General features: G+C 42.1%; 1 long non-coding RNA gene across 1 annotated transcript; it reads left to right on the top strand.

Moving 5' to 3' along the window:
* Positions 1-41,514: 41,514 nt before the first annotated feature.
* Positions 41,515-126,986, top strand: LOC138753531 (uncharacterized). The gene is made up of 3 exons (XR_011351226.1): positions 41,515-41,602; positions 55,475-55,807; positions 126,545-126,986. It is a non-coding gene; the product is annotated as an uncharacterized lncRNA (long non-coding RNA).
* Positions 126,987-144,179: the final 17,193 nt, after the last annotated feature.

The following is a 144,179-nucleotide window of genomic DNA, read 5'->3' as shown; positions in this document are numbered from 1 at the left end:
CAGACAGAACATTTCCTATTGCGTTTCATGAGAGACTTGCTTGTAATGTGTGAAAAGATAAGGTGGAGAGATGGGTGATTGTTATTTATGTGTCCTTCCAACTACATCACAATTTTCTGCCAATATGCAAATCCAACATGTAGTTTCACCTTGAGTTCAAGGAATCACAGATCTTCTAGAAAAATATAAAAAGAGAGACTAAAGTCGGGTCTCCGCCTTGAGACCGGCTACGGGGCAGATGGAAAAATGAGAACTTACCTTTCAGACAGCAGCCCTAAAAGGCTGCTCCAGTGTCCCGCTCATATCCAGAGACGCCTCGTAGCGGTCTCCAGATCCATCAGAGGTGAGGCGACTGGCACCTTAGCGTCACCATCATTAATATGCGGCAGAGCAATGGCTGTCTTCCCTACCCATAATTTCCACATGCAGCTGAAACCACACTATGCTCTATGGCTCCCAGAACAGTTCCAGCTGCGTGGTGGATTATGGGTAGGGAAGACAGTCAATGCTCTGCCACGTTTTGAGTCACAGGGAATGGCCCTGAAGGTCAAAGTGGCCCGGTGTGGCTGTCCCTGCCTGCACTGGCTGCCTCCAATGTCTCCCGCTGCCCCGCTGGCTGCTGCTGCCCTGCCAGTCCCCACTGTCCTGACTGCCCTGATGGTCCCTGCTTCCCCGCCGACCATCGCTGACAGCTTCCGCTGCCCCAACGGTCCCCAATGCCTTGACTACCCCCGCTGCCCTGCCAGCCCCTGCTGACAGCTCCCACTGCCAAGATGGTCCCTGCTGCCCTCACTGCCCCACCAGTCCCCACTGACAGCTCCTGCTGTCCCAACACTCCCTGCTGCCCTGACAATCCCCACTAACAGCTCCCGCTGTTCCGACAGTCCCTGCTGCCCCGAGGGCTCCCCACCGCCCCTGATTTGGAGGGAGAGGGGTGAGTGGGGAGATGGGTTGTGGGGAGATGGCATCGTCAGCCCACCCCTAAATAGCTCCTTAGTGCGGCTGTACATTCAGATCGATCGGCGGAGGGCTGCACTGTGGAGATTATCCCTTTCAGAGAGGGGTTGGAATATGCGGCTCAGAGACAGCCTCCGCACATTTGGGAAATAGGTGATTATGCCTTTACATCTCAACTTTTGGGCTATCTGAAATGGCCTTAACATATTTGTTGTCTGCTGCCTCTCCCTGCCGGTTACTGTTGTGTATCTGATTACAAAGATTAGTTCCTGTTCTCAACTACATGAACAAGCCAAGTATGGACATTTCAACTCAATAAAAATTGTGCAAACATCATGACTGATACAACCACACACAAAAAATACAATTATTCAAGCATCAAATGGCTAATGAGATTTTCTTTTTTTTTAAAGAAATCTCTTGGTGCCTGCCACATTGACCACCGCCAGTGGGCTGATAACGCCTCAAACCGTGCATCTTGGCGCCTCACAGTTTGGCGGGCAGCAGCCTCCTTTGAAGAAGACCGCAGAGCCCACCTCACTGACAAAAGGCAAAGGAGGAAAAACCCAACACCCAACCCCAACCAACCAATTTTCCCTTGCAACCGCTGCAATCGTGTCTGCCTGTCCCGCATCGGACTGGTCAGCCACAAACGAGCCTGCAGCTGACGTGGACTTTTTACCCCCTCCATAAATCTTCGTCCGCGAAGCCAAGCCAAAGAAATGGCTAATGGATCAAATATAAAGCCTGATGTTCCTCTAAACAATTTTCTGTGTTTAAAACTGTGACTGGCAACGTGATGGGGAAAAAAAACTTAAAAGTGTTAATTAGTTTGGAACTGTTAATTGGAAAACAATTAATTCACTGTAATTAGACAAAATGAATTTAATTTATAAGGCTGTTTGCAAAATGATTTGAACTAACCTGATGTAAAATATAGATTATCACTTAGTTTGAATAAAGATTGCTGTGAAGAATAAATTTAGGGATTATGCAGGCTGATGTTCAAGATTATTTCATTTATTATTTTCTAGAACTGATGGCTGAAGTTAGGATGCAGAGTAAAAATGTACTAATATAGTGGTATTGGTATAGTGGTATTGCAGTATTGTGAACCGTCGCCTGTGTGGATCACCAGCGAATGCGTGGAGTCACGGGTCAGGCCGCTATGCACTCACCTGGGCAACTGAATGTGTACACGGGGTACCTCGTGCTGAGTAGCGGCACACTGGGATTGCTATGCTTCTTTCTAGAGGGCACAGGGCTCCCACCGTGTTTACTTTAAACCCGCCAGCCCCACGGATTGCCGGCAAACACATAGTGACGTCCCCCTCCCACCACCCGTCCTGTGGAGCCCAGGAGGAATATAAAAGAAGGATGGGAAACTTAAACAGTTGACTAACCTAGTGTTTGTGTGTTGATTTAGTAGCTCTACTGGAGTAGTCGTTACATCAAATTATTAATGATTGTTAAAACCATTTTCTTGTCATATTGATACATTTTTAGGATTGTGCATTTTTAATGTGCATTTTTATCCTTGTATAGTATCAAAATTACCATTCACAAACTATTTCACAGTGGCAAAGGAAAAATAAAACTGATAAAACTAGCCAGAAATATAATGTGATATTTATTTATAAACTAGCAGAATACCTGCCGTCGCCCTGGAAATAAAACATTTGGGCCTGGCAATAATCCTCAGTTTCCTTCTGCCTGCTCCTTGCATGTCTGGAAGCATCAGTAATGAGGCAAGTCTGATGTTCCTCTGCTGTCTCTCGCTTTCTCCTTTGTCTAACTCTACAGACTTGTGAAGAACTTCTGCCAATGTTGCTTTGCTTGTATGGGCCCATATTTTGAATGTACATTGATACCCAGTAACTAACTGAAGTGTCCCTGGTGCAATTTCATTTTTAAAAAAAAACTTCATATGACCTTAAAGGTTAAATTCAATGTGGTCATGACATTCAGCATAAAATGTTACCACAATTATAGTAAACAGTAATGCAAGTCAGTGCAAACTGGTTAAAAAAACACTTATGAACTTCATGTGACCTTAAATTCAATGTGGTATTGACATTCAGCATCAAATTGTACCCCTATTGAACCTCCTTGGACATTTCTAGAGTGCTCCATATTGATTTGCATGGAAAACAGACAAACATGCACAAATATAGATTAGATTGGAAAATTTAAAAAAAGGATTTAGATCAGGATAAAGACAGAGAAGCTGTGCCTCACTTCCCAAAGATATTGACCACCTGCTTTGTTCTGCTGACATTGAGGTATCAACTCCACATGGACCATATGCATCCATACCTTCTGAATCAGTCTGCTAAAACAGACCTTACTAAAAACCATGTAGACATCCATTGCCCTACCTTCATCAACCGTCTTTGTCACCTCCTCAAAAAATGCATTTGAATTGGTAAGACATGAACTGTGTCCATCATTTTTGATAAACATGAACATCTGTCAGTGGTACTCGAGATGGCTGAGGCCGACAGCGTCGAATCCACGCTGCTGAAGATCAGAATGCGCTGGGTGGGTCACGTCTCCAGAATGGAGGACCATCGCCTTCCCAAGATCGTGTTATATGGCGAGCTCTCCACTGGCCACCGAGACAGAGGTGCACCAAAGAAGAGGTACAAGGGCTGTGTCAACCTGTGGCTCTTACATCTAACTTGATGAATTGCTTTGAGAGTTGGTTATGGACCAAATCAACTCTTAAACCAGCACGATTGCATAGTGAAGTTTGGCTCCAATGTAATCTATAAATTATTTGACTACTCCTCACCTCATTTCTCCCAATCTTATTATGGAAGCAGGGAACAGGAAAAATATTTTATAAATACAAAAAATGTTTCTTTTTTCCATGCCTTATCTTCACTGTGCCATAAACCTTGGAAAATCCAAATTCGGGCATGATTTTGCACATTAGAATTTGATAAAATGTATGATGATAGATGATACGGATGAATGGGAAGTTTTCCAATTCCCAGAAAGTGTGAGAAGTTAATGGATGTTTTTAAATTAGCCAAGAACCACAATTAGTTGTAATAGTTGCAATCATAAAATCAGACAATTAGCTAAAATCAAAAATATGGTTGTTTAAAAAAAGAAAGCACCTTGGGATTCAATGAAATAATTCAGTTACTGGTGTGGTCTTGCATGAGATGATGTTGCCAGTATACTTTGTAAGATTAGAATGTGCTATCAAAGATACCTTGGCGAGTTGTTACAATACAATATGTGTGATTCATTGTACTGCAACATGTAAAGGAATTAGTCCATGTAAAGGCATAGGTTCTGGGTGAGAAGGGAGAGATTGGAATGACTGGATCTTTATCTCCTGAGACCGAATGGTGATCTTATAGAAGTTTATAAAATCATGAGGGGCATGGATAATGTGAATACTCACAGTCTTTTTCCCATGGTAAACGATTGTAGAACTAAAGGGAGACCTGAGGGGTAATCTTTTCATTCATAAGGTGGACATTATAACTGTAATGAGATGCCAGAGGAAATTGTAGAAGCAGATATAATTTTGACATTGAAAGGACATGTGAAAAGATCTATGAAGAAAAAGGGCTCATAAGAATATGGACCAATGCAGGCAAATCAGTCTAGCCTAGAATGCCAATTGGTACGGCATGGACAAGTTGGGTTGAAGGGCCTGTTCCATGTTGTGTCACTCCATGCCTCTGACTCTATGTACAGTTATAGTTCATTTTTTTTCCCCACAGAAGATGCAAAACAAAGCTTTATTCAGATGTTTGAGGCAAGAAGAGTAAAATATGATAATAAAAGAATAGTCAATAGATCAATAAGCTAACAAAATAATCACATGGCTTTTGAATTGGTCTTATTCTCTTGTTTACATTTATTCTTCAGTGAATAACTGCTTTGTACAATCTGAATGGTAGAAAGGATGTGTCAACAAGTTTGCGGATGATACGAAGGTTGGAGGAGTTGTGGATGGAGCTGAAGGTTGTCATAGGTTACAAAAGGATATAGACAGGATGCAGAGTTGGGTGGAAAAGTGGTAGATGGAGTTCAATCCTGACAAATGTGAGGTGATGCAATTTGGAAGGACAAACCAGACGACTGAGTATAGTGTTAATGGTCGGTTACTTAAGAGTGTGGATGAACAGAGGGACCCTGGGGTCCAAATCCATACATCCCTCAAGGTTACCGTGCAGTTAAGAAGGCCTATGGGATGTTGGGCTTCATTAACTGGGGGAATGAGTTCAAGAGTAGAGAGGTCATGTTGCAAATCTACAAATCTCCATTAAGACCACATTAGAGTATTGTGTTCAATTTTTTTCACCTCGTAATAGGAAGGATGTAGAAGCAATGGAGCAGGTGGAGAGGAGACTTACCAGGATGTTGCCTGGATTGGAAAATAAGTTTTATGAGGTAAGGTTAGCAGAGCTGGGACCTTCCTCTTTGGAGCAAAGAAGGATGAGAGGAGACTTACTAGAGGTCTCCAAGATTCTGAGAGGCCTAGATAAGGTGGACAGCCAGTACCGTTTCCCAGGGAAGGAAAGCAAATATCAGAGGACAGATATACAAAGTGAAGGGAGGGAAGTTTAGGGGAGACATCTGGGACAATTGTTTTTAAGCAGAGAGTTGTAGATGCCTAGAATACTTTGTCAGGGATGGTGGTTAAGGCTGAAACATGAGGGCCATTTAAGAGACTCTTGGATAGGCACATGGTTGGAAGAAAAATAGAGGGTTACAGGATAGTTTTTTTTAAGGAATATATGGGTCTTAGTGGAATGTATCGGCAAAACATCAAGGGCACAACACCAATTCAATGCAGCTTCATGTAATAGTTTCCATATAAATGATATTTTGAAGGTTGGACACGTTTCAGATGGCATTTGTTAATTTGGCATTAGCGACTACATGGAAAGATAATGTGGAATTACATATAGCTCTGGCGTAATGAGTTGAGATCCTGTATTTATATGGAGAAAATAATGTATAATTTGTATGATAATTACTCTTTTTTTGTTCAGATGTGGTTACCCTATTTGAAATTTATGGGTTTGGAAAAATCATTTTTTTATTGTAAGTTCAACACATCAAACAGAGTATTAACTGATATATGTTTCTTTTGCTCCCCTTGGGGGGTTAGTTGTGGGTGGGGGAGGGAGGGTGGTTTTATTTGTTTTTATATATAAATTTGTATTCTAAAATTATAAATAAAGTTTTCAAAACAAAAAATATATATATTTTGCCACATTGAAAATTGTTGTTTTCCTACATATAATGCCAAAGTAAAATATTTATCTTAAGACATTATCTATTTTCTCAGCATGCTTTTTCTCATAGCACCAGTACAACTGAAAGTATAATTACATCCTTGGTTAAAAAAAATCCAGGTGACTGAAGTTAGTTTATAATGCTTCAATTTCCTGATCCTGTGTACAATGCTAAATATTCAAGCCATGTGAAAAGAAAGTTATAAAAATGAAATTATCCTGATCACACTATCTGGCTTAATAGGTGCACTGTAACCCGTGTGCCCTAAGGATGTGGGTTAATCCGATTCCATGGATCTGAGCACAAAATTCCAAACTAATACTTCAATGTAGCCTTGAGCAACCACCATAAGTTGTTCCCAAATAATGGGAAATAATGTGTCAGAATGGAGGATGGCAATCAAGAATCTCGCTGTGTGGATCCAGAACAACATTCCTGCTCTGGGTGTCAGCGAGACCAAAGAAGGTATTGTGGAGATTCAAAAGGAGAGGCCAAGGGACCACTTACCTCTTTTTATAAGCAGGACAGCGGTGTGGAGGCTTAGTTCTATCACAGTTGTATACTTACCTTCGTCGGGAGTGGTGCCGGCCATTGCTGATGATGTAAGCGGGTGTGTTAAGCATCTGAATGGGGTGATGAATCTCAGACACAGGAGAAGGAGAGTGAGAGTGTCAGGATCACCCATGTGGTAGTGAGCCAATGAGAAGGGTTGAGGAGTTTAGCTGGGTGGTGTTTGGTGAAGAATGTAATGTTGTGTTTAGTGAATGATAAACATGGTTGACTTCATGGTGTGCTGAAGGAAGCAAGTGAGTGTATTCTTCATTTGCTTGTGAGCTGTGACAAATCAGTGCCATTACAAGTGGTGACCCCATGACTTCATAGTACCTTGTAGTTTGAAATGGACAGTAATGAGGATAAACCCCTTACAGGAGCACTAGGGGAGGTCAAACTAAATATGTTCCCCCCCCCACTTTTTATTAATAATGCACCAGCATGATTCATGATCCTCAAAACACGTTTCTCTGCCCTCAATGTGATGAATCAGAAGACGAAGTATGGTTTACTTGTGGACCGTCTTCCAGAGCAGATTGCCTGTGAAGTGGAGGATGTCTTAGTGGATCTGGATGGTCATCTCCCATACGACATGCTAAAGGTGGTTATTCTGAGGCATACTCAGCCATCTAGGAAGATTAATATTGCCCACTTATTAACTGATGACACCTAGGCAATAGGTGACCATCACAGATGTTGAGGAGGTGGGGCAGTCTAGCTGGAACAGATCCCGTTAAAGACGAGTTTGTAAGTCTGAGTCCAAGCACAATGCTCTATGATCCGAATAGTTATATTGATCGTCTTTGGGAAAACATGAGATTACTCCAACCCACTCCTACACCTGCAGTGTATGTGCCAAATGATTTACAATGCTGTGCTCCTGTGTTCGTCTGGCATGTAGCTGTTCACAAACCATTTCGGCCCATTTACAATGGTCTTTTTCAGGTCTTACGACATCACCCGAAGATTTTTATGATAAATAGGAATGGAAAAGCTGACACAGTTTCTGTTATGCTTGTTCTTTCAAGAAGAATGACTTTACGTAGGTTTTACACTTAACTGACTTTATTTTCATTGAGCTGCTTCAAAAAAAAACCCCATCTTCCAGCTGACAGCCAACCAACATATGTCACTCCCCGTTTCTGCACAACCACACAACCATGCTGGGAAATGTAGTTCTTATTTCCACACATAATAACATGGCTTCCATAGACAGGTTGAAGCCGGCGTATATCGATGGTCTATGTTCTGCGTCGAAGCCAGAGTCAGAGGACCAGGCACACTTTTACCAGTCGGACAATGCATCGCTTGTCGTATGAGGTTGGGTCATACTGCCAACCCTCTGTTCCGTTACGTAGTGGGACGGTTTCAATCAGTCGCCTCCTTGCATGACTCAGAGGCTGAGGTGGGGAGGGCTGTCAAGGTCACGTACTTACCTTTATTGGGAACGGTACCGACCACTCCTGAGTGATGCGATGTGCGGGGGTAATACCGTGCATGCACAGGTGTGTTGATCGTCAGTATACGGGTGATGAATCTCAGATACAGGAGGAGAATGAGAGTGTCAGGATCACCCATGTGGTCATAAGGGTTTAGCTGCGTGGTATTTGGGAAGTTGAAGAATGCAGAGTTGTGGCTAGTGAAAAATAAAAGAAAGTTGACTTCATGATGCACTGAAAGAAATGAGTAAGTGTATTCTTTCTTTGTATGCTGTGATAAATCAGTGGTGTTACAGTTCCTTCAAGTTCCTGGGAGTCCATATATCTTTTGCAGCCAGCACATTGGGGCAACTGTGAAGGATTAACACCAGTGCTTTTACTTTTTAAGAAGTATGAAGAGATTCAGCTTGTCACTGAATATTCCATTGAACTTCGAGATGGGTACTGTGGAAACTACTGATTGGTTGCATCATGGCCTGTTTTGGAAATCTAAATGCCAAGGAATACCAAACGGCAAAAGTAACAGGCACAACCAAGTCCATCATGAGTATGACACCTCAACCATCAGAGTCATCTATGTGAGGTGCTACCTCAAGAAGGCACCAGCATAATAAAGAATCAGAATTTATTGTAATGAACAAGTCAAAAAATGTGTTGTTTTGCAGTATCACAGTGCAAACATTTTATATAAGCCACCTTACAAAATATAAATAAAAATAATGCATGAATAGTCAAAGTAAGGCAGTGTCTTTGGTTCATTGATCATTTAGGAATCTGATGGCAGCGGGGAAGAAGCTGTCCTTGTGCCACTGAGTGCTCGTCTTTTGGCTCCTGTACCTCTTTCCCAATGGAAGCACAGTGAAGGGTGGGATTCCATTGGAATAAAGGCTGCTTTCTTAAGACACTGCCTCTTGTAGATGTACTTGATGGAGTGAAGTCTGGTGCCCATGATGTCGCAGGCCGAGTTAACAACCCTCTGGTGTTTTATCTTGTCCTGAGCATTTGCATCTCCGTACAAGACAGTGATGCCACCAGCCAGAATGCTCTCCACAGAATACCAATAGACGTTTTCGTTTTTGTGACATACCGAATCTCCTCAAACACCTCTCAAAATATAACAGCTGGCGAGCCTTCTTAGTGATTGCATTGACCTGGAGGCTCCAGGACAGATTCTCAAAGATGTTGACACCCAGGAATTTGAAGTTCTTGACCCTCTCCACTACTGAGCCCTCAATGAGGATTGGATCGTGTTGTTCTCCTGACTTCCTCCTGAAGTCCACAATCATCTCCTTGGTTTTGCTAACATTGATTGCAAGGTTATTGGTGTGACACCACTCAACGAGCTGATCTATCTGCTTTCTCAACACTTTCTCATTGCCATTTGTGATTCTGCTGACAACCGTGGTGTAGTTGGCAAACTTGCAGCTAGGATTGCAATTGTGACTGGCCTCACAGTCAAGGCAGTACAGTGAGTAGAGTAGTGGGCTAAGTACACATCCTTAATACATATCTGTGTTGATAGTCAGTGAGGAGGAGACACTGTCGCCAATTCGTACTGACTGTCTTTCGATGAGGAAGTCAAGGATCAAGTTGCAGACCACCACCCTGGTCATAATTTCTTCTCATTGCTACCTTCAGGCAGAAGATTCAGAAATCTGGTACCTCTAGGTTCAAGAACAGCTCCTTTTACAATAGTTATCTTGCTGTTGAGCCTTCACAAATGATCTTAAACTACTTTGGAACCATCTGAAAAACTGTCTACACTCTTGATACTTCACTTACATTTCTCCAATTGCAATTGTGAATATTCATCTATCCTGGAAATTTATTATTCTTTTTTCAATATTAATAGCTAATATATGTCATTAAATCAATAATTACACCAATCAATCTTTTCTTTGGCTTGGCTTCGCGGACGAAGATTTATGAAGGGGGTAAAAAAAAGTCCACGTCAGCTGCAGGCTCGTTTGTGGCTGACAAGTCCGATGCGGGACAGGCAGACACAATTGCAGCGGTTGCAGGGGAAAATTGGTTGGTTGGGGTTGGGTGTTGGGTTTTTCCTCCTTTGCCTTTTGTCAGTGAGGTGGGTTCTGCGGTCTTCTTCAAAGGAGGTTGCTGCCCGCCAAACTGTGAGGCGCCAAGATGCACGGTTTGAGGCGTTATCAGCCCACTGGCGGTGGTCAATGTGGCAGGCACCAAGAGATTTCTTTAGGCAGTCCTTGTACCTTTTCTTTGGTGCACCTCTGTCACGGTGGCCAGTGGAGAGCTCGCCATATAACACGATCTTGGGAAGGCGATGGTCCTCCATTCTGGAGACGTGACCCATCCAGCGCAGCTGGATCTTCAGCAGCGTGGACTCGATGCTGTCGACCTCTGCCATCTCGAGTACTTCGACGTTAGGGATGTAAGCGCTCCAATGGATGTTGAGGATGGAGCGGAGGCAACGCTGGTGGAAGCGTTCTAGGAGCCATAGGTGGTGCCGGTAGAGGACCCATGATTCGGAGCCGAACAGGAGTGTGGGTATGACAACGGCTCTGTATATGCTAATCTTTGTGAGGTTTTTCAGTTGGTTGTTTTTCCAGACTCTTTTGTGTAGTCTTCCAAAGGCGCTATTTGCCTTGGCGAGTCTGTTGTCTATCTCATTGTCGATCCTTGCATCTGATGAAATGGTGCAGCTGAGATAGGTAAACTGGTTGACCGTTTTGAGTTTTGTGTGCCCGATGGAGATGTGGGGGGGCTGGTAATCATGGTGGGGAGCTGGCTGATGGAGGACCTCAGTTTTCTTCAGGCTGACTTCCAGGCCAAACATTTTAGCAGTTTCCGCAAAGCAGGACGTCAAGCGCTGAAGAGCTGGCTCTGAATGGGCAACTAAAGCGGCATCATCTGCAAAGAGTAGTTCACGGACAAGTTTCTCTTGTGTCTTGGTGTGAGCTTGCAGGCGCCTCAGATTGAAGAGACTGCCATCCGTGCGGTACCGGATGTAAACAGCGTCTTCATTGTTGGGGTCTTTCATGGCTTGGTTCAGCATCATGCTGAAGAAGATTGAAAAGAGGGTTGGTGCCAGAACACAGCCTTGCTTCACACCATTGTTAATGGAGAAGGGTTCAGAGAGCTCATTGCTGTATCTGACCCGACCTTGTTGGTTTTCGTGCAGTTGGATAATCATGTTGAGGAACTTTGGGGGACATCCGATGCGCTCTAGTATTTGCCAAAGCCCTTTCCTGCTCACGGTGTCGAAGGCTTTGGTGAGGTCAACAAAGGTGATGTAGAGTCCTTTGTTTTGTTCTCTGCATTTTTCTTGGAGCTGTCTGAGGGCAAAGACCATGTCAGTAGTTCCTCTGTTTGCGCGAAAGCCGCACTGTGATTCTGGGAGAATATTCTCGGCGACACTAGGTATTATTCTATTTAGTAGAATCCTAGCGAAGATTCCTAGTGTCGCCGAGAATATTCTCCCACACCAATCAATATCCTTAAACAAACTACTTGATCATTATCATATTGCATTTGTTGTGTATGCAAATTTGCTTTGACGTTTCCTCCATTACAACACAGACAACACTTCAAAAATATTTAATTTGCTGTGAAATTCTTAGGAATATTCAGGAGTTTATTTTTTAGACATGAAGCATGGTAACAGGCCCTTCCAGCCAATGAGCCTGTGCCCCCCAAATACACCAATTAATCTGCAACCCCCATACAATTTGAATGATGGGAGGAAACCAGGGGTGCACCCGGAAAAAACCCATGCAGACACAGGGCAAATATGCAAACTCCTTACAGACAGCACTGTATTTGAACCTGGGTCGCTGGTGCTGAATAGAGTTGCGCTAACCGTTAACTATGCAACCCAGATGTAAAACGAGATGTATATAAAGGTATTTTATGAAACTTTTGAATTAGAGCAAAATATCAATTTTTTATTCCAACTATCCATGTAAATTCTGTTGATGAAGATCAGAACAAATCCTATCAGTCTTTTCTCAATTACCTGCAAAGCAATGGAGGATGTTCTCAACAATCCTATGCAGTGGCACTTATTCACCAGAACCCTGTTCATCAATACCTCATTTGGGTTTACTCAGGACCATTCAGTTCCATATCTCATCTTAGCCTTTGTCCAAAAATGGACCAAATAGATGAATTATGCAGGTCAAATAAGAGTGAAGACTTTTGTCATCAAGGTAGCATTTAACTGAGCATTGTATCAAGGTGGCCTGATAAAGCAGAAATCAGTGGGCATCAAGGGAAACACACACCTATGATTTGTTATACTTTTACAAAGGAAGTGTTGTGATAATTGAAGGTCATTCATCAGAAACCCGGACATGAATGGACACATTCTTCAGGGCAGTCTCCAAAGCCCATCATCTATTTCATCAATAACCTTCCTCTGACCATATTATCCTGGTCTACACATAACTCTTCAACAAATGTAACAGTGCCAAACTTGCATGCATGAGACCTAAAAACATTCATGCCTGGGCTTGTAAGTGTGGAATAATATTACAGCTACAACAGAGAGTGTCCAACTACTTGGCCATGACATTCAATGGGATTGCAATCACCAGCTCCTCCTGTCATCAATATGCTGAGGGACATCCTTTACTGGAGACTCAACTTGTTCATCCAGACATATATTCAGCTATTGACCTTCCATCCATCTTTCTGCACTCAGTGTCAACAGTAGGTACCATCTACAGAGTGCATGGTCTATGCTATGGGGACAAAACCCCCCAAACCTATGATCTCTACTGCCAAGAAAAACACAGAGAGTAAGGTTTTTGGAGGTTTTTCCCTCAGTGGCACACCATTCTGACTTGGAAATACATTGCCAATCTTCACCATCTCTTGGTCCAAATCGTGGAACTCCATCCCCAACAGCAATGTGCAAGTACTTTTACCAGAAGCCTGCAGCAGTGCAAGAAGGCGACCCACCACTACCCTTTCAGAAGCAACAAGTGCTGGATTTGCCTGTGAAACCAGGATTCCAAAATAAATAATTAAATTGTACTAATTAGATTATCATTATTAATCCTGTGCTCTGTTTAACAAAGAAACAAGAATACGTTTGGGACTGAACGACAGAGCGTCAGAAGGAATTACAGAATACCCAATGGCCAGATTGTTTTTCTAATCACAGCGCATACCCGGCTGAACCCATGGATATGTGATTATCGTATTAAAACTAATTAGAGACTATTCTAAATCCCAATAGGTTTTTTTTTCTCTAAATATTTCTAAATTAGCAATCTAAAGTATAGTACGTTTTTATATTAAGAGAATTCAATGTGAAGCTTTGAATGGCATGAAGGGTTCTTCAGTATATTTTAAAAAGAAATAGGTATAAATATTTGAAAAAAGAGAAAAGGATTTGCAAATTTAAAGTTTTATTCAGTGATTATTAGGAAAAATATCTGATCACTTTTAGCTTGAAGCATTAACGTGCAAATTTAATAATCTGTAGTACATCACTATTCAAATTTCAGAGAGAAAAAACAATAAGCATGAACTTAATTACCGTAATACTTGTTATTTTACTATACATAGTTTGGTTTACTGCTATCCAGAAAAGTGATGGCTTTGTCAACTAATTCTTAAAGAAAAACTGTTGTAATAACAATTCCCAGACAATTATGTTGCTCACTGTGTTTGGGAACACAACAGTTAAATAAAAAAATAATGTAGAGCCTTGGACTAATGATCTGCAGAGAGGTCAAATCCCACCACAGCAGATGTGAAATTTAAATCAACTTAATTAAGTTAATGCTGGAATTTTAAAAAAAGCTGGCATCAGAAAAGGTAAAGACAAAGCAAGAAGCCTTATCATTAAAATCCGAGTGAATCACTCACATAGTTTAGAGAAGCAAATCCATTGCCCTTATTTCGCGGTGTTTCCATCTCACCCCCCCACCCCTCATACTAGCAGCAATTTTATTGATATTTAACTGCCCAAGGAAACACCCCAACAACTCAAAGAGCTCAAGGATAATTAAGGATAAGAAATAAAGGGGATCAGTGAAGCTTGTTTTTCATAAAAAAGTGGAGTGAGTCATTCTTCTAATTATAAAAGAAAAATTATGTTGGGTAAATATAAAATGAAGCAGTTAAAAATGATAAGATGTGCACAGCATTAACTTTATCCTTGGATTAGCACCAACATTCTTGATACTGATTCAATTGCCATGAGTGCAAGGACCCTTACGTGAGGGGCTTCAGCACGTCAACCAGACCCTCACCTTGAGGGCTTTCGCATGTCAATCAGTTCCTCACCTGAGGGTCTTCAGCAGGTCAACCAGTCCCTCACATCAGGCAAATCTGAGACTGCCATCTTTTTGGTTCAAATATGCCACCCTCTCAGATCCCATGGCAGCTGAATTCTTCTTAGATTTTGGTTTAATATTTACCCTCCATTAACATCAAAAAGCAGATTAGCTGATTGCAGTGAACTGGAATTCACTGTCAGTGTGTTGTTCCGATGGCTGGTTCCTCCCTTGGCTCCACCCTCACCTACCTCAATATAAACCCTGGTTTTCCCACCTTACCTCAGATTCACCTAAGGACTATTGTGTCCACCAGCCATTGGTTGTAAGCTATTAAAAGCGTGTTTGGACTCCTCACTTGTCTCTGAGTGCAATCAGTTGCGTTACAATTTTAATAGCTTAGCTTTGAAGCAGGATGGAAGTCCTGTTAAAGCCAGGCATGCTCCAAGTAGACCCTTTGTCCCCTGAGCCCCCGGAGGAATCTCCCTACAGGCTGAAGTACCCAGTCCTACCTGATGGCCACAAAAGACATCTTCAACTCCAATAGTCTCAGGAGATCTGCACATCTCTCTCGAGTCGGCCCCAAGGTGTTTGCTGTCATCAGAGACTGTCCTACATATGAGTCGGCCATAGAAGGCTTGAAGGCCTGCTACATGAGGCCCCAGAACCATGTGCTGGTGAGGCACTGGCTCTCTCAACGTCAGCAGCATCTAGGTGAGTCGGTGAATGAAGTGTGGGCCCTGACCAGAAAATGCCACTATGAAGTGGTCACGGCCAAAGTGAGAGAGGAGGAACAAATCTGGGACACCCTTTTTGGCAGGAGTGAGGTCGAGGTACGTGAGGCAGTGACTGCTAGAGTTGGGGAAGAAAGACTTGGCCAATGCCCTAGAACTGCCTAAAGGACTCGAACAGACCCAACTGGGAGCTGATGACCTCACAGGCGAAAGCAGCACTTTTTCAGAGGACCAGGTCATTTGGGGGGCACCGGTGACCCCCACAGCCCCCCAGCACTGACTGCTGCAGCCACTAGCAATTCTACTTCTGTGGACAGGCACAGCACCCCTGCCCCCGATGCCCTGCGAAGGACTCCGTGTCCTCAGGATGCAGTAAGCGAGGGCACTGGGTGAAGGTTTGCTGGGCTAAAGGGAACCCAAAGAAGGCATCCATGTTTGCGACCCCCAAATCATTGTTCAACCCGTGACTGAGTCCAGAAGTGCCGGCCTCAGCCTCTCTGTGCTGCTTACCACCAGCATTTTGCTGCGCCTCATGGCGAGAACCACCACCGGAAGTAAAGCATTGCGGGAAGCTATGGTGGCCATCTTGCCATGCCTCGTGGTCAATGCCACCTAGACCTTCTTCAAATCAAGATGGAGGGTGACCATCTTGCTGCACCTCATGATCAACGCCATCTTGTCTGCCCGTGGGCCAAGTGGAGAGAGTTGACATCAGCATGGGAGCGATGGGGTTTCTGAAGCACTGGCATCAGTCATCCTGGATCAGGCAAAACCTCCCCAATTGAATAACTTGATGATGAAGGTGAGGGTAAATGGACATTTGACTGATTCCTTGGTAGGCACTGGCTCCACGGAGAGATTTATAAACTCTGTGACAGCTCTGCGGTATAACTTAAAGTGTACCTGATAGACTATCATATTTTACTAGCTTTACCCTCACTCTTTGCGACAATCCAGGGTATTATATAGTACATTTAACTGTACAAGGGGGGAATTTTGTGAGTTCCGATTGTATGGGCTGAAGAATTTGTGTGCTCCTGTATTGCTGGGCCTGGATTTCCTGTGTCACCTTAAAAGAGTGTCCATGGAGTACTCTGGCCCACCCCTCCAATCACGGTGTAGAACAGAAGCCAGACACCACATGCGGTCTCTCTACCCTAGATATTGATCCCCCCCTCCCCCACTGTTTCTGAACCTGACTTCCGATTGAAAACCAATAGGTACAAAGATAGGCGATACAGTGTGGGGGATCAGGAATTTATCAGATCTGAGACACAGCCGCTGCTCAAGAAAATGTCATTGAGCTGAGCAACAGCCCATGGAGAGCCCAGGTGGTAGTCGTGAAAGGATAAAAAAAGGCCAGACTAGTGATTGACTATAGCAAATTAATCATTTCATACTCCTGGACGCATACACCCTCCCTTGAATTTTGGAAATTGCGTAGTATCGTGTCTATTTGACCATCGACCTGAAAGTGCATACCACCAGTTACCAATCCATTCTGAGGACCAGCCCTATGCAGCATTTGAGGCATCTATCAGTTCCAGAGGGTCCCTTTTGGTATCACCAATGGGGTCTTGGTCTTCCGGAAACAGATGGACAAAATGATCGACGAGTACAGATTAAAAGACTTATCTCAACAACATCACCATTTGTGGACACTCTCTGGAGGACCATGATGCCACCCCCAGAGATGTTTCCACATGGCCAGGGCCCTGAACCTCACGAACAACTCTAAGTGTGTGTTCTGGAAGAAACATCTGGCAATCCTGGGCTACGTGTTGTTCTAATGGCTGACTCCTCCCTTGGCTCTACCCTTACCTACCCCAATATAAACCCTGGTTTTCCCGCCTTACCTCAGATTCACCTGAGCACTATTGATTGTAAGCTATTAAACAGTGTTTGTACTCCTCGCTTGTCTCTGAGTGGATTCAGTCACGTTACACTGATCAGCTATTTTATCACTGTTCTGCAGATGGAAAGTCTTTGAAACTTACTGAGGTCTTGAAAGTTTTCAATTTTTCTGGGAGTGTGAGCAAGCTACAAATGGAAGATCTGTGGTCTGTGCAGAGAATAGACATGATCATTTTATATTTCGATTCTGGTTCGAAACATGAACCTATTTCTTCTCCCCTCAGATATTAACCCAAATTTTCCATTTTTATTTCCTATTTACAAAATTTACTCTATGTTGTTTTTGAATTTATCCTCTGTCACCTTAAAACTGCGAGCTATCTGGCTTTATGATACAATTTCAGAGATACACTATTTTGAAAATTAAGATAAAATCATTTCATAAACTAATTACAACTTCCAACAATAAATTCCCTTTGTTTGCAAAGGAATGAGGGAGAATTTTCTAATATTGTGTATAAGTATTGAAGAAATGGTTTTGGAAAGGGATCTTCAGTTTGAAAAACCAGATATATCTCTGTGTGTTATTTTGACTGAGTATTTAGACAACATTCAATATCTTGACCAACTTTTTTGGAATCTACATGTCAAAAACCATATAATTTGTTTTGTGTCTTTTGTATACCATCTGACAGCTCTGATAAACCTTAATTTAATGATCAGCTTAAAGTGTTCCTTTTATTTTGAATGCACAAAACTGATTTAAAAGCATATGAAGCAACTATTTTGCTTATCTAATTTGTTTTCATTTTTTTTTCAGCTGCCATGCATGCTTCTTTGCAGAAAGGTTTAAAGTATGTATTGAAAGTTTACCTGGGGTCATAAATTAAAGAATGGATTGCTTGCCCTTGGAATTGCCCATAAGAAATATGCTTATATGGAAATTCAGCAGTTTTGCTATTCATTGTTGCTCAATACACTCTGTCACCTGGGAATGAACAGACTCAGTCCTTTTTAAATTCAAATTAATGGAGCAAACAGAACCATAAGAAGCTTTTAAATTACTTCTGATGGTTTCATTATAAAATCTTGCACAACTGAGTACATTTGCAACAATGCATAACCAGCTGAAATGCCAAAAGGAAATCCTGTATGGCTACGGAACATAATTAACCCATGCAATTGCTGATGGGGACATTTTTTGCTCAAAAACTTACAAGGAATCTTCATTGTAAAAATTATTGAGCATTCCAACCTTTAAATAACTACCAAATGAAACAACTGCAAAATATTTCAGAGATTGACATAAACCACTCAATGGCGAAAGATTAACCTTTTGCAAATATTTTACAAAGCCGAATCTTCCTGAATCGGCCTGTCTCCTGGAATTGACAATCATAATCCCCATAAACCCTGACTCACTTGCCAAGGGCTAATCTCATTAATTCCTCCCCACCCAAAAGTCAGACCATAAGACTTTGGGCGAGAGGAGCCCTCAGGAGTGAGGAGACCTCGAGTTTCACAGGCCTGATCCCATATCCCTGGTAGAAGGCAAATTTTGGGGTGGAAGTTTATCCCTGTTAAAGCCTGTGAGACTTTTATTCAACTGTTAAATGTTGCCAATGTTCAGAGAATTAAAAAAAATTAAAGGCAATGTTCATAATTAAAAATGAAGTCATTAATGAGAAAAGATAAATACAATTTAAAACACCATCAAATCTATAGAAATAAAGATGCTAAACACAAATAAATTAATTTTAAAAAGGAATGTCTACTCATTCCTACTCAAAAATATGAGGAATAATATCTGAGACTCAGCTAGACTTGTACATAATCAGAAGGACTGTCCTATACAATCAAGATCAGCAAAACTAGTATTTATCTTTGAACTTGATAAATGAGTGGCATCTGTTACTCTTTATGCATTTAACAGTGCTTTGCATACAATAGATTTTGAAGAAGACCTCACTGACAAAAGACAAAGGAGGAAAAACCCAACACCCAACCCCAAAGGGGTGTGTGGCCTTAATCAAATGTGACCTGTCTGGCTGGTAGGTATGTGGTTTGCACAGTTATTATTTCTGGTTATTGTCCTGATGTCCTCAACTGAATAGGGAAGGTTGTGGGCTTTGACAAAATGGAAAAGCATGATGACCACAGGGTGGCAGAGGTCTATCTGTGCACTGGTGCAAGTCCCTTGGGACAGGGCATCCAAAGGTTCATGGAGCTTTCCAAGCCAGTACAAGATATCCAAATTTCAGGTGATTTTACCCTGCTGCTTGTTATTGAACATGAAAGCGACTGCTCATTGGTCAGTCAGCAGAGTGAATCATTTGTCAGCAAGATGGTGCCTCCAATGCCATACTGTCTCAACAATGGCCTGGGCCTTCTTCTCGATGGAGGAGTACCGGATCTTGGGGCCTTGGAGGATGTGGGAGAAAACTGGTATTGGTGTGCCTGCCTAGTTAAGTGTGGCAACCAGAGCAAAGTCAGACACACCACTCTCCACCTGGAATGGGGTGGATTCGTCCACAACGTGCATCGTGGCCTTGGCAATATTTTATTTGATATGGCTGACAGAGGAAAGGAGGTGGCTTTTACAAGGGAGTAGACTTTATCTGCATAGTTGGGGAGTCACTGGGCATAATAGGAGAAAATCCCCAGGACAACAGGGGGCACAAGCAGTTCGGATTGGGGCCATTATCCACGAGGCAGCCAAGTATAGCCAGGCGTGATATGCGGAATACACATTTATTTTTGTTGTAGGTGAGCTTAAGGCTATTGGCTGTCTGGAAGAACTTCCGGAGGTTGGTGTCATGGTCCTGCAGATCGTGACCGCAGATAGCAACATTGTCAAGGTAGTGAAATGCAGCCAGCAGCCCGTGCACGTCCACCATTCAGTCCATCTCCCTCTGGACGTTAGGACATTGGTGACCCAGAAGGGGAGCCTCAGAAAGTGGTAGAGGTGGCCATCTGCCTCGAACAAGGTTTCTTGGCAGTCCCCCAGGCGGCTAGGGAGCTGGTGGTATCCAACTTTAAGGCAATGGTGGAAAATACCTGATATTGGACGATTTGGTTTACCATGTCAGCTATGCGGGGGAAGGGGTACACATACAGTTGCATAAACCTGTTAATGATCTGACTGTAGTCGACAACTATTTGGTATTTTCCCCTACTCTTAACCACCACTTCCTGAGCTGTCCATGGACTGGAACTGGGTTCGACGATCCCCTCAGTCAGGAGTCGTCTCACCTCTGATTTGATAAAGAACCTGTTCCTAGCACTTTATCACCTGCTGTTGGTGGTGATGGGTTTACAGTTAGGGGTGAGGTTGGCAAAAAGAGGTGGGGGGGGTAAATCTGGAGGGTGGAGAGCCCGCAGGTCACATGTGGTGGGCAGATCGCAGGTTGCTGGCTGGATATGTTTGGAGTGGAGGGCAGTGGTTTAGAAACTGTTGGTTGTAGACCTTGATGGGGGATGGGATCCATTATATTCCATGGTGACACTTTAAGGTGGTGCTGAAAGTCCAACCCCAGTAGTACAGGTGCACAGAGCTGTGGCATCACAAGGAGTTTCAAATTTTTGTACTCTGTGCCATGCATGGTCAGCATCACTGCACAGCTGCCGCAGATCTCTGCCGAGTGGGACTTAGAGGCCATGGAGACTCTGTAACTCACTGATTTCACCACAAGGGAGTAACGCTGCACTGTGTTGGGGTGGATGAAGCTCTCCGTACTTCTGCTATCAAACAAGCAGCTCGTCTTGCACTCATTTACCTCTATGTTCATCATTGACCTGTCGAGCAGATGAGGGCAGCTTTGGTCGAGCATGACTGAAGCCAGAGTAGTGTCACTGTCTGATCCGCTGTACTATCTTGTAAGATGGCGGCATCCAAGATGGTGACTCCCATGGCGCACACGCAGTGCTGTTGTTGTTTGTCAGAAGTGATGTTGTCCAAGATGGAGAAGGCCCCCAGTGCCTGCACACAATGCTGCTTGGGTTAGAAGGTTGCTTGGATTTGCACATCTTCACGTTGTATCCCTTCTTCCCACAGCCAGAACAGTTCACGTCCTTTGCCGGGCAACACTTCCTGAGGTGCTTCTGCTGGCTCTCTGAGTGCCTGCCAGTGGCAGTGGCTGTAGTCAGGTCAGGACGTGGGCGGCCTGCAATCCCACATCCCAAGATGGTGCCAGCTACTTTCCACACGTAACACGGTGGCATTATCGGTCGAGAAAGAGTCCACGTTGCAGAGTGTTCATTCCAGAGTTTTAGCTAGTTCAATGGCTTTCTGCAGCTTCAGCTCACCCTTTTCTTTCAGTCACTGGCAAATGTAATCTGATCTGATGCTGATATGGCCTTGCAGCCGTAGGCCTGTCCATGGTCTCGCAGGACCCGAAGGTAATCATCGATCGACTCCCCAGGTTGCTGCTGTCGCGTGGCTAGGTCGTGCTTGGTGAAGACTTCATTCACCTGGGCCAGGTATTGGCCTTTCAGAATGCCCATTGCTTCGGAGAATGTCTCACAGTCTCTGACCATCGGGTAAATGTAGTGCCTGACCCATGCGAACGGTAAGTGCAGCTTGTCTATGTCGGATTGGACGATCTCAGTGGAAACCTGCAGAAATATATTGAAGCAGAGTGGCCAGAGTTCGAACTTGTCTGATGCTTCCAGTGATCGTGGGCCGATTTCCAGACTCTCTGGTCTCAGCAACTTGTCCGATCCAAAAAAATTATGGTAATAAAATTGATGCGCTATCAGTAACTCCAAAAACTAGAAGTTGCCTGACTGATAGGTTTTTATTACCATAAACAGAAGGCACGTCTCATATTGCTGACCCGAGACCCGAGCTTGTTCTGGGGAAGGGGTTATGACGTTGCCGCCTTTATTAGGGGAATCAAGGGGGAGGATCCACAGATAACATCGGCAAGGGGCGGGAGAGCCATACACATAAAAACAGTATTAACAGTGGAATGAATTTTAGAATAGAGTAATGAAGGGAGAAACAAGTGAATTGTTCAAGAAACAATTGCACTCTGCACTTAGGCAAGAAGGCATTACTGTTTCTTAATCAAATGCATGGAATGATTTTTCACATCCATGGCTACTCACTGAAGTAAATTAGTTATGCCCTGCAATTACTTGCAGATTCATCAAAACTTTAAATAGGAGGAGAGCATCAGACCTTATAGTAAAATGGCAATAATCTGGCATTCTTGTGACTTTGGTAATGCTGGGCTAGCAGACCGTCTGGACAATTGGATGTTGCTTTGCACTTTTATTTCATTTTATTTACATTATATAGTAGAATAATATAATTTCTACTGAACCCGATGAGTTAAAAGGGAGTGGGAAATGCACAAGTACGATGGACCTCAGTCCCAACTGCAAACCTACCTTTGCTTCTGATCCCTGTTGTTCTGCGCAGTAACCCAGATTTTATCCACAGTCCGGAGCTGGGCCCTGGCTTTACTCCAGACTAAAGGAGTGAAATAGATGCTGGACCATCAGGACTTCGAAGCTATCACAGATATTGGTTTATCAGAGTTTTACTCTTGTTGAAGTCAGCATGTGTTACCAATTCTTAATTTTTCATAAACTGGGCAGATTTCCTTCCCTGCAGGTCTTAACCGACACTGATGGATTTTTCATGATTACAATTTTAATGTAATGTTAAGTAAACTATTTATTTACTTTGTTATGCCTTATACCAGCAACAACAGAAGATACAATTCAAAAGGATTAAAATATAACTCTAAATTTATTAATGACTATTAACCCCACTATAAGTACCTGTGATAGTACAAATTCTCTCACCAATGTGTATATATACATATGTACAGATGGTAGTGTAGGATAACTGTGATTGGCTGAGAGTGTAGCCACACCTACTGGCAGGTCTTAAAGGATTGCTCCTAGCCAGACCAGGTTATTCTGGACTGGTCGACTTACTTGTGATATGTTCCAGTCTTTTAGTTAATAAAAGCTTTGGTTTGGATCAACAAGTCTTTGGTTCTTTCAACGTGCATTACAATTTTATTAACTAAAATGAATTTTGAAGGGATGGAGCGTATGCTACACTTGAAACACCTTGACATTGACTCACAGTCAGCTACAGCCTCAAATGACTTTAAGCACTGGGTGAGATGATTCAAAACATACTTACAGCTCTCTGATCCTGCCGTGATAGAGGACAGCCGTCGAATACTAATATTGATGACTATGGTGTTCCCGAGAGTCTACCAGAGTGTCCAGGACGCGACCACTTATGCCGCAGCCATGAAGGTGCTGGAAGGGATCTACGAGCGACCAGTGAACAGGGTCTATGCTCGGTACAAACTTTCCACAAGGAGGCAACAGCCCAGTGAGTCCTGTAAAGCTTATATTCAGGCATTAAGGGCAATGGGCAGGGACTGTGCCTCCACAGATAGAACTGCTGCGGAGACCACAGACAATCTCATAAAAGGATGCCTATGTGGCCAGGGTTCGATTGAATGAGGTGAGGCAGTGCCTGCTAGAGCACGGGGGAGAAAGCCTAGAGGACGTGATCCGGATTGCAGAGACGATGGAGGCTGCAGTCTTAAGTATGGACATGTACTCTCGGGGCTGAACCCCACACTCTGATGTGAGTAGGATGCCCTCCCTCTACCCTACTACTGTGGCTACACTCCCGATGCAACCCCAAGGTGTTATTTCTGTGGGAAGAACAAGCACAGCAGGTCCCAGTGCCCAGCGAGAAAAGCCAGGTGCCAGAATTGCCTTGAAAATGGCCACTTTGCTGCAGTCTGTTGCTTAAAATGGCCGCCGTCATACACAGTGACTCATGTGAAGCCAAATCGCCACTCTCCATTTCAAACACTTCTTCCTCAGAGCTCTCATCCAATGAGAGTGAGGACTCCACCGCGCGGCAGCGCCTGACGTCACGGGGCAGACGCCGAGCTCGGAAGGTACAACCCCCCCTCGCCACAATGACATTCACCCTAACGTCCAACCAGGCCCCAGACCCGACCTCAATGCCCACTGCTGCCGCCGATCAGGGTCCTGCTGCCGCCGCCGACCAGGGTCCCGCCACTGCCGACCAGGGAACCGCCACTGCCAACCAAGGACCTACTGCCAACCAGGGACATGCCGACGCTGCCGACCGGGGACACACCGACGCTGCCGACCCGGTTCCTGCCGACACTGCCAACCAGGGAACCGACGCTGCCGATTGGGGATCCGCCACTGCTGACCGCTCCCCCACTGACCGCCCCATCGCTGACCTCCAACACTTACATTTGGCTGCATGCAGCAACACCACCTCCCCGACACTGTTTTTTCAGCCCCTACTGTTTGTGTGACGTCATTACGCAGGTCTCCACTGTCTACATTACAAGTCTCTGCCTCAATAACTCTGACCAGGACTTCCCCCAGCCCCTCACAAAAGCAATGGAACTGATTAAAATGCATGGACACTATACCACTTGTTTATTTGACTCGGGGTCAACTGACAGTTTTATCTGCCCGGATCTGGCCCACTGTTGCAGACTGACTATTCTCCCCACTACACAGAGAATTTAATTGGCGACCAGGTCGCTCTCAACTGTGGTAAAGGGGTACTGTGTGGCAACCCTGAAAGTCCAGGGTATCACGTTCACAGACTTCAAACTATTAGTCCTTCCCCAATTGTGAGCCCCTCTCTGCTGGGACTGGATTTTCAGTGCATTTCAAACCATTTCCCTGCACTTTGGGGGGGCCTCATGCTCCGCTCTCTGTCTGTAACCACTCCACCCCGGGAACCTCCTGCCAGTGACATCCCTAGCCACCCACCCCCGCGCCCCGAGGTCTCACCTGTAGTCTCTCCACCCTCGGAGTTGCTCCACCAGCACTTTTCACAAATCTTACCACTGGCTGGAAGCCTGTGGCCACCAAACGCCAGCAATATAGTTCTGAACACAGGAAATTTATCACAAACGAGGTACGCAGACTGCTGGATGAGGGTATTATCAAACCTAGCTCAAGTCCATGGAGGGCTCAAGTCCATGGTTGTTAAAAACGGGGAGAAGGCGCAGATGGTGGTTGACTACAGCCAGACTATCAACTGCTTCACGGTCCTGGATGCGTACCCCCTTCCATGGATCACAGATGTGGTGAATCAGATCGCCCAATACCATGTATTTTCCACCATTGACACGTTCGTCTTATCATCAGCTCCCGATCCTCCAAGAAGACCGACCTTTCATGGCCTTCTAAGCGAATGGCAGCTGTATCAATTCCTCAGGGTGCCCTTTGGGGTCACAAATGGTGTCGCGGTTTTCCAGAGGGACCAGAATGGTGGACCAGAATGGGCTAACTGCTACTCTCCTGTATCTGGACAATGTCACCATCTGCAGCCATGAAACGGAGGATCATGATGCCAACCTTGAGAAATGTTTTCAGACTGCAACTCGGCTGCACTTGTCCTACAATTTCAACAAGTGTGTCTTCCAGACCACTCAGCTCGCAATTCTGAGTTATGTGGTGGAGAATGGGGTGGTCATGCCGGATCCTGACCACATGCGTCCCCTCATGGACGCCCCCCCCCCCCCCACATACCCAGAAAGCACTCAAACGCTGCTTGGATTTTTCTCTTAGTATGCCCATTGGGTTCCACACTATGCTGACAAGGCACAGCCACTCATCAAGACCACCTCCTTCCCCCGTCAACCGAAGCCAGAGTGGCCTTCGACTGCATCAAATCGGACATAGTTGCTACAACGCTGCACGCCATTGACGAGTCCATTCTGTTCCAAGTCGAAAGTGATGAGTCTGACTTTGCACTGGCAGCCACTTTGAACCAGGCCGGCCGGCCGGTAGCCTTCTTCTCCAGAACTCCCCAGGGTCCTGACAACTGACACTCCTCTGTCGAGAAGGAGGCCGAGGCCATCATCAAGGCAGTATGTCATTGGAGACACTACCTCACTGGCAAACACTTTACGCTGCTGACCGACCAACCCGTGGTCTCCTTCATGTTTAGCAATACCCAGTGAGGTAAGATCAAGAATGACAAAATTGCCAGGTGGAGAATTGAGCTCTTCACCTTTAATTATGACATACTGTATCAGCCATATAAACTCAATGACCCACCAGATGTGCTCTCCAGGGGGACTTGCACCAACATGCAACTGGAAAGGCTGCAGAAGCTCCACGAGGAGCTCCGTCATCCAGGGGTCACTAGGTTCGTGCACTTTGTCAAATCTCGCAACCTGCCCTACACGGTTGAGGAGATTCGCTCCATGACCTGTGCCTCCCCAGTGTGCGCTGAGTGCAAGCCCCACTTCTTCCGTCCGGAAAACACCCACATCATCAAAGCCACCTGCCCCTTTGAGCGTCTCACCATAGACTTCAAGGGGCCCCTACCATCAACCAACTGTAACACCTACATCCTTACAGCCATCGACAAGTACTCCCACTTCCAGTTTGCTGTGACCTGCTCGGACATGACTGCCTCCTCAGTTATAGAGGCCCTGCACAGCATCTTGGCCATCTTCCGGTACCCCAATTACAAACACAGTGACAGGGGGTCTTTGTTTATGAGCGCGGAGCTGCAGCAGTACCTTCTGGAGCGTGGTATTGCTTCAAGCAGGACCACCAGCTATAACCCACACAGTAATGGGCAGGTCGAAAGAGAGAATGCCACCTCCAGTCCAAAGGTCTCCCCACCTCTCGCTGGCAGGATGTGCTCACTAGTGCCCTACACACCATCCGCTCCCTCCTATCCATCGCGACCAATGCCACCCCCCATGAAAGGATGTTCTCTTTCCCGAGGAATTCCGAGTTGGGTACGACCATACCGGCATGGCTCACGGTTCCTGGTCCAGTCCTTTTATGACGCCACGTCCGGTACTCTAAGAATGGCCCCTTGGTTGACCAAGTGACTCTGCTCCATGCAAACCCGCATTATGTCTACGTTGAGTACCCGGACGGACAGGAGGACACAGTCTCGGTAAGGGACCTAGCCCAAGCCAGATCAGGCGCAGCAGTGCCTTTAGTCCAACCTCCCCCTATTCCTTCTCCCCCACTTGAACAGAGAGACCAGCACCACCCCACCAGCTCAGGTCAGACTGTCAACAACGTCGTTGGGGAATTGAGCGAAGCAGTGGCCGCATCCCTTTGTTCTACTGCACTCCTCAATTTTCTACCATTTAATGCTTATAACCTTTGCTGATTGGTCCAACCAAAATGTAGCACCTCTCATTTATCAGTATTAAATTTCATTTGCCATCTTTCAACCCACTCTTCTAACTGGCCTATATCCCTCTGCAAGCTTTGATAATGCTCTTCAATGTCCACAACATCACCAATCTTCGTATCATCTGCATACTCACTAATCCAATTTACCACCCTATCACCTAGGTCATTAATATATATGATAAACAACAATTGACCCAGTTTCAAACCCTGAGGCACTTCACTAGTCACCGGGTTCCAATTTCACAAACAATTTTCCACCATTATTTTCTGGCATCTCCCATCCAACCATTTCACTACTTCAACATTAATACCTTCTTAACTAACCTCTTATGGCAAAGGCCTTACTAAAGTCCATGTAGACAACATCCACAGCCTTCCCCTCATCAACCTTCTTAGTAACCTCCTCAAAAAACTCTATAACATTTGTTAAACATGCACAGAACAGTGTAATCAATCCTAATCAATCCCTGTCTTTCCAAATATACCATCGCAAATATTCAAACTATTTCCCTAAGCCCTCTATAACTTCAAGTTATACATGTACATGCAGAAATTAGACAAGAACAAGACATGAAAGATTCCAGGGTGAAAAAATACAGATATATGATCCTTAATCCGGACATCTAAAATCTGGAAAGCTCCAAAATACAGCAAGTGGGGACCAGCGGTTGGGGGAAGGGGGAGACGGCCGAGTGCCCAAGGGACCGCGGTTGGGGGAGATGGCTGGGCAGCCGAGGGACCAGCGGTCAGGGGAATCGGCCGGGGGAGACAGCCGAAGGACCAGTGGTTGGGGGAGATGTCCGGGTGGACGAAGGTCCACAGTTGGGGGAGACTGCCGGACGGCCAAGGGACCGGCGGCCGGGGGAGACTGCCAGGCAGCCAAGGGATCGTGGTCATGGGAGACAGCTGAGGGACCAGCGGTCGGGGGAGACATCCGAGGGACTGGCGGTCGGGGAAGATATCCAGGCGGCCGAGGGACCACGGTCGGGGGGGAGAGCCGAGAGATTGGCGGTCGGGGAAGACATCCAAGCGGTCAGGGCAGATGTCCGGGCGGCTGAGGGACCAGCGTTTGGGGGAGGCGGCTGAGGGACCGTGGTTGGGGAAGGTAGGCCGGGCAACTGGAAGGGGGTGCGGATGGATACTGCAGCACAATTCGGGTGGGCTTTCCAAAATCTGGAAAAATCCAAAATTCAGAACACACTGTCCCCCACGGGTTCTGGATAAAGGATCGTGTATCTGTATTGCCTTTAAAAAGCATAACCATTGTGATAATTCTATTTGAAAGAGGCTCTGAATGCTCAACTTGCAATGGATGAGATAGTAAGGAAAACCATTTATTTTAATTGTCAATTGCCCATCCCCCCTTGCCCTTGACGAAGTGACGGCGAGTTCCCTCCTGCAAATGGTGAAGATATTCCAACAGCATTATATGTTACATTTACAGATATTTCATTCTGTGATTAGTTCCTGTGAAAAGTCTAACTCTTACATCCTTTTGGTCATTGATTCTCTTTGGCCATCTCTCCTATGACACACCTTGATCAAAAATATCTGAATATTGAAAGAACACATCTAAGGAGACAAAGGGGTATGTCAGAGTCACATGAGAGAAGAAATTAGAGAAAAAAGCAATCTGCTATGGAAGCTCACCAGATCAAGCAGAAGTGGGAGAAAAGAATTGTCCATGTTTTGGATCGGAGTCCTTCAGCAATACTGAGTGTGAAGAGGGAAGTTTCTCATTATGTAACTGTAGGGTCTGGATTGGGGTATGGAAATTGAAGTCGCTTATTGATTGGTGGAACCAAATGGGGAGGGGATGATGGAACAGTGGGGGAGGGAGAGGGGGCGGCAGATGGGATAGGAAAGGTGAATAAAGGGAAAAGAAATCCAGGTTGATAGGTAAATGTGTGTAGGAGGAGAGCACTGGAGGTGTGAGTTATCTGAAATTGCAACCCAAGCAGAATTTAGAATGCTGTTCTTCCAATTTGCCTTGGGTTGGAGAAGGTCAAAGACCGACAGGTCAGTGTGGGAGTGGGAAGGTGAGTTGAAATGACATGGAACTGGATGGTTGTTGTAGAGAGAACACAGGTGTTTCACAAAACAGTTGCCTCACCTACACTTTGTTTCACCAATCTAGAGGAGGCCACATTGTGAGCACTTAATGCAATCAATCAGGTTGGCAGTAGGTGAACTTCCATATGTGGCAGCGGTTCACCTGCACTTATTCCAAATTGGTCCACTGCATTCAGTGATCACTTTAATGCAATGGTTCTCAACCTGTTTCTTTCCACTCACCTTCCACTTTAAGTAATCCCTATATCATAAGCGCTCTGTGATTAGTAAGGGATTGCTTAAGGAGGTATGTGATTTGAAAGAAAAGGTTTGAAAACAACTGTTTCAATGGTACCTAATTGACTTGTTATGTGCATGGTTTCATAACTCCAAAGGAAATGGGCCAATGACAATTTTTCTCAAGCAAAATATTTCAGTAACAATTGGTCTAGAGCAGTGATTCTCAACCTTTTCCCTTCCTACTCACATACCACTTTAAGCAATCCCTTACTAATCACAGAACACTAATGGCATAGGGATTACTTAAAGTAATATGTGAGTGGAAAGAAAAAGGTAGAGAACCACTACTTTAATATTTATATTTTAAGCAATTCACATATTTCTATAAACTTTATTTTTTTAATTTACAACATTTTCAAAACTAGTTATTCCTGTTTTAAAGTCACTCACCAGTTTCATAGCCAGGAAAACCTGCCACATCATTTGCCAGATACTAAGGCATGAGGGGCAGGGACACGCTCACTGCTGAACTCCAGGGTATGGGAGAGCACTCTGCACATCCAGCAGGTGCAAGGGATTGAGGGAAGCAAGTCTGAAGGGACTAGAGCAGCACACTCCAATCTATCAACTCTCTCGCAACTGAAACTTTGCTTTTGTGTTTCAAGGTGAGCCCAGAAGCAGAATGGAAATAGAAAACATTGCAAAGGGTCAAAGGTCAGCAAACCTTTCTCCCCCCCCCCCCCCAACACCAGACAGACCAGGCAAGGAATTGAGAGTTCCATTCCTGAATGGATTTCATTCACACAACTATAAATAATAAGTAATTTTAAAATGTCACTCCACTCTTTAAGTAGGGAGGAAGACAAAGGCAGGAAATTATAGGCCACTTAGACTGATGTCGGTGGTTGGCAAGGTATTCAAATCTATTAACAAGGATGAGGTTTCAGAGCACTTGGAAGTGCATTGAGAAATAGGCAGAAGTCAGCACGATACCCTCAAGGGAAAATCTTGTATGACAAATCTGTTGGGATTCTTTGAAGAAATAACAGGAAAGTCAGGCAAAGGCCTATCAGTGGATGTTGTTTAGTTGGATTATCAGAAGGCCGTTGACAAGGTGCCACACATGAGGCTGCTAAAAATAAAGAGAAGAGCTAATGGTATTATATTAAAGATTGGCTGAATTGCATGTGTTAGAGAGCTTGGCTGCTGGTGATGTGTGGTGTTCCTCAGGGTTCAGTGCAGTGATCACTTCAGTTCATGTCCTATGCCAACGATTTGGAATGTGGAGTTGAAAGCTTTGTGGCCAAGTTTGGAGACGATACAAATAAAGGAGGGAGCAGGTAGTGTTGATGAAGCACTGATGGAATGGCAGGGTGGACTCTATGGGATTCTCCTAGGCTGCAGGAGAGCTGGAGGTGAATTCATGGACACACTGTTTATGAACACACTGTTTTTTTGCCATTATGGCAGTGTGATAGTACTGATACACCAATGTGTATATGTACATGTGGTAGTGTAGGATGACTGTGATTGGCTGAGAGTGTAGCCACACCTACAGGCAGGTCTTAAAGGATTGCTCCTAGCCAGACCAGGTCATTCTGGACTGGTCGACCTACTTGTGATATGCTCCAGTCTTTTAGTTAATAAAAGCCTTGGTTTGGATCAACAAGTCTTTGGTTCTTTCGACATGCATTACAGGCAGGCAAAAGTTGAAGAACATTGTACTATTATATTTTTTGTACTGTTACGAGCTCAGAGGACCCCAAAATCCAGCAGCAATAGATATTCAACAAGAGCAATGGTTACTTAAACAAAAGTTGCTTTTAATTATCTTTAAACATGAAAGCAGAATCACACTTTAACTTAACTAACCCTTCTCATTCAAAGCACACGTGTGTGTAATGTGTGTGTAAGTTCAAAAAAGTTCTTTGGTTCACTGTCCAATCTCATCTTATTCCTCCAATTTCACTGGTTGCAGGCAATTCTTATACTGTGCACAGAATTTAACATTTATAAAATTCACCAGGCTTTAGTGCTTGAAAGGCAAATGGTTATGGCTCAGCAAGGTTCTTCTCTGTTTTTAGAGAGAGATTTGTTTTTCCAGGACATCCACAACTGATGTCTTTTTAATCAGCCACTCCAGTATCTTGCTGAAAAATCTCGCCCTCTTTCTTTCAGGTCACAACAGAGTTCCTTTTTTGTTTCTCTTATTCCAAGTGAAACATTAGACAGCCAGTCCTCTCCTCTTGTATGAACTACAATGGCTTTGACCAGGGCATCTTCCAAATGGGGCTTTCCACAAGATTGCCAGCTTGTCCTGTTCCAGTCCCAGCTGCTATTACTGGCTTTAACACAGTAGAAGTGATCTCTGTCTCTCTGTCTCTCTGACTCTCTCGCTCTCTCTGAGAGAAAGCCTGTTTTACTCTCTCTGCTTGCAAAACCATATGACCCTCCTAGAACAGCAAGTTCCACTGCAGACTGTCTGCAGCTCTGACAAGCTCTTTCATCTGTTGCCTGTTTGTAAACAACAATCCATTAGTGAAGTCTCTTGGGCAGTCTCCAAAGCTCTTGCAAAGACTGTTGACCCTCACATGTCTAGCATGGGGCAGAACTCCAGTATTTTAAATAAGCTCTGTTTTAAAGTGTTTGTATATGACCTACTCTAACAAACCTTTACCAATTTAGCTCACAAAAACATATCTATATACTCTATCACAGTATTATTACACAGCAATAAAAGGAACCTTGAACCATGAACCTTATGATTTCAATTTAAATTGCCCGTATGCTCTGGTTAAATTTAAACTCATGTCTCTGCATCAATGTTCCAGGTTTCTCATGTTCGTGCAGTTGTTTAGCTATTATGCCATTGTACATGTGTACTGGTGATTTCACTGAAACATTTTTTTAAATCTATCAGGACTTGTCAGGGTAGATTCAGGAATTCTGTCTGGAGTGTCCACAACCAGAAATCACAGTTTCAAAATAAGAAGTCAGTCAGGACTGAGGTTCATCCAGAATGTAATGAAGTGAGGCTCAGTCACTGACTACTTTCAAGACTTTTTGGATGTTAAAAGAACCAATGGAAATGCACATGAAAGTGGCCAAAATCAGTCAAGATATTAAGTGCAGAGGAGGCACCAAGAGCCAAGAAGATTCCTTGATTTCTGTTTCTTATGAATACATAAAAGAAATTTTAGGGCCAGAGGTGATGTCAAGCAGGGTCCATAAATACCTCTTCTCTTAACAAATCAGAAAATATTCAATAAATTTGACTTCAAGAATGGTTCAGAAATACTTGAAATGTTTGTCAGCATCCTAAGTTTCCACAATTATGCTAGAGACAAGTGTTAACTGGAGGATCACTGAATCACTGATAACAACTTGAGGCTTTTCATGTTTAAATGACACACAGCCCAAGGATCTATGCATCTGTCCACATTGATGGGATGGAGATGGAGATGGAGAGGGTTAGATCTTTAAGTTCCTGAGAGTCCATTTTTCAGAAGATTTGCCCTGGAGCCATGGCATCCATGAAGAAAGCACAGCAATGCCACTACTTTGTAGGGCGTCTGAGGACATTTGGCATGTCGACGAATACTGTATCAAATTTTCATAGGTTCATGGTGGAGAGTATACAGACTGGTTGCATCGCAGCCTGGTTTGGGAATTCAACTTCCCAGAAATGCAGAAGCCTCCTGAATGTCGCAAACAGATCAATGTCCATCATAGGCTCTGACACACCGTCCTGCAAATGCATCTATGTCTGCCGCTGCCTCAAGAAAGCAGCCAACGTCTTAAAGGATTCTCCATCACCCTGGTCACAAACTCAATGCTACCTTCTAGCAGATAGATGGAGCAGAAGTCAGAAGACAAGCATCTCTAGGTTCAAGAACAGTTTCTTTCCTTCAGCCATCAGGTTTTAGAACCTCCTCGTTACATTAATCACCACCTTCTCTGACACCACAAAAGGTTTTCACTATTGTTTTACACTGAGATAACTGTGAATATATTTTGTGTTTTCTCTTTTTAATTCAATTATATATTCTAATATTGTTGTTTTGTAGGGTTTTTTAACAACATACTGGTTCAGCTGGAGCAAGTAAGAATTCTGGTATGTATTGCACAATGTATATGACAATAAACTCATCATCATTATCATTACTATATTATCACTTTCGAAATGCTGGAGGTGTCAATTTTATGATGCAATGAAGGGGAATACTGATCACTTCATTGTCATTGCAACTTGTGTTCCTTTGTGCTCAATGTGTGCCCATTGAATATTGTGTCCTGTAATTGCTGACAATCATATGCTAAGGATATCTTATACTCCCGTTTCTAAATACCTTTATTTATAGATGTCAACTCCATACACTGATGTGACTGTTTGAAATGTATACTTTCTGATTTTGTTCTTCTTTGCTTTTTTTTTTAAACCAAATGTTCCCTTTGGTTGAGTTTTTTTTAATAATTGTGGTACACAAATACATACAGTTCTTTTGATTTTATTCAATATATAATATTCTTAGATTAGCAAATATTCCCTCCGAATACTAAATTATCCACTGATAGCTTCAACACCACAAAACAATTAAAGCACTTTAATATTTAAATGATCACAACTTCAGTTGTTTTAATACCTGAAGATTATTCACTGATATCTCTGTTCTTTCAGGGATATATTTTTTTTAAAATTAGTTTTATATGCATGAATGCACGCACAATGCAAGATAATCTGTCTCTAGGCACGTAGCTTCCTCCCACTATGCATGTGTCTCCTTTTATCTGGATGCTCCTTCATCAAGAAATTATATTTTAGAGTGCTGTGCAACAAATTTTAATTAACCCTTTTACATTTACTGAATTTTACCAGATTGCTACACATCAGTCTAGATGAGGAATCACTCAACATTACTCACTTTCTCCAAGTGTCTGATTTCCACATTAGAAAAGGCAAGCTTAACACCCTTGTGTAATCCCTTGTGTAATCGTCCATCAATACACTTAACACAATCATGATCTATGGTGACAGAATTGGATGGATCTGAGAAACCAGGGAAAGGGTTGCAATGTGCAATGGTTGATAGTTCAGGTTCATGAAAGCACCATTCTTATCATTCTAAACTTGTTACTTACTTTAGGAAACCCATGTACATGTCTATGCTTGTCACCACTTTCATCATGTGTCTGTACCCCAGGTTTCTCCTGGACCCAACCATTTTCTGTATAAGTCCTGCCTGGTTTAACTTACCAAATTGAAACAGTTCACACTTATCTGAGTTAAATTCTATCTGTAATTACTTGGCTTACTCTCCCAGTTGATTTAGATCATGTTGTAATCTTTGATAACAATCTTCACTGTTCATTACACCATTAATGTTGGTGTCATTTGCAAACTTATTAACCGTGCTAATAAACAACAGTAAAACCAGCACTGATCGCTACAACATACCACATTTCACAGGCCTCCAACCTGAGGAATAACCCTCCAATACCACCCTCTGACAATTCTGCATCTAACTGGTGCGCTCAACTTGGATGTAAGTCATCTGACCTTCTGGAATTGAAGAACACTGCCAAAGGCTTTGCTAAAGTTCATGCAGACAATGTACACTGCACTGCCTTTCTCAATCCTCTGTCAAAAACTCATCTACTTTTGAGATACAATTTCCCTTTCATAGAGCCTAAGTTGAATATCCCGAATCAGACCTTGCCTTTCCAAATGCTGATAGATATTGGCCTTCAGAATTCCTCCAACAACTTTCCCATCACTGAAGTTAGGCTCTCAGAACTATAGTCCTTAACCATATAACCATATAACCACTTACAGCACAGAACAGGCCAGTTCGGCCCTACTAGTCCATGCCGTAGCAAATCCCCACCCTCCTAGTCCCACTGACCAGCACCCGATCCATACCCCTCTAGTCCCCTCCTATCCATGTAACAATCCAGTCTTTCCTTAAATGTAACCAATGATCCCGCCTCGACCACGTCTGCCGGAAGCTCATTCCACATCCCCACCACCCACTGCGTAAAGAAATTTCCCCTCATGTTCCCCTTATAATTTTCCCCCTTCAATCTTAAACCATGCCCTCTAGTTTGAATCTCCCCCTTTCTTAATTGAAAAAGCCTATCCACATTTACTCTGTCTGTCCCTTTTAAAATCTTAAACACCTCTATCAAGTCCCCTCTCAATCTTCTACGCTCCAGAGAAAAAAGCCCCAGTCTGCACAACCTTTCCCTGTAACTCAGACCCTGAAATCCTGTCAACATTCTCGTGAACCTTCTCTGCACTCTCTCTATTTTGTTTATATCTTTCCTATAATTTGCTGACCAAAACTGTACACAGTACTCCAAATTTGGCCTCACCAATGTCTTGTACAATTTCATCATAACCTCCCTACTCTTGAATTCAATACTCTGATTTATGAAGGCCAACATTCCAAATGCCTTTTTCACCACACCATCTACCTGAGTATCAGCCTTGAGGGTACTATTTACCATAACTCCTAAATCCCTTTGTTGCTCTGCACTCCTCAATTGTCTACCATTCAATGTATATAACCTATTTAAATTTGCCTTTCCAAAATGCAGCACCTCACATTTATCTGTATTAAATTCCATCAGCCATTTCTCAGCCCACACCTCCAGCCTTCCTAAATCACCTTTTAATCTACGGTAATCTACCTCACTGTCCACAACACCACCAATCTTTGTGTCATCCGCAAACTTGCTTATCCAATTCTCTACCCCTACATCCAGATCGTTAATATATATAACAAATAATAGTGGACCCAGGACCGAACCCTGAGGAACTCCACTAGTCACCATCCTCCAATTGGACAAACAATTGTCTACCACTACTCTCTGACACCTTCCATCCAACCATTGCTGAATCCATTTCACTACCTCCTTATTTATACCTAATGCCTCCACCTTTTTTCCTAACCTCCTGTGGGGAACTTTGTCAAAAGCTTTACTAAAGTCCAAATAGACAACATCCACAGCTTTCCCTTCATCAACCTTTTTTGTAACCCCCTCAAAGAACTCAATCAGGTTTGTCAAGCATGATCTATCCCTGACAAAACCATGCTGATTACTCCCTATCAATCCTTGTACGTCCAAAAATTTGTAAATAGCATCCCTCAGAACACTTTCCATCAACTTGCCCACCACAGACGTCAGACTTACAGGCCTATAATTCCCAGGTTTGCATTTGGACCCTTTCTTAAACAGAGGAACCACATGCGCCACCCTCCAATCCTTTGGTACCACCCCCGTGGCTAGTGACGTCCTAAATATCTCTGTTAATGGCCCCACTAACTGTCCACTAGCCTCCCTGAGTGTCCTAGGGAATATTTTGTCCAGTCCGGGAGATTTATCCACCTTTATCTTTTTTAACACAGCCATCACTACCTCCTCGGTTATCCTTATATACTTCATGACCTCCCCACTATTTTTCTCTACTTCAACTGGTTCAACATTTTTTCCCTAGTGAATACCGAGGCAAAGAAATCATTCAAAATTTCCCCCATTTCCTCAGACTTCTCACTCAGCCTACCCTCGCTATCTACAAGGGGTCCAATTTTCTCTCTCACTAATCTTTTACTTTTAATGCACTTATAGAAACCCTTTGGATTTATTTCTACTCTGTCAGCCAAAGCCTCTTCATGCCTTTTTTTGGCCTTTCTAATTTCTTTCTTAAGATTCCTTCTACACTCCTTGTAGTCCTCCTTCAACTTCTCAGCTCCCTGCTCTTTATACCTCTTGTACACCTCCCTTTTTCTCCTAACCAAATTTCCAATATTCCTCGAAAATCAAGCCTCCCTATGACTTCCAGCCTTTCCTTTGATCCAGACTGGGACATAACTACTCTGTACCCTCAAAATTTATTTTTTGAATATCCTCCATTTTTCATTAACATCCTTACCTGAAAATATCCTGTCCCACTCAATACTCCCCAAATCCCTTCTTATTCCTACGAAATTTGCTCTTTTCCAATCCAGAACCTCAAGTTTAGGCCTCTCCTTGCTCTTCCTTAAAACTACCCTAAAACTAACAGAATTATGGTCACTAGACCCAATTGGTTCTCCAACATTAATGTCCGCTACCTGACCTAGCTCGTTTCCTAACAGGAGATCCATTATTACACCATCCCGAGTCGGTTCTTCTACTAACTGATTTAGAAAACAATCCTGAACACATTTAACGAACTCCAGCCCATCCAACCCTCTAACCGTATGGGTATCCCAATCAATGTGTGGGAAGTTAAAATCTCCCATGATCACTACCCTATGATTTTCACACATATACGTTATCTCCCTACAAATTTGTTCCTCTAATTCCCTTGGCTCATTTGGTGGTCTGTAATACACCCCTATTAGCACCCTCTTGCCTCCTCCACCCCTCAATTTCACCCAAACAGCCTCACTGGTCAATCCCTCCATACCATCCTGCCACCTCACGGCAGTAATGTCCTCCTTAACAAGCAGAGCAACTCCTCCTCCTTTTTTACCCCCTGATCTATCACATCTAAAACAAATGTATCCCGGAACATTAAGTTGCCAGTCCTGCCCCTCCTGTAGCCAGGTCTCACTAATTGCCACAATATCGTGACCCCAAGTATCTATCCATGCTCTCAGCTCATCTACCTTGTTCACTATGCTTCTTGCATTAAAATATATGCATCTCAGAGAATGACCCTCACATATATTCTCTTTTTTACCTCTACCCTAATCTCCATCCTACCTTTGTTATCTTTTTGATTCCTAGCTAGGTGGCCATACTCCCTGGACACTGCTCTCACCCTCTGTTCCCCACCCCCCTGTTTAAACCTACCCCCACAGCTCTAGCAAATCTACTTGCCAGCACATTGGTCCCCCTCCAGTTCAAGTGGAGTCTGTCCCTCTTGTACAGGTCCGACCTTCCCCAGAAGAGATCCCAATGATCCAGAAATCTTATCTCTTTCCCCCTGCACCATCTCTTTAGCCACGCATTCTTCTTCCACATCCTCCTATTTCTACCCTCACTAGCTCGTGGCACGGGCAGCAATCCAGAGATTACTACCTTGGAGGTCCTGTTTTTTAACTTCTTACCTAATTCTACATAATCCTGTTTCAGGACCTCATCCCCACTTCTAACTAAGTCATTGGTCCCCACATGGACCACGACTTCTGGTCATTCTCCTTCCCCTTGCAGAATGCTATGTACTCGATCAGAGATATCCCTGACCCTGGCACCAGGGAGGCAACATACCAACCTGGATCCCCGATCTCATCCCACAAACCTTCTATCTGTCCCTCTGACTAATGAGTCCCCAACTACAAGAATCCTATTCTTATCCTTCTTTCCCTTCTGAACCTCAGGGGCAGCCCCTGTGCCAGAGACCTGACCCCCACGACACATCCCTGATAGGCTGTTCCCCCAAACAGTATCCAAAGCCGAATACATGTTGCTGAGGGGCACTTCCACAGGGGTACTCTGCACTGGCGCTCTCCCTCCTTTCCTCACAGTCACCCAATTCCCTGACTCCTGCCTTCTAGGGGTGACTGTCTCCCTGTAACTCCTCTCTATCACTGCCTCTGCTTCCCTTATGATCCTCAGTTCATCCAATTGCAGCTCAAGCTCCCTAACACGGTCACTCATTATATTGCAATTGGATGCACCTTTTGCAGGTGTAGTCATCAGGAACAGCTGTGTAGTCTCTGACTTCCCACATCCCACAATTGGAACACTTAACTACCCCAACTGACTCGATTTCCTCCTTTCTTACTATAATATCCTTTACTAATAAGCTCCTTCTTAGCCCCTGCTCACCGAAGTCCCTCGAACCAAAGTCCCCACTCCTTCACTGGGCCACTCACTCACTGCGCCGCTCCTCGCTGGCCGCTCCTCGCTGGCCGCTCCTCGCTGGCCGCTCCTCCTTTGTATTATCTTTTCAGACCTTGAATAAAGGCACATTAACCACCCTCCAGTCTATCAGGAACTCACCCTGTAACTAATAATTCATTTATCTCTGCCAGTGCTCCTGCAATTTCATGTTTGGCAGCCCCTGATGACCTGTGATACACTTAACCACATCTACCTTTCTGCAATTTAAGATTCCAATACCTCCTCTTTTGTACCTTGGATTAGGGTTAAGGATTCCAACACCTCACCATATATTTTCTTTAATTCCTCTGCCTCCATAATCTTCTCCATGACAAATATTCATTTAAGACCTTGTTCATCTCCTGTAGCTCCACACAGTTGCCCGCATTGGTCCTTAAGGAGAGCCGGTCTCTCCCTAATTATCCTTTTGCTCTTCAGAAATCAAAACAGAGGATCATTAAAGCAGCCAAGATGATCACTGGGGAAACCCTTTTTCTACAGATGACATTTACTGGGACCATTATCTAAATAGGACTGAAGGTTCTTAAATATGTCTGCCTAAATGACTACGAACCAGTGGCACTCACATCTACCATGATGAAGTGTTTTGGGAGGCTGGTGTTGAAGCATATTCCTGTCATATGGGATCGTGGGCCCATTCCAATTTACCTACTACAGCAACAGGTTTATGGCAGATGCCATCTTACTGGCTCTATGAAAAAACCCCAGAACACCTGGACAGGAAAGATGGAGATATCACCATACTCTATTTTGAAAACAGTTTGGCATTCAACACCATCATAACTTCAAAACTGAGCAGGAAACTGCAAAGTCTGGATCTCAATAATCCAGTAATTGGATCCTGGATTTCCTCACCGTCAGACCCCAATCAGTGCGGATTGGAAACATCATCTCTTCCATGGTTAGCATAGAGCTTAACGCAATGATGTTAACCAGGGTTTGAATCCCACATTGTCTGTAAGGACTTTGTACATTTTTACCATGTCTGTGTGGGTTTCTTCTGGGGATTCTGGTTTCTTCCCACCTTTCAAAACATATTGGAGGGTTCTAGATCATTTTGGTGCAATTGAGCAGCATGGGCTGGTGGGCCGAAATGGCCCATTACTGTGCTGCATGTCTAAACCTTTTTTAAAAACACCATCAGTATTGGAGCACCACAGGGCTGTGTACTTAGCCTCCTGCTCTCCTTGCTTCACAAATAGTGGGCTGTATAAAAATGGGAGGGAGATTGAAAACTTGACTGAATGGTATACTAACACCAACCTTTCACTCAAAGTCACCAAAACCAAATAGCTGACTCTAGACTTGAAGAATAGAGTTGTACAATTGAGTGATCATTGGGGCATCAGAGATGGAGAGGGTGAGCAAACTTAAATGCCAGAGAATCACTATCTCAGAGGACCTTTCCTGGACCCAACATACTAATGTTATTGTGAAGAAAGCACATCAGCATCTCTACTTCCTCAGGAGTTTGCAGAGGTTCAGTATGACATTGAAACCTTGGCAAACCTCTGCAGATGAGTAATGAAGTGTATGTTGACCAGCTGCATCTTGGTCTGGTATGGGGTACCAATAGTCCCGAGCAGAAAGCCCTGCAAAAGGTCGTGGACACAGCCCAGGTTATCATAGGAAGAAACCCTCCCCAACATTGATAAAATCTCTATGGAATGTTGTAGTCAGAGTGCAGCAGCAATTATCAAGGCTCTGTTCTCATTGCGGCCATTAGGAAAGATGCATTGGTGCCTCAGGCTCGTACCACCAGATTCAGGAACAGATGCTACCCCCTCCACCATCAGACACTTAAACAGCAGACTCAGACTTATTTAAGGATTCTGACTTTGAACATTATTTATCACTGAAATTTATATTTTCTGTATTTGACAGTATGTTTACATTCCTTTCTTTGTTTAGATTTTTTCTCTTTTGTATATGCACCTTTATCTTGATAACTAACATTCTGTTTGGCCAACAGAAAAAAGAATCTCTCAATTATGTGATGTCATGTATGTATTCTGACAATCAATTTGAATTTGATTTAATTTTCCATCCAGCACAGAGTATCTTTAACCCGCTACCATCAAGAAGAAGGTACAGGAGAATAAAAATCAGGATTGCCCGGCTGTGGAATTGCTTCTTACTGCAGGTTGTGAGGCTGATGAATAGTATCCTGTAATTGTGAAAGTCATCCCAAGTGTGTGTGTGTCTGTGTGGCACGCACATATATACACATATTATTTGTCATCATTATGTAGTGTGTATTGTGTGTGCTCCATAATCTGGAGAGACTCGGGATTGTATATGTACAATTATTATCAAATTGATAATAAATTTGAACAAACAAAATACATGTTGAATCTCTTAGGATTCTCCTTTAGTTTATTGACCAAAGCAATCTCATGTTCTCTTTTTGCCCTTTGGAGCTCCCAAGTGAACTCCTGCATCTCTTCATCTACTTCAGGGAATCACTGAACTCAGTTGCCGATATCTGACATACATCTCCTTTCTCCTGAACAGAGATTCAAAATATTCTTTGCCAACCTAACCCTGTTGGACCTGCATTCACTTTAACAGAAGGACAATGTTGGGAAATAGTTTTACATTTAGATTTGATTTCTCCTTGGAACATAAAAGTTATGTGACATGAAATGATGGCTGTAAAACAAGAAAATGGTGTCCAACTAAGGATGTAGGAATGCTTTAAGAGCATGCAAAACCTTATTGGGTATTAGTACAAGGAAAAGATCATTTGATGTGTTTAAACAGGAAATATTAACGAAACAGGTGTAGTTCCAAAAATATCTGTAAAAGATAATAGTGTTTGTTTTGTTCTTTTTTCTTAGAATTAATCTTAACAAATTATGTATTGTAGCGGCAGCTACACTGCTACTGAAAGAACACACAACCAGACGAGTTGAGCTCAGTGAGCAGAAACTAGTTTATTGCTGGTTGCCAGGCTGGATTTATACTCCCAGCCTGGCCCTGGCAGAGAACCACACTGGGGGCCACCGACATCACTCGGGCATCACATGGTCCCCCAGGTCAGGCTTCTGAGAAGAAGGGAAAATACCTGACGGCGCCATTTTGGCTGGCTGCCCCACCATGTGGATTACAAGCGGGGCCGATTCACCTGCCTAGTGGCATGCCGCCACATAGCCCCCCACCCACAGAACTAGCGCCAATGTCCTTTTTAGCTGGGCGGCCTCGCTTCTTGGGCTGGGCCACAATCACTAGTTCAGTGGGGTCGAGGTAAGTTGGCTTCAACCTGTCCACAGTAAACTGCTTCTGCCTGCTGCCAATGTCCAGCATGAATGTAGACCCTGAATGCTGGACAACCCTGTATGGCCCCTCGTAAGGTCTCTGCAGAGGTGCCATGGGCGGGTCCCGCCAAATAAAAATGTACTTTGCGGAGTACAGCTTGCTGGGGACATAAGATGGCTGTGTACCGTGTCTGGGCAGCAGTGGGGGTGCTAAGGAGTCCAAGTGAGGCCAGAGGTGGGGAAGTAGCTTGTGCGGTGACCGTTGGGGGTTGTGAGGCGCGTTGATGAACTCACCAGGCAGTGCCAGCGATGCGCCGTAGACCAGCTCCTGGGTGCCCAGGAGCACCCAAGGCAGTTCGTCCACCCAGTCGGGACTGGTGAGTCGGGCCATAAATGCCAACATAAAATAGCAGTGCAGACGCTCGACCAGCCCATTGGCCTGCGGGTGATAGGCCGTGGTGTGGTGTAGCTCTATCCCCAACCTGTTGGTGATCTGTGCCTAGAGAACAGAGGTTAACTGAGTGCCCCGATCACTGGTAAGGTGATTCAGAATGCCAAACCAGGAGACCCAACTGTGCACTAGCACTTGGGAGCAGGAGTCCATGGAGGTATCCAGCATCGGGATCGCCTCATGCCAATGAGTGGTGCAGTCTACCACTGTGAACAGGTAACAGTTGCCCCAGGAAACTGGTAAGGGCCCGACTATGTCCATGTGAATGTGGCTGAACCATTTCCGGAGGTGCTCGAACTCTTGTACGGGTGCCCTGGTGTGCCTGTGCACCTTGGACATCTGACAATGGATGCATATTCTGGCCCAGCCTGTGATTTGCTTCCGCAGCCCATGCCAGATGAACCGCTCTGTCACCATATGGACCATGGACCTGATGGATGGGTGTGAAAAGTCGTGGTTGTGATGGAAGACTTGCCTGCGCCACTGCTGGGGAACCACTGGCCGCGGGGTGCTCATGGAGACATCACACAGGATGGTGCCTTCGCCGCTAGGCGTCGGGAGGTCTCGGAACCGCAGGCCCGTGATGGCAGTCCTGAAGGCTCGCGTCTCCTCATCGGACTTCTGGTCACGGGCAAGCTGGTCGAAGTCGAGGCCTGGTGTCAGTGAGCAGATGGCCGGTCCTGTGAGTGCATCGGCGACCACATTGTCCTTCCCCGCCTTGTGCCGAATGTTGGTGGTAAACTCTGACACGAAGGAGAGGTGACTCTGCTGGTGGGCCGACCAGGGATCCTTTGCCATCGCGAAAGCCTAGGTGAGGGGTTTATGGTCAGTGAAGATGGTAAAAGTCCTCCCCTCCAAGAAATAGTGGAAATGCCGCATGGCCAGGTACATGCCCAGTAACTCATGGTCGAAGGTGCTATACGTGCACTCTGGTGGGCGGAGAAGCCGGCTGAAGAATGCCAGCGGCTTCCATTGTCCATTCACCTGCTGCTCCAGGACGGCGATGATGGCTGTGGCAGACGCATCGACGGAGAGTGCCATATTCAGGTCGGTGTGCAGGTGGGTGAGCATGGTAGCCTTTGTGAGGGCATCCTTAGTGCAGGCCTCTGGGGTCCAGGTGAGCGATTTGTGCTTGGCTGTGATGAGGGCGGATAGCGGCTGGATGATGCGCGCAGCTCCTGGCTGAATCAGTTATAGAAGTTGACCATACCCGCGAATCCTGCAGTCCCTTGAGGTTGTCCAGGCGTGGGAACTCCTTGATAGTGGCAACCTTTGTAGTGGTGGACGTGGCTCCTTCGGCCATAATGGTAAGGCCCAGGAACTGCATGACTCTTTCCCGAACTGGCACTTGGCTGGGTTGATGGTGAGGCCAAAGTCGGCCAGCTGAGAGAAGAGGGCACGCAGATGGGCCTTATATTGCACCTGATCCCTGCAGGCAATGAGGATGTCGTCCAAGAAAATGAAGACAAAATCCAGGTCCCTGCCCACTGAGTCCATGAAGGTCTGAGCGGTGTTCTTTAGCTCGAACGGCATACGAAGGAATTCGAACAAGCTGAATGGGGTGATGATGGCCGTCTTGGGTATGTCCTCAGGGTGCACCAAGATTTGGTGATACCCACGCACCAGGTCAACCTTGGAGAAAATCCACGCACCATGCAGGTTGGCCATAAAGTTCTGGATGTGAGGGATGGGGTAACGGTCGGGAACTGTCGCCTCATTGAGCTGTCGATTGTCTCCCCAGGGTTGCGCTGGAGGCTTTTGGGACCAGGTGAAGCAGCGAGGCCCATGGGCTGTCGGAGCACCGAATGACCCTCAGCTCCAGCAGATGCAAGAACTCTTCCTTCACCACCTGGAGCTTGTAAGGTGGGAGCCAGCATGCCTTTGCGTGAACCAGTGGACCCTGGGTGGGGATGTGGTGGAACACCCTGTGGCGTGGTGAGGCAGTGGAGAACTGTGGCCTGAGGAGGGCCGGGAACTCATCCAAGATTCGCTGGAACTCGTTTCTGAATGTGCTGATCGTGGCCATCTGCAGCTGCTCTGTGCGGGAGGCATCAAGGCGAACGGCTTGGAAAGTCTGGGCGACTACCAGGTGCCTACCTCGAATGTCCACCAGGAGGCCATGGACGAGGAGGAAGTTGGCACCTAGGATGGTGGTTGGAAGGGACGAGACGGTGAACTTCCACGAGAACTTTCACCAGCTGATATGGAAGTGGATGTGACCATATGTCTGGATCTCTGTTGTGTTGGCCGCAGAGAGGGGAGGTCCTCGAGGTCGGATCCTGGACTCGATGGCCGTGGCCAGGATGATGCTGATCTCATCCCCAGCGTCGATGATGAAGTGCCGGCTGCTGACTGAGTCCTGCAGGTAGAGGAGGCTGTGTCCTTGGCCAGCCACCGCAGCCATTAACAGCGGCTGACCTGTTCATTTTCCTGGAAAGAGCGGGGCTGATGACACTTCCAAGCCTTGGCTCCCCAGCGCTGGTGGTAGAAGCAGAGGCCCAGAGCAGATGCCATGCCCCTGGTTATGCTCTTGGTGGCCCCTGCAGGGGTCGGGTGTCTACCGCAGTGCTAGGGACAGGCTTGGCGTGGTCATGCCCGTGCCTCGTGACCTGCTGGACCACCGAGCCCTCCGGAAATCGCTCGAGCCATAGCACTTGGGCCTTCTGAGCAACCTTCCTCAGGTGGGTAAAGCTCTCTTGGGCCAGTAATGGCCGGATGTCGTCGGGCAGATGGTCAAGGAAAATTCACTCAAAGAGTGGGCAGTTGGTATGATCACCCATGAGCGTGAGCATTTCATCCATCAGCTCCTTCGGGACCTGTCCCCCAAGGCATCAAGGTGCAGCATCCGAGCAGCACGCTGATGCCTGGATAGTCCGAGGGATCCGGTGAGCACTAACTTGATGGTCCCATATTTGTCTTCGGCAGTCGGGTGCTGAACAAGGTGCAGCACATGTTTGCCGGTGGCCTGGTCCAGGGTGGCAACCACATGGTAGAATTTGGTCTTGTCGGATGAAATTTTGCAGAGGTGAAACTGGGCCTCCACGTGGCCGAACCAGGTCTCCGGCTCCTGAACCCAGAAGTCAGGCAGCTTGATGGCTATAGCACTGATCCCAGGTTCGCTCATGTTGGGTTCAAAGATGTTTGAACCAGTCGGGATCACCAATTGTAGCAGCAGCTACACTGTTACTGAAAGAACACACAACCAGACGGGTTGAGCTCAGTGAGCAGAAAACTGGTTTATTGCTGGCTTCTGGGCTGGACTTATACTCCCAGCCCGGACCTGGCTGAGAACCGCGCTGGGAGGGGGTGGGAGGGGTGGGTGGGGGGGGGCACCAACGTCACTCGGACATCACGTGGTCCCCCAGCGCGGGCTTCAGAGCCCGGTGCTGAGAAGAAGGGGAAACCCCTGACGGCGCCATTTTGGCCGGCTGCCCCACCACGTGGATTACAAGCAGGGCCGGTTCGCCTGCCTAGTGGCATGCCGCCACAGTATCTCAGTTGGATAGAGAGCACCAGCCAGTCACGTGGGAAGAGAACACAAGAGAGAGGAGACATCCTGTAATTTGACAATTTTGCAGCTTTTCCATGGAAATTGTATTATGAGTTGTGCTGGTAGTGTAATTTAAGCGAGTGGTTAAGTGGCTGCAATGTTAGGCCAGTGCTGTATTGTATTATTTTTTTTGCTAATATAGAATCTACATACACCAGATTTTAATTTATTGTCAGAGTACATAAACGACATCACATACAATCCCTGAGATTCTTTTTTTCTGTGGGTGAGGCAGAATTACCAATGATTGGTAGTGCAAAAAAAACTGTACACAGCATATATATGTAGACAAATAAAGAACTGTAAACAGATAATGAATGTAAACAAACTGACTGTGCAATACAGAGAGAAGTGCACGAGTAAGAGTCCTTAAATGAGTCCCTGATTGAGTTTGTTGTTGAGGAGTCTGATGGTGGAGGGGTAGCAGCAGTTCCTGAACCTGGTGGTCTGAGCCTAATGACATCTAAACCTCTTTCCTGATGGCAGCAGTGAGTGATGTGGATCCTTCATGATTGCTGCTGCTCTCCAACGGCAGCATTCCCTGTAGATGTTCTCGATAGTGGGGAAGGTTTTGCCTGTGATCTCCTGGGCTGTGTTCACTAACTTCTGGAGGGCTTTACACTCAGGGGTATTGGAGTCCCCATACCAGACTGTGATGCAGCTATTCAGCACACTTTCCACCACACATCTACAGAAATTTGCTCGGGTTTCTGGTGTCGTACCAAACTTCCACAAACTCCTGGAGGTGCTGTCACGCTTTCTTCTTGATACCATTAGTGTGTGGGGTCCAGAAAAGATCCCGCAAGTTAATGACTCCCAAGAACTTAAATTGCTCATCTTCTCCACCTCTGATCCCTCAATGATCCCTGGATTTTTTATCAATGTTTAACAATTATGTAAGTATTGAGAGATAAGGAAACACAAAAATGAAGCTTCGCCCAATAATTAATTAGAACTAATTAGAAAGGAATTTTGTGCCAGTAAAAAAAGCGTATAAATGGGGGTAATTCGTCTCTAGGGGTGCCAGGAATCGGTCAGCTCTATCAGGCTGCAGAGAGAGAGAATAGGAATAAGCACTCAGACTGAACAGAGAGAGAGAGAGAGAGATTCAGGCAGACAGAGACAGGGACGGGGAGAGAGAGATACCATGGGGTTCCCATTATTGATTCTGAGTAGTTGATAAGTATTTTTTTCTGTTGAAGCACTTAATAAGCAGGTTTTATTTCTATTACCTGAATATAATTTTAATGGGGTTTTCGTTTAGGGCTTCAAACTGGATTGCATGTAAAGTCTCTCTTGTTTGTGAAAATCTCTTGCTGCTGAATCGGAAAAGAACAAGGAATAGATTTAAAAATATTGTATTTTCATCATATATGATGGCCCCGAACTCTTCGTATCTTACTTTTAAAAGTCTCCTCCTTGCCAGGTGTCCTTTTACCTGCACGCAACCTCTGTTTGAGTTCATATTTGATGCTTTCAAAATTAGACCTTCCAAGGAAGGACTTCAACTTTAGGATCAATTCCATTGTTTCCCATAACTATTTTAAAACTAAAAGAATTCTGGTCACTGGTCGCAATGGCACTTCAATCACTATTGCGCTATTTCACAATGGGATGGCATGAGATATGAATTCAAAGATTGTTAGAGTAAGGTTGCCCACCCTCTTGTGAAGCCCTCTATAAAATGTTCTTGGACACGTAACAAATTCCTCTCTTTCCAAGCCCTTAGCAGTCCCAGTCTATATGAAGGAAGTTGAAACCTACTGTTACACCCTTTCATTCTGACATCTACCTGCAACCTCGCTACATATCTTTTCCTTTAATTTCTCTAATGGTCTATAATACAACTTCATTAAAGTGATCATCTTCTTATTTTCCAGTGAACAGGAGTCGGAGTGATAGTGAGAAAGAGTGATACAATTTAAGAAGGTGAGAGGTATAAGTGGAATGGCCATTGAGGGCACTGCCATTGTGTGAGCAGACCAGAGTTAGGGTGGTGAGTTGAGGCTTTGGACCAAAGGCTGAGGATATGGTACAAGTAAGATCAGGTAAGGTTTTTTGTCCTAATAACCCAGAGTAGGCAGTGAAGATGGCAGCTCGGGTAGTGGAATGCTCCAATGGCAGGATGTGGTAAACCTGGCACAGCACAAGTGTCTGTGATAACTCCACCTACAAAAAAGGGCATCCAACTGCAGCTCCATGTTGGGAGCTGGAGGTGGAGCTGAATGAACTCCAGATCATTCAGGAGGCAGAAGGGGTGAAAAAAAGAAGCTATAAGGAGGCAGTCACATCCAAAAGGCACATAACTAGGTGACCAAGTAGGCAATTAGAGAAATTAAAGGAGGTTGCAGGTACAAAGGAGTGAGGAAGAAAGCTGAAATTCAGATCCCCAAGGGGGGTAACGTCTGGATTGCGGACTCTTTCACACACCGATGAGGGCAGCACTAGGAAGTTGCGGCAAATGAATGCTTGGCTGAAGGGTTGGTGCAGGGCCCAGGGGTTTAGATTCATAGATCATTGGGATCTCTTCTGGGGAAGGTATAACCTGCACAAAAAGTACAGGTTGCATCAGAACTGGAGGGGGACTAAATATCCTGGCTGGGCAGGTTTGCTACAGCTTTTGGGAGAGTTTAAATTAGTCTGGCAGGAGAACTGAACCAAGAATAAGAGAGCAGAGAATTGGGCAGACGATACACAAGTAGATGTACTGAGAGATGGAGTGAGATTGTGAGGAAGGGATGGACAGTTGATAATAGAGCAAAATTGAAAGCGCAAAATTATGAATTTAACTTGTGGTACTTAGGAAACAAAATTAAAAAGGGTGATGAAAACAGCACTGAAGGTCTTGTATTTAAATACCTGCAGCAGAAGAAATAAGGTTGATGATCTTTTAGTGCAGCAGTAAAATATCAGGTAGGACAATGTGTCATGGCTCAGAGAAGATCATCGCTGAAAACTAAACATCCAAGGATACACAGAGAATCGGAAGGACAGGCAGGTAAGCATAGGGGAGGCGGAGGTTCTGTTGGTAAAAAAAATGAAATCAAATCTTTGCAAAGATCCTATGGATCAGAATATATCAATTCCTTGTGGGTAGAATTAAGAAGACGTAAGGGTAAAGAGACCCCATTTAGAGATATATACATGCCTTCAAACAGTAGCTAGGATATGGTGTGCAAATTATGGTGGGTGATAGAAAAGGCATGCAAAAGGACAATGGGGGATTTCAATATGCAGGTTGATTGAGAAAACCAAATTGGTGCTGGATCCCAAGAAGCGGAATTTATGGAATGCTTTCATGATGGCTTGTGGTTGTGCCAACCAGGGAAATGGCAATTCTAGATTGTGTTGTGTAATGACCCAGACTTGATAAGGGAGCTGAAGGTAAAGGAGCCCCTTGGAGACAGAGATTGTAAAAGGATATGCATTTAAGAGGGAGAAACTAAAATTGGAAATGTCAATAGAGTGGAATAAAGGGGTCTACAGAGAGTTGAGGGAGGAGCTGGCCAAAGTTGATTGGAAGTGGATACCAGCAGGGATGTTGGTAGAGCAGCAGTGGCTGGAGTTTCAGAGATTGCCTCAGAGGCAAAGAACAAATTCACCCAAAGGATGAAGAAATGTTCCAAAGAGAGGATGAGGCATCCATGGCTGACAAGGCTGGTCAAAGACAGCACAAAAGCAAAAGCAAAAAAGATTAGTGGGTGTTGAGGAAATCTGAACACAAAAGGTTAAGGGTTCACCCATAAGTTGCTTACAAGAACATACAAGAATCAATTGCATATTGCTTAAGTGGAGGCAAGGAACCTCAAGGTTGCGATTTATCTGCAGACATGATAAGCTTTGGAATTCTGTGAAACGATAATTAAATTATTGCCAAATGTTGACAATGATAAACTATTGTCAGGTTGACCCCAACCGGAAGCCCACATGCACTGCCATTTATTGTATAGAAACTCAGTTAAAACTGGTTGTGAGCAGAGCAAGCTCAGGCTGGGTGCTGGGCATGCTCTCCAGGATATCTTGCTAATAAAACTCTTCCGAAGCATTACCCTGGTGTCGGTAGTTGATTATTTGACCGCATCAGTGGAAAGCAAGAGGATTGGGAAGCTTTTAAAAGCTAAAATAAGCCAATTAACAAAGCAATAAGAATTGAAAAGATGAAATATGAAGGTAAGCTCGTAAACAACCTAAAAGAGGATGTTAAAAGTTTCTTCAGGTACATAAAGAGCAAAAGACAGGTGAGGGTGAACATTGGACTACTGGTGATAAAGAAATGGCAGAAGGACTGAGAAAATACTTGGTGTCTGTCTTCGTTGTAGAAGACACTAGCAGTGGGCCCAAAGTTCAAGAGGGTCAAGGGACCCTCTTAGTATATCCAAGGAGAAGGTACTGGCAATGTTGAAAGGTGTGAAGGTGGATAAATCACCTGGACCAGAAGAACTGCACCCACGCTTTTGAAAGTGGCAGCTGAAGGAATTGTGGAGGCATTGGTCGTGATCTTTTGGGAATTGCTAGATACTGGAATGATTCCGGATTATTGAGACATTGGAATGTCATTCACACTTTAAGAAAATGTTGGAGGCAAAAGACAAGAAATTACAGGCTGGTTAGCCTGATTTTGGAGGTTGGTAAGATGCTGGAATCTATTATTAAGGATGAAGTTTGAGTGCACTTGGAGGCCCAGGGTAAAATAGGTCAAAGACAATCTAGCTTCCTGAAGGAGAAATCTTGGAATTCTTTGAGGAAATAACAAGAAGGACAGATAAAGGAGAGTCAGTGGATGTGATTACCTAGATTTTTAAAAGGCCTTTGACAAGGTGCTGCACATAAGGCTGCTCAGCAAGATGAGAGCCCAAGACACATGCAAGACCAACAGGAGGCAGAGAGTGGGGACAAATGGGGCCTTTCTGGTAGGCTGCTGGTGACCAGTGGGGTTTCACGGGGCTCAATGTTGAGGCTACTTCTTTTCATGTTTACGTCAATGATTTGGATGATGGATTCAATAGTTTTGTGGCCAAGTTTGCAGATGATACAAATATCAGAGGAAGTCAGGTAGTGTTGAGAAAGTGCTGAGTCTGAAGAAGGTTGAACAGGTTAGGGGATTGGTCAAGGAAATGGCAGATGGAGAAAAGTGTAGAGAAGTAAATGAGCATGCACTTTAGTGGAAGAAATAAAGGCATAGACTATTTTCTAAACAGGCAATGAGTTTTCAAATCAGAGGCACAGGGAAACTTGGGAGTCCTTGCACAAGACTTCCAAAAGGTCAACTTGTATGTAGAGTCAGTGGTAAGGAAGACAAATGGAATACTAGCAATCATTTCAAGACCGATATAATATAAACACAGGGAAGTGATGTTGAGGCATATATATAAAGCAATGGTCATTCCACATTTGGAATATTGTGAGCAGTTTTGGCCTTCATATCTAAGGAAAGAGATGTTGGCATTGGAAAGGGTCCAGAGGGGGTTTACAACGATGATGCCCAGAGTGAAAAGGTTTTCAAATGAGGTGCATTTGAAAAGCTCTGGGATTCAATGTGCTGGAGTTTAGAAGAATGAGGGGGGTTCTCAAGGATACATATCGAATACAGAAATAGTGTGGATGTGAAGTGAATGTTTCCTGGTGATGAAGTCTGAGATCAGAGGGCACAGCTTCGGAATACAAAAACAGAGATGAAGAGGAATTTATTTATGCAAAGGGTAGTGAATTTATGGAATTTGTTGCCATGGATGGCAGAGGAGGCCAAATCTTTGTGGATATTTAAGGAGGAGGTAGGTATGTTCTTAATCAAGAAGGGAATCAAGGGTTAAGAGTAGGAGGCAGGAGAATGGGATTGAAAAGGATAGTGCATCAGCCACGATGGAATGGTGGGTGAACTTAATTGGTCAAATGGTCCAATTCTGCCCCTATGTCTTATAGTTTTACATCTAACTTCCTGTATTTGCAGGGGGACAATAACTCGGAAAGCAAGAGGGTAGCAGATGATCGATTTTCAATAACCACAGTATGTCTCCTCAAGTGCCAAATCCTATCATACATCAATATCTTAGAAACTATACGAACCATAATAGGAGCAGAAAAAAGCTATTCAGCCTATTGAGTCCGCCCTGCCATTTAATCATGAGCTGATCGGTTTTCTCCCCATGACCTTTGATGCCCTGGCTAATCAATAACCTATCAATCTCTGCTTTAACTACACCCAATGATTTCTGACATTTCTTGTTTCCAAATCCTATCCACAACTTCTATCACTCAGAACATGGTTAACATTCACACGATCTACCAAACTGCAGACATCAATCACAGAACTAAGCCACGTGCACCCATCTGATAGGTTTCTGAAACTTTCAACCCAAAGAGCCAGACAATTTGCACACAGAACTCCACTCATTGATATACTATTCCCTCCATGTCTGGCATCAGCTGCATGCAGCAAGATCTAACCAGGTTGGAAACATCTGATTGTGTCCATACCTCATGTGGAGGTAGTACTGCCCACTGTTGGGATACCCATTCCTCAGGCTGTGTCTAGTGGTAGTCCATCAAAGATGACAGATTCCCTGCACCTCATCTTCCTCACACCACCTATCTCAACCCACATTCGCTTTGCAAATGATAATAAGAAATTTATTTTATAACGGCCAAAATGATAACTTTTTACAAGTGGAGAATGACAACAATAATGAAAACACATCATCACTCAGACACACTAATTTACAGAATGCCTTAGGGGTGTTGAATTACCAGGCACAAGTGTCCTGGAGCCAAGAAATGTGGAAAGGATACTGCAGCTTCCAGTTTGCCAGAGGGCAAGGCCACCCAGGAGCTTTGCTGGGAGGATCTACAGGATGTCGATGGTGTAGGGTGACAGAAGGTATGCAGAATAAAATGCCTGGAGCAATGTAAGTCTGCCAGAAAGCTTGTATTCACTGTCAAAGAACATGGATGTGTCTAATAACAAGCAGTTTAGAATATAAAGCAGCACTGGAACAAGACCTTTAGCCGACGATGTCTGTGCTGACTGTGATGTTAAACTAATCCCATCTGCCTGCACCAGATCGATATCCCTCCAATCCTTGCACATTTGTGTACATGTGTGTCCAAAGGTACCATGGAAAGAATCCCAGCTGGTTGCATCACTGCATGGCACAGGAGCTGCTTGCCTGGCATCGGAAGAAGCTCCAGAAGGTGGTGAATGCAGCTCAGAGCATTACACAAACTCCCTCCCACCTCCATCAACCCCACCTACACCTTGTGCTGACTCGGAAAATCTAAGCCAACATCAGAAGGGCCCATCTGAGCATACTCTCTTCTCTGCCCTTCCATCAAAGGGAAGGATCAAGAGAGTGGAGTTACAAATCAATAGGCTTAAAGACAAACCATCAAGCCAGAGTGTTCAAGGACCTTTTCAATCTCCTACTGCTCTAGTCGGATGTTCCAACCTGCCTCAAAAAAGCATCAATTATCCCTATGTCCAAAAAGAGCAGAATGAGGTGCCTCAATGATTATCATCCAGTAGCACCAACTTCTACTGTGATGAAATGCTTTGAGAGATTGGTCATGGCCGGAATTAACAGGTACCCAAGTAATGATCTGGACCCACTGCAATTCACCTACCATCACAATTGCTCCATAGCAAACACAATATCACTGGCTCTCCACTCAGCTCTGGATCACCTAGAAAACAGCAACTCATGCATACAGCTGTTCCTCATTGACTACATCTCAGCCTTCAACCATTATTTCTTCATTGCTGGTCAACAAGCTCGAAACCCTAGGTCTCTGCACATCCCTCTGCAACTGGTTCCTTGACTTACTCATCGGAAAACCACTGTCTGTACAAATTGGAAACATCATCTCCTCCTCACTGGCGATCAACAGAGGTCCACCTCAAGGATATTTGCTTAGCCCATTAGTCTACATACTCTATACCCATGACGATGGGGCCAGGCACAATTCAAATGCTTTCTACAAGTTTGTCAATGACACCATGGTTGCAATGAGGAAGCAAACAGGAGAGAGATGGATCAGCTCATTGAGTGATGTCACAACATCAACCTTGAACTCAAAGTAACAAAAGCAAGGAGATGATTGTGGAATTCAGGAGGAAGTCAGGAGAGCATGAACTAATCCTCATTGAGGGGCCAGCAGTAGGGAAGGTCAAAACTTCAATCAACATCTCCGAGGATCTGTCCTGGAGCCTCCGTGTTGACGCAATCATGAAGAATGCTTGCCAACGGCTATACTTTATGAGGAGTTTGAGGTGATTTGGTATGTCACCCAAGTCTCTTGAAAACCTCTACAGGTGTACCATGGAGAGCATCCTGGCTGATTACATCACTATCTGATATGAAGGTGCCAATCTTCAGGACAAGAAAAAGCCCCAGAGGGTTGTTAACATGGCCTGTGACATCACAGGCACCAGCCTTCACTCCATCGAGGACGTCTACAAGAGTTGGAATCTCAAGGAAGCAGTCTCTATCCTCAACGACTCCCACCACCCAGGCCATGCCCGCTTTACTCTGCTACCATCAGGAAAAATATTCAGGAGCCTGAAGACAAGCACCGTTGCCATCTTATTCCTGAATGAACAATGAACCAAAGATGCTGCCTTACTTTGTCTTTTCCTTTTTCCTTGCACTATTTTTATTTATTTTGTAAGGTGGTTTAAATAAATATTTATCCTGTCATGCTGCCGCAAAATAACATTGTGTGGGAATGTACATGACTCTAAATTCTGATTCTGATTCTTTGCAGAATGAACCTCCCAACTGTGATCTCATGCTGAAGAACCTCTGTCCAGCAGAGACTGAGTACCTCCTGGTGAAATGCAGACCTGCCCAGGGAATTCTCGGCCACGCTGATTGCTGCAGTCTAGGTTTTGCCTTCAGCTAATGAGGGTGAAACCATGAAAGAGCTTTACAATGCCATCTGTGAAGCCCAGACTTTCCACCCTGACGATGCCATGATTGTTGCTGGTGACTTCAATCATGCCGACATGTAAATGGTTTTACCATGGTTTTCAACAGCATATGAACCCGAAGCGAAACACAATCTGCTGGAAGAACTCAGCAGTTCTTCCAACGAAAGGTTTGCATATTAGGCCAAAGTCCTTTTCTCAAGCTTATTTAAAGGGGACAGGGTGGGAGGGGTCGACCAGGGAGGTTGGATTGTGCAAAAGTATGCATTATACATTTTTTCCAAGATGGCGGCGCACCAGGTTGCAGCAACTATTTGGGCTCCTCAGAGACTACCCACTACAAAATACTCATCAAAATAAAAAACACGAACCAGATTTTCAAATTAGCCACCAGTGGAGAGAACACCCTGGATCTTCGTCCCCACCTTGATTACTCGGATCGCATAGCCATCCTGCTAACCCTGGCATTCAGACCACTGGCAAAGCAAACTAGGTCAATTCGTATGGAGATCAGGAAATGGCCAGGGAGGGGGTGCAACAGCAGCTCTAAAGGATTGCTTTGCAACCAAGGACTGGAGCTGTTGCAGGGAGGTGGCCACCAAAAATGATCATAAGCTCAGTGGCATGAGCAGGTGCAGCGAAAACACATCGAAATGCTGGAGGAACTCAACCAATCTTTCAGTGTTCATAGGAGACAGAGATATATGGCCGACGTTTCGGGCCTGAGCCCTTCTTTGAGGAATAAAGCAGAATAAGTAAAACACAGGAAATCTCAGAATATGTTCAGTGCCGGCTGGGGGAGGAGTCCACATGAATTAAAGGTGTTCATTGGATAAGAGAGGTGAGAATTTATCATGTCTGCGCAAAAGGATGAACAGAGTAGGGGGAAGGTGATGGGGATGAAGTGAGGAAGGAGTGGAGAGTGATTTAACGAAAGCCAGAGAAGTTGATGTTAATGCCCACTCGGAAGACAAGGTATTGTTCCTCCAATTTGTGGGTGATCTCACTCTGGCAGTGCATGAGACCATGGACAGACATGTCAGCAAGAGGCTGTAGGACCATGCCTCCCCCTTTAAGCTTTTATTTGGACGCCTACTGATATTTTTCCACACCTTGATGAAGGGCTCATGCCTGAAACATTAGTTATGTATTTTTATCTTTGCTATATTCCAGTTTTCTATATTTCACCATCTTCTTCAGCAATGATGCTCAAAGAGCCACAGAAAACCTTGATGATGAGGACGGTGTTTACATCAGAAACCACACCAATGGCAGCCTGATCTCCCTAAGGCAACTACAGTCCCACAGCAAAACATTGGAGCAACTCATACTTTTTACTGATGATGCTGCCCTTGTTGCTTTGCAGTGTATGACATCCTGCTTTGGGAAGGGTGACGAGCTCTTCGGACTGAGTCAACTTAAAGAAGACAGAAGTTCCCCATCAGCCCACACCTCAGGAAGAGTATCACCCTCCTGCATTAGCATCTGAGCTAAAGACAGTCCATTAGTTCAACCACCTGGGGTGCACCATCTCGCCAGATGCCAAGATTGATGAAGAGGTTGACAAAGGCAAACAACACTTTCAGCAGATTGAACAAAAGAGTCTGGAACAACAAGCATCTGAAGAAAGGCACAAAGACCACCCTCCTGTACGGCTCCGAGTTGTGGGTCACCTACTGTCACCACCTACAACTCCTAGAGCACTTCCACCAATGGTGCCTCCACATATAACCCTAACCCTCTCCTGAGGATTTCAGATAGTCAGGGTTGTAATGTATTAGTTTTTTTTAATTGCAGTCCTTGAACAGGCAGAGGTTACTAGCTTTGAGACCATGCTATTGAAGATGCAGCTAGGCCAGGCAGGGGAGAGTTTGCCTGCTCAAGATTGTGCTGTATGGCGAACTCTCCACTGGCCACCATGACAGAGGGGCTCCAAAAAAAAGGTATAAGGACTCCCTGAAGAAGTCCTTTGGTGCTTGTCATTTTTACCATCACCAATGATCTGCTCTAGCCTCTGATCACGTGGCCTGGCAACAAACCATTCATCAGTCTGTCTCGATTTTTGAGAACGCATGCAGGGCTGGCCTTGAGGGCAAAAGAAGACGGAGGAAGAACCATGACACAGCAGCATCAAACCCAGAATAGAATTTCCTTTGCAGCCTCTGGAGCCGGACATGTCTTTCCCACATTGGCCTCGTCAGCCACCCAGTGAGCCTGCAGCAAATGTGAACAGTCTCCTTCCTAAATCTTTGCTCGTGAAGCCAATCCATGATACTGTAAAGGACACTGTTTAACCAGCTGAGTTTCTCCAGCATCATGTTTTTACTTCAACCATGGAGTCTGCAGACTATTGTGTTTTACTCATGTCAGCAAGGGAATGGAATGGGGAATTAAAATGGGTAGCTAATGGAAGATCCACACTATTGCAGTGAACAGAATCAAGGTGCTGAACAAAGCAATCTCCCAGTCTTTTGGCATTAATATCAACTTATCTGTCTTGAGTTAAAACCTCCCTCGTTACTTCTTCCCCCCCCGATGCCTTCCCCCAGCTCTGCCTCTCCCATTTCCCTGTCTCCTTTCGCACAGACATGATAAATTCTCATGTCTCCCCTTAACATATCCAATTAACACCTTTTGTTGGTCTGGATTCCTCCCCCATTGTCTGAATTCTGAGATTTCCTGATATTGGCCCAATCTGCTTATTCCTTGAAGAAGGGCTCAGGCCCAACATGTCAACAACATATCTTTGTCACCTATGGAAACTGAAAGACTGGCTGAGTTCCTCCAGTGTTTTGGTGTGCTTTTACTACAATCACAGGATCTGCAGACTTTTGTGTTTCACTCACATCAGCAAGTGCATTGAGGATGTCACCGAGATCAAATGCTTCATAACCAGGCTAATCAGAAACCATTGTTGGATGCAGAGGTCCAGGTCCAGGCCAGCTGGCGTTCGCACAATGAGGCGGAAGAGTGACAATGGCGCCACCCCCACACACTCCCCCGTCCACCCCCCACCCCCCCACCCACCCTCCCCCCACCCAAGGGAGTTTCTGACACTGGAACTGCATGTCCCGTTTTGGTAAGTTTGAAATTGTCTTAATTATTCCTAACAAAATGATGCTTGCTTTCTCAGATCACTGTATATTCAGTAATTACCATTGACACATCTAAGGAACATGGGACCTATGACAAGCACTGAAATTTCCCCCTCCCCTCGCCTTCTCTACCCTCTTAAAACTTACTTACTCACTTTATTAAAACTTACTTGCAGCAGTGGCTGGCTTAATGCAGGAGCAATGACAGTCTTCATTACCTATAATCTCCCACACAGCTGGCAATGCTTTGCATTTCCCTGGCACTGGCAGAGCAGTGGCAGCTGTGTGAGGGATTATGGGTAACAAAGAAGCCATTGCACCCGCATTATGCCATTGCTGCGAGTTGCCGGGTTAACCCCAAAATGGCCGATCGGATGCCAGAGTGGCACTCCAGTGAACTCCAGCAGCATTGCACCCCTGCTGCCACATTTGGAGTTGGGGGGTGAGGTGATGTACGACCTGGGCTAGGAGCGAGATGGTCGGTCGAGGACAGAATACAATTTTAGCCAAATATCACCTTTAATTGGGGTTATTAACACGGACTATCAGCGTGGTATCTCATAGCCGCTGCACAAAGAAGAAAACGAAAATGTTTCTCACAATTCATAGTAGATAAATGGGGGAGCCCTTCAAAATCTGGGGCTTGTGGCATACGAATACTTAGGCTATTATGTTAATCTGGCCCTGTGTACAACAAAACTGCGAGGAATCCTGCTATTTATTGTTCACTTTTATTTGAGCTCCCAAAGTCCATCTACCATCAGTCTATCCACATGTCCAACTGATTGATATCCTGCTTTCTTCATAATCCACAACTCCAACATTTTTGTGCTGTCAAAAAATATTCTTATCACTCCATCTATATTTTTGTCCAAATCATTTATATACATCACAAACAACAAAGGAACATATCCATTTAAGTCTGAGTTAGATATATTGGTGGGATGTGAGAGAATTAATGTTCACAAAGATGTGACTGGATAATAAAAATGGGGATTGATCAAATCATCTATATCTGTTGAATGATGCCGTAGGGTTAAGGGGATATACAGCTGATTTCTGTTTTCCCCTTCTCATGTTCTTGATAGGAAGAGATGTCCAATTGTAACATATGGACCTAACCATGATGTTGTGCCTGTTGAGAAAATGCCAGTTGTCTGATTTTTGAGTGCTGTAGTGGGAGTATACATTGTATACAGTGGCCCACAGAAAAGGAGCTTCCAGCATCTCATACTGGCCCAACATACCATCCTCCAAAGTATTACGATTATTCTTGAGGCAGGGTGCAATGAGTGTGATTGTCACTCCGTGGTCCTGGAACCTGCTGACCTCTCTCAAAAAGACACCACTAAGTCTTGCCATGATATTCATGCCCTTGCTGGTGTCTACCATTCAACCAAATCAGAGTGACTTTGCCTATGCCTCAATCCTACAGTTAGCACATAAATTTGTTATCAAATGTCCATTTTGTAATGTTTATTTTTAATGTTTGTATTGTGCCCAAGTAGTCATTTGTCAGCTTCACATTTGTCTGGATACTGATGAATGAACAATTATGGCTATATTTACTGCAGTGGTTTTTGGATGATTTCTTCATGAACAGCTCCAGTTGTAACTTGCTGTTCAGGTTGTTTCCTCAATTCCACTTCCTCCTAAGCTACTTACTTTACAACTAGTTGCTTCTTCGAGATGGTGAGCTTGTGCAGCATGCTCAAGTGTCTCCACATATTCTGACAACTGAGTACAAGAAGGTTTCAGCACAGCACAGGCAGCAGAAGTCTCTTCTATTGTACTTCCTGTGGTGACATGGTCTTCATCACATGAATGCAATGTGCTCCAGCTTCAGCAATATTGCTCCAATGTGCTCCAGCTTCAGCCATATTGCTCCAATGTGCTCCAGCTTCAGCCATATTGCTCCAATGTGCTCCAGCTTCAGCCATATTGCTCCAATGTGCTCCAGCTTCAGCCATATTGCTCCAATGTGCTCTAGCTCCAGCCATATTGCTCCAGTGTGCTCCAGCTTCAGCCATATTTCTCCAATGTGCTCCAGCTTCAGCCATATTGCTCCAATGTGCTCCAGCTTCAGCCATATTGCTCCAATGAGCTCCAGCTTCAGCCATATTGCTCCAATGTGCTCCAGCTTCAGCCATATTGTTAGCAGGTAATTTGGCATTGAGTGTCCAAAATGCAGCTCATACAAGGAAGGATTCATGACTGATTTGACAGCTGGCAATGACCGACATAATTTTCTGCTTTTCATTGCGCTGAAGCTCATTAATCAGGGAGAGGGATTCTGCTTGGGTCCAGCATAGTAAAGGATGAATAGTGTCTGCCTTTCTACAGTCAAGCAATCAACAATACTCTGCTCAATATAGGACTTGCAATCCAACTGAGATTGTGTGCTTGCTTTGCCTGCTGCCCGTTGGGAAGCAGTAATGAAAATATAGTTGATTCACCAAGCTCATAGAAGTTCATGGCTATGATCATCTTGACAACAACTGGCATTGAAATTCTTGCTCTACAGCAGGTGTACAATTCATCTCAGAGTATCCTCATAAGAATGCAGATGTCTCTCATAATCTTCCTCCCCCACGTTCAGCTAGGAAATTATTGCTTATGCACCCTCAGTTAATACGGCTCCTGCTTAGAATCCTTCTCCCCATCCTACAGTGCTTTTTTCCCAGTAGTCTACTTGCTTTGCATGTACTCTGCTCATTCTACTCGCCACATGCTTTGTATTAGAAATGTTTATGAATGCACTCATATCTGAGTCAGCAAATGTACTGCAGCAATACAGAAAGGCATCTTCAAAAACAACTTTCAAACCCTCAACTTCCACCAAGTAGGACAAGGGTTCTAGCACAAGGGAACACAACCATCCCCAAATAAAACATCATTCTGACTTGTCAAAACATCGCTAACATTTTATGGTTGTAGGGTCAGCATTCTGGAATTTCCCACCAACAACATCCATCGCACGAACTGCAGCAGTTTAAGAAAATGTTGGTCAGTGTCTTCTCAAGGGCAATCAGTGATGGACAATAAATGCTGGCCTTGACAGTGCTGGTCAAATCACATCTGTAAATCAAATCAATCCCGTTATTTAGTAAGATACCAGGATCCTTGTCTGAGAGGGCGTGCAAAATCATTGAGGAGCCCTTCCATCCTGCACACAGCCTCTTTCAGCTGCTCCCATTGGGAAAGAGGTACTGGAGTATCAGAGCCAGCACCTCCAGGCTGAGGAACACCTTCTTCCCATGGGCAGTGAGAATGCTGAATGACCACATGATATCAAACTGCTCACACTAACCATCCAAGGCTCTCATATTTATGAGTGTGTGTGTGTGTGTGTGTGTGTGTGTGTGTGTGTGTGTGTGTGTGTGTGTGTGTGTGTGTGTGTGTGTGTGTGTCTGTGTGTGTGTGTGTCTGTGTGTGTGTGTGTCTGTGTGTATAAATACAAGTCTGCATTTTATACTGTCTGCATGTTATGTCTGATTGCATGTCTCCGTGTTTTGCATTGAAGACTGAAGAGCACTGTTCTGTCAGATTGTACTCGTGCAATCAGATCACTATAAATTTGACTTGACTCGACTATTTATTTCATACAAGGAATATGACAAAACAGATTGTGTGATAGTTCTTTTTGCAGCTAGTGTTTCTTTCATTGACTTTTGGAACGTGGGCATGGCTGACAAGACAAGCACTGCAAATTTATTTCAAATTAGCTTTGAGAAGGTGGTGCCAAGCTGTCTTCTTGGACCACTGCTATCCAGGTAAAGATACTCCCACAGTTTAGTTGGACAGGGAATCCAAGACCCAGTAATATTGAAGGAAGACCAATACATTTCCAAGTAATGATAGAAAGTATACAATAAGTGGCAGGATCCTAAGGGACATGACAATAAGAAACTGTATAATAAAGAGCAGGATCCTTAAGTAAACTGAGATGCAGTCCATTGTTCCCTGAAGGTGGCAACACAAATGTACAGGGTGGAAAAGAAGGCTAATGCCATACTTTCTTTTAACAGTCAGGGCATGTTACAGCTGGATAACCATATAACAATTACAGCACAGAGACAGACCTTTTCGGCCCTTCTAGTCCATGCCAAACATTTTCTCCTATCTAGTCCCATTGACCTGCACCCAGCCCATAACCTTCCAAACCTTTCTCATCCATATCTAACTTTTCCTTAAATACTAAAATCGAGCCCACACCAACCACTTTGGCCGGAAGCTCATTCCATACCCCCACTACCCTCTGAGTGAAGAAATTCCCTCTACACTTTCCCCCTTCAATCTCATCCATGTCCTTCTTGTTTGAATCTCCCCCACTCTCAATGGTAAAAAGCCTATCTACATTGACTCTATCTGTCCACCTCATAATTTTATCAAATCACCCCTCAATCTTCTATGCTCCAGGGAATCAAGTCCTAGCCTGTTTAACCTTTCTTTGTAACTTAAACCTTGAAACCCAGGCAACATTCGTGTAAATTTTCTCTGCATTCTCTCTATTTTGCTGATATTCTTCCTATAATTCAGTGACCAAAACGGCACACAATATTCCAAATTTAGTTTTACCAATCCCTTATACAACTTCAACATGGCATCCCAACTCCTGATTTATGAAGGCCAACATACCAAAAGATTTCTTCACCACCCTATCTACATGTGACTCCACTTTCAGGGAATTATGTTCTATCATGAGAAATTTTAATGTCACACCTGTAGATTGTACATGTTTTTCAATTGTTCTTGTACCATAGCAACCAAATGCTTCCAATTTATTTTTGTATCTTTAAATGGAAATGCATATAGTCTGTTCCAGTATACAGTATGTTTTTCAAATCTTCCTGTGCCAACTAACAAAATAAGAAAAAGGAACCTCAATTTTACTGAGTCATTCTGCACAGTCTTTAAATGAAGTGACATATTCACATTTATTGCTTTGAGTCTGAAATGGATGTGAATTCTCGCATTTCATGTTAAAAATTCAGGGTAACTTTAAGGATAGGGATCTATGGGCATTTAGAGAAGTATCGTCTATTCATGGCTTTGTGAAGGGAAGGTCATACCTCACGAGCCTAATTGAGTTTTTTGGGGTTTTAACAAAAGGAATCGATGAGGGTAGGAAGGTAGATGGGGTCTATGTGGATTTTAGTAAGGCATTTGATGGTCCCCCATGAGAGACACATCCAGAAAGTCATGAGACATGGGATCCATGGAACGTTAGCTGTGCAGTTAAAAAAATGGCTTGCATGGAGAAAGCAGAGAGTAGTATTGGAAGGAAAATGTTCTGCCTGGAGGTCAGTTACTAGTGGAGTATTGCAGGGATCTGTTCTGGGACCCCTGCTTTTTGTGATTTTTATAAATGACCTGGATGAAGAGACACAAGGATGAGTCAGTAAGTTTGCAGATGATACAAAGGTTGGAGGGGTTGTGGATGGAACTGAAGGTTACAAAAAGATATAGATAGGATGCAGAGTTGGGCAGAAAAATGGTAGATGGAGTTCAAATGGGTTATGTGTGAGATGATACATTTTTGTAAGGACAAACCAGAAAGCTGAGTACAGAGTTAATGGTCATTTACTTAAAAGTGTGGATGACTAGAGGGACCATACATACCTCAAGGTAGCCACGCAGGTTCGTAGGATACTTAAGAAAACCTATGGGATGTTGAGCTTTATTAATAGGGGGACTGAGTTCAAGAGTCAAGAGGTCATATTACAACTCGACAAATCACTCATGAGTCCACACTGAGAGTATTGTCTTCAGTTCTGGTGACCTCATTACAGGAAGGATGTGGAAGTGATGGAGAAGGCGCAGAGGAGATTTACCAAGATGTTGCCAGGGTTGGAAAATAAGTCAAGGTTGGCTGGGACTTTTCATTTTGGAGCAAAGAAGGATGAGAGGAGACTTAATAGAGGTCTACAGGATTATGAGAGACTTAGATAGAGTTCACAGCCAGCACCTGTTTCACAGGAATAGCAACCTCCAGAGGACAGATGTACAAAATGAAGGAAGAGAAGTTTGGGGGAGACATCAGGGGTAAGTTTTTTTTTATGCAGAAAGTTCGGGGTGCCTGGAATGCCTTGCCAGGGATGGTGGTGGAGGCTGAAACATTAGGGGCTGTGGTAAACCACTGTATGTATATATTTATCTGTCTGGGCACACTCATTGGCCAACTATACCTGTAGTTCCTCCCACAGGCTCCTGAATAAAGTTGACTGTCCCTCAGCCCCCTCCTCAGTTTGAGACAGTCAATGAGCAGGGATGTGCCTTCATTCTATTGCAAATAAAAGCCTATCAGTTTTGCTCAACTTCAGTCTTTTGAGTCATTGATGGTGCATTATGGGCATTTAAGAGACTTATGTAGGCACATGGATGGAAGAAAAATGTAGGCTTATGAGGTAGGGAAGGTTTAGTACCTTTTTAAAGGAATATATGGTTTGGCACAATATCAAGGGCAATATGTTCTACGTAATGGTCCACTTAGCTGAAACTAACCAAATGTACAAAAATATTTAAATCCTGTCAGATACTAGCCTTCTTTATTACCATTAAAGCAGTTTTATATTATAGTCCCGATTATTCTTTTCCCTTTCAAATGTGATTTGAAATTTTAAATATAGACATATAGCACATTAACAGCCCCCTTCAGCCCATGAGCCTGTGCTGTCCAATTACACCCATTTAATCTACAGCCCCCATTATGCCATTTTAATAAATGGCATATTTGAATTATGAATACATTAGTGAGATTTCCTTTTAGAAAGTGAAATAACTACAAATGTTTTACAGATTGTGTGCATTTTACTTTTCAGTTCTCTCCTCTACTGACTCCTGCTATGTGTAAGGTTTTACATCTATTAATAGGCATAACCTTACATTGTGGCAGAGATTCTTTTCGACCTTGTCTTTATTAGGTGTTCTCAGGTTATACAAGTCATCAGAATTTTGGCCAGCTTTCTCTGGAATCAAAGAGCTGTTCTCAGATTTCATTGGTTTTCAATCAATGGCAGGATTCCTGGTAAATATTCCTTTCTTTTCTGGAGAATTTAATATTGACTACTGCACAGTGGTTGCTGTTCCAGCTGAGATTAGCAAACTCACCAATTTCTTTCTTTTCTTTTCAAGTCAAGCTTATTGTCATCTGATTGTACAAGTACAATCTGACAAAACAACGTTCTCCAGTTCTCGGTGCAAAAACATGCAGACACACAACTAGACATAACAAATACAGACAAATAATACATATGCAGGACAAATATTATAGCTATAAAAATAAATAAATATTGTTTTGCCCAAATGAGACTTTCGGATGTTCAGTGTGAGCAGTTCCTTTGGTCATTTTCACTGACCGTGGGACGAAGCTGTTGCTCAGCCTGGTGGTACTGGCTCTGATACTCCTCTATCTCTTTCCCGACAGGAGCAGCTGAAAGATGTGTGCAGAGTGGAAGGGGTCCTCAATGATTTTGCCTGGTCTCTTCAGACAATGATCCCAGAGGGGAGAGGGGGAGGAAGGGAGACTCCAGTCATCCTCTCTGCCACACTTATGGTCCTGTGGATTGACCTCCAATCCATTTCTCTCCAGCAACTGTATCACACAGTGATGCAGCTGGCAGGACGCTCTTGATAGTGTTCCTATAGAAGGTTGACATCACAGTGGTCGGCAGCCTTGCCCACTTCACTCTTCTCAGGATGTGCAGTCACTGTTGTGGCTTCCTGACAAGTGAAGTGATGTTTAGTGTCCACGATAGGTCACTAGTTAAGTGAACTCCAAGGAACTTGATGCTCTGTACTCTCTTCTACAGAGTTGTTGATGCCTAGTGGAGGGTGGACATTCCTGGTCCTCCTGAAGTCCACAATCATCTCTTTCGTCTTGGCAATGTTGAGACTCAGGTTGTTACTCTTGGACCATTTCATGAGATTTTCCACCTCTTCTCTGCAGAGCGACGCATCATTGTTGTTGATGAGTCCAACTACTGTTGTGTCATCTGCAAACTTAATGGCACTGTCGGAGCTAGATCTGGTGATGCAGTCGTGGGTCAATAGCATGAACAAGAGCGGGCTGAACAAACAGCCCTGAGGTGCACCAGTGCTCATTGCTCTGCTACCCACTTGGACAGACTGTAGTACAGCTCATTTTTAAGCAACGAAATTATTCACCAAGTCATAAACAAAATTCCAACATCAAACCTGGTGCTCAAAACATAAATAAATGACACCAGCTAGAGGTACCTTTCAGAACACTCATTTGTTATAGTGATCTTAGTCTTCTAGTATGAACTCTCAGGAGGTACATAACCCTGAACACTCAAGAAGGGATCTACTCTGGCTGCATAATGCTTTGTCAGAACCTGGTGCCAGGATCCTATCACTTCTCCTATCATTTAATACATAGCATCTGAGAAGCCACACTGCATTCCATGACATGCACATTATCCCTTATGGATTGAGTTTCCCCATTAGGCTGTGGGCAAGTCATGTTGCAAGAGCACTAGTGGAGGGCAGGGATTCATGTCAGTATTAGATTTCAGATTTTATTGTCAGAGTACATACATGACATTACATACAACCCTGAGATTCCTTTTCTTCTGTGAGTGAGGCAGAATTACCACTTATTGGTAGTGCAAAAGAAACTGTACACAGGGTATACATGTAAATGAGTAAAGAACTGCAAACAGATAATGAATATAAACCAACTGACTGCAATAGAGAGGTAATTTTTAAAAAAATCAATAAAGTGCACAAGTAAGAGTCCATAAATGAAACCCTGATTCAGTTTATGTTGAGGAGTCTGATGGTGAAGGGGTAGCAACCGTTCCTGAATCTGGTGGTTCGTCTATTATGGCACCTTCCCTGATGGCAGCAGTGAGAACAGAGCATGTGCTGGCTGGTGTAGATCCTTGTGATTGCTGCTGCTCTCCAACAGCACCATTCTCTGTAGATGTTCTCAATACCGGGGAGGGTTTAGCCAAATATGTTTCTGGGCTGTGTTCATTACCCTTTGGAGGGCTTTATGTTCATGCCAGACCATGATGAAGCCGGTCAGCACACTTTCCACCACACACACATCTCTAGAAATTTGCCAGGTTTCATTCCAAACCTCCGCAAACTCCTATAAACAAAGCTATAATGACCCCTTTTAGTGTTGGCTGAGAATACATCCCAAGCATTAAATGATACAGAAATTTATACTCTGGCAGAATTAGCTTGTTCCACTTCTTGTGGTTACATTGGAGAACTTTATTTCATACACTGACCATTGCATAATTTAACAGCAACAAGTCAAAATTCTTGCTTAAATGATATATCTTCAGTGTGAAACATAATCACATTCATTGTAATATTAAATCTACCTTAAACTCTTCTCAGAATGAATTATTGTTGTGCATTCTCAGCGCACATTACAAACTGATGTTTTCTCTTAACTCTATTGTGATTGTGAGTAAAACAATAGCAAATTAATCTTCACAAATTACATTTCACTTTTCATTATTCAATTGTAGTTACCTGCCAGTTTAAAATGTATACTTTAGGAACTAAATTATTTATCAATTTTCCTTCCAGAATATTGCTAGTTGACTATTTGAAAAAAAATTAAAAAAAAGCTAATTTCTCTTGCTTTGATCATTGATTTGTTCAGGAATCTTGTCAATTTCAAATGAAAAATGACACTTTGTTACCCATTACTGATCAATTATATTAATTGACCCCCCCCCCCCAGCATATATTCTTATTAAATGTTCTTATCTATCTAGATTTTAAAGTATAATTCTTAAATTTATAGTTCAGATTTTTATGAAGTGATGAATTAAGTAAAATATTCCTAATCCTATTTCCTAATTAACACATACTTGTCTTCATCATCTTGAAGATACTGCTACTTCTTACATGAAGACAAGTTCCCACAGATTATTTCACTTTAAGTTCTATCTTCCCAATAGGACGGTTTGGTAAATTTAGACATACAGCACAGTAACAGTAATTTTGGCCCGTGAGCCTGTACCGTCCAATTACACTGAATTAACTTTCAACTCCCGGTACATTTTGAATGGTGGGAGTAAACCGGAGCCCCTAGACAAAACACACACAGACACGGGGAAAATGTATCAGCTCCTTACAGACTGCATAGGATTCGAACTCCAGCCCCGATCGCTGGCACTGTAACAGCATTGCCAACCGTGCCAATTCTTCAGGAAGGGAAAATCAGAGGTGAACCATACTGTGATCATTGGGGAATCAACAGTGGAGATGGTGAACAAATTTAAATTGTTGGGAGTCACTATTGTGGAGGATTTTTCCTGGATGCAATCTGGACAGGTAAACCAATATCTCTGATTGGAAAGGTCATGGGCACTGCCCAGTACATCACAGGCAAAACTCTCCCCGCCATCAAGAAAATCCGCACGGAATGCTGCCGTCGGAGACAAACAGCATTCATCAAGGATACATACCATCCAGTACACACTTTGTTCTCACTGCTGTCATCAGGAAGGAGGTATAAGTGCCACAAGACTCATTCCACCAGGTTCAGAAACAGCTGTTACCACTCCACCATCAGTCTCCTCAACCACAGACTCAATCAAAAACTCATTTAAGGGCTCTTACCTTACACATTTTTTATTTTGTTCTGTATTGCATTGTTCCTTTATGTGGTGAACTGTTGATCTGCTGTATTCATGATTATCTGGTTCTGTCCCATCCTGTGGCCCCTCCCTCTTTTGTCCTTCTATAAAGCCTCTAACACCTTGACTCTTCCCCAGAAAGCCCGGGTCACAGCCCAGGATGAGGCCCCTGTCCATTGTGAATGAAAGCCCGTACATCATTGACACAGCCTCAGCCTCTCGAGTTATTTACTACGTGGCACTTTACATTGCTTTCTTAGTTAGGTTTCTCTCTTTTGTATACGTATCTTTTTCTTGAGTACGGTTTACACTGAGGATAAATAGAAATTCTTCCTGACCCATAGGAAAAAGAATCTCAGCGTTGCATGCTACGTCACGAATATACTCTAACAACAAATTTAAACTTTGAGCTTTGAATAAAGATAAAGATACAATAAATGTTCTTAAAAGCTCTCATTTTGGGAGCATAGTTAATTATGCAACCTTCCTCATTATTAATGAACCACACAAATTTTCACATGAATGGATGTCATGGGAGGGGAGAATTTGACAAGATACTTGCTCAATTAATTTTCATAGTGTTATACCAGATGAGCTGATGAACATGTGAAAATTCATCAGGGTCCTTAGAATGTTCATGAAACCTGTCTAATTATCAATCATTATGGCAACCTTGTTGTGCATAAGGCTCCCTTAGGACTCAACTCTAAGTTTATAGGCCCCCTTTCCTTGAAGCGTTCAAGTTTCAGTTTCTTCCATACTTTTCTCCTTACGACTATATTTTAAAAAATCATTAAAAATATTTATGTTACGGGAGGTGAAAAGAAAAAAAAGGCTTTTACTTAAATGTGCTGCGACCCCCCCCCCCCCCCCCATGGGGGCCTTAGGGGTCTCTTTGAGAATGGCTGAATTACAGCACAATCCAGGCCCTCCAGCTCACGATGTTCTGCTGACCTGCGTAGACCTATTCTACAACAATCTAGTCCTCACATCCATGGCCGTCTACTTTTCTTACATGCATGACTTACATCAATAAGTCTTTTGAATGTCCCTACTTATCCAGGAGCAGTTCAGAATCCATATAACTTAATAATTTCCGAAAGGAATGGAACACAAAAAAAATCATATATAAAAAAAATGTAGATGTATGAAATCTACAAAATAAACAGAGAATGTTGAAAATATATAGCATATCATAATATTTAGCAACAAATAGAACTAATATTTCTGGTCAATTATCTTTTTTTCTGATTAAAAGTAATTGAAGTAAAACCTCAAATCTGTTTCATCACAGAAGCTGTTTGACTTAAAGAATATTTCCAGTGTTCAGGTTCATCCCTACTATTTGAGATATATCTTTTGGCATCGATAGAAATTTTGTTAAAATGTGGCAAATAATTAATTCAGTGCAGATGTTTAATGATCAAATTTTATCCTATTTACTAAGCAATAAGTAAAAAGAATGAGCTGTGCATAAAGTTAATTCATTACCCCAACCGAACTGCAGAAGAATGAATAAAACCTCATATATTTGGACTTAAAAATTGAGAAAATATAGAATCATGAGAGAGGAATTTGATCTGTACATTAATAACAATTATTCTGCCATCTTTTGTTTGACAGGCTGAATTAATTTGTTAGTATATAATTTATTTTGAGTATTTCAATAAATAAATCTGCAATTCCACTTTTTTGAAATTAACAAACTATTTTAAAACTGATACCCTATCATAATAACAGCCTGCATTTTTAAAGTGATTTTTGGAGAGATAAACATATCAGAACAGCATCAGGAATGAAATGTTTGATAAAGCAAATATTTAGTAAAAGAGGCTTTGTTCCAGGAGGACTGAGATGACAAAAGCTTGTGCAGATTCATGGTATAGAGAGAGGAAAGCAGGACACCATTGTTGGAAGCAATTGATATGGCAGTGGACGTCTTTGTGGAAGGTTTACTGCCTGACATGCTGAAAGTTTCCATCTTTTTCTGTAACTGCATCAAAGCAACTTCCTGGAATACAATCAGACAACACAGAAAGAAGAAATTCAGCACAAGGATAAATGGGCTTCATGGACTGGCGTCATGATACAAGCAGACCATTGAGTATGTAAGTGATCTTTATGACAAACAATTTCTTCTCGGGCAGTCAGAGGATGCACTGTATATTTTGGCATATAAGTTGAGTCATGAAACCCAAAATAAACTCTCAAAAAATGGGGTCGACAGATTATTGAAAACAATAACACAATTAGCACCCTTCAAAATCACTCTTGCTATTATCGTCTGAAGCAAATATAGCAGCAAGCACATCCACACTCTCACTGTTTAAACAGTCATCATATGGGTCGCAGTCAGTCACAAAATACCCAGTAGCGTGAAAAGAGTTCTTTTACAAGCAGACTAACATTGATAATTAGAAAGTATAGGATTGCAATGTAAAGGAAGATAAATGAGTATAGAATTGCAATGAAAAGAAAGATTAATTAGCACCAAACAAAGGCCGCATGGTAGCACTCTTATGGGGTTCAGGAAAGGTGGAATTGCATTACAAATGGCACAGGGGAGATAGATTAATGAAGTTATCAGGATTGAAACAGACTGAGGACAGACTGAATAAACTAGGGCTGTTTTCTCTAACATAGAGGAGTATAAGAAGCACAGAAAAATGAGGAGACCAGACGAATAGTAAGGAGCTAGTCCCTTTAGCAAAGGAAGCAAAAAGAAAAAGCACAGAGATTTAAAGAACTTGGTTGAACTATTAGAGATGGAAGGGAGGAAAATATTTCCATCCAGAAGGTGAAGGGGATGAGGAACTTACTGCCTGGAAGTGTGGTGCTGGCAAATCTCTAAGTATTGCCATCCTCAGGGGCTTGCAGGAACAGCAGGGGTAGATGAATAGGTTCCCTGATTTTGGATTTGAAAGGGAGAATTAAAGCTGGGTTATGCACCTAATGCTGGAAGTTGGATAGTTCTTTAGTACTGAGCACTGATATGATGTAGTAAGTGGCCTTTTCCTTTCATAAAATTCTTTGAGCTTTGCAACCAATTTCATATCCACGTTCCTTCTTTCCTATTCATTCTGTGGTCTTCATGTTAGCTAAAATAATCAGTGCTTTATCAAGCAAGTATTGAAAGCTCCTGATTGCAAATCAGTTTTTGTGTTGAGGAACAGCACACCAAAGCTAAACGCCTGCCCCCATCCCAACTCCTCACCTCAATCCCCACGTGGTTCTTCATCCTTCTGAAACAATTTATGAAATTGACCTGATAGGCCCCAGTTATAAAGCACAATCAATCTCACCACCTGCACCGCATGGTTTCTTTGAGATAATATTGCATTCCAGATATTTCTCAAGCCGGCTCCTAAGACTCATCAAATAAACATTTCTGTGATAAACATTGATCCCATTTGAGATAGACTGCAAATATAATTCAACTGTAGTAACTGCAAAAGTGAAGTCATTGCAGAGGTCATCCTTAACCACCTCCTCACTGTGGCCAGAGCTGTTCTTTGAATTGCAATATTGATTCCACCCATCAAGAAATAAAATCGACCCAATCTTCACCATGAAGCAACTTCAAGAAAGACAAAGAGATCAACATCAATCACTAAAAGTTGTCTTTCACAACCTGCTCTAGCCTTAACTGTTGACTGAGTGAGATGTGGAGAATTCTTCAAATATTTGGCGACTCTCAGAAATTCATAACTCTTCTGTTTGCTACATGTTGACATGTAAACTATAATTCTAACCAACAGACTCAGTGCCAGTGTACACTGATATAAAGATCATTTCTTTACCACAACTCTCTAATTAATCTTAGATACTACAATATTGCCTCCCACATCCAACGAGCTCCCACTGGAGTAAGGCTCGTCTATTAGATGAAAGGGAGACTGGTCAGTATTCATTGTTTCCACTTTAGAACAAAAGTCACTTCAACCTCAATCACTGAGCTACAGTCAAGGATGTAAGATGTGGCTGCACATGCTTTGAGACCAAACTCCAATTTATTGTTCACTATTTCTCTGAAGTATACTAGAAAATGGCCATTACAATGAAGGCCTGCAAAGCAAAGGCCCTGCACCACATTTTAAGATAACGGCATACAAGGTTGCAGCGACTCCTCACAACAGTGAAATCCCCAATCCGCTACATTGATCGGCAAACACTCATCAAAATGCAAAACACAAACAGGGCTTTCAAATTAGTGGATCGGATCAACAAGATTCTGAATGGTTCAAACCTACTGAAGCAGGGAATACATACAGCTGCAAATGCTGGAGATGCATGGGAGACCATTGGAGGCACTGCTGGAGAAGGCAGAAGCATGGAAAATGGGCCGACATCAGGGTTAGACTGAAAATCAACCCCTTCAGACCTATGCTCTTGGCAATCTTACTCTCAAATGTAAGATCGATGGAGAAGAAAATGGATTACCTGAGGCTGCATCTGAACCAGATGGAACTGCAGGGCTACTGTGCTCTGGTGATTACAGAAACGTGGCTCCAGGGCACTATTCCAGATTTACAGATCCGGTTGGATGGCCTTATCTCCTTCACAACAGACAGAGATGGTGGTGCTTCTGGCAAAACTCACAGAGAACTATGCATTTTCATCAGGCCAGTCGTCTGGTTCTTGTGTGGAGCAGTGGGTCCTGGGTCAGGATGTGAAGTTGCATTCTGTGTTTGGGCATCTCCAAGGTGAACTGGGAGGTAAGCACTGTCGGGGATCTTGGCGTATTTATCTGTGGAACACTGCACCGAGACCAGGTGGGGGGCTGGGAGTCTGGCATCCTTGAGAGGGGAGGTCTGGAATGTCTTTGCATGGACAAATCTCTGACCCTTCAGGTCCACCAGCAGGCTGTGGACATGCAGGACATCTGCTCCGAGGACTGGTAGTTCCACTGCTACCAACATGAACACCCACAAGAAGAGACTGCCTCCCAACTGCAGTTGGACCCTACATGTGCCATAGGTCCTGATGGTGGTGTTGTTCACAGCTCTCAATGTGGGGCCCACTTGCCCCTGTCCATGAGGAACCACTGACCTGATTGACGGTCCCTCACATAAAGGAGGCTGTTTTGTTGGCCAGCTGTCGTGTTCATCAGCCACGGCTGGCCCCGGCGTTTCCCTGGGATGTGCATGGTGGAGCACTGTCGCTGGTTGTTGGACTCAACTCCCTTGTGGGGTTGCTGGTCACTGTGGGGTTTAGTGACAACAACCCCCATGGACGCCGAGCACTCTCTCTTTTGCTTCCACAAGATGTCCGCTCGTGCTGCAACTTTCTGTGGGCTACTGAAATTGGCATTTGCCAGGAGCAGTTGGACATCTTCGGGTAATTTCTCTAAGAACGTCTATTCAAACTTTATGCAGGGTTCATGCTTCCCAATGAGGGCAAGCATATCATTCATCAGGGCCTGTCTAAGTGGAGCAAACGTGCCCTCAAAAGTCTCGATAAGCAGCTCTTTGAAGGCGGTATAGGTGCCTTCTGATGGGGTTCCTGGATTAAATTGACCACCTGGCTCGCTGTGTCCTGATCAAGGGCGCTCAGTGCATGGTAGTACCGGGTGGACTCCGTTGTGATCTGCCGGATCTGAAATTGTGCCTCAGTCTGGTCGAACCAGATGCGGGGCTGATTCGTCCAGAAGGTTAGCAGCTTCAGGTCAACTGCGTACACTGCTGCTGGCTCACTCATCGTTGGGCTTAGTTGCCATCTAAACTGTTGGGGTCACCAAATGTAGCTGTGCACTACCCAAAGAAAGACGGGTGTAGTGAGGTATAGCTCTATTTTATTGGGGCTGAAGCCCGGCTTTTATACTGTTGGCGTTTCCGTTGCTTTCCCCATCAACTCACATTAATGCCTGCATAACAATAGCGGGTTTCCTGCCCATGGGCCCCCTTCTTGCATAACAATGCTTTCTTCCCCACGCTGTTGGCTGTTCAGTAGAGGCCAGCACCATGTTGGGAATGCTGGCCCCTACGCTGCCTTAGCCGTACGACTGCTGGTTCACTTGCTGGGGCCAGTGCCACTGCGTGGTCTGCTGGCTTCCAGTTGCACTTGCCACCCACAGCGCCAGCATGATTGCCACGGTAGCGTGCCGCTACATTACCATGGTTTCAACAGCATGTGAACTTCGCCACCAGAGGAGAGAACATCCTGGATTGGGTCTACACCAATGTCCCTGGTGTGTACAAGGCTGCACTTTGCCCATTCCCCCCCCCCCCCAACCTTAGTTACTCGGATCACATATCTGTCCTGCTAACCTCGGCAACAGACCGCTGGCAAATCAAACTAGATCATTCGTGATTGGTGGTTGAGTGAGGAGGGGGGGGCGAACAGCAGCATTACAAGCTGCTTTGAGACCATGGACTGGAGCTGTTTCAGGAGGGTGGCCGCCAATAATAGTTATGTAAACATAAACACAAGCTCAGTGACTGGGTTCACCAGCAAATGCATTAAGGATGACTCCGAGATCAAATACTTCACAACGAGGGCTTACCAGAAGCCATGGTTGGATGTTGAGGTCTGGGCCCTTCTCAGAGCTTGTTATGCTGCCTTCAAGACAGAGTATAAATAGCTCTAAGATTAGTCAGGGCTAAACTCTTCCATGCCATCTGGAAGGCAAAGTGGTGGTACGCACAGAAGATCACAAACAGCTGTATGACACAGGCGACACGAGGCACATGTGGCAAGGGATCAAGACTACAATGGATCATAAGTCAACCTTGTGAATTAAGGACAATTTTGCCTCCCCTCTAGACAAACTGAACATCTATGCACGGTTTTAAGAGAAAAACGGAATGATGCCAAAGAAAGCTCCATCATCCTGATGAAACAGTCCCCTACATAGCCACAGCTGAGCTGAGGAGAACCCTGTCCAAGGTGAACCCACACAAGGCAACGGGACCAGACAACAATATCTGGTTGGGTACTAAAGGACTGTGCAGACCAATTGATGAAGGTCTTCAGGTCATCTTCAACACCTCACTGCAGCAGTCTAGCGTTCCTGCAGGGTTCAAGAGAGGCACCATCATCTCAGAACCTAAGAGAGTGACAATAACAGGCCTCAATGACTTCTGCCCTGTTGCACTAACCTCCACCAATATGAAATGATTCGATCACCTAGTGATAGAACACTTCAAGGCACACCTCTCAGAACTGGACACATTTCAATTTGCCTATAGAAGAAATCATCCCAAAGATGTTGCTATAGTCTTGAAACTTCACTGAGTGCTGGCCGACCTGGAGAACAATGCCTCATACTCCAGGCTTCTGTTCATTGACTTCAGATCAGTGTTTAAAATGATCATTCCCCAGAGATTGGTGGAGAAGCTGTCCTCGCTGGGATTCAACTCACTGTAACTAGATCCTGATCCTCCTAACAGAAAGGAGACTGTCTGTCTGGATCGGTAGCAGAATATCAAGCACTGTCAAGCTGAACACTGGCACACTTCAGGGCTGTGTACTCAGCCCATTCCTATTCACACTACTGACCCACGACTGCATCACCAGATCCAATTCCAACAGTGTCATCAAGTTTGTAGATGAAACCACAATAGTTGAACTCATCAGCAACAATGACGAGTCGCACTACAGAGAAGAGGTGGAAAACCTCGATAAATGGTGCAAGAGTAACAAACTGAGTCTCAACTTGGACAAGATAATGGGATGATCATGGACTTCATTCTTTCCTTGTAGAACTGAAACAAATTGTTGAGAAAACTGGTCTTGCCCCTGATTATTGACCGGCAAAGAGTTAGCAAAGGTAAGAACTTCAGCATCATTATCAAAAAACTGAGCCTGATAATCCCCATAAAAAAACTTTTAACACAGCAGGGTAACAAAAAGCAAATATATAACCCTTCTTCCACAAAACAGCAACTCAGTAAAGATGGCAATATTTCCTCCCATACCTGCCCTGTCAGGAACCCTTTTGACCCATCTGCAGTAGAGACTTTTGGCCCCAAATTGGTCTCATTAGTCACCCCAGGACCAAGAAAACAGGAGTGGAAGTAAATCATCCTTGGTCACAAGACCTGCCTACAAAAATTAAGAAACAATGCTTACAAATTGTATATGGAAGTTTGGAGGAGAAATACTTATGTTATCTATAATCATGAAATTATTACAGTTGTAATTGGGCTACAATCGTTTAAATGAGGGGTAGGTGACTTTACCAATTTCCGTTAACCCCCTCCTCAAATCTTGCTCTTTCTCTGACTCCCTTCCTTCTCTGGTCAGAGAGCTGTCCTTCTTAGTCCTCTGCCCTCTTCCTCTATCACTTTTCATCTTCTTCCCTCCCCTCTCATTTTCCTCTCTCCTTTCCACCTTTTTCCCACTTTTCCTCCTACCTCTCTATCTCCCTTCCCCTCATGTATTTTCAGGTAATTTCCTGATTTTCCACATTACTAACAAAACGTTGACTGAAACGTTGACTGCCTTTTACTTCCTATGCTAGTTTATTTCATTATGTAATTTATCTTCTATTTTACCTTTCAAAGGGCTTGACCTCTCATTCACCAATATTGTACTCCATCTGCCAGGCCCTTGCCCACTTACTCAACCTACAACCATTCGTTGCACACACTGATATTGGCACATTCTCTAAAATAATTAAAGGGATCATGAGTGATGTCTCAGCGCAAAACGTAATCAATATTTCTTCCTTTCATTTACACCAGACTGACAGTAAAACAAGTAGCACTTAATAAACACATCTCTAATGTTAATGTTGATTACAAAACTCATCACTGGCAAACAAAGTAACAATAAAACCCAGAAATGAATTGGGTGAATTTTTCCCTTGTCAATTATCATGCTTCTCACCATGAAATTGAATATTAAAGGTAAATAATGAAATGGTACATCTTTCATTTTCTGGTATACAACAAACCAATAAATTAATTTGCATCCTGCCATGCTGTGCGCTTTTGTTTTGTATACAGCTCCAGTTAAGAATTGTTTTGTGTACAACTCCAGTTAAGAACTGTTTTGTGTACAGCTCCAGTTAAGAACTGTTTTGTGTACAGCTCCAGTTAAGAACTCTTTTGTGTACAGCTCCAGTTAAGAATTGTTTTGTGTACAGCTCCAGTTAAGAACTGTTTTGTGTACAGCTCCAGTTAAGAATTGTTTTGTGTACAGCTCCAGTTGAGAACTCTTTTGTGTACAGCTCCAGTTAAGAACAGAAAGAATTAAGGCAGCAAATCAAGTCTGAATGTTGTGCTCCTTTATCATGGTGGCCATTATTATCCTTTGTACTGGATTGTTAGTTCAAATAACAAAGATATTCATTTTGTTTGGGGAATCTGTACTATTCAGAAGAGGTTTTCAATTTAGCATGGTTCCACAATAACTTGTGCCTAGTAACTCACTTCAATGCAGTACTCACTCGAAAATATAGTCAGTCTAGTTTTCTTGCTCACGTTCTGGGGTAGATTTGATTTCACATTTATGACCCACAGTACGACTGAGAGCACTCAAGACCAGAGAGAGTACAACATGCTTTTATTCAGTAAGAATAGCACACATGTTCTTTGGACTGAACTGGGATTTTGGCGGGGCCCAGGGTTTCTATTGGGATATGTGGGGGTGGAGTTGGGGGGAGGAGCCAGTCATTAGAAAATCACACCAGTAGTGAATTCCCAGTTCACTACTTTCACCCCTTCCTTCAGAATGAAGCTTGTGGTTGAAACAGAGAACATAAAATAGTCAAAAAAAATTTACAATATTTACAAATTCAACCTGTCAGGAGGTCTGGAGAAGCGGGCAGATCACGAAGTGTTGGCAGGCACTGGACTTCCTGATCCTCCTGTTGCTTCGGGACCTTGGGATGAGGGTGATCCAGTTCTGGTTGAGGGGTGGTTGGAGCCACTTCTTGAGATGTCTCACCTGAGACCCTTGCTGTTTCCCAGGGAACCCTGAGTAGGTCCTGACTCTCTTGGGGTGGTGGACCCTCATTTCTGGCGGGTGCCAGGTTTCTGATTGAGACAGTGTCCTCCCTGCCACCCAGTGGGGTTAGTATGGAGTAGGTGCACCTTCTCCTCCTCACGTACGTCATCGTCCTCTAGAGAGTGGCCACGAATGGTAACATTGTCGAGGTAGGGGAAGGTGGCGTTCAACTGACATTCATCCACCTGCCTCTGAAAGATTGAGACCCCATTTGTGATACCAAAGGGAACCCTCCGGAAGTGATAGAGTCTCCCATTAGCCTCAAAGGTGGTGAAGGGATGGTCCTCGGAACAGATTGCCAACTGGTAGTAAGCACCTTTAAGGTCGATGTTCAAATAAACCTTATACTGCACAATTTTGTTCACCATGTCCAGAATACAAGGGAGTGGGTATGCATCCAGGAGTATAAAACGATTAATAGTTTCACTATAGTCAGTTACTAGTCTGAACTTTTCTTCCCCCTTTACCACAACCACCTGGGCTCTCCATGGGCTGGTACTGTGCTTGATAATGTTCTCATCAAGCAGTCACTGAGTCTCAGCCTTGATGGAATGCCCGGTTCCCTGCGCTGTAGCGCTAGCTTTTTGTAGCAATTGGTCTGCAATCGGCACTCAGATTGGGAACAGAGGAGGTGGATCTATATTCAGTGGGGAGAGACAGTGAATGGCATCAGAGTTTTGGGACCTTCTGTTCCAAACCATAATGGGAGGAAGAGGACCAGAATACTCCAGGGTCAAATTTTTAAAGTGACACAAGAAATCAAGACCCATCAGAGCCATCGCCCACAAATTCTGAAGTACGTACATTCTAAACTTACAGAATTCCCCCTCCTGTAAAGATAAATGAACCATACAATGCTTTTGAATATTTATGAACTGTGTGTGGGATGCTAACAAAAAATATAATTAGAGGGATACACTTTAAGATTGAGTTTTTTGGATGGTCTCTGCAACTATAAAGCTCTCAGTGGAGCCAGAGTCAATTAAACACTTCAGTTCATGCCCATTAACCTACACCATTGCCAAGGAATTGTTCAATTGTTCTCCTGGTCCAACATCATCACAGCCAAGACTCCTGAGATGCCATTGTTCCCTTCACTGGAGTCACTCCCCCCATTCAGATCTTCATGCAGGGAAGATGGCCGCCCTCGTCCTCCTCCTTCTTCTTCTGTCATAGATTGTGCCAATTTTGAAAACCAGCAAGATGGCAGAGACCATGTAGTGTGGCAAGATGGCCACCCTCCCCCTCATCAGATGAAGATGGTGCCTGTTTTGAAATGGGGAAAGAGGGCCTCTGGGGTTTCCCGCATCACTGCTCTCACCACGCGGCCCCACAGGAAGGCCATGGCATGCAACATTGGCATCAGGAGGGTGTGGGTTTGGATTTTGGGCTCGCTTCAGTCAGCCTGTCAGAGGTTGCGCATCCGTTGAACCTGTCAGCACTTCCCCTTGCCCTGCAGACCTTAATCCAGTGCCTCTTCTTACCGCAGCTGGAGCAGATGGAGTCTTTAGCATGACTTTGAGTTCTTGGGTGCTGCTGCCGACTGCAGAAAAAGCATCCATTAGCGCTGGAGGCCAATGCCTTTAGGGCGAATGCAGCATGTGGAGCCACTCCAGGGACCAAATCGCCCTGGAGGCTGCTGCTGCATTCCAAGTTATCAACTTCCAGTCGGGCCATCTCCAGCGACTTGGCCAGCATTACATTGTCGGGCAGTGCCCCGTTGCCTTGCTCCAGCAACTGCTGCCTTATGTACTTGGACCACACGCCAGCGACAAGAGCATCCCGAATCTACTCATCTTCCCGTTCTCGGGCTGTGCCATCCTCTTACCTACAGTTCCTCGCTAGTGCTTGTAGGATGAGGACAAAATCTTTAATGGACTCACAGGCCGCTGCTTCTGTTGTGAGAGTTGATGCCTCGCTAGGACGACATTCTGGGGCCTCATGTAGTGAACATTCAGGTTTTCAACTGCCGCCACGTAGACTGTAGAGTCCCTGATGATTGGGAATACTTTAAGCCCGACGTGGGACTGGAGCGCCGACCTCTTGAGCTCATCCATTGAGTGGGCTATTTGTGTTGCCAGCAGGTACATTTGGAAGCACTCCAGTCAATATGTGAGCTCTTCTGGGGGCTCTATGGATAGAGGGTCCATTAGGACCATTGCGTGCTTCAATAGGGCTTCCATCTTTTATCTTACTGATTAAAATTGTAGCACTCAAGACCAGAGAGGGTACAACATGCTTTTATTCAGTAAGGATAGCACATATGGTCTTTGGACTGAATTGGGGTTTTGGTGGGGCCCAGGGTTTCTACTGGGATATGTGGGGGTGGAGTTGGGGGAAGAGCCAGTCCTTAGAACATCACACCAGTAGTGAATTCCCAGTTCAGTACACACTGGAAATTGACCATGATTTTAACAAAGCCTGTCTGACTAACGCTGCCCAATGCAAGAAGGTGTTTGATTGTATTAAAAATGGTGACAACCTTCGTGATTGAAGCTTATTTTCTGTCTACGTTGTGTGATATGTTGCTGGCTGGATCACCAGTCATGGAAAATATTCACATGCTGGGGCTGGGTGATTCCATTTGGGTGACTAACGACACCATTGTTAGGTACCTCCACATGAATAGTCTGCCAGTATGGATACTTCCTGCTGGACAGGATGGCCAACTATATCTAGGTGATAGCTTACACTCTACATGGTACAAATAGTTACTTCATATAACACTGTCTGATGAGAACAAATATCAATGAAAGGCTTTGTTGTTAAATTTAATCAAATGTGTCTGCTGTATGCGATATGCCACAATCAATGTCTGAAACAGTGGTCACAAGAACTATAGTATTCTCGGAAGCAACAGCTTCCATTTATACAGCACCCTTAATGTCGCAAAGACAAGCTAAAGCACTTCATGTGAGCATTTTCAAAAAAACACTAATGGCAGACCATATATGGACATATGATGTCAGTCAACAAATATTGATCAAGGAGTCAGTCTTACGATTTTTTTTATAGGAGGTGAGAAAAGTATATCCGCTGAGCCATTTTGAGGGGATTCAGAAAGCTTTGACGTCTGATGGAACAATTTCATGATTAAAATTCCTTTCAAACTGTTGAAGTATAAACTGAAAGGAATTTTGCTTGCACCCGTGTCTAATTTCCTTATTGTTTTAAGTAAGGTTTCTTCAACCAGAGGAAGAACAACCAATTCATGCTTGATGCCTGTCAGTAAATGAATGGTTCATATCCCTTGGGTCATTAGCTGCATTTTATCAGATGATTGGGCCGGAACAATAATGGATTCAAGCCTCCTTCAGGATTTAAAATCCACTGCCATGCCTAATGTAAATGTACTGCTTTGATATTAAAGCTTGGGCAACTGTTAGAATGAATTATTTGCCCCAGGGTCAGAGCTGCTGTGTAAATGCTAAGAATCAATTGGCACTAATTACAGTGTAAAGAAACAATGTTTGTCTTTTTCTCTTCCCACTGTCCCGGTCGAACTATTTTCAAATTTGAATCATCGTGCAATCCATAAGCAGCGTTAGTCTCAGTTTTTACTGTGAAGGAACAGAGCAAATTGCTGGCAAATTGTGTATTTGAAAACAGTTATTCATCCAAACGTTTTGATAATTAATTCCCTCATGATTTTTTATTTTGTGTTTATTTAGTTCAAGAGCATTAATTAAAGGAAGAAACTATGAGGGGGGAAAATCATTCACCAAAAAAAAATTGCTTCAAGCATCCTTGCATCTGGGCAGGTTGCACAGAGTTAATGAATTTGGAAATTGGAAATTGTTTTTGCCTCACTAATGGAAGTGCATTCTTGTCATAATTATTCTGTGATGAGTTAATTATTTCACCAAACACAGCAAATAAACATTTCAAATTGCTAGTAATTGAATAAAAAATGACTAAAAGAAATAGAAACTGAAACAACTTGCACATGGTAAATGTCATAACATCTCTGAGCTCATTTTCATCTCTTACTGCTGTAAGCAAGCATGCAGGGATTGTCTGGACAGTGCAATATTTTAAAAGCAACCTAGTGCAGCTTCATGCCTGAACAATGGGACAAAGTGTGCCCATTAGTCAGGGCTGCTGTGGCACTTTGAACACTTCCATGACAACTGCAATGTCTGCACATTCTTGACAAGTTGGAGAATGCTTGAAGACATCTGCTACTCCTGTAACCCACAAATAAAAGAATTTAAATAAGTAGGAGTGAGGATTTTAGATACCAGCTAATTAAATTTTGAAAGAGAGAAGCTGAAAAGGCATTAAGTGAATCCCCTGGTGAGTGCAAGGTATTAAAAAAGGGGAAGTAAATAATTAGAAGCTGCAAGCCTTGTCTGCATGGCAGGAACAAAATGCAGGACAAAAGAGCGGCTCACTGGTGAGTCTGAAAATAAATTAAAAAAAGATGAATAAAGGATTCAAGGATGTGTTGTAGAGAATTTGAGAAGTTTTGTGTGTCAGAGCTCAAAGAACTGATCAATGACATTGGAATGCATAAAGCAACTGAAATGCTTTGGGAAAAAAATGTAGAATAGAAGCATGCATATAGATGATGCCAGCGAGAAGCCTTAATAAATGACTAGAAAGGCTTCCGAGGGAACAAGCATCTACGTCCAAGACCAAAATCCCCAGAAAATGTAACATTCTCAGCTTTAATATTTTCAATTGAAAACCTCTAGTGTGAAGCTTCTTAATTAGGAGGTATCTATGTTCCTACAAAGATTATGTTCCTGCACATATTTTCAGAGCATGCGCATAAATCAACACAGGAGGATGGCGTATTCCATGGAAAACAAAGGAATGTTCAGTAAAGGTTTTAGAATTTGATGCTCAGTGAGAGAAGCTGAACAGAAGAATATATATTTTCAATTCTCTGCTGAAGAAAATAAACTCTTGAATGTTAACATTCTTCTTCATTAACATCGCATTTGTATCCAAACAAATATGACAGGAATGTGAATAGGAAATCAGACTCAGAAAGGCCTCTGGAAGAATATGGTTAATCCACATTAAGCATTCTCTCAGACATTCAGCTACATATTAAAGGGCAAAGTGTGCCCTTCCATATGTGCTGGAGAAACAGCCAATGCAGCTTGGGCATGCGATTTATTGACAAATGAGAAATCCTGCACCCTGGGGAAAAGGTCAAAACATTTAAAATGCAAATTGTTGGAAGTATGTCAATAAAGATGTCACGTGGTTCAAATGAAGAAAATTAATGTCACCACTACCACAAATATGTAAACCCAAGCTCTCACGAAATGAAATGCTGTTTTCAAAGAAAAAAAACGTGCAATTATAAAATGATCAGTCAAATAAAAATCAGGAATTCATTAAATGTTAATTAAACACTGACTATTAAAGGCCAACATTTGCTTCTCTCCAGTCCTCTGGGACCTCTTTGTCATAGATGAGAATGCAAAAAATCTTTGTCAAGACCTCACTAATTTTTTTTCCATTTTTCTTTTTTTCTTTTGAAAATTTTCATTTGCGAGTTCATTTGTTTCTTTCAAAATCAGGAATATATTTCATCCAATTTAATTTGGACACTTTCAGCATCATTGAATTGTGTTCAAAGCATATTTAGGAGCCAGTTCACAGAAAATCCACTTGTGTTGGCTTGGCCCATGAATGGCATGGATTCCTCATTCAGGACTTTGAAACAGTCATGCTTCTTTCTGCAATACTCAGAAGGAAGCTGGCTTACTGGGTCTATTGTACCGGAAGCCTCTTCCTGGTAGGATCACATTCAAATCTTAACATCCTTGAACCTATCCATCGCTTCCAAATCCTGAACCATTGGATGCTGGTCTGGTTACATACCACCAAAAACTTGACTTCTTCCTCAGCCAATCGTGAACCCAATCCTAATTGGTGCTGACCTCAGCACACCAAACAAGTCTGCACGTGTCTCATCTGCAGTAGAATATCACAGATCCAATGTCTCAAATTTTAGAATATGCCTGGGACATCCCTATCAAATAAAAATTGGAAAGAAAATGTCCTTGAATCTGCAGGCGTGTGTTTTCAAACAAGTACCTTCTGCCCAATGGGATAGGGAAGAAGAGAGGGTGAACAGGTGGAATGATGTTTGCTGCTTTCCCAAGGCAGTGGAGAGTGCAGATGCAGTCAATAGAGGGGAGGTCAGTTTCTGTGATGGCCTGAACTGCATTCTCATCTCTCTGCAGTTTCCTTCAGCTTTGAGCAGATTAGTTTCCATACCTGTGGTGAACTGAGATAACAGCAAGCAAGCACAAAACTCAAAGACTGTACAACAGGCTTTATTCTACTCCAGTTCATGCTTTGGTGGCTTCCAGGTGACTGGCTCAGGAGGGGCCGGCTCAGGACTATATTCGAGTCGGCTGATTGACAGCTGGCCAAGTGGAGTCAACCCTTAAGTGGTCTTCCTGCAGGTACAGAGATCGCCTCCTGCAGTAGGCTGGTGGTCGTATTACCACAAAACCAAGCTGTGATGCTCTGTACAAGACCCATAGCACATCTATAAAAATTGATTAGAGACCTTTGGGCAAGTTGAATTTCCTCAGGTTCAAAGGAAGCAGAGGCTCTGGTACACTTTGTTGACTGCAGCTTTAATGTGGTTGGACCTGTACAAATTATGATACTTACTCTCAGAAACATAAAGCTCCAACTCAGCATCACTGATACACACGAGGACATGGTCCACCTCAGCACCTCTGTTACACATGAGGGTGTACCCATCTCAGCATCACCGATGTGCACGATGGCACACCAGTACACACTTCCTTAAGTCTGTGACTTTATTTTTCACTTTGCTGACATTGACAGAGACGTTCTTGCCCTGACACCATGCCATTAAATCCTCCTTCCTGTACTCTGTCCGTCTTTTCTAATTATGCTATAATTACTTACTGCACATCAGCCCATACTTGAAACTTGTCCGTCCTTTTCATAATCTGTCTCCTCCATAATTTTATATGTTTATACAAGATCTGCTCTCTTTCTTTGGAATTCCAGCGACAACTGTCCCAGGTGACTCAATCTCTCCTAATCGGCTAAAAGTCACATCTTTGGAATCAACACTGCCTCCAAACCCAATGCATCTTTTCTCAAGTAAGGATCCCAGAACTGTACACATTACGCAAACATGGCTTCACTAGTGCCCTGTACACTTGCAGCAGAACCTTCCTGCTCTTAAATTAAATCCCTCTAACAATGAAAGCCTTCTTGATAATTTGTTGTTGCACCTTCAAACCAACTTGTGATTTTTTGCGCAGGAACCAAATATGTTTGGCATTTGTGCCTGAAAATGTTTGTAGATACATCATTGGAGGGTCAGAGGTGGAGAGGATGAGCAAATCTAAGTTCTTGTGAGTCACTATCTCGGTAGATCTTTTCTGGACCCAACACACCAATGGCATAATGAAGAAAGCCCTTCAGTGCCTCGACTTTCTCAGGAATTGACAAAGGTTTGGTATGACACCATAAACCCTGGCAAATTTCTACAGATGTGTGGTGCAAATTGTACTGACCAGCTGCATCAGGGTCTGGTATGGGGACACCAATACTCCTAAGCATAAGAACTTCCAAAAGGTAGTGGACATAGTCTAGGATATGACAGGCAAAACCCTCCCCACTATCAAGAACATCTACAGTGAATGTTGCTGACTGAGAGGAGCAGCAATCATCAAGGATCCACACCACCCAGCACACACTCTATTCTCACTGCTGCCGTCAGGAAAGCGGTATAGGTGCCACAAGACTCGCACCACCACATTCAAGAACAGCTGCTACCTCCTCAACAGAAAAGTCAATCAGGGGCTCATTTAAGAACTCTTACTTGCTCTTTTTATTGATTTTTAAAAATTCTCTCTGTATTGCACAGTCAGTTTGTTTACATTCATTATTTGTTTGCACCTCTTCATTTGTTTATATGGAACATTCTGAACAATTTTCTTCGCAGTACCAATAAATGGTCATTCTGCCTCACGCTCAGAAAAAAGAATCTCAGTGTTGTATGTGATGTCATGTATGTGATGTCATCCAACCTTCATGTCATCTGCAAACTTACTGACCCATCCTTCTGCCTCTTCAACCAAGTTATTTATTAAAAATCACAAAGAACAGGGGTCCCAGAACAGATCCTTGCTGCACCCCATTAGTCACCAACCTTCAGGCAGAATACTTTCATTCCACAACTACTCTCTGCTTTCCACATGCAAACCAATTTTTTTTTATCCACGCAGCCAAGTTTCCATGGCTCATGACTTTCTGGATGATTCTCTCATGGGGGGGACCTTGCCAAATGGCCTTGCTAAAATCCATGTAGACCACATTTACCACCCTCTCCTCATCAATTCCTTTTGTTACCTCCTCAAAAAAATAAAATTAAATTTGTGAGGCAGAGCCTTCCGTTCACAAATCCATGCTGACTTCTTCTTTGGCTTGGCTTCGCGGACGAAGATTTATGGAGGGGGTAAAAAGTCCACGTCAGCTGCAGGCTCGTTTGTGGCTGACCAGTCCGATGCGGGACAGGCAGACACGATTGCAGCGGTTGCAAGGGAAAATTGGTTGGTTGGGGTTGGGTGTTGGGTTTTTCCTCCTTTGCCTTTTGTCAGTGAGGTGGGCTCTGCGGTCTTCTTCAAAGGAGGCTGCTGCCCGCCAAACTGTGAGGCGCCAAGATGCACGGTTTGAGGCGTTATCAGCCCACTGGCGGTGGTCAATGTGGCAGGCACCAAGAGATTTCTTTAGGCAGTCCTTGTACCTTTTCTTTGGTGCACCTCTGTCACGGTGGCCAGTGGAGAGCTCGCCATATAATACGATCTTGGGAAGGCGATGGTCCTCCATTCTGGAGACGTGACCCATCCAGCGCAGCTGGATCTTCAGCAGCGTGGACTCGATGCTGTCGACCTCTGCCATCTCGAGTACCTCGACGTTAGGGGTGTGAGCGCTCCAATGGATGTTGAGGATGGAGCGGAGACAACGCTGGTGGAAGCGTTCTAGGAGCCGTAGGTGGTGCCGGTAGAGGACCCATGATTCGGAGCCGAACAGGAGTGTGGGTATGACAACGGCTCTGTATACGCTTATCTTTGTGAGGTTTTTCAGTTGGTTGTTTTTCCAGACTCTTTTGTGTAGTCTTCCAAAGGCGCTATTTGCCTTGGCGAGTCTGTTGTCTATCTCATTTGCTGACTATCCTTGAATAAATTGTACTTCTCCAAATGTTCATAGATTTTATCCTTTGGAATCCTCTCCAATAGTTTGCACTCCATTGACATAAGACTCACCAGTCTATAATTCCCAGGATTTCCCTATTAACCTTTTTTAAACAAGAGGATTACATTTGCCATTTTCCAATCCTCCAGTACTTTCCCTGTGGCCAAGGGGAATGTAAAAATCATAGCTTCTGCCCCAGCTATCTCTTCTCTCACTTCTCACAGCAGCCAGGGGTATGGCCCTGGGGACTTATCAATCTTGATGTTTTTAAGAAAATTCAACACCTCTTCATCCTTAATCTCAACATTGCCCAGCACACAAGGCCTGTTCAATTTCAACCTCACTGTGATCAAGGTCCTTTTATCTTGTGAATTCTGAAGCAAAGTTATACTGAAGCACGTTTCCTCCTTTATATTTTAGCGGCCCGACCTTCATTCTCGTCATCTTTCTGTTCTTCACAAATGGATAGAATGCCCTCGGGTTTCTCTTTAATCCTACATGCCAAGGCCTTCTCATGCCCCCTTTGAGCTCTCCTAAGTCCTTTCTTAAGCTCTTTCCTGGCTACCATATACTTTTCATGAGCTCTTCCCATTTCCTACATCCTATATCGAATATATTCTTCCTTCTTCCTGTCCTGTTTCATCAGATAGAAGCTATTGTGATGTACATGGATGGACAATGAATATTCAATTTCTAAGAAATGATGAATAAATGCAGAAAAGATCTAAACGTCAACTGCCTGAAAAGCATGGCATATTAACCTCACTGCAAATGATCATTAATAAAAATACAAATCTGAAAATGGTTTAAAAATGCTGTTTATTCTGAAAATTACACTGTGCTCCTTATTTGTCCCAATATTGAGAGTCTGACTAATTTTTAAAGTTGTACTGTGGTTAAAGGACGTACTACGCTAGTGGTAGTCTTTCACTAACAGACTGGGTGATGGTACAGTATGTTTCCCCATATCCAAAAATCTTGGGTCCAGACAGTTTTTGGTTATTGTGTTTTTTTGGTTAATGGAACAATGGTTTTAAGCAGCTCAGTACCATCACCAAAATACTTGTATCAGTAGTTAAACAAAAACAAAAAATAACAGCAGGCTTTTCAAGCATCAAGTAATGTTTAATAAACATAGAAACATAGAAACATAGAAGATGGGAGCAGGAGTAGGTCATTCGACCCTTCGAGCCTGCTCCGCCATTCAACGAGATCATGGCTGATCTTAAAGTTCAGTACCCCGTCCCCGCCTTCTCTCCGTAACCTTTAATACCCTTATACTGAAGAAATAGATCTAATTCCCTCTTAAATATATTTTATGAACCTGCCTCTACTGCCCTCTGTGGCAATGAATTCCACAGATTCACCACCCTCTGGGTCAAGAAATTCCTCCTCGTCTCGGTCCTAAATGGTTTGCCTATTATCCTCAAACCATGGCCCCGGGTTCTGGATTTTCCCATCATTGGAAATCTCCCATCTGCATCCATTCTGTCCAGTCCTGCCAAAATTTTATAGGTCTCTATGAGATCCCCTCTCAATCTTCTAAACTCCAGCGAGTACAATCCCAATTTGCGCAATCTTTCCTCATAAGTCATTTCTGCCATTCCAGGTATCAGCCTGGTGAATCGCCTCTGCACTCCCTCCATTGCAAGAACATCCTTCCTTAGATAAGGTGACCAAAACTGCACACAATACTCCAGGTGGGGTCTCACCAAGGCCCTGTACAGCTGCAGTAAGGTATCCTTGTTCCTATACTCAAACCCTCTTGATATGAAGGCCAACATACCATTTTAACCGCCTGCTGTACCTGCATGCTCGCCTTCAGAGACTGGTGTACAAGTACCCCTAGGTCTCTCTGCACTTCCCCATCTCTTAATCTATTGCCATTCTATTGCCATTCAAAAAAAAACAACAACTTGATCTCTGCTCAATTCAGCACCAAACACTAGGTTAATGGATCATTTTGGTTAATGGAACTTCGGATAAGGAGAAACGTAATATAGTACAATAAGGATTATTATGCCATCTGCCACTGACGATCCTGAAACCATGCTTCAGGTTGTGCTTTATCATATTTGCCACAACAAGATAAAGATAAATGTAAATTTCATAGCTCAGAGTTCACAAAAAAAAAGAACTCATTAGAAAGGGATGTGATTTATGGTCAACCAATAGTTGACTGGGCACAGTCGAAGATCAAAGTAACAAAACAAAAAAAAAGATCCAATTGTTGCAGACTGTTTTAACTCGTTAGCTTTAATCTTTCAATCACTGATGAAGTTTAGTTGCTAGGGAAACATGGTGATCAGAAAGAATATGATGGATCCTGCTCATGGTTGAACAAGGCAACCTCACGAAACAAAGCAGCTTAACATGGGAGCTAGCTCTGTTTCATTGGATTCTTGATCACTGTTCTTTATTCCTGATCACCTATTTCCAGACAAAAAGGGCCACAGGCTAAGCTAGAAACAAATGTATGAACTGCAGTTTTATGGGGCATGACGTATCACCAAATGTTGGCACACTGTTTGATCCTCACTTTACCGATATTGTACATCTTTATGTCTGAGAAATGACAACAGTGCATCTTCTTATTATGAACACATAATGAATTGATATTAATTTTAATATGATATGCACATATATGCAAATCCCAAGGAATAAATGATTCATCTATTAGGCTGTCCTTCTTATCTTTCAAACAAGCTTTATATTTTCTACGCAAGGCAATTTCATCATCTGTTTATATGTCTAAGTGCACTGCATGGCATAACTTTGAAATTATCCAATTTGATGGTTTCCCAAATATCTTAGAATTAATGATATAGCAACTCGCTCGAAGAATACCCTAAAAGAATTCAGATATTTAGCAGAATTACCTATCTCTCCCTTATATTCTTCCATTAGTGCAAAGCACACTGTTGAATGTGATTTCTTTGATATAAACTTTATACATTTCTCAGATATATTAGCATTCTCTGCAGATCACTTCCTGCCTCCTTCTGCAGTGAGATTTATGCTTCAAAACAAAAGTTCAATCAAGATGCAAAGACTTGAATAGAAATTACATGATGTTTTCCTCATCCATTCAATGACAATTTTTATCTCATGGAAGTATCCTTTTGCCTCCTGACATCACATATCAAGTTATAGTTTCAGTGAGCATTGCTGTGCAAATAATTCGGATGCAAGGTCCACAGACTGTACAACAGACTTTAATTAGCTTAAACTTGTACACACCAGGTCTCAGTACACTCCTGGCTCCACGTGTCTGACTGCTCCAAAAGGGGCCAGTTTGAGTCTTTATACGGGCCAGTGATTGACAGCAGACAGCTGGGGCCAGCCTTCCAGGTTGCCTATCTGCAGGTACAGTGGTTGCCCTCTGCAGTAGGCTGGTAGGAGTTCAGCAGTGTAGTGGTTGTATCACTACAGTTTCACAGCATGGAAATAGGCTCTTTGGCATGACTTGTGCATGCTGGGCAAGTTGCCTATATTAAGTTAGACTATATTCAGTCTATATCCCTCTAAACCTTTCCTATCCATTTACCTGTCTAAATATATTTTCAAAATTACAGTTATTCCATATGCACACCATTCTTTGAGCAAAATTTGACTCCTAGATCCCTTTTAAATATTTCCCTTCTCACCTTAAATTTATGTTCTCTAGTTTTAGACTCCTTGCACTGAAAGAAAAAGCTATGACTATTTCCCTTATCTATGCCCTTTATGATTTTATAAACCTCTATAAAGTCCCAACCTATCCAGCTACTCATAATTCAAACTCACCAGTTCCCGGTAATATTTCTCTGAATTTTTCTGCACCCTTTCCTACTTAATTATATCTTTCCCATAGTTAGGAGGCAAGAACTATACAAAATAATCCATATCAAGTCAAATGTAACAAATGGCTTCTTCACCATCCTGTCTATTGGAGTCACCTCTTTCATGGAACTATCTACCTGCACTGCCAAGTTTCCCTGTTCTAAAATAATCTTCAGGGCCCTACCATTTACCATCCAAGTCATGCTCTGGTGTAACCTACTAAACCTACTTAACCTACTAAAGAGCAAGAAATTGCGCATGCTTGAATTAAATTCCATCTCTCATTCCTTGGCCTACTCGTCCATCTCCGATGTTTTCCCAGAAAACCTTTTCTCTCCACTATACCACCAGTTTTAATTTCATTTGCAAGCTTACTAACTATGTAAACAACATTGTCATGCAAGTCATTAACATAGTTGACAAATAACAGTGACCCAGCATTGATCCGTATGGCACACCACAGGTCAAAGGCCTCCAATCTGAGTAACAGCCCTTCACTACACCCTCCAACTCATATTCTGTATCAAATTGGCCAGCTCATCCTAGATTGCATGTGATCTGATCTTTCAGATCACTCAACAATGTGGGATCTTGTCAAAGGTCTTGCTAAAGTCCATGTAGGCAATGTCTACTGCCTTGGCCTCATCAATTTTCTTCAGCACCTCTTCAAAAAAAACTCAGTCAAATTCATGAGTCATGATTTTTTGCGCAAAGCCATAGTGATTATTTTAAATCAGTCCTTGTCTTTCCAAATGTATGTAGATCCTGAACCTAAGAATCTATTCCAGTAACTTGCTCATGATTGACATTAAGCTCACTGGTCTGTAGTGCCCTGGCTTGTTTTTGTAGCCTTCATTAAATACCCACCCTCCAGTCTTCCAGCACCTCATCAGTACTCTATCATAATGCCAAGTCTCCTGCAATTTCATCTTTGATGCCTTAGGGATTTATTGGGGCATTTTAGAACCATAGAACATTACAGCACAGAAACAGGTACCTTCAGCCCTTCTAGTGTGTGCCAAACCATTTTTCTGCCAAATCCCACTGACCTGAACCCAGTCCGTAGTCCTCCATAACTCTCCATACCCATGCCTAAGGACACTATGAATATTTCTGCCAAAACCCTGCAATTTCTACACTGGCCTCCCTCAAGGTCTGAGGGAAAATCTTGGAATTTATCCACCCTAATTTGCTTTAAGACAGCAAGCATTTCCTTCTCTTTAATCTATATATGTTCTGTGACCTCACTGCTTGTTTTCATTACTTCCCTCGACTCTGTTCCAATTTCCTGAATGAATACTGATGGAAAATAAAACATTTAAAATCTCCCCCATCTCTTTTGGTTCCATTCAAATCTGACTGCTCTGATCTTCAAGAAGACTAAGTTTGTCCCTTACTATCCTTTTGCTTTTAATATGCCTGTAGAAACCCTTAGAATTTTCCTTCACATTGTCTGCCAAAGCAACCTCATGTTTTCTTTTAGCCTTCCTGATTTCTTTCCTGAGGTTTCTCATGCATTTTTTATACTCCCCAAGTACCTCATTTGCTCTGTGTTATCTATACCTCTGTGTTATCTATACCTTCTTCTTCTGAACCAGGTGCCCAGTATCCCTTGAAAACCAAGGTTCCCTCTGCCTGCTAAGCTTGCCTTTAATCCTGACAGGAGCATACCAACTCCCTACTTTCAAAATTTCACCTTTGAAGCTCTTCCACTTACCTCGCACATCTTGCCTGAAAATAACATCTCAATCCACACATTCTAGATCCTTTCTCATTTTCTCAAAGTTAGCTTTTCTCCAATTTACAATCTCAACCTGAGGCCCAGACCTCACCTTCTCCATAATTAACTTGAAACTAATGGTATTATGATCACCAGGCCCAAAATGTTCCCCTACACATACTGTGTCACGTGTCCTCTCTTATTCCTTAAAAGGAGATTCAGTATTGCTTTCTCTCCAGTTGGTTCCTCTATATATTGGTTAAAAACTTTTCTGACCACATTTGTCAAAACCTAAAGTATAATGTTAGTCATTTTTCCTCTCGCGACGTACTAACTGGTTTTGAAATGTTTTGACGCTCTGCTAATAATCCACCAACACCCAACAGCATATTATGTACCATTAAAGATAAGAACTGTTTCCTAAATTCAAGAACAGATGTATGTTTTCATATGGAAAACATGGGTTGACATAAAATAACCCACTTCCATCAGGAGAAATGTCAGAAACAGAATTATAATAATGTCTCTTTCTCAATAACATACAAAATAGTATCCTCTATTGCAAAATTAGAAATTTGAAACAGATGTTTCTGTGCAATTTTACTTGTGACCTACAAATTACGCACCTCCGTACTAGTCAGGGGCACATTTACGAAACCGAGACACCCTCCCATGGGAACTTCCCGTAAAGGTCTCATCCAGTTAATTTCTGGCTTATCCTCTCCTTTATAATGTCTCGATTCCTGCTCTCTGGGAAATGAATCAAAGGGTTCTGCCCTTCCCTCCCAGAGGGTCTCACACTGTTTTGAATCAAAGTCTCCTCCCTCTCTCCCAAGATCGTGTTCTATGGCAAGCTCTCCATTGGCCACCGTGACAGAGGTGCACCAAAGAAGAGGTACAAGGACTGCCTAAAGAAATCTCTCGGTGCCTGCCACATTGACCACCGCCAGTGGGCTGATATTGCCTCCAACCATGCATCTTGGCGCCTCACAGTTTGGCAGGCAGCAACCTCCTTTGAAGAAGACCGCAGAGCCCACCTCATTGACAAAAGACAAAGGAGGAAAAACCCAACACCCAACCCCAACCCACCAATTTTCCCTTGCAACCGTGCCTGCCTGTCCCGCATCGGACTTGTCAGCCACAAACGAGCCTGCAGCTGACGTGAACATTACCCCTCCATAAATCTTCGGCCGCGAAGCCAAGCCAAAGAAAGAAGACATGATCAAGATTTTTCAAATTACCATCGATTTAAATTTTAATTGACCCTGATTCTTTGCTGTTTTGACATTGAAATAGGACTTGAATCCATAACCACATGACTTAAAGGCAAAAGTCACATTTGATGCATTTGACCAATTCTTCTCCAATAAAGCAGTCCCTTGGAATTGAGGATGACTTGCTTCCACTCCTGTTCTTAGAGACCTGAATTAACTAATAAAGGTTAAAGAGGGAACTGAAGACATTGCCACAGATGAGGTAGGAGTTGCCTGATGGAGGGTGGGTGGGGAGTTGTGATTGAGATTGTGTCATCCATTTGCCATGTGATCCATGTGTTCCTAATGTGTGGGTTTACAGTTCTTATCCAGAGTGATTCTTTTCAATTTTAACTGATCATGGACCAAACATTCTCAAGGGTCAGTGGGTACGTTGCACTTCTTCAAAGAAGCTTTGAGAACATTTTTGAATTTTTCTCCTTGTCCACCTGGTAATCTCTTTTAATGACAGAGCTTGGACATCTATCTCAGGTGTTAGCATGCAAGTCACTTGGCCCGCCCCACAGAGCTGGCTGAGTGTAATAAGGAACCTGTAGCTAGCTGCTACAAACTACGGCTCTGCGGAGCCTATAGCACAGGAGAGGTTATAGCTGTATGCAAGTTAGCTCAGAAAGAACACACTGTTCCCAGAAAGAATGACATGAACCCCAGTTGAGTGTAGTTAACACTGAGCTTTATTGGACCACAGCCCTGCTTTTATTCTCAAGCTGAGGGGTGTGGTCAAAGCCCCCTCAGCGCTGATTGGTGCATTTGCGATCCACTGTCTTTGATAGGCCAGTTCAGCTCCTTTAGTTGTGGCCAACTGGAGGGCAGCGCTGCGGGTCCCGTGCATCTTGCTGGATTGTCACATTTGTCCTTCATTTTGCGAGGCACCCGAAGGGGGCTGCGAGGGGCCGCCACGAACCCATAAAATACAAATTCAATGCAGTTTTGAATTTGCATATTATTTAACTGAGAAATAATTTGTCCATAATCCTTGAAAACTTCAAAATTTGATTCTACTTTTGGTAATTGTCACTGCTTATACTCAAACATTTTTCATTAAATAGATTAATTGTTCCCTGCAAAAATAAAGGTTAACATAACTTTCAAAGTCAAATCATATATCTCTAATCAATTAACTGAACTTAACTTCCTGTCAAAGATGATTTATCTAAAGATAAATTATTCCTCCCTTAATTGTTTTGTCAGAATGATGAGATTGACTTTCAATACCAATAGAAAGTTCACCACTTATACACAACCATAAGTGAACAGTGAAAATGATTTGCAGAGAGAATCATAAAGGTTTATTGCACAGAAAACAAGTATTTTGAACTGACTTGTCCAGCCCAATCAAATTACTTGTCACAGAGTACAGCACAGGAATAGGACCTGCAGCCCACAGATCTGCAAGGACATGATGCCCAAGTTACACTACCACTTTGCTGCTTGTGCATGATATATATCCCTCTATTCCCTGCTTATTCATGTGCCTAATGAGAAGCCTCTATTGTATCTGCTTCAAGGACTACACCTGGCAGCTTGCTCCAGGCACCTACTGCTCTTTGGGTAAATAAACTTGCCTCCTTCCTCAACTTTGCCTCCTTCACCTTAAATACATTTCTTCAATTATGAGATATTTTCTCCTGGAAATAGATTATGAATGTCTACCTCTCAATAAACATGTCAACAGAAATAGAAGCAGGAATAGACCAGCTGGCCTGTCAAGCCTGCTCTGCCATTTAATGAGATCATGGCTGATCTGCCCATGGACTCAGCTCCAACTATCTCCTTAATTCCCCCATTAAGCAAAAAACTATCTAAATTTGCCTTATAGATCTAATGAGGTAGCCTTTACTGCTTCCTTGGGCATAGAATTCCACAAATTAACTACTCTCTTGTAAATGCAATTCCTCATCTTCGTCCTAAACTTCTCTTCTGAATCTTGAAGTTACATTCCTTAGTTCTAGTCTCACCTACCAATGGAAACAACTTTTCTGCCTCTATTCATACAACTTTTCATAATGACTCAACACCCCTCTCTGTAACTGGATCCTGGGCTTCCTAATGGAAAGACCAGTCTATCCAGATTGGTAGCAGAACTTCAAGCGCCATCACGCTGAGCGCTGGAGCACATCAGGGATGTGTGTTCAACCCATTCCTGTTCACACTACAGACCCATGAATGCATTGCCAGATCCAGCTCCAACAGTGTCAACAGGTTTTGCAGATGACGCAACAGTACTTGGCCTCATCAATATGATAAACCATTGTATATATGTTTGCTTTGTTAGTACTTGTTATAGTTCGTCTGGACATGCCCCTTGCTGACAGTGCCTGTGGGTCTTCCCACAGATCCCTGAATAAAGGCGACTGTACCACAGCTCCCTCCTCAGTCCAGGACAGTTGAACATCATGGGCATGCCTCCATTTTGTTGTTAATAAAAGCCTATCAGTTTCTCTAAAACTTCTAGTCTTTTGAAGTAATTGATGGTGCATCAGTTTTATTCACAACAGTTTTAATTTTGATAATGGAGTAGATTCTGGGAAGGGGGGCATGGCGTGATGATGTAGGGGTGAGATGTGTTGGAACATCTCTCCCAGCAGATTTGCATAAAAGCCCATTTTGCAGCACCCTTTAAATATATAAAAAGTTTCTAAACTTTGTTTTTACAAGTAATTAAATACAAGTATGAATAAAACCAGAGCACAAACGAAGAAGAAACCAGTTTTAAAACAATTGGTAAGTTTGGAAGAAGTTTGGCCTACCTTGGAGTTGGAACCAGTGACATTGAGTATTCCTTCTCCTCGAGCACAGCATCGTCAGCTGGCTGCATTGATGGTGACACTGGCGCCCGGACCGCAGAGCCCCAGAAAAGATGGCATCTGACGCTCTCCTCCAAAAGCTGGTGCACATGCGCACCATTCTGAGTATTTTTAACCCAGAGGGGAATGCCGTTGCTCATTGGTCCAGCGAGTCTGGATCAACAGAGAGAAGGCCTCAGACCTGAGGGGAGGGGTAGAGGAGAGTTAAAGAGACAGAACAAGAGCTTAAAGGAACAAGAGAAGGGGGAGAGGAGCAACATCAAGACACTAACTCTGAGGAAGAGCTGATCAACAATCAAGAAAAGATGCATGGAAAGCCTGAGACTGGTCAGGGTAGGCACTTCACTAAATATAAAGACTATTTTGACAGCCTGTTTCAAATAATGTCACAGCAAATCTCAATGGGCTTTACTTCTGTCAATAGTAAACTGGATATTATGGATATTTCTACTGTTAAAACAGAAATGGTGAAACATACAAAAGTAGTGGACAAAGTTCAAGAAAAAGTTAAGAAGATAGACGTCAAGTTAGAGGATTGTGTTAAGACTGTTGGTCATTATCAAGAAAAATTTGATATGTACGATGACTCTTTCATGGGATGGAGAGTTGAGAAAGCCAATTTATTGAATAAAATTGATACACTGGAGAATCAGAGTCGAAGGAATAATGTGAAGATTGTGGGGTAACCTGAAGATTTTGAAGGGTCGGATCCAGTTAAATTCTTCTGCAAATGGATATTAGATGTGTTGGGGACTGAAGTGTTTCCAGAAGGGTTGGAATTGGACAGAGCACATTGAACTTTAAGAAAAAACCCAATGCCTGGTCAACAACCTCGATCTCTTTTGATCAGGTGCCTGAGATATCAAGATAGAGAGCTAAGTCTGAGATTGGCAGTTCAGAATGCATGACAACATGGAGGGCCTCTGAGGGTTCGAAACAGAAATGTATTCTTTTATGCGGATCTTAGTCAAAATTTAATTCAACAAAAGTGGTTCTTTGGCAGAAAAGTTACAAATTTGCTTTTCGATTTCCTACGGTACTGAAAGTTTTTTATGGTGAGTATGACTCTCGTTTTTTTGATGTTGTTAGAAAAGCTTTGGAATTTGCAAAATGTCTGCTGGATCTTAAGAAGGGTTGGTCTTCACCATCTCAAATGAAAAAGAATGGCAGTGGGGATGAATCTCAGAAGGGAAAATAGAAGGGGAAGAAAGATAAACTGGAAGAGTCGCGGCAGAAGGTTTCAAGTGATTCTGAAGAAGTTCTGTTGGATGATGATCAAGTGAAGAAAGAATTGGAAGAAGCTTATCATACTTGAAATGTGAACTTTTATATTGTGGTGAATCTGTCTGGGGGGAGATGTAAACACATTGTAGCTCAGCCGAAACCATCACTCACTTAGTGGCTTGGGCTACCTGTGTTTTTGGAACTAGTACTTTGTACTTAAGAGAGGGGGATGGGGGTTGTTAGGTCTGCTTTGTTCATGAATGAGTGAGACAAACACCAGGCTGAGTCGAAATCAGGGTTCTTTGTTCTTTATTACCGGATTGTAACACTTGCGACTAACCATGTTAGTCGGAGAATGCATTCTGCCGTTATCAGCAAAATGGTGATTTTTTATACCCTTGGATATGTGCTTAGAACATCATCATATCATTACTTGTCCAATGACTAAAACTGTTGCTATCCTTTCCCTGCTAGTTTCCTGCCTCTCAATCCATCAATGTCTCTCTTATCTTGTAAGTACAAGGATGCATTCACATCTTGTTACAGCCCTGCACATTCCCATCTCATGATGTTTTACCTAACAGGAGTACAAGGACACCTCCCCTTCTTGTTACAGCCCTGTACAGGGTAACTCCTTACACATTCCCATCTCATGATGTTTTACCTTACAGGGTTTGGGGGTAAAAAAAAATTATATATGTATTCTTCTTTTTTATTCTTTGAGGAGAATTGTTGAATTGTTTTTATTTGTTGAGATGGAGATCCAGCTGCGTAGATTGCTAATTTGAAATTTGAAATTTGTTACATTTAATGTGAATGGACTCAATAAGCTGATTAAGCATAAGAAAGTGTTAAATTATATTAATAAGTTTAAAATTGATATTGCGTTTTTGCAAGAAACACAGTTAACAGACAGTGAACATAAAAAAATAAAAATAGATTTCGTAGGCCAAGTTATATATTCTTCTTTTAATTCAAAAGCTACAGGAGTAGTGATTTTAATTCGTAAGAACTTATCTTTCACTTTGGAGTTGGTATATGAGGCAATTTGGAAGGGTTTTGATAGTAAACTTTAAAATCTCTTCAAACTCTTGGACATTGGTAAATATTTATACACCAAATGTAATGATGAAATGTTTTTTCAAGATGTTCTGCTTAATTTGTCAGGTGCTAAGGTCAAATGATATTGGGAGGTGATTTTAATTGTTGTTTGGATCCAGTGATGGATAAGTCAGGCAAAGTTAAGCTCAGGAAAAAGGTTGGCTAAGAAGTTTTTTTTGATGGAGTTGAATTTAATTGACGTATGGAGAAAGATGAATTTAAAATAGAAAGATTATCCATATTATTCAGCTCAATATGATATCTACTCTTAAATTGACTTTTTTTAATGTCGACTCAATTACTGCATAACATAGTGTCAATTGATTATAAATCTAGGATTTTGTCTGACCATTCTTTAGTCTTGCTGACGCACGTGGGAACAGATAGGATAGATCCTTCTTATTGTTGGAGATTTCATTCTTCATTGTTGAAAAATTAGGAATTTTGTAAATTTATTACTGACCAAATTCAACTGTTTTTTGATATAAATAGAGATTTGGTGAGTAGTAAGTTTATATTGTGGGATGCGTTTAAAGCATTTTTAAGGGGACAGATTATTAGTTTTACGGTTAAATTGAAAAAGCTGAAATAGATAAGTTGGAACAAGAGATTAGTGCTTTGGAAAAAGAGTGACAGAAGAAAAAATGAATAAAGAGAAGAAAGCTAAATTGGATTCTTTGAAATTGAAATACAATATGTTACAAACTTATAGGAATGAACGGTTACTACAAAGATCTAATCAGAGATATTATGAGTTAGGGGATAAAACACATGAAGTATTGGCATGGCAATTGAAATCTAAGCAAATGTGTAGAATGATAAAAAGCAGTTAAGAAGAATTCAGAAGTGTCTCATAAACCACAAGACATTAATAAAAGGTTTAAGGAGTTCTATAAAAAATGATACACTTCTGAAGTAAGACAAGATGAGAATAAAATAGTGGAATTTTTAAGAGGATTGCAGTTACCAATGTTGAATGATTAGACTAGGGATCAGTTGGAGAAGCCAATTGCTTTGAGAGAAATTAAGTCGGTTTTGAATTCAATACTGAATGGTAAATCTCCAGGAAAAGATGGATATACTGTGGAATTTTATAAATAGTTTCAATATTTAGTTCTTCCAGTATTTGAGGAAGTTTTTCAACAAGTTTTGGATACACAATCAGTTCCAGAATCATTTTCACAAGCAATTATTACAGTGGTCCTTAAAAAAGATAAAGACCCTTTAAATCCTAGCTCTTATAGACCAATTTCGTTATTGAATATTGACTATAAGATTCTGACTAAGATCTTGGCAAATAGACTGGTGCAGTATTTGCCAAAGTTGATTCATATTGAACAGTCTGGTTTTATTAAGGGGAAATACTCTGTGGAGAATATGGTTAAATTAATTAGTTTAATAAATGTTTCTTGGGAAGAATCCAACTTACCAGTGGTCTTATCTCTAGATGCTGAAAAAGCTTTTGATAGAGTAGAATTTTTTTTTTTAATTTAAAGTATTGGAGAAATTTTGGTTTGGATCAAGGTTTATAAGTTGGATTAAGACAACATATAAACAACCTAAAGCTAGCGTCGTGACCAATAGAGTTTTATCTGAATCTTTTAATTTGGAGAGATCTACCAGACAGGGGTGCCCTTTATCACCTGCATTGTTTGCATTGGTGATTGAACCTTTAGCAGAATTAATAAAGCAGGAAAGGAATATAAAGCGGATTAAATCAGGATTGACAGAATATAAGATTAGTTTATTTACAGATGATGTACTAGTATATTTGATTGACCCAAAAGAATCTTAGAAGGTTTTACAGGAAGAACTGTTACAATATGGGGAGTTTTCTGGCTATAAAGTGAATTGGAATAAGAACGAACTTATGTCACTGTCGGAGGCTGATTACTTTGCCTGTAAGGGAGGGATAGGTTTCAAATGGTCAAATCATATTAGGTATTTGGGTATTAAAGTGAATAAATATATAAATAAATTATCTGATTTGAACTATCTACTATTAATGTCTGTAATAAAAGAAGATTTGAATAAATGGAAAGATTTACCGTTAACTTTGATAGGGTGAATTGTATAAAAACAAATATATTTCCTAGACTTCAGTATTTTTTTTTCAAAATGTTCCTTGTAATGTACCAAAAAGATTATTTAAAGATTTAAATGTGATGGTTAGGAAATTTTTATGGAAGGGAAAACTGGAAAGCGTATCTATGCACAAATTAACTTGGAAATATGAGTTGGATGGTTTGCAACTTTCACATTTTAAAAATTATTATAATGCCGCTCAATTGAAAATTATAAATAGAATGTTTTATTTAGATAGTCCTGTGACCTAGTTAGATATAGAATTGAAGAGAATTGGAGAGGACAGAAGAGATTATTTTATTTATAACTGGAATAGTAAAACTATTAGCGGTTATAAATCTCCTATTTTATTTCATTTGATGAGAATTTGGGAAGAGGTCAGTAAAACTATTGGGATTCAAGGTGAATTGTCTAGATATACACCTTTGTTTAGGAATAAAGGTTTACCCTTTACGATTGACAATAACCTTCTTAAAATTTGGAATCAGAAAGGAATTAGAATGATAAATGACTGCTTTGAGTTGGGTTGTTTTTTTTAGTTGAGTTGTTTTTTATCATTTGAAAGGCTGAAGGGAAAAATATCAAATCCCTAATCACATGCATTTTTGCTATTATAAACTTAAATCAACGTTGTATGATTATTTTGGGAGATATTTGTATATACCTAAGGAATCAAAATTTGAATTGTTGATCCAGGATGGAGAGAAGTGTTTTATTTCTGAAATGTATAAATTGTTGCAGCAGAAAATGCCTAAGATTGAGCTACATAAATCGAAACTTAAATGGGAGAAGGACTTGGGAGTTCAATTTGAAAATGATCGTTGGAGGAATATTAATAAAGATACTATGACAAAGTTAGTAAATGTTAGGTATGGATTGGTGACTTAAAATTTTATACACCAATTATACTTGACCCCAGAACATTTGAAAAGATACAAGCTGAATGCTGTGTTTTCAGTGTAATGAGCAAAAAGGTACATTTTTGCACTCAGTAAATTAAGAGATTGTTTTCAAAACATTTTAAAAATAAAATTTTCTTTAGATCCAAATATCGTTTTAATTGGAGATGTTAGTGAAATGGGCTTGATATATAAATTAGATAAATTTCAAATGGCATTTTTGTGATTAGCTATTGCAGTGACAAGGAAATGTATAGCTATTTCATGGAAGGATCAAATGGAGCTCAATTTACAAATATGGCATTCGGAAATGAGGTCATGCATACCAATGGAAAAGATAACATAATTAAAGGATAAATATTATGTATTTAAAAGGATTTGGAGCCCATATTTGGATCATTTTAATTTGAAAACTTTAGACTGGTCTTGAGTGCCACTGGATCTCCTTATCATACAGTAAATGAATGATTTTGGGTATTCTCCTCATTTATTTCTTCTCTTTAGTTCATCTTTTCTTTATTGGGGGTAGGGGGTTTAGAGTTAGGATAGAGGGAAGGGGTAGTTTTAGGGTGGGAGTGATGATCGGGATTTTTTAAGGACTTTCTGTAGTTCTTAGTTTATTTTTCTGTAATCATGTTCAATTTTGACAAATTGTTAATATTTCAGTTCTGTAACTGTGGTTTTACTTTTTTTTCTGATAAATAAAATATTTTAAAAAAGATAATGGAACAGATTCTGAAACCAGTCCTCGACCCACATTCATCCAACGCATCCAACAGCTTCAAACTCTGGCTGCACTGCTTCAAAATGTTCCTGTAAGCCTCCGCTACTATCATTCAATCAGAGAATGACAGACTGCAAGTACTGTGTTCCTGGGTCAGACTCCTGGTATATTCGATGATCAGGGCCACCGAGTTGTACCCAGAGGTGATGGAAATACTGAAAAGCCAGTACCTGAGGAAGATAAACAAGGTTTGGCCCACGACTTAGTCCAAGTTTTTAATTTTGGCCCTCTGTGAATTTGAATTTGACACCCCTGCTCTATGTGTTCTTTGTTGTGTACTGCCACTAAAATAACCCCACATGACCGTATCATTTCTTTCACAAGAATGCCACGACGGGCATTCTAAATGGATGAAGAGACCGTGACCTGTTCTCCAGAAGCACTGCAGACCCCACAAAGCAGACCAGCTGGTGGATCAAGTGGAGTTGAGGCACTCAAACCCTCAGTATACCTTCGTCACATTCCCGATGGAAGAGAAGACTCGGTGGCCACCAGGGATCTTGCACCGGCCACATGTGTGAACAACGCGGAGGAAACACAGATGTCTATGGATCAACAAGGAGCACAGCAACAGTTGTCCATCGAGTCACCCCAGAGGACTATACCACCCACCCCGGAAATCAGGACCCTGGGTACGCCCGCCCCACAAAATATCACCACCCTAGATTTGATGGCAGGACCTAATCCCATACAAGAGGATCCCCAGCCCACTCGGCTACATGGCCAACCAATACTTCCCACTCCCACAGCTCCACCAAGAAAGGTTGAAAAGCAGACCGCTCTTCCCCACCCTTATACCATGACCGAGGAGGTCCAGAAGGCAATGGAAGCCATGAAAAATTTTGGACTTACGAACTTACAAACAAGGGAAGGAGGATGGGGGGGTGGGGAATAACAATATTTTAAGGGGGAGTGAATGTGGTGATATGTAATTACACCACTAGGTCACCAGGGGTCAATGCGGTGTCTTTGTATATAAAGCAGTCCAGAGCTACAGTCTAGCCTTCCAGGTTCGACTTGCAGAGAGACAAGACCTCTTAGTGTACATATTAGTTTATTAAAGCTGTCTTATACTCGTACTGCTGGTGTGGTTATTGTCAGTACATTATCTGCCTTTGTTTGCTGCTGTTCCTTCCTTTTGTGTTAAACATCAGGGTTTGTAGAGGGAAGCAAGAGTAATTGTTTTGCACTTAATTAATGTTATTTTCAGCTAACCCTTCTTCACAACTACAACTACATGACCTGAAAGATTTTGCTTCCTGAATGCAACATTATCATCTTCCAAAATGCAACATTATCATCTTCCCATGAACTTCTCATGTAACTGCATTTCCACAGTTGCTGCGAGATTTTCAACATAATTGTGCTCCTTGTTGATCCGTAAACATCTGTGTTTCCTCCGCGTTGTTCACACATCCGGCCGGTGCAAGATCCCTGGTGGCCACCGAGTCTTCTCTTCCATCTGGGAATGCGATGAAGGCATACCGAGGGTTTGAGTGCCTCAACTCCACTGATCATCGTGCTTCTTATAATCCACCAGCAATAATGTTGCCTTCCTTGCAGATTACTGTGGCTGGGTCTTTGGACCATGTCACCAATTTTATCTTTAGGATGGATGGGGAGTGGGGGATCGCTTTCTCAGCTTTGTTCAACATAATTGTTTTACCTTGCCTTCACTATCCTACCTTTTAACAAGAACCGTTGTGCTGCTTATCAACATTTAATAGGATGTATTGTTATTTGCATAATCATCCATGTATTAAAACAGCATTTGCTATTTTGATGAAAGATTGCCTCTTTCAAAGGAAAGCAGGGAAAATGTGTCATAATTTTTTTTTAAATGCATTCTTTGTTCAGTCCAGATTCGATCACCACATGGTGATCTTTTAGATCACCTGATTTTTGCGGGGAATGGAAAGATGTGTTCCATTCGAAAATGCTGTATGTCAGAGCTGTCGGCTTATTCTGCCTGAGATTCCCTGCTCCATGCAGGCCAGCTTGATGATTTGCCTCTGCAAAGATATTGTTAATGAGCAATGTTGGAACAATGAAACAGTTGTTTTTTTACAGTTCAGATCATGCCCTGGGCTCTCCATGAACCTTAAAATGTAACATAAGAGGTGATATATATACACACTCCTACCCCCATCCTGCATGGCAGATAATCATGTTTCAAATCCAATAATATGAGCTGTAGCAGCACTGCACCCGTTCTAGAGAAAATGCAGTATCACTGAATTGGAATTATAGCATTTAGCGCAGAGCCCTTGAAAATGTGGGGCCTGTAGCAAATACTACTTCTGTTACTAAGTTAATCTGGCACTGTGAAGATGTCTGGAAATTGATCCACAACTTCCTTTATGCTGTCTGTGCATTGGCACTGTTAATGCAGTATACCTTTTTGATTAGGCCTAAGTTTTCACCAAGCTGTGAGTCATGTCCATCTGGGACTACTGCAAACATGAGGTGGTGCTCTTTACCCTTTACTCTCACCTTGAGACTACATGCAGCTTTTCTATCAATGTGCTGTCCATTGAGCGGAACAGAATTTGGATGGATGTATGGCTTTATATTTATTGCCCAGATATTGCGCTGTCAGATCAAATTGGCCTTTGCTCCATGTCCAGCTTGAAATGAATATCTGTTCTATTTGAATAGCAACGTCCACTTGTCCTGTTCAATTCTGTTCACGTTTGGCTGTTCAGTATCTGTTGGTTTGAAAAATTCCTGTGCTACCATGACCATGAAAAATGTATCACTGAGGGCAGTTTCTTCTATAGTGTACACACTTTCACTTCTATTTTGTTTCACTTTGGAAAAACATTGCTTTGCATAATGATGTCGTCCTTTGCACTTTTACAGACTACTCCATAGGCTGGGCATTGTTTTGGTACATGTTGAATGCCACATCGTTTACAATTGAATATCTCTCCATCTTTTTTGTTGTTTTCTATGTCTCGCATTCTGTTTATTTGTGTGTCCAGACACTGTGGCTATGGCTGTACCTTAATTTTCACCAGCCCTTGCTCTCTCACTGAACATTTTAGCATGATTCAGAGCTAATTTACTGACGTGGGATATCTTCACAGCTCCAGCTGTACCAGCTCTGTCTCTCATAGCAACCTCTCTCTCACTTTTTTGTCAATAATTCCCAACACAATTTGATCATGGATCATTGAATCTTGTAGCGATCCAAAATTGCATGTTCTTGCTTTCAATTTCAAGTCCATTTTTTAAAAAAAAGTATCAAAGCCCTCTCCCTGCAGCTGCTTATGTGAGTGAAACACGTAACTTTCGAATGTTTCATTTTACTTTGGTGAGCAGTGTTCATCAAACATCTCAATAACCTTATCGATCTTGCCCTGGTCTTCCGTCTTGGCAAAAACAAGCGTGCTGAAAACCTCTAGTGCTTGAGATTCCACCATGGTAAGTAGCAGCGCAATCTTCTGTGCATCCAGTTTTCTAATCGTGTCCAATGGCTTGCAGATATAACATGAATCGTTTATTGAACAATTGCCACTCATGGTCAATGTTCCCAGTCCAATTCACAATGTCAGTAGACTTTACATTTTGCATGTCCCCTGAGGATACCGACTCCTGGTACCATGTGCACGACCTCTTGGGACATCCATTTTGCATCTAACCAGGTGGTTTTCACATTCTTCTTTGGCTTGGCTTCGCGGACGAAGATTTATGGAGGGGGTAAATGTCCACGTCAGCTGCAGGCTCGTTTGTGGCTGACAAGTCTGATGCGGGACAGGCAGACACGGTTGCAGCGGTTGCAGGGGAAAATTTGTTGGTTGGGGTTGCGTGTTGGGTTTTTCCTCCTTTGCCTTTTGTCTTCTTCAAAGGAGGTTGCTGCCTTCCGAACTGTGAGGCGCCAAGATGCATGGTTTGAGGCGATATCAGCCCACTGGCGGTGGTCAATGTGGCAGGCACCAAGAGATTTCTTTAGGTAGTCCTTGTACCTCTTCTTTGGTGCATCTCTGACACGATGGCCAGTGGAGAGCTCGCCATATAACACGATCTTGGGAAGGCGATGGTCCTCCATTCTGGAGACGTGACCTACCCAGCGCAGTTGGATCTTCAGCAGCGTGGATTCGATGCTGTCGGTCTCTGCCATCTCGAGTACTTCGATGTTAGGGATGAAGTCGCTCCAATGAATGTTGAGGATGGAGCGGAGACAACGCTGGTGGAAGCGTTCTAGGAGCCGTAGGTGATGCCGGTAGAGGACCCATGATTCGGAGCCGAACAGGAGTGTGGGTATGACAATGGCTCTGTATACACTTATCTTTGTGAGGTTTTTCAGTTGGTTGTTTTTCCAGACTCTTTTGTGTAGTCTTCCAAAGGCACTATTTGCCTTGGCGAGTCTATTGTCTATCTCGTTGTCGATCCTTGCATCTGATGAAATGGTGCAGCCGAGATAGGTAAACTGGTTGACCGTTTTGAGTTTTGTGTGCCCGATGGAGATGTGGGGGGGGGGGCTGGTAGTCATGGTGGGGAGCTGGCTGATGGAGGACCTCCATTTTCTTCAGGCTGACTTTCAGGCCAAACATTTTGGCAGTTTCCTCAAAACAGGACGTCAAGCGCTGAAGAGCTGGCTCTGAATGGGCAACTAAAGCGGCATCGTCTGCAAAGAGTAGTTCACGGACAAGTTGCTCTTGTGTCTTGGTGTGAGCTTGCAGGCGCCTCAGATTGAAGAGACTGCCATTCGTGCGGTACCGGATGTAAACAGCGTCTTCATTGTTGAGGTCTTTTGTGGCTTGGTTCAGCATCATGCTGAAGAAGATTGAAAAGAGGGTTGGTGCTTTAAATATTCCCGATGCCATAGGTGCTCTGTGATTAGTAAGGGATTGCTTAAGGTGGTATGTGAGTGGAAAGAAAAAGTTTGAAAACCACTGTTTTAATCATACCTAATTGATTCGTTATGTGCACAGTTTTATAACTCCAAAGGAAATGGGCCAATGACAATTTTTCTCAAGCAAAATATTTCAGTAACATTTGGGTCTAGAGCAGTGATCTTCCCATCCCATTCACATACCATCATAATCAATCCCTTACTAATCACAGAGCACCGATGGCATAGGGATTACTTAATGTGGAATGTGAGTGGAAAGAAAAAGGTTGAGAAACCACTGATCTAACCCAAGGTGGAACATTCACCTCTGATCCCCTCTAGTGGTCAGGAGGATCACCAACTCCTAATCACCACTCACCCTGCACAGACCTTTCTGCTGCTCCCATTGGGGATGAGATACAGGAGTACCAGAGCCAGCGTTACCAGGCTGAGAAACAGTGAGCAGTGAGAATGCTGAATGATCAAAACAACTGCTCACAGTAACTATCCGAGACACTCATAATTCATGAAATAATATTTATGTATTTATTTGTATAAATGAAATACTTATCCTGTTTATATATTTTTGTTTGTATGCATGTTATGCCTGGTTGTGTGTCTGTGTGCTTTGCACCAAGGACCGGAGAATGCTGTTTAGTCAGGTTGCACTTGTACAATCAGATGACAACAAACTTGACTTGACAACTTGAATTGACATTAAGTTCATCAGCCTGTGGCACTCTAGCTGGTTCTTGCAACATAATGCATGAACATTAAACATGCACACATCTTAATAACATTTATTTGAATATATTACATATGTTCATAATAATGTCATCTGGATTATATTTGGTGCTTCATTTTCCTTTTGTTATAACTGATCTGAGTGCTCCTTATTTCAATAATTATTAACTGTCCTGTTTTATAATTAGCAAATGCTGCTAATAACAGTCTAGTATTTTAGCATTTCCCACCCCATTGTAAAACAATAATTCTGGCGCAGAGAAACAGAAATTGGCAATTGCTATTAACCTAATTATCATTCGAAGAATAAGCATCATTGATGTTAAATGCAGTAAGGGCATCTTACTGTGATTACAAAGGTGGATATCGTAATTACTTACTTGAAAGGAAAAGAATCAGCATTTATACTTCTATTATCCCAGAACATTCCATTCCACATCCAATTAAGTGTTTTTTTTGTGGTGTCATATCTGTTACAATGCAGGGGCATAAAGTGACAACAACGTCCAGGAATCCTGATTGCCCTGCTCTTTTTCAGATCTCCCAAGAGATTGTTAATATCTTTGAGAGAGAAGTGAGGGCAGCAGAGGTGCCAAACTAGATTAGTCAGCCAAATCATTGTGCTGATGTACAAATACCCATCCTCTGACAGATCTTGTAAATGGTAAAAATAATAATGTTTAAATAATTATTTTTATTGTAGATTTTTTTTAAATTATGTATGTTGGAATCTCTTTCTCTGTGTAAACCTTGCTTTCCATTTACATGATGTTTGCAAATCTTTGACCTCAATGTACTTTGAAAACATCAACGTCAAAATTAAAATCCTGGAAAAAATGGATAAACCTAGTGTTTTTAAAATAAAAGATAAATGGGAGGAGGAAATTACAGCTTTGTATATCGGAATAAGATTGGGTAAAGAAAGAGTGACGATGCTGTAACAAGTTTAATTAATGTGAGATATAATTTAGTTAGAGTTTTTTACATCAGTTATATTTGACTCCAGAAAAATTAAAAAGATACGGTTTTAGAGATTCAGATTTATGTTTTCTTTGTGGAATTCAAAAAGAGACTTTTCTACATTCAATCTTGTCTTGTAAAAAGGTGTTGTTTATGGCTGAAACTTAGAGAATTTTTAAATTGTTTGCATAATATTCATTTATTAATTGATCCTTTAGTTTTTTTTATTGGGATTTACGAAGGGTTTTTTTAAGAGGGATTAAAATTGGTTAAATATCAAATTGCATTCATTCGCTTGGCTCAGGCGTGGCAAGAAAATGTGTAGCGGTAACATGGAAGGACAAAGTAGAAATAAATATTCAGAGATGGCACAATGAATTGAAAACATGTTTTCTTTAGAAAAAGTAACATTTAATTTGTATAATAATTAAAATTTTTTACTAAAATGTGGGAACCATATTTAAAATGTATGGGTCTGAGTATATACTAATTATTTTTTTATATATGTATTAATTAGGCATTCACTTTTTTATGTAAAAAGGCTCCATTATTATGAAGAAATAGGGGTAGTTTGGGGAGTTTTTCTTTTGTAGTGGGGGGAGGGATAGAGTAATAATTTAGTGTATGTTATTTTACTAACAATATATTATTATGGGTTTTTTAATATATCTTTGTATTTTATATATTATAAACAAAGTTTAAAAAATAATTAAATTCCCAAACTTTGCCCTGTTACTCTGTTGAGGAATGAATCTACTTGCCTCGTGGCAAGCTCTGCTCAAAATGTAATGGATCCCTATCCTGTTTAACAAATGTTCATGTTGCTGTAGGCCACTAACTTGAAAACATGCCAGAGTGAAATACAGGATGAAACCTTCATTTCCAGCCCCTTGTCCTAACTTTGTACTTTTGCTGAAGTTTATAAAAAAACAAAAGTACCTTTCTGGCACTTACTACGGGACCCCACCACCAGACACATCTTTCCTTCTCCTCCCCTCTCAGCCTTAAGTAGGGACCACTCCCTCCGTGACTCCTTGTGCATTCTTCCCTCCCCCCCCCCCACCCCGGCACCTTCCACTGTGATAGTAGGAGATCAGTTCGCCCAGCACCTCCTCTCCTTCCGCAACAAAAGTGACCTCCCCATAGCAGACTATTTCAATAATGACTCACACGCTCAAGCTCACATGTCTGTCCATGGCCTTTCACACTACCCCAGCCAGACTGGAGGAACAGAACCTCATTTTTTGTCTGGGCACCCTCCAACTCCAGGGCATGAACATTGAGTTCACTGCATTCCACTAATCAGCTTGCTTTCCCCCCTCCCCTACCTTTAAATAGTTATTCCAGTTCTCGCTTTCTTTCCCTCTCCACCTATCCTAGACTCCTCCGCCCCTTCCTGCAGTCGTCTACCTCTCATTTCCCACCCTCACCACCCCCCTCCCCCCTTTTGTTCAGACATCTCTCATGTTCCCCACACCTTGATGAAGAGCTCCAGCCTAAAATGATGTATTTTCACCTTTGCTATATAAAGGCACTGTTTGACTTGCTGAGTTTCTCCAGCATTTGTGTGTTTTTTTCACTTAACCACAGTGTCAATAGAATCCTTTGTTTTACCTCTTGGTACATATTCAAATCACTTTAGTTTCCTCCACCTATATGAGATCTCTTAATCTCAACCAAATTCTGATGAAACTTTTAAATTTATATATATATTTTTTTTAAATTTAGACATACAGCACAGTAACAGGCCTTCTTGACCCATGTGTCCTTGCCGCCTAATTTACACCCCATTAACCTACACCCCTGGTAAGTTTTTGAATGGTGGGAGGAAACCAGAGCCCTTGGAAAAAACCCATGCAGACATGGGGAGAAGGTACAAACTCCTTACAGACAGCGTGGGATTTTGAATCACAGTCCGTCCCCAATCGTTGGCAGTAACCATTACACCAACTGAGCTGCCCGAATTTTTTCTCTTTATTTTCATAAAGAAAATATTAAAAATATGTATAAATATGTGAAACATAATGAGAAGAAAGATTTAATCAGAAAGAAAGGATTCAAAGCTGCCTTTGTGGTTGAAGATTAAACAGGCAATAGTTCTTCTTTAAAACAGAATGTAATGAGGCCTTATTCAGTTCAACAGTCACAAGATTATAGAGAGAAACCTAGAGATTCACATTCTGTGCAACAAAAAAAATCCTATGCAACTTTGCTTTAAATACAAATGCTGGAGGATCTCAATGGGTTTTGCAGTGTCTAGGGAACCAAAATGATATATATTTTATAAATGGCCAGTCCCTCATCTTGAAACTACCATCCCTCCTTTGAGACACTCCCATAACTATGCCAATATTGCATCCAATTTGCTATTCTCTCTTAGATCAGATGAGGTTTAACTCTAGTACTTTTGTGTACGAAGCTGTTTGGGTGAGTATGCCAACTCAATAAATTCTCAAAAATAAATAAATAGGTTACAATCATTTGGATTAATTAATTCCCCTCTCTGTCCTCCACATCTATTATACATACAGCCGACACTCCCCCTCCATTCACATAAAGGACATATACGGCACTGTAAATTAAATTTTTTATTTAACTTCTGTGGTGCTGCCCGTGGTTGCGTCGCTGCATTGGTAACCTTGTACTGCTGTCATAAATCTCGTTGTATAACTTGTACAATGACAATAAAAAGCTATTTGATTTGATTTGATTTGAAATTAAAAAATCAACCTTATCACTAAACAACCAGCACTTGAAAATAGGATGCTATGTAAATTCAATGACAAATCATTGGTATTTCAGAATAAGGTTTATTGTCATGAACATGTGTCATGAAATTTGTTGTTTTGGGGCAGTAGTATTGTACATTACAGGTGCAAAAATCTCTATAAATGAACAATCTAAAAAATAAATAATTGATGCAAAAGTAGAGAAAAAAAGAGGTTGCGTCTTTGGTTCATTGTCCATTCAGAAATCTGATGGGAGAGGGGAAGAAGCTGTTTTGTAATGTTGGATGTTCGTCTTCAGTCTCCTTTACCTCTTTCCTGATGGTAGCAGAGAGAAGAGGGCATGTCCTGGGTTGTGAGGGTCCTTGATGATAGAGGCTGCTTTCTTGAGACACTGCCTCTTAAAGATGCCCTTAAAGGAGTGAAGACTAATGCCCATGTTTACTAGTCGAGTTTACAACCCTCTGTCACCTTTTCCTTTCCTGTGCATTGCACCTCCATAGCAGAACATGATGTAACCAGTTAGAAACCTGTCCACTGTACACCTGTAGAAATTTGCAAGAGATTTTGGTGACATATAAAATCTCCTCAAACTCCTAACAAAATATAGCTGTTGGTGAGCCTTCTCTATGAAGGCCCCAGGATAGATCTTCAGAGATGTTTCTACCCAGGAATTAGAAGTTATTTACCCTCTCCACTGCTGACTCCTCGATGAGGGCCAGTTTGTGTTCTTCTGTTTTCCCCATCCTGAAGTCCACAATCAATTCCTTAGTTCTACTGACATTGAGTACAAGGTTGTTGTTGTGACACCATTTAGCTAACTGATCTATCTCACTCTTGCATGCTTCCTCAATGCCGTCTGTGATTCAGCTGACAACCATGGTCTCATCGACAAATTTGTATATGGCATATGAATTGTGCTTAGCAACACAGTCATGAGTGTAGAGAGAGTAGAGCAGTGGGCTAAGCACACATCTTTGAAGTACATCTGTGTTGATTCTTGGAGGATATGAAATAGCATATTTCACATTTCTAGATTTTCACTTTCCTCTGACCTCAATCATCTTCCATTCTCGAAACAGAGGAAATATAATCAACAAGTAATCGCCACCTTCTCCCAACCAACACCAACATTTTTCATTTATCCTTGTTTTCAATTCTATCACAGTCATTTTTTGTTCTTCACACCACTCAGCTCTCACCGAAATTCAAGAGATGTATTTTCTCTGTTACCCATTCCGCAAAACGAAGCTTCAGTTTTCAATGTGGAATCCTTTGATTTGAAAAACTAATTTTTTTAACATCAGGTGAAAAATGGTGACCAACACAGGTGAGCACTGAATAGTTAAATTGGGAGGCAGCGAAGGCATGAATAATTTGAGAAGCACAGAAACGATGAAGAGATGTTTATTATGAGCCCAGAGGATCCCAAAACCTAGCAGCAATAGATATCCACCAAGACAAATGGTTACTTAAACAAAAGTTACTTTTAATTATCTTTAAACATGAAAACAGAATCACACTTTAACTTATTACTATTAACTTAACTTAACCCCCTTCTAATTCTAAGAGCAGGTGTGTGTAATGAGTGTGTAAGTTCAGAAAAGTTCTTTGGTTCACAGTCCAATCTCACTTCTCATTCCTCCAAACTCACTGGTTTCAGGCAATCCTTATACTGTGCACAGAATTTAACATTTATAAAGTTCACCAGGCTTTGGTGTTGAAAGGTAAATGGTTACCACTCAGGAAGGTTCTTGTTGGTTTTCAGAGAGAGATTTATTGTTCCAGGACATCCACAACTGATTCCTTTTTAATCAGCCACTCCAGTGTCTTGCTGATGAAACTTTCCCCCTTCAAGGTTCTCCAGATGATAACCTCTTTCTTTCAGGTCACCGCAGAGTGTTTTTTTTTGTTTCCCTTATTCCAAGTGAAACATTAGACAGCCAGTCCTCTCCTCTTGCATGAACTACAAGCTTTGACCAGGCTGTCTCCAGACAATCTGCAGCTCCAACAAGATTTTTCATCTGTTGCCTTTTGTAAACAACAATCCATTGGTGAAGTCTCCTGAGTACTCTCCAAAGCTCTTGCAAAAGCTGTGGAGCTGCTATGTCTAGCATTAGCAAAGCTCCAATATTTCAAATAAGATCTGTTTTAAATTGTTTGTATGTGACCTACTCTAACAAACCTTTCCCAATTTACTCCCAAAAACTTATCTATATACTCTGTCACATGTGTCCTTGCAATTTCAGTACAAAAACTGTGGCTGATGTGCTAGAGATCTGTGCTGTTGAAATATGCCAACTTTCAGGTGAAACACTAATCTGAGGGACTTCCGACACCAGTGGCACTATTTAAAAGAAAAGTCGGGATGTTATATTCAAAGAGCTTTTGTCCCTTAATCGGCATTATTGAAAATCAGATTGGCTGGTAAATATTATGTTGCTATTTGCTGTCATCTCCAAATTCACTACTAATACCTTACCCTGCAACTGTGAAGTCAAGTTAAAATTTATTGTCACACATACCAAGATTTACTGAAAGAGGCTGCTTAGTGAGCAGACCAATGGACATCTTCAAGTAGTAAGACAATACAAAAGCTAGAGTGAGAAATCAGATGGTACAAGCAAAAGCCACATCATTTTACAATGCTGGTTTGATTCAGGCATCTGATAACAGGAGGAAAAAACATGTCCTTGATGATGATATGTAATCTCATACTCATTAATCTTCCTGATGGGAGAGGGCTGAAGACCGTGTAGCCAGGTTGGGATGAGTCTTTTAAAATGCTAGCTGCTTTTCCAAGGCAGTGACTGCTATTCCCATCCATAACTCAATAAAAGTATCTGGGGTTGACTTGGTGCTATAAAAAGTTCTATATAAATGAAATATTTAATTTTCTTGAACAATGGTGTTGAACTACAGAAGAATGTTTTAGGAAAGGCATATGTGTTAAGGAATGTCTTAAAGAAAATGTAGCAAAGGCAGAAGAATGTTAAAACTGAGATGACAGACATTTTAGAACTAAGATTACTCATGGCTGAAAATACAGGTGTAAAAGGTATGTCAATTAGAATCAATGAAAATAAAGAGTCCAACACAGGACAAAAGCACTAGAGGTGGTTACAGTAATTTTGACTATTATTAATTGACTAGAGTTTCACCTTAAAAACATAATGCCAAATAAACAAACACAGAGACCTGAGCCTCCACAATCCTTCTGCAATTGGATCCTTGACTTCCTAACCTGCTGACCATACTCAGTGAAGATTAGTGACAACACTTCCTACATGATTACTGTCAACAACAGTCCCCTACCATACACACATGACTGAGTGGCCAATCACTGCCTGAACTCCATCTATAAGTTTGCAAATTTCATTACCATTGAAGCCCAGATCTCAAACAATGATGAGTCGAAATGTAGAAAGGAGATAAACGGACTAGTGATTGATGCCAGAAAAATAACCTGTCATTCAAGGTCATTAGGACTAATGATCTGGTCTTAGACTTCCAGTAGAGGGATGGAGCTCACTCCCCTTTCTGAATCAACAGTGCTGAGGTGAAGATAGTTGATAGTTTTATGTTCTTAGGGGTAAAAATCCCTGGTGACCTGTGCTGGTGCAGACCTGTCAATACAATAGCCAAGAAAGCACACCAGCACCTCGACTCTTTTGAAGCCTGAGGAAATCTGGCACCTCACCTCACTATAAGTCCTCAACAATCTCTCAAGATGTGCCATCAAAAATATTTTGTCAGGCTGCATTAGGAATTCCTGGTACAGGAATTGCTCCACCTAAGAAACTTCAGAAATTTGTGAACATAACTCAGACCAGCACACAAACTCCCTACTTGTCTTGGAAAAGCTGCCAACGTATGAAAAGACTCATCCCGCCAGAACCACACTTTCTTTAACCTTTTCGGTCTGGATGAAAATTCATGAGTACCAGATCACACACCACCAAATTCTTTGGCAGTTTCTTTCCCACTGTTATCAGACCTCTGAATTAACCTTACTCCAGTAAAATAACATTGCCTTTTCTCGTTTCTGATTGATCTCTCTCTTTAACGCTACACTTGGTGCTGTGTTTTTACTGTTGTACCATGTATGGTTGACTAGCCGAACTGCTCAAATATGAAGGTTCTCATGGAACCTCTGTACATGTGACATTAAATTCGAGCTCGATTTTCTCCAGATCATTTACCATCTTACATGCTCCTTCAAAATTTAGGATCATCCCATCACTTTACCAAGTACAATAGTGTAACGGATGGTGTTAATATTAATATTTAAAGTTTAGTTGTAAAATATATATTTCTTAGTAAAGTTAGTTTGTGGGCTGGATTCAGGTTCATACAGAGACACACAGTTGCACTCAGAGAGAGAAGCCATTTTCAGAGTCAAAGCATCTGGGAGAAACAGAGCTATAAAGCTGAAGTGGTTTTTTTAATTGAAACTCAGCAACAATGAGTGTTGGCTTAAAAGCATTCATATGTACACGTAGCATTCTGCTGGCATTTGTTTAAATAAGCAGGACACTTAATTCAATGGTCTGCAGATAGGCTGGAGTCCATGGGCTCATAATTCATACTTTTGAAGTGACTCTTAGTGGATGGAGATACTTTTACCATATACATGTTGTTACGGGTTATATTAGTGTGGTTATGGATTAATATGTCTTTAAAATAGATAGATTGTGGTGGTTTAGTGTAGATCACTTCACAATCAGAGTAATACTTCACAAAAGACATCTCATTTAAAACACAAGAGTTTTGCTGAAGCTGGACGTTGACATGGCAAGCTGGCAGGCTTGTTGAAAGACTCTATTTTGAAGATGGGTTGTGAGTTCTGAGTTCAGCCTGTTCAAAACCCTTGTAGTTCTTACAAAAGAAAATGGCTGGCTAGAATGTTTCTCCTGAAATAAGGGAAACAAGAGGAACTCTGTGGTGACCTGGAAGTAAAGGTTATCATTTGGAAAACTCATGATGGGGCAAGTTTCTTCAGCAAGACAATGAAGTGACTGATTGGAGGAAATCAGTTTGTGTGTGTTCAAATATCTCTCTGAAACCAACAAGAACCTTCCTGGGTGGTAACCATTTAATTTTAAGCATCAGAGCCTGGTGAAGATTCATAAATGTTAAATTCTGTGCACAGTATAAGTATTGCCTGATACTGGTGAACTTGGAGAAGTGAGAAGTGAGATTGGGCTGTAAAACAAAGAACTTTCCTGAATTTGTACATGTTACGTACATGTGCACTTAGAATTAGAGGTGGGTTAAGTTAAGTTAATAGTAGTAAGTTAAAGTTTGATCCTGTTTTTATGTTTAAAGAAAATTAAAAGCAACTTTTGTTTAAGTAATCATTTGTCTTGGTGAATTTCTATTGCTGCAGGATTTTGGGGTCCTCTGGGCTTGCAGCAAGGTGAATATAGATGCGAATTATCTGGCATGATTCATGTTTTTGGAGAAATGATGCCACATGTCATGTGATATGAATTTTTAGAGAAAGATTATTGGGACCAGAGGCATTTTGGGCAGAAGGAAATTGACCATTCAGTGGAAGACAGGATTGAAGATACAGTAACCAGAAAAGGTATTGTTACATGTGACTCCTGGTCAAAGGAAAACACAGAACAAGTAGCCTTTGAATGAGGAATACCACTCTGACTGTCTCTTAAGATAAAGAGTGTAGTTCAACTGCATCCTTTTCCATATGGACACCTCATTTAACCCTTGTCTGGGTTTGTGAAATCATCGTGGAAGAAACAGCAACTTGGCTGTCTCTTTGAAAAGAAGGCAGATTTATTGTGTGGAATACAGATTCCAACATCTCCATGCAAGAGAGAGAAAATCATTCGTAGAAAGAAACATTGCTCTGAAAACAACCCAACAAAGGAAAACTAGGAGTCTTTAAGAGGTCTGATGACTTGATATTTCAAAATAGTTCATTATTGGTTTGAGCAACAATTTAAAGAAATCTGATGCCTCACACCTCCTCCATAATTGTTTTTGAACAACAGTACAGACTTGGAGTTTCAACACAAAAGCTTTATGAGACTGAACTTTAAAATCATCTCTTCAGAATCAAGCTTAAAATGTTATGGTTTGGATTGTAACACACACACACACACATACTTGCACATAGTGCAGTTAAATTTAGAGTTAAGTTTAAAGTTAAGTAAGAAGTTTTATGTTATTAATAATTAATATAAAAATTGTTTTAAAAAACATTGTCTTGGTTATTACCACTGGTGTTGATTTAGTTCATAACAATACTTCGTGAGAATACCAACAATATTTTACCATTTGGATTTGGTTGATAGGGACCTGTTACTGCTCAAACATCTGTAATTCTGAATCTACCTTCTTCAGTTTGGGTGAAATATTCTTGGAGAATATTGTCAAGGCCTTGAGCAATGTAATGGAATAATGAGGGAACAAAAACAAGCTCTCCCTTTGATCCTGAGGAAAATCTTTGACAGTTTGTCAAAGATGTTAAGCCCCTTCAGTGCTTCCTAATCCTCTTGATAAACAAAACACTTAAAAATTGTGAAAAGTAAAATCAATTTATATATATATATATATATATATACAAACACACACAATCAAACATAAAATATGGAGTAGATGTAGGCTATTCATCCCTCAAGCTTATTCTGCCATTCAATGGATGATCAGATTGTAACCATAACTCGATGTTCTGTCTATCCCCAATAATTTTTTTACGCACTTACTCATCAAAAATCTTTTAACTTGACCTATAAAGATTCAAAGGCTATTTCCACCATACTTTGGGGAAGACAGTTCTAAAGGTCTACAGTCCTCTGAAAAAAAAATGTTGTTTCACTTTTGTTTTAAATTAATGCCAACCTAAATTAAATCAGTTCTAGATTCTCCCACAAAGGGAAACATTCTCTCCACGTCCAGTTCATTAAAATCCGTCAAGATCTCATACATTTGTGAAAAGTTTCCTCTCTCCCTTCATGTTGCCACTCGATTTGTCCATATCCCTTTGTAGTCTCTTCACTTCCTCTTCATAACTTGCCTTGCTATCTCTTTATAACATCAGCAAATTTAGCAATGCATATGGTGCAATAACCCAAGTAAATTATGTAAATTGTAAAAGGTTGATGTCCTAATACTCACCTGTGTGATGCAAAACTCATGCCACCCTAAAAATGGCCCATGCATGCCAATTTTATGTTTTCTGTATGCCAACCACATCACCAGGAAGATTTGGAACAGAATGGAGAAAATACAAATTTAAGTTCAAAACTGTATGGTTTGATTATACTCAAAAAAGCTGTATTGTGGACATTTTAACAAGCACCCACTGCCTGCATAAGGATATTTAACTTCATCTGGATATATCTGATTAGCAGCTAAATTTTACATAAAACCAACTAATAAATAGATGTTCATGTCAGAAATTAATGATAGGCAGAATTCATTTGCAATTATATAGCACATTTCACACCCTCAGGGTACCACCAAGCAATTTATAGCCAGAGGAACGGAAATGTGTTCATTGCTGCAATTCTAGAATACAGCATTCATATAACTACATTATATTTTAAAAAAACAAGATTGTTTAAAATGAGATGGAAGAGATAATATATTAAAAAATCCATCCCTCACCCAAGTAAGACAAATTTATCTGCCTGATGTCAACACAAGATTAATTTATTAATTTCAGATCCTACACTGCTTTGCAATTTATGCACATACAATTAGTGCTTTGTCTCTACTCAACAATTTGCCATTTTTATGTAATAATTTTCTGCCCCCTTGATTCCATTTATGCCACAAAATAACATCCCTCCACATGGTAATTTTGTACAGCTTACATGTCCAGAGTATACATCATCCAATGAAGTTCTGGAATCTATGGCTTTCAACAAAAAGTGGAGCTCCCAAGTCCATGAATAATTGTTTTGAGGACTGTCATTCAGGTTTTACATTTCAATAATAAAGAGGTCGCTGTTCATCATATTGATTTGAGCATAGGCAGCTTTAATATTATAACAGGCAATATTTCAAACAAGAAAAAAAACATTGGTCCCAAGAACTATCTTGACAAATTACAAAATATCTTCTTTCCAATAACTAACTGTTCCTTTCCTAGTAACAACATAAGAACGTAAGAAATAGGGGCAGGAGTAAACTCATTAAGCTTGTTCCACCTTTCAATGAGATCATGACTGATGATGACAGACTTATCTCTACCTAACTGCCTTTAACCCATATCCTTAATTCTCCTAAGAATCCATCTCATTCTTTTTTTTAAAACCTGCAATAGTTTTATGCTCCATCAGCTTACCTTTTTCTTCATTGATCATTTTTTTGCTAAATTGGCCAGTTAACCTCTTTTGCTGCAATTAACATTAAACGGTGACCTCTTGTCTTCAAACACCATGATCAATAGAAAGCTTTTAACAAAGAATATGACTGCACAGTACAGGCCCTTCGCCCAATGATGTTGTGCCTACCTATGTAAACTTGTATCACAATAATATAATTCTTCTCCACCTCACACCCACAACCTTTTTTCTTACATCTATGTGCCTATCTAAGAGTCTTTAAAATATCCCTAATTGTTTCAACCTCCACCACCACCCCCAGCAATTCATTCCAGGCACCTGACCTTTGACATTTCCCCTAAAGTTTCCTCCATTCACCTCAAATGGACGTCCTCTGGTATTTGCTATTGTTGCTTCAGGAAAAAAAAAAGATGCTTTTGTTAAACTAAACATTCCATACCTGTTAAAATCGTAAAGATCTTTATCAAAACCCTCCTCATCCCGCTCCAGAAATTAATTTCTAGGTGCTGCTTCCTGAAGGTGGCACAGTGGTGGAGCTGGTAGAATCTTCTGCTTCACTGCATCAGAGATCTGCATTCAGTCTTAACCTCAGGACAATCTGTGTGTGGAGTTTGAACATGTTTCCCTGTGCATTACCTCCAGGTACTTCAGTTTCCTCCCACATCTGAAAGATGTGCAGGCTGACGATAAACAATATACACTGTTATTTATTATATGACCGACCATTTTGCTACTTCAACCAATTAATTACCTTCTATGTCTCCATGATGAAATGTCTTAGAAATAATATTTCTCATTGAATTGGCCTATTCTGATCCCTGTCAATTAGCATTAATCCAAATTAGGGACAACTACATGTGCAGAAACCTCAGATAATATCCATGTAATTTCTAATCAATAGTCATTAAACTGCTAGGGACTCATCTATTTATCAACTTCTTTCTGACAGTTATCAATACAATACCCTTTATTACCTACATTGTGGTTAGATATTAATCAGATATCAGATTTATTGTCAGAGTGCATACATGACATCATATTCAACCCTGAGATTCATTTTCCTTCAGGCAAGGCAGAATCACCACTTATTGGTAGAGCAAAAAAAACTCAGCGCACACATGTAAACAAATAGAGAAATGTAAACAAACTGGCTGTGCAATACAGAGAAGAACAAAAATCAATAAAGTGCAAAAGTGAGATTAAGATTTCAAAAATAGAAAAGTCCCTGATTGAGTTTGTTGTTGAATCTGATGGTGGAGGGGTAGCAGCTATTCCTGAACCTGGTGATGCGAGTCTTGTGGCATCCATACCTCTTTCCTGATGGCAGCAGCGAGATCAGAGCATGTGCTGCATGGTGTGGATCCTTAATGATTGCTACTACTCTCTGAAGGCATTTTTCCCTGTAGATATTTTCAATGATGTGGAGGGTTTTACTTGTGATGTCCTGAATTGTGTCCACTACCTTTTGCAGGACTTCATGCTCAGGGTGTCCCCATACTAGAACCATGATGCAGCCAGTCAGCACACTTTCTACCACACATCTATAGAAATTGCCAGGGTCTCCAATGTCATACCAAATCCCCACACTCCAGAGGAAGTAGAGGTGCTGATATGCTTTCTTTACGATGCCATGAGTGTGTTGGGTCCTGGAAAGATCCTCCGAGATAGTGACACCCAAGAACTTAAATTTACTCACCCTCTCCACATCTGATTCCCCCAATGATCATTGCATCGTACACCTAACGTTTTCTCTTCCTGAAATCAGCAATCAGGTCTTTGGTTTTGGTGACTCTGAGTGTCAGGTTGTTGTTTGCGCACTATTCAGCCAAGTTTTCAACCTCCCTCCTGTATGCTGACTCACTACCCAGTTTTTAAACAACTCACTACCATTTGTGGATTGTGTCTTTGTCGTACATATCACACACTCATAGATGTAACATGTATAGTCATAGATGTAATCAGATTTATTGTCAGAGTACATACAACCCTGAGATTCTTTTTCCTGTAGGTGCAGCAGAATTACTAGTAATTGGTAGTTTAAAAAAAACTGTACACAGCGTATACATGTAAACAAATAAAGAACTTAAAATAAACAATGAATGTAAAAAAAAACTGACTCCAATACAGAGAGAATAAAAAAGAAAATCAATACAGTGCACAAGTAAGAGTCCTTAAGTAAGTCTCTGATAGAGTATGTTATTGAGGAGTCTGATGGTGGAAGGGTAGCAGCTGTTCCTGAACCTGGTGGTGCGAGCCTTATGGCATCTATATCTCTTTCCTGGTGGCAGCACCAAGAACAGAGCATGTGCTGGGTAATACATCATATAACAACTTGAACACACAATGTGATTTAGCAGATTATTAAATAATTCTTGGAATATTTATTGGCTAAATTTTAATTAGTTGATCTTTCTTCTCTTCTTCTTTGGCTTGGCTTCGCGGACGAAGATTTATGGAGGGGGGTAAATGTCCACGTCAGCTGCAGGCTCGTTTGTGGCTGACAAGTCCGATGCGGGACAGGCAGACACGGTGATCTACAACCTTTTGAAAATACTTCAATTGCTTGGTAAACTAGTTCATTATCATTTCACTGTGCATATACAACCTGACAAAGCAGCATTTCTCTAGAAATCAGTGCACAACGTACACACACGATACACAGGACACAATAATCACAGTATACATAAAATTTAACTTAAAATGAATATGAAGGTATATCAATATTTTGGGATAATTTACTTGGTTACAGGATACTGCTCACCAATACTACAACTTTTGAATACATTTTAACTCTGTCCAATGCAGAATATCTATTTTACATGAACAAAGTTTCATAGCATTTGAATTTGCAAAACGAGTCTTAAAAGAAACAAGAAAATTTATTAAAATACACTTTGGCTTACTAAAGGCTAATTTTTGAATTTCTGCTTCCAATACATGCAGCTCCTAATACTATAAATTCTGAAACAAACTACATTTTGCTACAGTTTTGAAAAAAAATCTAAAAATCATTGTAATGAGTGAATGGCAAATGGATTCATTCTATTCCTGAATGTTCTCAGGGAAGAGAGGTTTCAGTACACTGTGATGCATCTTGTCCAAGTCCTACACCAGGGGTAGATGATCAACAAACCTTCCTTCTACCCTATTATATCTTTTCTTTGGCTTGGCTTCGCGGACGGAGATTTATGGAGGGGGTAAAAAAGTCCACGTCAGCTGCAGGCTCGTTTGTGGCTGACCAGTCCGATGCGGGACAGGCAGACACGATTGCAGCGGTTGCAAGGGAAAATTGGTTGGTTGGGGTTGGGTGTTGGGTTCTTCCTCCTTTGCCTTTTGTCAGTGAGGTGGGCTCTGCGGTCTTCTTCAAAGGAGGCTGCTGCCTGCCAAACTGTGAGGCGCCAAGATGCACGGTTTGAGGCGTTATCAGCCCACTGGCGGTGGTCAATGTGGCAGGCACCAAGAGATTTCTTTAGGCAGTCCTTGTACCTTTTCTTTGGTGCACCTCTGTCACGGTGGCCAGTGGAGAGCTCGCCATATAATACGATCTTGGGAAGGCGATGGTCCTCCATTCTGGAGACGTGACCCATCCAGCGCAGCTGGATCTTCAGCAGCGTGGACTCGATGCTGTCGACCTCTGCCATCTCGAGTACCTCGACGTTAGGGGTGTGAGCGCTCCAATGGATGTTGAGGATGGAGCGGAGACAACGCTGGTGGAAGCGTTCTAGGAGCCGTAGGTGGTGCCGGTAGAGGACCCATGATTCGGAGCCGAACAGGAGTGTGGGTATGACAACGGCTCTGTATACGCTTATCTTTGTGAGGTATTTCATTTGGTTGTTTTTCCAGACTCTTTTGTGTAGTCTTCCAAAGGCGCTATTTGCCTTGGCGAGTCTGTTGTCTATCTCATTGTCGATCCTTGCATCTGATGAAATGGTGCAGCCGAGATAGGTAAACTGGTTGACCGTTTTGAGTTTTGTGTGCCCGATGGAGATGTGGGGGGGCTGGTAGTCATGGTGGGGAGCTGGCTGATGGAGGACCTCAGTTTTCTTCAGGCTGACTTCCAGGCCAAACATTTTGGCAGTTTCCGCAAAGCAGGATGTCAAGCGCTGAAGAGCTGGCTCTGAATGGGAATTATATACTGCCCAGGATAAACAATTTTAAATGTTATCATCCAGAAAAGTGAACAATCCAATGGGAATGCTAAGTGAAAATGGATGGCAAACATGAAAATAAGATAGAAAATGCTTGATATATTCAGATTTAACAGCATCACTTTGAAGAGGTAACTTTTTTTACGAATAAAATGGAATGGGTGGACTTCTGGAAAACATTTGAAAAAGGAGTTGCAGAAAATAAAAGCTGGTTGTTAAGAAGATAACATTGGCGTGGATTGATGGAGTAGAGTGGACAGATTAACTTGATAAAAGGAAATAGAAGAGGCCTAAATGTATAATTCTGCCTGGCAAGTTGTAACAAATGGTGGCCCATAGCAGTTGCAACTTATTACAATTTATACAAATGACAGATGAAATTGATTATATAAGTGCTAATGAATGTACAGCTCAGTTTCCAGATGATGCAGAGAGAGCTAGGAAAATGTCATGAGGGGATATCAGGGGGTACAAAGGGATATAGATAGGTTAAATGTGTGGGCATCTCATGTTGCTTAATTGAGATCATATCTCATTTCCCCATTGTCAACTATTTCCTCTTGTCATTCAACAGAATTTCCAAAACTTGATCATCACCATCAAATCAACTAGAAATGCCTGGACCAGCCTTTTGCTGTCAAAGCCTTCTTGAGTAATACACACACTCCAAAATTTTCCAGAACTTTTCCACAATCTTCAAGTTCAATACTTTCCAGATGATTGCAAGAGTACAACAGATGAGAAACTCAACACTACCCAGGACAAAGCAGTCTGCTTTTTATTTATTCATATTTCAGATCCAGGGTGTTGCTGGCTCCACAAATTGAATAAGATGCTTCTGCACTGAGTTGGTAACACTGCATCATTAAAACGGTCTAGTTGGTGAAGCAATTTCTATGAAGTTCAAAGATAAATTTTGCGTACACATGGTCACAGGATAACTGGATGACAATGGGTCTGACCGCATTTTTCTGTGCTTTGTCCCAAAATTTTTGGAAATAAAAAACAAACACCAACATTCTCAATGATTTTTTAAAATTTATTCTTCAGCTTATGAAATACTAGAGGCTCCAGACCTTATGATACTTTACTCTTCACAACATCAAAGCAAAGAGTAAAGAAAGTCGTTTCTGATTAGAATGCCTGTACGCTACACTCTACGAGTCATTTAGACCATTATGAGGTTGTGCTGTGACATTTGCGTTGCTATGAAATTGAAACCACTTTGTAGGAATTCCACCTTAAAGGTCTCTGAAGTGACATGACATTTTCAATTTTCACAATAGCTATCATTACAGGCTCTCTGAGTAGAGAATCACTACTGAATACTGAAAAATACTGAAATCCCATTCCCTAATTTTCCACCAGAAGTTGTGTCCAAAGAAACAGCTTATGAAGGATTGAGTGGAACCTGGGGATCTAATTATACAAGAGTGAAAGATTATCCCCACGGGTGGATGAATGAGGTGGAACAAAAAATCCAGGATGCTCACTCGATGAGCTGCTGTGAAGGACAAGAAAGATTCTTTTTCATAGTAAACTATGATGTGATTCTTCAGATGTTTCATCATATTGAGTATCACAAAATGGATTAGAACCATATTTATAACGTGATATGTATTACTACAGTAAAACCCCTAGCATCTGACACCTACAGGGATTGGTAGATGCCAGCTAAACATGTTTTCCAGTAGTTTAAAATTCACTCTTACAATGCCGAACTAATAAACCTGCATTAAGAATAAACAATTTAAAAGACAATAATGTACTTACACTGATCAAACATCACTTGCATGAATGTATAGACCTTAACACATTTTACTTTATTTTCAGTTACATTCTTTGAAAACATTTAAACATTGCTGCATCTGTAGGTTCTTCCCCCTCCATGGAGGTGCCCAAAAGATCAACAATAACAACATAATTAACCCCACCAGTCCAAGTTTAAAGATAAAGCCTTACTAATATACTCAATAATATACTAATAAAGACTCTTTCTAAGCAGGGATAAGGAGACACTTCAAGAGAATCACTCCAACGGTGAGCAGCATCAACCAGCATCCTGGGTGATGACATTTTATTCAAACACAACTTTATTCAAATAGCTGATATGAACAAATCATAACCAAGGCATTCCACTGGCTGAATATTTTCACTCATCCTCATCAAAGATGTATGTGTTACTTCAGAGAACATTTAATTTTACAATTTTAACCTTTTATTTAAATTTTTATTTATTCTAACTTTTTATTTATGTTTGATTTCCTCTTTTTTTTGTCGGTTGCTTGAATTCACTGTGATGTAGCACATTAAACAATTTTTAAAAAATTATTTTCACTTCAGTTAATGAATATTGGCTCCAAGTTGAGTTTTAGGCAAATTGCTCTGTGGCAGACCCTCCAAATACAGTGACATTTCCCTTTGAGTGGTCACTCACTTGGTTCTGTTCATTTTGTCACACCGACGTGAACCTCAATGGCAGACCAACTCTGACTGCAGTTCAGTGTTGACAATTGTTGCCTTCAAATGGAACACAAGCCCAAGGTAAGAGGAAGGGAGAATGGGACTAGTATTAGTGGCATCAGCTGGGGAGCTTGCCTGGATATTGTGCAGTCCAGATGAATTTCTAGCTTTGGTTATAAAATAAAATGGCAAAATATGAAATTCTTGCACCTTAAAATAGGAGAAAAAAATGAGATCACTGCTGGGGCTGTTAGAGGAGCGCTGATGGTAGTTTTATTTAAAGTCCCACAACTGAAGCATCTGGACCAAAGATGGCGGCACCTATGATCAGCAACATTCACGAGGATTCCATGGCGCGGGACACCAGAAAATGGGGAGAACAACCCCCCCCCTCTGAGAAGTAGAAGCAGAAGAGACCACCCATGGGACAGTGACCATGGTGGTAGGATGGTGACCGTGGTGGTTGACCAGTGAGGGGCTTTGTGTCTGAAGGACCCATGCAGGCAGCAGGCAGCTGGTGACACGAAATGAGGAACCCATGGACATTGCAGGCTGCTGGAGACTGCGGTCAAGGGATTCGCACCAGGCTGCAAAATGCTTGAGATTGGCTTGAAATTGGTTGAAGGGTACCAGTTATCAAAACCTGGATGCGAGAGAGTGCCGAGGGCATTGAAAGGTTCCTACTGGCATTGAAGGTTTGGATCTGGAGATTGGACTGCCGATGGCTTGGACTGTTCTCTGTGTGGCTGCAGAGGCTACGGGAGCACAAGAGGCAAATCCATGGACAGTCGGTGACTCTGTGGGGAACTCTTTTTTGCTTCTTTATCTCTGACTGTAAGAGGAACGTCAGGCAATTTCTGCCAAAGGCGAATTTGTCTGCCTTCCAGCAGACAAAAGCAACTTTGTGTAATATGACACTGTTTTAATTACATGACAATAAATTGAATCTTGAATCATGAAAATTATGTCAATTAATCTAATTGCTGACCTAACCTTCATTTTGCACAGAGTAGACTCTTACCAGAATGATGCCAATTATTAGTTCAATTTTAGTGTCTTCTAGTAATAGTAAAATCACAACTCTCCCAACATCTTAGATCCCACAAACTCTTCTTCTAACTTTAATTTCTCTCTTTTCCCTCTCCTTAGCTCACTTGCTTCAAGAGTGACCTCCTGGTTCAAATAACATTTCACTTAAGATGACCTCATTGTGAAATCTGGAGTGAAGTGACCCAATGGCAAAGTAACAAACCTCAATCTCTTATAAAATAAATGCGAAGTCATTCACAGAAATAATGACATGAGAAAAATCTTCAATCATTATTTGTGACTCTCCCCCACCCACCCACCCACCCCACCCCCCCACCCCACCCCCCCAAAAAATATTTACATATGTCAAAAGTTATTATTGGTATCGTAAGATGATTTAGTTAAAAACTGGGAATTTCTGCACACCAGAAATCGCTGGAGGGTTAAAATAAACATCCTGATGCTTAAATTCTTCACTTTTTACATGAGAAATAACCACCAACACTCGAAGACAAAGTCTACAAAAAATTTAAATATATCACCATAAATTAAATACATCGGGATACCTGCTATTAAATACCATAGGATGATTTTATTTCAAAACTAAACTGTACAATGATCAAACTTAGGGAGACAATGGCAAAAGCTTTCTCTAATAATCTTTGCACTTCTAACCAATCACTGTATCCTTTCTCTGAAACTGCTAAAAATGCAGTACAATAATGTTCATGATCAAAGCTGCCTGCCTTTGACAGCTTAATATCTCCTACAATAATTATTTCTGCAGTGTTGAAATCCTATAAAGCACTGACAATGCTTTCACTTATTGTTTGAATGCACTCCACTGATAGCTGAAACATGATCCTATCACCATTCAGCTCAGGTGCAGTTTGAGTCATTTTGAATAGGACTGCCGGGGGACAGATTTAGCAGGGAAAGCATCATTTTATATAGCTTTTACAAAAATAATAGAGACTAGGTCTGAAATGGTTCTTTGCAAATTGATGCAATTTGGCAACTTACTGTTCTGAGCTAAACAACTAGGAACTGCAAGGTCCATAAGTCAATCTTTTATTATACTGCAGGACACTTCCATCCTCTTTAATTGCAGGTATACCCCACTTTATGAATACTCACTTTACACATATTTGCTTTTACGAAGAAACCTTGAACGAAAGCTGGTGGAGCGGACAAAGGGCGGTCGGTGGGGCAGTCGGCGGGATAGTCACAGGGCAGCTGGCGGGAATGTCAAAACTCGCTGTTAAGTGAAACTACACTGTAATGACATTGTTTCTACTTTATGTTGGCTGTGTATTTATCAGGGTACACCTGTATTGCAGCAAATTTGATGGAGGTGGAAGTAACTCTCAGGTGGCCTGAGGCGAGTGTAGGGTGAGGGGAGACCTGAGAGAAGTTTATAAAATTATAAGAGGCGCAGATAGGATACCCAGAATCTTTTTGCCAGGGTAAAAATGTTAAATGCCAGAGGACATCCATTTAAAGTGAAGGGATAAAAGTTTAAAGAAGATGTGTTGAGCAAGCTTTCTTTAATAGAGTGCTGGGTGCCTGGACAGGCTACCAGAAGAAAGATGTGAATATACAGGGAATAGAGGGATGTGTCTCACGTGCAAGTGGCAGAATTTATTTAATTTGGCATCTTGTTCAGCACAGATGTGTTAAATGTCAATGGAGCATTAGATTTCAAGCAATACTAATGAATGGATAAACAATTAAAATGTTAGCATATGGCCAGTATGGACAATTGAAAATAGAAGCTCTCCACCAGTAAAGAAACTGTAGGAGTGCATTCAGCAAAAATAATTAAGAAGGCAAAAGGCACAACTAGTATTGCCGGAAAGGATAATGAAAATACCAAGGCATTTTATAAGTTTATTAAGGCAATGGAAAGAATACCTCATGTTAAGCATCCAATTTGCAATCTGTACATGGAACAGAAGGTGTAGGCGAGGTCTGAAATTAACATTTTCCATTTGTACTTGTCAGGGAATCTATTGTTGGAGGAGCCAGGCAGGGGAATGGTGACATTATCCAATAAACCAAGTGTTGGCTGCCGGAAAAATGCCAGACCACTGGAAGACAACCAATGTGATACCCTTTATTCAATAACTTTTATTCTACAACTCTTAATGCCCCAACTACAGAGAGAAAAAAAATACAATCTACCTGTTATATTTAATGAATAGCCTCTACTGCTTCCTTGGGCAGAGAATTCTGCAGGTTTACTACTCTCTGAAAAATAGGTCCTCCTAATTTCTGTCCTAAATCTACTTCCCTAAGTATTGAGGCATTATCCCTTATCTCTCGTCTCACTTTGGGAAGGCAGGGATAGATCAGAATAGTCAGCACAGATTTGTTAAAATTAATTTCAGAATTTTTCAAAGAAATAACTCATTGTGCCAATGAGGATAATGCAGTTCACACAATCAACATGGATTATGAAAAAACCTCAGACAGCCCACATATGGGAGACTGGTCCAAAAAGCAAGAGTCCATTGAATCATGTGCAATTTTGGAAATTGGTTTAGTGATGAGATAGATGATGGCCACGTTATTTTTGCAATTGGAAGTCTGTACCAGTGGTGCATCACATGGATCAGTGTTGGGACCATTAGAGTTTGTTGAATGCATTAATCTGGATATGAAGGAAAGAGGAGTGAGGGAGTAGGTTAATAGACAACATGATAGTTGATGAAATTGTGGATGGTGTTAGGTCTGCTTTGTTCATGAATGAGTGAGTCAAACACCAGACTGAGTCGAAATCAAGGTTCTTTGTTCTTTATTGCCGGATTGTAACACTTGCAACTAACAGTGTTAGTTGGAGAAGGCGCATTCTGCCGTTATCAGCAAGTGGTGTTTTTTATATACCTTAGGATACGTACTTAGTAAATTATCATACCATGACATTGTCCAATGAATAAACTGTTGCTATCCTTCTCTGCTAGTTTCCTGCACATCAATTTGTCATCCCCACTCTTATCTTGAGAGTACAAGGTCACAACTGCATCTTGTTACGGCCCAGCACTGGGTGACTCCCTCTACATTCCCAGCTCATGATGTTTTTACCTAACAATCCCTCCTTTGTCCTCTTTAGAGGACAATCTTGCCCTGACTACGCTACCACCACGTTACATTAGTTCGCCTACTATTGCCAAGCTCTATACGGGCTCTGTTCACGGGGTTGTCCGGCTGGCGGGCGAGGGCTCCCCCCAACCCTCCTTTGCGTATACCCCCCATCCGTTTCCCCGATCCCATTGCCCGTTTACAAGTTTCATTCCCATTTGCCCCCAAGCAAATAACTAGCTAACCCCCCAAATATTAGTAATTACCCAAGTTAACATATAGTCTACTATATATTTCATAATGTTTGTTCTACAATCTATTTCATAATGTTTGTGTTACAATCAACGTTATAATATTTGTGTTACAATCTATCTCATAAACCCTCCTCCCCGTCACATTCTCCATCAGACTCCAGATCGATCTCTGCAACTTTTGACGCCTCCTGTGATGTGAGATAGTCCCGCTCCGCAGCCTGCATAGCTTGATATTTCGGAGGCAGCTCATCGTGGTTGGCAAAGGCTCTCTCAATGGTCCTCGTGACCAGCGTTCGAATGCATGGAATACAACAACAGCCACAAGTGATAAAAATCGAGACAGAAATGAACAATCCTAGGAAAAGTTGTCCCAACATTGTGCCCCATTTCCCAAACACTCCATGTAACCAGGACAAAACAGGGTTAGAGACTCCAGATTGGGCTTTTAATTCCTTCGCCAATGCCTTAAGTTTTGTCAGCCCCTTAGTGAGTGACCCATCTGCCCTGTGTTATTAGAGATAGAAGTGCAGCATAGATCGAACTGGAAGGTGCTATCCTTGTCTTTATCTATCTTCAGAATAACTTTGGCCCTGCATGGATCCGAACTACTCTGTTGGCTTGTTTGGCAACCCACCAACAGGAATACCCATAGGGCCCTCGGCATTGTCCACATGAGTCTCATCAATTTTTCCAAGACTGGCTACTTGCTGTTTTGCCTTGGAACAAAAGGCGAAATGATGCCAATTATTATCCCCTGGTTTGTCAATTCTTACCGACCTATCTGTTACGGCGGTAACAGTGTATGGTCCAGACCACCTAATTTCACTCCAATGTACTTTCCCTGGTTTACGGATATACACCAGGACTCCCTCCTTCACTGGAACTCCTTCAGTGTCCGGGTTCTCCTTATTTGCATTCGCCACCTGTTGTGAGACTAAAGCAACCATATTACCCAGCATCTGCATATAATGGTCCAGTTCCACTTCCCTTTCTTCCCACAACTTTACCCAGGCTGGATCAGTTTTTGGACCGGGCATGGGTCGACCCGTTAGAATCTCGTGCGGTGACAGGAAGGTATCTTTGGCCTTCTCTTGACGCATAGACATCAGTACTAATGGCAATGCCTCAACCCAATTCAACCTGGTCCCACCCAAAACCTTTCCTAATTTCGGTTCATCCCGCAGCGCCAGTTCTGCTTACCAAAAGTGGCCCACTTGGCACTCACATTCCACGCCCGGCTCCATGCCAGCGAGCCGGGCTTCTTACCCATTTAAAGTTTGAGAATAGGTTGAGATCGTTTCGGCCCCCAAGGCCTCTCATCATTCGCTTTACCAGATAAAACTGCGGATCGAGTGCCAGCTATCCTGAGGGAAATTTCGGAGGGAACCAGCTACTAGATGGTTCGATTAGTCTTTCACCCCTATACCCAGGTCAGACGACCGATTTGCACGTCAGGACCGCGTCGGGCCTCCATCAGAGTTTCCTCTGACTTTGTCCTGCCCGGGCATAGTTCACCATCTTTGTTTAAGTTTTTAACGTTATCCTGAACCTTTTTCATGTTCCTTTTCTGCGTCTCTAAGTCTTTTTCTATTTTCTTGGATCCCACGGGGTGTCTCGACATCTATTACTCCCCCTTCTATTTTTAGTAAAAGGGCCTGTACCTTGTCTGACGTGTCCCTATTCCCGATGTTCCTGTCATGTCCCAGTGTTTCAATATCTGGATATAAGGGACATGACTCTTGGGTCCCGTCTGGTGTGTCAGGGGTACCTTGTGACTCCACATATGCATAGGGCAGGGGTCTACAAGCTATTTCTACAGGGGCCATAATAGGTGGGTTATCGGGGAGATCAAATTCTTCGAATATAGCTAGGACATCGCGGTACTGCATCTCCTTGTCTCTCATCTTTTTTTGTGCAGACTCTCGATTAATGATTTTCCTTTCTATGTCCCGTTTTGTTTCTTCCAGCTTATCTAAGACTCTATGTTTTAAAATTTTGTTTCCCTCACCTGTCAGGAACATCTCATTGCTCCCGGGTAACCATCCCCTCTTCCTCCAACGATCTACACATTTTCAGAGAATTTTTTGTTTCTCCAATGCCACATTACTGGTATTCCGCTTTCCTAACTCCTGATTAATTTCCTTAATAACTTGGTCAAAGGTCTTAGCAGGCAACTGTGTAGCCATTGCTGTGGGACCATTTCCTAATGCTTCTCTTAATTTAGGTTCTTGTTCGTTAAGAGGATCTATGTTAACAAAAACCGCCTTTAAAAATGTCTCCTTACAGGCCGGATGACAAAGGTTTTTTAGCGAAACAGTCTCCAAGTCTGGTCCTCCGGTGGACCTCAGACTGTCCTGTATACTCTGATTGCTCGTCTTCCACTCTCTGTTTTCCCAAAGAGGTCTGAAAGTTAAATTACAACTAGGAAACCAAATTTTTGGGCTATATTTTTGTCCAGTTTCCCTGTACCAATCTATGAATTTACTTAACTTTATCTCCTTGGTGATGCTGGGAATACCCTCATTTAACTTATCAAAAATACTTCGAATAAACCGGGTGTCCCTTAAGATTCTGTCAACTTTTTCATTGATATCTCCTACCTGATCCGGACACAGCTTTTGCAGCCTTTCGTCGTCGTCCTTGTTCACCAGGCAGGCGTCCCTGAGTACTCTTTTTGTCGTCTCAAGGTCTCTAATGTCCGCTGTGGTATTCCACCATGGCGAATTGGGGAAATAAATTCTTAAGTTTTCAAGTGTACAAACATTATCATACCTACCGGACATTTATAAGTGAGTCTTTTTATACAATTGAGACCAATAAGCCTGAACCTTCGTTTTCTTTCAAAGCCCAACCTTCACGTGGGAGATTTCTCCTCTTAATAACCAGTTTAGGGCAGAAAACTCAGGTCCCCAATTGTTCATAGACCACCTTCTCACTCTATTGGACTTTGCAACGACACAATAAAGACTTTTTAAACTCTAGTAGTTTGTCGGCGAAGCACTTATCAAATGTCACTCAAACACCTTAAGGACTTTTCTTTTATCTGTAACCACTTACGTGTTACAATCCTGGCAGGTGACGACCTTCAATTATGGTCGTCTAATTTGTCCGATCTCCAGTTCTTACTGACAATCATAAAGATTTTAAAAGAGAGAATTTTGTTAAAACAGGCTTCTCTGGACCTTTTTATCAGCCGGCTGAGATGATTGTCAAGAAAAACAGAAACCGTCGTCCAGTGTCCACTCACCCATCACGTCGGGGACACCAAATTGTTAGGTCTGCTTTGTTCATGAATGAGTGAGTCAGACACCAGACTGAGTCGAAATCAAGGTTCTTTGTTCTTTATTGCCGGATTGTAACACTTGCAACTAACAGTGTTAGTTGGAGAAGGCGCATTCTGCCGTTATCAGCAAGTGGTGTTTTTTATATACCTTAGGATACGTACTTAGTAAATTATCATACCATGACATTGTCCAATGAATAAACTGTTGCTGTCCCTCTCTGCTAGCCTCCTGCACATCAATTTGTCATCCCCACTCTTATCTTGAGAGTACAAGGTCACAACTGCATCTTGTTACGGCCCAGCACTGGGTGACTCCCTCTACATTCCCAGCTCATGATGTTTTTACCTAACAATGGTAAGGAGGGCAGTCATAGGCCACACAATGAAAATGATAGATGAAATGGTAAGATCGAGAGAAAAATAGCAGATGGAATTTAATACTGAAAATTGTGATGTGATTTATTTCAGGAAGAATGATAAAAATAAGATATACACAATGAATGATAGAACAGTAGGAAGTATCAAGCAAGAGAGGGAGAGAAGTGTACATCCAAGGACAACATAAATGTGTACTGAGATATGAAATGGTTTGGGCACTCAGCGAACTTCACTAACTTTCAACAAATTTCAACAGTGACTACAAACAAAATGATGACTGGCTCATGCACTATGACATGGGCAAATACCTTGAGCTCTTTTATTAGGGACAACTGAAATAGTTGCAATGTTCTCCACAAGTTTCATGCTTGTATATTTGAATACTAAAGCTTTAAACCTCAAATATCGAACAACAAGATGAAACATTGATCCACTGACATATTCTAATGCCTGCTCAAATATTTTTTTTAAAAGAGAGAATTTGCATGGTAGTAAATGCACAAAAGTTCTGGAAAAACCCAGCAGGTCCCACACTGTCCATAGGAAGCAAAGATAAATAAACAATGTTTCAGGCCTGAGCCCTTTGTCCAGGTGTGAGCAAAAAGCAGGTAGGTGCTTGAACAAAAAGGTAGGGGTTGGAAAGAAGTAGGGGCAAGGGGAAGAGTACAGGCCAACAGCCAAAAGACCATCAGTGGACATAGATAGGAGGGCAGAAGGGAAAAGCTGAGACTTGATCTGGGGAGGGAGGGGGGTAAATGCAGAGCTGGAGGAAAGTCAGAGTGACAAGGGGAGGAGAGCTAGTGGAAATGAATAGGGACAGAGAAAGAGAGAGCTGGGATTGGGATGGCTAATCAAAACCAGAGATGTCAATGTTAATGCCATTTGGTTGGAGAGTGTTGTAATGGTCATTATTCATTCATTTGGTGGTGAGTGAAATCTTAATGTTTACAATTTACCTATGTAACATCAGAGCGTAAAGTTCAAGAATAACTGTTGATGCAAGTTTTCGGGACCCAAATGGGAGATAAAATTGAGGTTGCACCTTAAATGGATACAGAATTATTTAAAAGTACATATACTAAATGGATATCACTCTGTCAGTAAAAAATGTTTTTAAATTTTTAAAATGCTGATATGAAAAGAATAAAAATTTTGGTTGAACTAATTGTTTGTCTCAAATGAGTAGATTCTATGCCTTACCATATCAAAAATAATTCTTAGCCTCCAACTATATGTATGTAACTAACATACTGGAACCTTTTAAATGCAATATAAATGAAATTCACCCTACTATAAAGTGAAGTGCAATTATATGCAAGTAACCAGACTTGATTATTATGCAATATTTTAATTTACCAACTATTCTAATGAAAGCTAAGGTTTGAGAATCTGTACCAGCCTCTGTAGAACTTCATCACTAACTAAAATGCTGGAAGAACTTAACTAGTCAGGTAGCATCTCCAGAAAGCAAAGCTCTCACAGCATTTCTGTTTTGATTCATATTCCTTCATCTGCAGATTTGTTTTCTTTTGTCTTTAGAACTAGAACTTGGACGTAGACACAACAAGGCTAAATGTAGGCCCTTAATCAAAAACTAAAAATTACCCATTAGAATTTTTCATAGGGTAAAACACACACAAACATGCCAGAGGAACTCAGACAGTCCCGCAGTAGCCATAGGAGGTAAAGATACATGTTTCGGGCCTGAGTCCTTCTTCAAGCTATCAACAAAAAACAGGAAGGCAGGGGAGGAGTCCAGACCAACAACCAAAAGGTGTTCATTGGATATGATAAGAGGAAAGGTGAAAACTGATTTTGGCTGTGAAAGGAAACAGAGGAAAAATGGAAGAGAGAGAGAGAAAAGAGAGGGAAGAGAAAGGGATAAAGGAAGAGAGAGAGCAAGAGAAAGAAGCTGCGGGAAAGGTGACAAGGGGAAGAAGGGAGGGGAAACCAAAGAAGTCGATGTTCATGTCATCCGGTAGGAGGATGCCCAGACAGAAATCTCTTCATACAGTAAAACCCCTGGTGTCCAGCACTTACAGGGATGGGTGGATGGTTGATAAGCAGGTTTTCCTGTTGCTTGCAGCTGTATGTTGTGTGAATAGAGAACTAACGGTGAGGCGCGCCAATTTTAAACTTCTGTATTTTTTACCCATTTATTTTCTGCAATTTTTTTTGCCAATTGCCGGTTGTTCGAATTCCGGATAACACTGCCTCATTAAAACTGTCTAGTCGGTGAAGTAATTTCTATGAAGTTCAAGGATAAATTTTGTGTACACATGGTCGCAGGATAACTGCATGACAATGGGTCTGACCACATTTTTCTGTGTTTTGTCCCAAATACTGTATTTCACTTCTCCAGTTTGTTTCTTCATTACTTCCTCTATTTGATTTGTGTTTCACCACTCTCTTCAAATTGAACATACTGCTTTCCGGCAAATCATTCCTAAATTCAGTCAGTTTAGCAGACAACTCAAACAGAACAACACTTGAAAATAAATAGCTTATCTTCTCTTCAGGTTATGTGACTGAATGCTTCGTTGTCTTTCTCCTGCTTTGCATATTCGTGACACAATGTAAAAGAATCAAAATGAAGGATTAAGTGAGAAGAAATTGATTTTGAGGAGCCACGCATATTTAAACCACAATTCTTTCTACAATCAATAGTGAAAAAAGGGTATTTAATTGTAGAATAAAGACATTTCAAGACAGTGAAAATTAAGAAATGAAATTAAAAATTAAATAAATTAATTTAAAAATTGAAAACATTTTTTCTACAAATGAAAAAATTATAATGTAAAGTCAACTCCTGTCCCCTTCACATTGAGACTATCAAGAACCCCAAGGACAGAATCAGACACCTGTAGCTTAACTGAAGATGCTCAGGCTCCCATCATCAGTGGGCACCACCAGCTCAGAGTCCACAATATTCAGTCTTAAGTTCTGCAAAATATAAAGATATTTAATACATGTCTAGGCCTCATTGATCTGCAGGTATAAATCAATTTATTTTTCACCACAGCCATTAACATGCATTAGTTATGGCCATGGCACAGTCATGGACCTGCTTTATTACATGATACGGGGAACTGACAGAAATTATAAAGAACGCAGCATTCTGCAGCTCTCACATCTGAAAGAAAGGATCCAACCCTCAAAATGACAGCAAGGGACAGTCAAAGGCTCCACTCCAAATATGTCCAAACCACTCACTTGGATTATTCCAGTTAAAACAATTCAGCACAGTACAGGCCTTTTGGCCGATGATAGTTTGCCGACCAATGTACACCTACTGCACAGCAATCCAATTTTCCGAACCTTACACCCATAACCCTCTGTTTTTCTTATATCCATGTGCCGATCGAAGAGTCTTTTAAATATCCATATTTTACCAGCACCCCCAGCAATGCATTGCAGGCACCCACCACTCTCTTTGTAAAAAAAAACATATCTATGACACTAACCATAAACTTTCCTCCACTCACCTTAACTAGATGTCCTCAGGTATTTGCTATTATCACCATGGGAAAAAGGTACTGCCCATATTTTTTCCTGTCCTCCCAACCTCCAATGGGACATTGGCAAGTGTTGAGCATGGGCAGAATTTACCCCATTTATGTTTACATGAAGCAGCCATCAGCCTATCCCACCAATTGATTGGGTCTTTGCACATATTAACTACCATGTATCCTTAGCATTCTGGCCAATCATCAACCACCAAGGTCAGTTTTTGAATGTTAATTGGCACATCCACAAAATTTTGAATTTAGGAATGCTTTATGATTTGACTAGTCCAATCTATATGCAAATTAATGTCTCCCATGGTGACAGCTGTTCCCTTATTGCACGCTTTTCTAATTTCTCTTTTAATGCCTTCCCTCACCTCTACACTACACTTCTTTGAGATGGTGACAGGTAAAATAGATGGGGGAGAGCCAGTGGATGTGGTGTACCTGGACTTCCAAAAGGCCTTCGATAAGGTCCTGCATAAACGACTGGCTTCCAAAATCAAGGCTCATGGGATTGGGGGCAAAGTATTGATGTGGATTGAGAACTGGCTGGCAGGTAGAAGACAGAGAGTTGGGATAAATGGCTCATTTTCTGAGTGGCAGGCGGTGACCAGTGGGGTACCACAGGGATCTGTACTGGGACCCCAGCTGTTCACAATTTACATTAATGATCTGGATGAGGGGATTGGATGTAATATCTCCAAATTTGCAGATGACACTAAGCTAGGAGGGGTTGTGTGCACGGAAGAGGGGGTCAGGAAGCTCCAGTGTGATTTGGATAAATTGAGGGACTGGGCAGATGCATGGCAAATGCACTACAATGTGGATAAATGTGAGATTATCCACTTTGGTAAGGCAAATTACTATTTGGAGGGCAGATTACTATTTGAATAGCAATAGATTAAGAGATGGGGAAGTGCAGAGAGACCTAGGGGTACTTGTACATCAGTCTCTGAAGGTGAGCATGCAGGTACAGCAGGCGGTTAAAAAGGCAAATGGTATGTTGGCCTTCATATCAAGAGGGTTTGAGTATAGGAACAAGGATACCTTACTGCAGCTGTACAGGGCCTTGGTGAGACCCCACCTGGAGTATTGTGTGCAATTTTGGTCACCTTATCTAAGGAAGGATGTTCTTGCAATGGAGGGAGTGCAGAGGCGATTCACCAGGCTGATACCTGGAATGGCAGGAATGACTTATGAGGAAAGATTGTGCAAATTGGGATTGTACTCGCTGGAGTTTAGAAGATTGAGAGGGGATCTCATAGAGACCTATAAAATTCTGGCAGGACTGGACAGAATGGATGCAGATGGGATGTTTCCAATGATGGGAAAATCCAGAACCCGGGACCATGGTTTGAGGATAATAGGCAAACCATTTAGGACCGAGATGAGGAGGAATTTCTATACCCAGAGGGTGGTGAATCTGTGGAATTCATTGCCACAGAGGGCAGTAGAGGCAGGTTCATTAAATATATTTAAGAGGGAATTAGATATATTTCTTCAGTATAAGGGTATTAAAGGCTACGGAGAGAAGGCGGGGACGGGGTACTGAACTTTAAGATCAGCCATGATCTCGTTGAATGGCGGAGCAGGCTCGAAGGGTCGAATGGCCTACTCCTGCTCCTATCTTCTATGTTTCTATGTTTCTATGATATCACTCCAGTACAATTTGACTCTACTAATTAATTAATCTAAGTCTTACAAAGACTATGAAATATAATTGCCATTAGTATTTAAAACAGGATGGTATTCAAAACCCAGAATGCAAAATTTGGCCTGTTTAGAAGAAAACCATGTAATCTATTTGTCAAATTAGGCAATAAATAAATCCTCCTGTAACCCATACCAATACATAATAATTGCCAATGACACAATGGACACTCTTTTTACATATTTTATTAATCACTGAGTATTCATGCTAGACTGAGTGACAGTGAAACTACAGTATTAATGTAAAACAAATCAATAGCAAACACCATCTCCCTGGATTTCCACTCAGCCTCATCGTACCCAGATATCAGGAACACCCATGTCAGACTACTGATTATAGACTATAGCTCTGCTTTCAATACCATGATCACATAGCAAACACATAATCAAACTTTGGAATCTAGACCTCCACAGCCCCCTCTGCAACTGGATGGTAGACTTTCTCTCTCTTTGTCCAGACCCTTTTTCTCCTACATTGGAATATGCACCTTATCAGGCTTCCCCTCTTTTATGACCAACAGAACTATCTCCTATCTTTCTACCATCTTTCAGAGTTCTGCTCTTACACCTCATTCAATATTACCACATCTAAGGAATGGAGAGGAGCACATATCCCAGTACATGTCAACGGTCCTGAGGTGTAGAGGGCGAAGAGCTTCAAGTTCTTACAACTATATATTATCAACAACCTGTCCTGGTTAAATTACAGTGACATTATACCAAAAAAAACTTACGAAATACCTCTTTCTCAGAAGCCGGAGGAAAGTTGGCCGTCCCTGAGTACTCTTACTAAGTTTTACAGATGCACCAAAGAAAGTGTCTTGCCTGGATGCATCAAAGTTTGGTACAGGAATTGCTCTGCCCAAGACCACCAAAAAATTGCAGCTCATGCAAACTATCCCACCGACTGATTAGTTCTTAGCTCATATTAACTGCCATGCGTACTTAGCATTCTAGCCAATCATCAAACACCAAGCTCAGTAAAAACTCTCTTTTAACCTCCACTGAAAGGTCTCACCTGACCCCGGTCATACTCTTGTTCCCTTGAATTGGAGATGCATCTGCTCGAAACACAATCCTCCAGATTCATATACAGTTTCTATCATGCAATTATCAGTGTTAAATAAATATAAATATTTTTTTTTTAAATGATGCCCTGGCAGTGTTTTTTTTTAATATTTAACTATACTATACTGTGCATTATTTGAGTTACAGCAGCACTGATCCCTACACTGCCACCTTACTTTTATTTGTTATTATCATTCCACTCTACCTGCTGTATGAATTGACTTGCCTGGAAAAACATGCAGAACAATTTTTGTTATTGCCTGTAGTGGCCTGACATGGCTTCGTCTTCAGCTGGGGATCTTTCTGAGCCTCGCATGGAGAGTTCTGGAACACTATGACCATAACGGTGTAGCAAAATAAAGTGGGGATTCTATATCACTCAGAAGGGATCTTGGAAGTCTGTGACCCCAGATCATCAGTGTCTATGTTCTGGGCCACAAGAAACAATCTCAAGGCTCCCTTATTAAGTCAACCTTGCAAATGATTGGACAGTAATTAGACACAAGTAGATTCTACATTGTGCAGCCCCCAGAAATATGACTTTATGACTGTTGTCTTCATTTGAGAGGGGTATTAAGCAAATTGCTCTTGCCTTCGTTATTGTTAACTGTCATCGAGTGTTGCTGCGGGCGCTGCAATGCAGGAATCTTGCATTTTACACTTACTTTAAGTATTGCACACCACAAAGGTCAGTTATTCGTTACAGATCTCTCATGCTCCATTATAATCAGCCTTATTTTGCAGATGTGTTGCTATAGCTACTTTAGTCAGATTTCTGGTGTCACGCCGATGAAGGTCCTATTGAGTGCAGCGTGGCTGAAGGTCATGAGAAGGTGGCTGGTGAGGATGGTTTTCTTAATCCAAGTTTTGTCCATGCTTCAAATGAAAAATTCTTATATTTGTGCTTAGTTCCTTTTATCATCTAACTTCATCCTTGTAGCCTCCTACAGTTTTAAAATCCTCCTGCCCAAACTTCTAACTTCTCTGACAAGAGGTCTTTGTGCCTACCCTGTCCTTTCTCTTAACATCGATGATTGTTGTTTCAGCTCCCAAACCACGATGCCTCTCCACTTCCTCTTCAAGAGCTTTCTTAAATCTCATTTGACTAATCTTATACTAATCATTTGTAATTTCACCTTTATTGTGGTATTTAATTTTCTATGCAGCTCTGCTGAAGTGTTTTCAATAACTTACTATTCTGAACGTCTAACATATAGCACTTAGCCAGGGATTACATATTAAAGAGATATGGAGACTGTGTACCCTAATTGGATTAGATGGAATTGTAGAGAAACAATTCCTTGCTACATCCTGTCTTCACTCACTTCAATTTATTAGTACAATGATGGTAGCCTTTAAAAACTAATAATGAGTAAGGTGATTTATGACTGTTGACTACATTTTTAACAGTTTTATATTTTATCAAACACTTGA

Source organism: Narcine bancroftii, chromosome 1 (genome assembly GCF_036971445.1).
Source record: "Narcine bancroftii isolate sNarBan1 chromosome 1, sNarBan1.hap1, whole genome shotgun sequence".
NCBI lineage: Eukaryota > Metazoa > Chordata > Chondrichthyes > Torpediniformes > Narcinidae > Narcine > Narcine bancroftii.
Note: the sequence above shows the minus strand (reverse complement) of the source record. Positions and strands in the feature narration are given on the sequence as shown.